This window comes from Bombina bombina, chromosome 11, assembly GCF_027579735.1.
Source record: "Bombina bombina isolate aBomBom1 chromosome 11, aBomBom1.pri, whole genome shotgun sequence".
In the NCBI taxonomy this organism is placed as follows: Eukaryota; Metazoa; Chordata; class Amphibia; order Anura; family Bombinatoridae; genus Bombina; species Bombina bombina.
Genome location: NC_069509.1, coordinates 22,482,015 through 22,626,193, shown reverse-complemented (window position 1 = coordinate 22,626,193; position 144,179 = coordinate 22,482,015). Strand labels below are relative to the sequence as shown.

Here is a 144,179-nt window from a genome sequence, read left to right as displayed (position 1 = left end):
AGAGGGCACTGCTGGTATCCTGGACTGGGGACTGTGAAGGTTTAGAGACAATATGGGTTATCAGTGAGATTGAGTAGTGCCAGCTGGAGAGATTGTGCAGTGGGCATGGCTGGTATTCTGGATTGGAGGCTGGGAAGATTTAGAGACAAGAAGGGCTGTCATTGAGATTAAGTAGTGCTAGCTTTTGATATGATGCAGAGGGGATGGCTGGTATCCTGGACCGGGGACTGGGAAGGTTTAGGGACAAGATGATCTGTCAGTAAGATTGTTTAGTGCCAGCTGGTGAGATGGTGCAGAGGGTACAGCTGGTATCCTGGACTGGAGGCTGGGAAAGTTTAGAGACAAGATGAGTTGTCAGTGAGATTGAGTAATGCCAGGTGGTGAGATGGTGCAGAGGGCATGGCTGGTATCCTGGACTGGAGGCTCAGAAGGTTTTTAGACAATATGGGTTGTCAGTGAGATTAAGTAGTGTCAGCTGGTGAGATGATGCAGAGGGCACGGCTGGAATCCTGGACTGGAAGCTGTGAAGGTTTAGAGACAAGATGAGCTGTCAGTGACAATGAGTAGTGCCAGCTGGTGAGATGACATAGAGGGCAGGGCTGGTTTCCTGGAATGGAGACTGAAAAGGTTTAGAGACAAGATGAGCTGTCAGTGAGATAGAGTAGTGCCAGCTGGTGAGATGACATAGAGGGCAGGGCTGGTTTCCTGGAATGGAGACTGAAAAGGTTTAGAGACAAGATGAACTGTCAGTGACAATGAGTAGTGCCAGCTGGTGAGATGATACAGAGGGCACAGCTGGTATCCTGGACTGGAGGCTGAGAAGGTTTAGAGACAAGATGAGCTGTCAGTAACAATGAGTAGTGCCAGCTGGTGAGATGGTGCAAAGGGCATGGCTGGGCAGTCACTTATACACTATGTATGAGAGGGAGATTGCGGTAGCGACACCCAAGCACAGGTCTTAAACCGGCAATATAGACTTTCTAGCTGAATAGATCAGACGGGCTAATGACATATGTGCAGCCACCAATCAGCAGCTAGCTCTCAGTAATGCATTCCTGCTCCTGAACCTACCTAAATATGATTTTCAACAAAGAATAACAAGAAATCAATTAGAAAGTCAATTATATAACAGAAGTGAATTGGGAAATTGCTTAAAATCTCATGCTCTGTCTGAATCAAACAATAAAAATACAAGGAGCACCAAATGACCCAAACTACTCGAGCATAGGGTGCTACATTTAGCCACCAATCAGCAAGCACTACCCAGGTGCTGAACCAAAAATGAGTCGACTCCTAAGCTTTACAGTCCTGCTTTTAAAATGAAGATACCAAGAGAACCAAGAAAAATTGATAATAGGAGTAAATGAGAAAGTTGCTTAAAATTACTGCTTTATCTGAATCATGAGAGAAAAAAATGTGGGTTTCATATCCCTTTAACTTCATTAGATTACACATAAATCTGAGCAGTCTGTTATTGCATGCGTTAGTATAAAGGTGTCTGGGGACGGCCATTTTTGTTACTTTTCAATCTTTATCGCATTTTTCTGCCCTGTTCTATAAACGGTTTTGAGAAACGTAATCTGCCTTAAAGGGTAACAAATAGCAACGGAACTGTGCCATTGTGCGATTGGGAGTCGCCTCAGTAAGGTCATATATTTTAGCATTGCCAATAGCTATAGGACGTTGTGCACAGGATCACTGTGTTTTATTCATGACTTATATAAATGTATTAGAGTGGAACACACCTATACGTTTACCTTGACATAGCCAGATGAGCTACATAATTTGGTTTCTAAACCCCATGCATCACACATAGGGCCAGATTAGGAGTCACGCACTAATAGTAACTATTATCGGGTTTATCGTGCCTGTTTGCGTGCATCGGAAGAAACATGCAAATTAAAGGTTGAAAGTAAATGCGACAGCTTAAGTACAATTGAATTTGACGTTTGTCGGAATATATATATATATATATATATATATATATGTTTATATGTGTTTACAGACAAATAAACACATACAAAAACATATGTACACATATATAGACATATATAGAAGGGCATTGGAGCCCTTTGCAGTCAAGTAAATGAAAATGTAAAATCGTAATTATGCAATATTTATATTTAATAAAGTGTTTAACTGTATTTAATGTAAACATTTCACAATCCAATGTTCTTCGCATAGGGGAATATGTTCTATGTATTTATAAATAGATATTCCTATATATATCTGTATATATCTATGCTTATATATAGGTATCGATTTTTATTTTACCAAAAAAACATTGTACACACACCCATATACAGTATCTCACAAAAGTGAGTACACCCTTCACATTCTTGTAAATATTTTATTATATCTTTTCATGTGACAACACTGAAGAAATAACTCTTTGCTACAATGTAAAGTAGTGAGTGTACAGCCTGTATAACAGTGTAAATTTGCTGTCCTCTCAAAATAGCTCAACACACAGCCATTAATGTCTAAACCGTTGGCAACAAAAGTGAGTACACCCCTAAGTGGAAATGTCCAAATTGGGCCCCATTAGTCATTTTCCCTCCCCGGTGTCATGTGGCTCATTAGTGTTACAAGGTCTCAGGTGTGAACACTCTCTCATACTGGTCACTGGAAGTTCAACATGTCACCTCATGGCAAAGAACTCTCTGAGGATATGAAAAAAAAGAATTGTTGCCCCATATAAAGATGGCCTAGGCGGCTATAAGAAGATTGCCAAGACCCTGAAACTTCGCTGCAGCACGGTGGGCAAGACCATACAGTGGTTTCACAGGACAGGTTACACTCAGAACAGGCTTCGCCATGGTCGACCAAAGAAGTTGAGTGCATGTGCTCAGTGTCATATCCAGAGGTTGTCTTTGGGAAATAGACATATGAGTGCTGCCAGCATTGCTGCAGAGGTTGAAGTGGTGGGGGGTCAGCCTGTCAGTGCTCAGATCATATGCCGCACACAGCATCAAATTGGTCTGCATGGCTGTCATCCCAGAAGGAAGCCTCTTCTAAAGATGATGCACAAGAAAGCCTGCAAATAGTTTGCTGAAGACAAGCAGACTAAGGACATGAATTACTGGAACCATGTCCTGTGGTCCGATTAAACCAAGATAAACTTATTTGGTTCAGATGGTATCAGGCATGTGAGGCTGCAACCAGGTGAGAAGTACAAAAGACAAGTGTCTCTTGCCTACAGTCAAGCATGGTAGTTGGAGTGTCATGGTCTGGGTCTGCATGAGTGCTGCCAGCACTGGAGAGCTACAGTTCATTGAGGGAACCATGAATGCCTACTTGTACTGTGACATACTGAAGCAGAGCATGATCCCCTCCCTTCGGAGACTGCGCTGCAGGGCAGTATTCCAACATGATAACGACCCCAAACACACCTCCAAGATGACCACTGCCTTGCTAAAGAAGCTGAGGGTAAAGGTGATAGACTGGCCAAGCATGTCTCCAGACCTAAACCCTATTGAGCATCTGTGGGGCATCCTCAAACGGGAGGTGGCGGGAGCGCTCTGTGATGTCTTCATGGAGGAGTGGAGGACTCCAGTGGTAACCTGTGAAGCTCTGGTGAACTCCATGCCCAATAGGGTTAAGGCATTGCTGAAAAATAATGGTGGCCACACAAAATATTGACACTCTGGGCCCACTTTGGACATTTCCACTTAGGGGTGTACTCACTTTTGTTGCCAACGGTTTAGACATTAATGGCTGTGTGTTGAGTTAATTTGAGAGGACAGGAAATTTGCACTGTTATACAGGCTGTACACTCACTAGTTTACATTGTAGCAAAGTGTCATTTCTTCAGTGTTGTCATATAAAAATATATAATAAAATTTTAACAAAAATGTGAGGGGTGCACTCACTTTTGTGAGATATTGTGTATATATATATATATATATATATATATATATTATTTATTTTTTTATTTATGAATAAATAAAACATATTCTTCTATATACAAGTACAGAAAAGTGCATCCTTGATTCAAGGTAAAAGTAATTCACATTTATTTATAGCACATAATCAAATGCACTTACTAGAGGTAAAAGATAAAAACGTCTTAATATAGATTCAGTTGGTATGCGGCTCCGGGCGGCTTTCCAGGAACTCAGCACTACTTTTGCCTTATCACTGTCCTCCACTCAAAGCAAAGGGGCCCATTTAACAAGCTCCATAAGGAGCTTGTGGGCCCTTATTTCTGGCGAGCCTTCAGACTCGCCAGAAACACCAGTTATGAAGCAGCAGTCTAAAGACCGCTGCTCCATAACCATGCCCGCCTGCTCTGAGCAGGTGGACAGGAATCGCCAGAAATCAACCCGATCGAGTACGATCGGGTTGATTGACACCCCTCTGCTGGCGGCCGATTGGCCGTGAGTCTGCAGGGGGTGGCGTTGCACCAGCAGCTCTTGTGAGCTGCTGGTGCAATGCTGAATACGGACAGCGTATTGCTCTCCGCATTCAGCAAGGTCTTGCCGACCTGATCCGCACTGTCAGATCAGGTTCGCAAGACCTTTCTTAAATAGGGGCCAGCTACTGTATATCACAAAACGTTCCTTTTCATAAGTGGCAAACCAGCTGTAGACCGCCCTTGTCTACGCGTTTCGCCTGTCTTATGCAGACTTTTTCAAGACACTTGGTATGGCTATAAAAGTATAATGTATGTGTTATTTTACTGCATTTTAATTTGTTTAATGTTTATAATTAATATACCAAGCATGAATATAATCACATAAATGTATTTGCAGTAGTAGTATGTATGTAGTGCCACATACCAAGTGAATTTATGTTAAGGCGTTTTTATCTTTTACCTCTAGTAAGTGAATTTGATTATGTGCTCTAAATAAATGTGAATTACTTTTACCTTGAATCGATGATGCACTTTTCTGTTCTTGTATTCCAGTGTATCTTTGCCTGAGCACTCCTTAGTGCTCAGAGTGTGTGGAAGCTGCACCGGTGATTCGCAAAAAGGGAGAGCAATCCTTTTTCCAGGAAGCCAAGATGTCACACCTATGTGATTTACCCATACTCCCGGAGCCACGAATGTGGGTTGTTGAAAGTGGGCCTTTATTACAAGATTACTACAACAAGATTTTTAGAAAGATCCATCTCTAAAGTGGAACTACCTATCTGATCTGTATACTAATACACTCAAGAAATTGTTATATATACCATACCTATTGAGGTAGTATTGCACTACCCTATATGGACGGACTGTAATCCTTATTATTACTCTGTGTCTATTATTGCACGTTATCCTTGTGCAGCTCAAATTTTGGTTGTGATATTCTTTTATGTGAAGAACATAGAATGTGAAATATTAATATATTCATATCGGGTTAGTGCACTTGTGAAAATGTGATTGGGTTTGCACGCGAGATGGGGAATGGGGGAATATGCTATTGCGGTAGAGATATTCTAACTTCGGCTTTTTGCACGTGTCATGTTAGCGCACAAGCAAAAACTTTTTACTTTCAACTTGTAATACATGCTCTACAGGGCCTGACTGGGAAATCAGACAGGCCCTAGAAATTTGTATAGACTGGCCCAGCCCGCCCCCTCCAGTCCCACCCCCTCCAGTCCCACCCCTCTAGCCCCGCCAACTATGCACCATGATTTTATCCCACATATAAAACAGTCATAAATCAAATGCAGGAAACGCAGCAGTCAATCTCCCCACCAATCCCTAACAGCGGTGCTACACCCTTCACTACCCACATAACATGGTATATTAAATATCACACTATACTGTTTCACTAAAACTACATTACAATGTATCTCTGTAAAGAATGACTATACATTTCCACTGAAGCACACTCCAATGAGTGTCTATCAGATTAGACTACACTCATGCTATAAAAAAATATATATTACATTCTCTTTAATTTCTCAAACTATTTTCCCCCTTCTCCCATGATTCGGAATTAGGCACTTTCACTCTAGATACAAATAAGGATAAAAACTACCACAGGTCCTGGGTTACTCGAAAGATACTGGTCAACTAATTCAAACAAAAAATAAAAAACATGGGAAAATGCAATATTTACTAAATTATTACAGGTTTACCAATTTCCTACATATCATACATCATGGATGGTAAATATTTACATCAATTTTCTGAGCTCTGGAATCTTTCTAGGTGTAGATGCACAAACAACATTCCCAAACAGTTGCCAAAAAAAAAATTATTAAAAAAATGTTACCCCTTGCAAGTCCACCATGAAGTGCTATCCTCCAATAATTTAATGTTTTCCGCCTATTCAGAACCACACAAGCCTGAACATTTCTAAAACTGCTCTATGAGAATGTACTGTTTACTATTTACACAGTCTATACTATAAAACTATTGTACTAAAACCTCAGCACTCCCCAATAGATCTTGCACCACCACTGCTCACGTTCTTCTGCTCTGGGTATAATTTGTCCCCTTGGCTCACTGGGCACTTCCACAGTGCCACTTGTACAACAACCGTTCCTACCTAGCAGCCACTTGAGATTATAGAGACTGTTGGGAGGATGATGATGGATCTGCTCTAGAAAATCCGCCCGCCTTCAGCACCACAAGTGAGGGACTAAGTTGAAGGGAGGGGCAACGTCAGAAACATTGCAGCGGATTGGTTGAGCGTGACGAGCATGCAAAAAAAATATAGATCTTCGGCTATAACACTAATAGCCGATATAACAGTGATGCTCATACTCAGAGTCCTCTGCAGGCCGGAAGGGTTATATTGTAAGGTATAGTAGGTATGCAGTTTTCTATACTGGGCTGGCACAGTATGACCAGCTTGGCATCGATTTTTACCTAAAACAACGCCTCTTCTGCAGTATCTCACAAATAAGTCAGCAGTAGTAGCCAAGATGGCAGTGTCCATACAGCTTAGTATGGTTGGTTGCCAGGGATTTCTGGGCGATAGTGCTGTGCTGCATGACTGGGGTCTAGGCTCTGCTTGCAAGTTGTTGGCGGCTCTGCTGCTGCGCTCGTTAACCACAACTTTGCTGCTCTCCACACACTTCTGCAGCTGCCCCAGCCCAGCCAGCAGGATTGATAAATAGTGCCCCACTAGTAATCTAGCCTGTAGTATGCACATATTAACATTATCTTGTAAAATATGGCTGAATGAGGTCCAGTTGAGACAGTCAAGTCCTACAAAACAAAATGTGGGAACTCACCAAGACTTACACCCCCCCTTCCACCCCAGGGTGCAATTTTTATTTGTAATTTAGGATTCAACTGATACTGAATACTGAGAAGCCAGACGCAAAGTTTTTAGAACATGAAGAGGCATTTATATATAGATAATGTTTAATAATCTAAAAAGCTAAGAGTCTTATTAAAATGTTAGGAGGTGTTACTCCCTAGCTCTCAGGATGTGTAAGGCTCTGTAATGTAAACATCAGATATGATGATCTTGATAAGGTTTGTGAGTGCACTCACTCTGGAGTAAAAAATAATGATAATGTGATTAAAAGTAATATTATGGTCACAAGGCGTCTTTACCATTAACACGTATGTGACAAAGTCCGGTTCCCCCCACTGGGTAGCTCCACCAAAGGAGCCTTTCTATACCTGGAACATGACGCTATGTAGTGGAGAAAGTAATTATAGCAGAGCCCACCCAAATAACTAAACAGACTAGCATTTAGGTGAAACACAAATGGAAACTTTATTGTGAAAACACACTCCTTTTATACATAAACTCATCAAGATAACAAGCTTTATCAGATCCCCAAATCTCCCGCCATTCCCACCCCTCCAAAAAGGCTGGTACCCTCCATAGAAGCCACAGTCCCATAGAGTCCCAGTGATAAAGGGGTGAGAGTTTCGGGGTGTCCTTGGAAAGCGATCGTCCCCAGATGCCACAGTCCAAAAAGCAGCATGACCGGAGTTACAGCCTGGGAAAGATATGGAGGTGGGGGTGTCCAAATCCCCAGGTTCCTAAAGGATCTCCCTTCCGGAAAACCCTCCCAACCTCTGGTCCTCCCTAGGGGCTATCAATTCCCAAAAAAGCGGAGCTCTGGGGCAAGGGGCCGCTGGAGCGACCTGGGGTAAAGGGAAGCGGGTATTGTTGCGGAGTGGTCGGTCGGCCGGCAGTTCCAGGAGCCTGGCCAGCCGAGAAGGGTTTTCCTAGTAAGAGATCATCCGTCTCATGAAGATTGTAACAAACACAAAACAAGTCAAATCAAATGTCTGGGAGATCGTGGTTGCTCTCAAAAGCCAAAATCTGCTGAAACACAGAAGGGGCTTAGGTAGTAGGGGGTGGAGGTTTAACCCTTGCAGCCTGGTATCCGTGACAACGTATACCAAGTAAATGTGGAGCAGATAGCACATAATATTGGTGTATAAAATAAAATAATTGGGCTAATCCTACTACAAGATGTTTCACAAACACCTTTAATTGCAAGGACTATTTACCTTTGTGTATACACATGTATTGTAAACCTCATCCCAGAATTCCAATCAGAGAGTAAGCAGAAAGCTGGAAGGACATGACTCTTCCCTGCTTGATGAGCACATCTTTTCTTTGGTAAAACACTGGACTTCTTTTTAAACAACTTAAAAATAACTATACTAGACACACATATATGGCTGTTGTTTAATGTCAAGATCAAGGTTGCCCATACTTTGTTTTTAACTCACATGGTGAGCCTCAGTTTCTAACACCCTCCTTCCTCCCCCCTCCTTCCTTTCCAGGGTGGGCTGAGACTTCCGTGTTTGACAGCAACTTGAGGGGATCTAAATAACCCCAGAGAAAGCCACACAGAGATGTATACAACATGTGTTCCACACAGTACGGGGTGATCACACAGCAGGATTGCTGACAGGCTTGCATTTAGTGTATTGTAGGAAGCGTATAACTAGAGGATCTCACTATCCCTCTAACCAGACTGTGTGCTAGCTTAGTGCTGGATCTCCATTTCCATGCGTTACATTTGGACTTGACCCCTGAGTTGAGACTTGAATTGTGTGCAGGCTTAATTTATGTTACAGGCTGGACTTAAACTATGCCAAAACTGTACAGATCACGCATCATAACATATTCAAATATAATCAGTAATTTATCTGTGGTCTATTTAGATACATTTATGCTTCTTGTGTAAGTTCTAGTGATTTGTGCAGTTTCATCAACATGAGTTAAAATTGCAATATCATATAGTCCACTACCTCAATGCCCCCACGTTGACGACTATAAAAGAGACTTGATATTTGGTACTTTAGGATCTGCAGCACTTCCTATGCCCTGTTTTAAATTTAATTATTCAGATGTCACACTTACATCTATCAGCAAAGTGTTTGCTAAATGAGAGGCAAATGGCTAAAAAATCTAATGCAAGATTTCGAGAACTTATCTGAGTTTAAAAAAAAAAATATTGAAAGAGATAGAGAGTTGTAAAGAGCACACACAGTACTAGGGAGTGGGGCAGTTGTATAGAGCACATACAGGACTAGTGAGTGGGGCAGTTGTATAGAACACATACAGGACTAGGGAGTGGGGCAGTTGTATAGAGCACACACAGTACTAGGGAGTGGGGCAGTTGTATAGAGCACACACAGTACTAGGGAGTGGGGCAGTTGTATAGAGCACATACAGGACTAGGGAGTGGGACAGTTGTATAGAGCACATACAGGACTAGGGAGTGGGGCAGTTGTATAGAGCACACACAGTACTAGTGAGTGGGGCAGTTGTATAGAGCACATACAGGACTAGGGAGTGGGGCAGTTGTATAGAGCACATACAGGACTAGGGAGTGGGACAGTTGTATAGAGCACATACAGTACTAAGGAGTGGGGCAGTTGTATAGAGCACATACAGTACTAGGGAGTGGGGCAGTTGTATAGAGCACATACAGGACTAGGGAGTGGGGCAGTTGTATAGAGCACACACAGTACTAGTGAGTGGGGCAGTTGTATAGAGCACATACAGGACTAGGGAGTGGGACAGTTGTATAGAGCACACACAGTACTAGTGAGTGGGGCAGTTGTATAGAGCACATACAGGACTAGGGAGTGGGACAGTTGTATAGAGCACATACAGTACTAGGGAGTGGGGCAGTTGTATAGAGCACACACAGTACTAGGGAGTGGGGCAGTTGTATAGAGCACACACAGTACTAGTGAGTGGGGCAGTTGTATAGAGCACATACAGGACTAGGGAGTGGGACAGTTGTATAGAGCACATACAGTACTAAGGAGTGGGGCAGTTGTATAGAGCACATACAGTACTAAGGAGTGGGGCAGTTGTATAGAGCACATACAGTACTAGGGAGTGGGGCAGTTGTATAGAGCACATACAGGACTAGGGAGTGGGGCAGTTGTATAGAGCACATACAGTACTAAGGAGTGGGGCAGTTGTATAGAGCACATACAGTACTAAGGAGTGGGGCAGTTGTATAGAGCACATACAGTACTAGGGAGTGGGGCAGTTGTATAGAGCACATACAGGACTAGAGAGTGGGGCAGTTGTATAGAGCACATACAGTACTAAGGAGTGGGGCAGTTGTATAGAGCACATACAGTACTAGGGAGTGGGGCAGTTGTATAGAGCACATACAGGACTAGGGAGTGGGGCAGTTGTATAGAGCACACACAGTACTAGGGAGTGGGGCAGTTGTATAGAGCACATACAGGACTAGGGAGTGGGGCAGTTGTATAGAGCACATACAGTACTAGGGAGTGGGGCAGTTGTATAGAGCACACACAGTACTAGGGAGTGGGGCAGTTGTACAGAGCACATACAGGACTAGGGAGTGGGGCAGTTGTATAGAGCACACACAGTACTAGTGAGTGGGGCAGTTGTATAGAGCACATACAGGACTAGGGAGTGGGACAGTTGTATAGAGCACATACAGGACTAGGGAGTGGGGCAGTTTTATAGAGCACATACAGGACTAGGGAGTGGGGCAGTTGTATAGAGCACATACAGGACTAGGGAGTGGGGCAGTTGTATAGAGCACATACAGGACTAGGGAGTGGGACAGTTGTATAGAGCACATACAGGACTAGGGAGTGGGGCAGTTGTATAGAGCACATACAGTACTAGGGAGTGGGGCAGTTGTATAGAGCACACACAGTACTAGGGAGTGGGGCAGTTGTATAGAGCACATACAGGACTAGTGAGTGGGGCAGTTGGATAGAGCACATACAGGACTAGGGAGTGGGGCAGTTGTATAGAGCACATACAGGACTAGTGAGTGGGGCAGTTGTATAGAGCACACACAGGACTAGTGAGTGGGGCAGTTGTATAGAGCCCACACAGTACTAGGGAGTAGGGCAGTTGTATAGAGCACAGACAGGACTAGGGAGTAGGGCAGTTGTATAGAGCACATACAGTACTAGGGAGTGGGGCAGTTGTATAGAGCACATACAGTACTAGGGAGTAGGGCAGTTGTATAGAGCACATACAGGACTAGGGAGTGGGGCAGTTGTATAGAGCACAGCACATACAGTACTAGGGAGTGGGGCAGTTGTATAGAGCACATACAGGACTAGGGAGTGGGGCAGTTGTATAGAGCACACACAGTACTAGGGAGTGGGGCAGTTGTATAGAGCACATACAGGACTAGGGAATGGGGCAGTTGTATAGAGCACATACAGTACTAGGGAGTGGGGCAGTTGTATAGAGCACATACAGGGGCAGTTGTATAGAGCACATACAGGGGCAGTTGTATAGAGCACATACAGGGGCAGTTGTATAGAGCACATACAGGACTAGGGAGTGGGGCAGTTGTATAGAGCACATACAGGACTAGGGACTGGGGCAGTTGTATAGAGCACATACAGTACTAGGGAGTGGGGCAGTTGTATAGAGCACATACAGGACTAGTGAGTGGGGCAGTTGTATAGAGCACATACAGTACTAGGGAGTGGGGCAGTTGTATAGAGCACATACAGGACTAGTGAGTGGGGCAGTTGTATAGAGCACATACAGTACTAGGGAGTGGGGCAGTTGTATAGAGCACACACAGTACTAGAGAGTGGGGCAGTTGTATAGAGCACATAAAGTACTAGGGAGTGGGGCAGTTGTATAGAGCACATACAGGACTAGGGAGTGGGGCAGTTGTATAGAGCACATACAGTACTAGGGAGTGGGGCAGTTGTATAGAGCACATACAGGACTAGGGAGTGGGGCAGTTGTATAGAGCACATACAGGACTAGGGAGTGGGACATATATAAAACAGAAGGGGTACCCAATAGGTAGATATAGCAACTCTTTAAGTGTGATAATTCCCAAAAATCACACTAAAATTAAAATTGTACAAGGATTAAGAGTGCGCTCAGAACGAGCTCTACCGGAATACTAATTCTATCTACAAATATAATAAATAGAAAATTATTTTGAAATGAAGTCCAAAATTTCCAATAATAAATAAAACTGTATTATTTATTTATTTACGGCTAGATTTGGAGTTTGGCGGTAAAAGGGCTGTTAACGCTCCGCGGGTTTTTTTCTGGCCGCACCATAAATTTAACTCTGGTATCGAGAGTTCAAACAAATGCTGCGTTAGGCTCCAAAAAAGGAGCGTAGAGCATTTTTACCGCAAATACAACTCTCGATACCAGAGTTTCTTACGGACGCGGCCGGCCTCAAAAACGTGCTCGTGCACGATTCTCCCATAGGAAACAATGGGGCTGTTTGAGCTGAAAAAAAACCTAACACCTGCAAAAAAGCAGCGTTCAGCTCCTAACGCAGCCCCATTGTTTCCTATGGGGAAACACTTCCTACGTCTGCACCTAACACTCTAACATGTACCCCGAGTCTAAACACCCCTAGCCTTACACTTATTAACCCCTAATCTGCCGCCCCCGCTATCGCTGACCCCTGCATTACACTTTTAACCCCTAATCTGCCGCTCCGTAAACCGCCGCCACCTACGTTATCCCTATGTACCCCTAATCTGCTGCCCTAACATCGCCGACCCCTATGTTATATTTATTAACCCCTAATCTGCCCCCCACAACGTCGCCGACACCTACCTACACTTATTAACCCCTAATCTGCCGAGCGGACCTGAGCGCTACTATAATAAAGTTATTAACCCCTAATACGCCTCACTAACCCTATCATAAATAGTATTAACCCCTAATCTGCCCTCCCTAACATCGCCGACACCTACCTTCAATTATTAACCCCTAATCTGCCGACCGGAGCTCACCGCTATTCTAATAAATGTATTAACCCCTAAAGCTAAGTCTAACCCTAACACTAACACCCCCATAAGTTAAATATAATTTTTATCTAACGAAATAAATTAACTCTTATTAAATAAATGATTCCTATTTAAAGCTAAATACTTACCTGTAAAATAAATCCTAATATAGCTACAATATAAATTACATTTATATTATAGCTATTTTAGGATTAATATTTATTTTACAGGTAACTTTGTATTTATTTTAACCAGGTACAATAGCTATTAAATAGTTAAGAACTATTTAATAGTTACCTAGTTAAAATAATTACAAATTTACCTGTAAAATAAATCCTAACCTAAGTTATAATTAAACCTAACACTACCCTATCAATAAAATAATTAAATAAACTACCTACAATTATCTACAATTAACCTAACACTACACTATCAATAAATTAATTAAACACAATTGCTACAAATAAATACAATTAAATAAACTATCTAAAGTACAAAAAATAAAAAAGAACTAAGTTACAGAAAATAAAAAAATATTTACAAACATAAGAAAAATATTACAACAATTTTAAACTAATTACACCTACTCTAAGCCCCCTAATAAAATAACAAAGACCCCCAAAATAAAAAATTCCCTACCCTATTCTAAAATACAAAAATTACAAGCTCTTTTACCTTACCAGCCCTGAACAGGGCCCTTTGCGGGGCATGCCCCAAGAATTTCAGCTCTTTTGCCTGTAAAAAAAAACATACAATACCCCCCCCCAACATTACAACCCACCACCCACATACCCCTAATCTAACCCAAACCCCCCTTAAATAAACCTAACACTAAGCCCCTGATGATCTTCCTACCTTGTCTTCACCATGCCAGGTTCACCGATCCGTCCTGGCTCCAAGATCTTCATCCAACCCAAGCGGGGGTTGGCGATCCATAATCCGGTGCTCCAAAGTCTTCCTCCTATCCGGCAAGAAGAGGACATCCGGACCGGCAAACATCTTCTCCAAGCGGCATCTTCTATGTTCTTCCATCCGATGACGACCGGCTCCATCTTGAAGACCTCCAGCGCGGATCCATCCTCTTCTTCCGACGACTAGACGACGAATGACGGTTCCTTTAAGGGACGTCATCCAAGATGGCGTCCCTCGAATTCCGATTGGCTGATAGGATTCTATCAGCCAATCGGAATTAAGGTAGGAATTTTCTGATTGGCTGATGGAATCAGCCAATCAGAATCAAGTTCAATCCGATTGGCTGATCCAATCAGCCAATCAGATTGAGCTCGCATTCTATTGGCTGTTCCGATCGGGTATTGAGGCGGATTAGGGGTTAATAACTTTATTATAGTAGCGCTCAGGTCCGCTCGGCAGATTAGGGGTTAATAAGTGTAGGTAGGTGTCGGCGACGTTGTGGGGGGCAGATTAGGGGTTAATAAATATAACATAGGGGTCGGCGATGTTAGGGGCAGAAGATTAGGGGTACATAGGGATAACGTAGGTGGCGGCGATTTGCGGTCGGAAGATTAGGGGTTAATTATTTTAAGTAGCTTGCGGCGACGTTGTGTGGGGCAAGTTAGGGGTTAATAAATATAATATAGGGGTCGGCGGGGTTAGGGGCAGCAGATTAGGGGTACATAAGTATAACGTAGGTGGCGGTCGGCAGATTAGGGGTTAAAAATTTTAATCGAGTGGCGGCGATGTGGGGGGACCTCGGTTTAGGGGTACATAGGTAGTTTATGGGTGTTAGTGTACTTTAGGGTACAGTAGTTAAGAGCTTTATGAACCGGCGTTAGCCAGAAAGCTCTTAACTCCTGCTTTTTTCAGGCGGCTGGAATCTTGTCGTTAGAGCTCTAACGCTCACTGCAGAAACGACTCTAAATACCAGCGTTAGAAAGATCCCATTGAAAAGATAGGCTACGCAAATGGCGTAGGGGGATCTGCGGTATGGAAAAGTCGCGGCTGTAAAGTGAGCGTTAGACCCTTTAATCACTGACTCCAAATACCAGCGGGCGGCCAAAACCAGCGTTAGGAGCCTCTAACGCTGGTTTTGACGGCTACCGCCGAACTCTAAATCTAGGCCTTTTAAGTATTTTACTTAAAACTTTATAGGCAGTAAATCATATACATAAACATAAACATAAATAAAATAGATTAAGGTGCACCTTATATCTGCTACACAATAGATACAATGTAATTTAAAACTTTGTTATGTAAACAGCAAGAATGTAGTGATTGAGGTATATTATAGCGTGTTTCTTAGTGTCTGTCGCTTCTTTTTTTATCCACACTTTGCAACATTAATAGTTTTAGGTTATTCAGAAATAGTGTGACACCCCAAGGTGTTAATTCGGTGCTTAGTTAAGTACGATATTATTGGGTTCCGGGGATTTTATATTTTTAAATGTCTCTTATGTGGATCAATATTGCCCATACAGATGGTAAACTCACCAGAATCCGAAAGTTTCAGAAGTCTTTCTCTGACCCGGTTCCTATCTCTGTATTTGCCTCTTTAGTGTAGAGTGTTCGGCGTCCTGTCAGCCGTTAGGTTGGATTCTGACGTGTCTCAAACACGTGCTAGGCTCATCCACCAATCACTGGGTCAGATTACCGGTGAGTAGTTTTTTGAAAACGGCAATATGTTCCGTATGTGGCGGTCGGTCAGTGAATGTTCCAAAGGCAATAATCTCACTGAATGTAGGTTCCTTTGACACCTTTCTACACTTAAGGAGATTTGCCAAAAGTTTTAATAGTATCCAGAAACGAGACTTTACAAGCTGTCAATGTCACTCCTTTTTAGATACAATCCAATGCTTTACTTAGAAAATACCCACATTAAGCTGGCCAGCTTTCATCGGTCTGAGTCATCTACGCGTTTCAGCAGAAATGCTTTTTTCAAGAACCCAATAATCCCCGGAACCCAATAATATCGTGCTTAACTAAGCACCGAATTAACACCTTGGGGTGTCACACTATTTCTGAATAACCTAAAACTATTAATGTTGCAAAGTGTGGATAAAAAAAGAAGCGACAGACACTAAGAAACACGCTATAATATACCTCAATCACTACATTCTTGCTGTTTACATAACAAAGTTTTAAATTACATTGTATCTATTGTGTAGCAGATATAAGGTGCACCTTAATCTATTTTATTTATGTTTATGTATATGATTTACTGCCTATAAAGTTTTAAGTAAAATACTAAATAAATAAATAATACAGTTTTATTTATTATTGGAAATTTTGGACTTCATTTCAAAATAATTTTCTATTTATTATATTTGTAGATAGAATTAGTATTCCGGTAGAGCTCGTTCTGAGCGCACTCTTAATCCTTGTACAATTTTAATTTTAGGGAGTGGGACAGTTGTATAGAGCACATACAGTACTAGGGAGTGGGGCAGTTGTATAGAGCACATACAGTACTAGGGAGTGGGGCAGTTGTATAGAGCACATACAGGACTAGGGAGTGGGGCAGTTGTATAGAGCACATACAGTACTGTTGATAAATCTCATGTTAAGTTAGATTACAGCTAACAGTGAATGGCAGGCAGGTTACTTTAGCCTTTATGGTTCATATAGAACTATTTTGATTGTTGTTTTCTGCCATTTTAAACTTAATGTTCTAGAGCTGTGCAATTTGTTGGCTATTGATAATTACGTGGTATTAACAATATATTATACTGGATCTCCCACAGACATCATGAAAGGCTGTGCCACCTTCAGCAGATGTTCCAAGCGAAGTGTCTTCAGATCCCACAGTGAATCAATTTACTGCTGTAACATCAATCTGTGTAACTAGACATCTCTGCAGAGTATCACTCCACTACAATGCCAATCAGTCTGCAGCTTAACTCATCTCAATAACATGAGAAAGTCCCATAGTCTGCAGTGCATCCTGTCTCACTGGAATATTGAATACAGAGCATCTCACTTTATTACATCTAAAGCAAAATAAATGTGTTAACCAGTGTGTCTGGATCATATATTAATATTTTGTAGTAGAATTTAAAAACCGACATATTCAGTGCTGTAACACAATGTGTACATGAAAACTATTGTCATGAATCAAGTAACTGGCAGCTATTTGTGTATGCCACTTCTGACTGGTTGACGGCTTTGTTCTGTTTGGTAACTGCAATGCTTATTGACCACCCAACCAATATATCTATCATCTATCTATCTCCATCTATCCATTTATCCATCTATCTATCTCTATCTATAATATATCTCTCTCTCTCGCTTTCTCTCTCGCGCTTTCTCTCTCTTTATTTACATTATATGCAAATCCCTCTTCTTATAGGATCCAGGGAACCCCCCCTTTCCCAAATCCTCATGCAACCAGTAACATAGAAATCCACCATGGTCTCTTGAGTAAATGATGAACAAATATAGAACAACAGCACCACTCAATTAACATTATACACACAGTATCATAGTGCACAATACAGCACAGTGACATTTCTGGCAATCAGTATGCCCTTAATCATGCTACAAATACACTGACAAAACTTTTAAAGCTTAAAGTGCCATAAAACATCTTGAGATCTGTGCATATCCGAAAACAGATAACTAAGTAAAAATAGTTTGCATGTTTAATAATTGTTGGCAAATATTTTAAAATAATTTGATGTAGTCTGATCCAACCCCCATTTTCAGTGTTTAGCATCAGAAACACAGGCATTGTATTTCATAGCAGCTTATTTGCTTCTAGGCATGCTCCAGCAGATAATCACTGTGTACTTCTACATTCTCCCAAAGCAATGGTAGATATAAATACAGCCATAGAAGGAATTGTGTTGGGGGCATTAGAGCTGTACAAATTGGAAACAAAAAAGAAATGGTTACTAGCGAGGTACTGCAGTATAAATTTGCAGGTAAAGTAATTACATATTATTATATTTTGGCTCTATCCCAACTTGTTTTATGTCCCTTTAAACTGATGATGTCAATCAAAACCTAGCTGTTCACAAACTTCAGCTGGTCATAGAAGTTCTAAAGAATGCTGCCATCTTGTGAACAAATTGTACACTTTAATATAATTACACCATTATTTCTACAATCATATCATAGGAATTATGCCAGGGCTTATTATAATTTGTAAAAATATTTTCATCAATCTCCAAAGTTTTATTAATATACAGAAAACTAAAATCCTATACAAAAGTTAATCTAAAATTTCTAAACACTAAAAGGAAATCTAAATCTCAATTCAGTCTCTTAGGATAAAGGGGATCTAACTTCCTAATCGACCAAACCTCACATCTTTTAAGTATAAGCTCCCTATTACCTTCTCTACTGAGTTCAAGGACATGGTTAATCACTTGAAATCGCGATTGACTTACATGGTGGTGAGCTTTACATCTTATTGCAGACATATCCATTCAATACTTCTCTGGCAGTACACGTGGATTCTCCAATTTAACAAAATCCACAAGGACAAAGTAAGTAAATAATAAAGTTTGTTTGACATGTAAATATTTCCCCTTAATCATAAAATTGCAATTACTGCAATTAAAGCAGGGATACAATATAGCACTGCACGGCATGACAGTTCTGCTGCATTTACACTTTGTGCTTTATATTTTATATCACTTTACACTTGAGATTACATTTTATTCCATTTAAACTTTCTATTTTGTATTTTATTTTGTATACAGCAGTGTATTTAGGATTGTGATTTTACAAATTCTGATTAAAGAGCAGATTTGAGAAAATAAGTTTTGATGGCACTATATGAATATTTAGGCCTTCTAAATATAATTATACCAGTGGTAAGATTGTGCTATGTATCTAAAAGTAATATTTACAAATTAAAACATATTTTTTTAGAGAAATTATTAAAACAACATTATCACTGTTGGTTATTCTATTTTTTCTATAAATGAATCATAGAGGCTGATTACTGCCAGCATTTCAGTTTTAAGTCTCACCATTGTTTTAATCATTTCTCTAATAAAGTTTTATATTTTAATTCATTGTAGATGTACAAGCACATATGATATAATATCCCTCTAGGGGTCTCATACGAGTGCTTAAATAGTATCACTGTCTTTGTTTCCAGGCATACAATCAAAATAATAGAAACAAGAACAAACATAGGATATTTAAATGACAGTGATCAGGAAAATTATTAAACATAGTGGCCAAGATTACGAGTTTTGCGGTAGCTGAAAAAGCAGCGTTAACAGGTGCTAACGCTGCTTTTTTTTTAAAATATTATTTTTATTCAAGATTTTGCAAATCCATAACATAACAATTGGGGACTCGCAGGACCCCTTTTTCAACATTATAAATAAGTAGAATAATGGGTCATCTGACCCTACACAGAAAAGTCTGCACATTTGAAAAGGAAAACAACTGAAACAAACAGGAGAAATCAATTCGGATTCTAATACATCAAGTTGGCCTCACCCTGTACAGAGACAATGTACAAGTTATTTCTCGCACGGGTGAGCGGTCTGTGATAATACAGTAGAGCACTTCAGCTTAGACATTTCGAGTGTAGAGAAAAGAATGGGGAGGGAGGGCACATATGTGTGGGGTGGGGGGGGGGTATGTTACAGTCAGTACTTCTAGGTAACTGCGCACACTATCCGTCAGGGAGAATAGTCAGATCATTAACTGTCAGTTTGGGCGTCATTCGCCAGGACTTGTGGCTGCCACAAAGTATCGTGGATGTTCTTCCAATCAGCCCAAGCCATTTCAAACAGGTCAGATTTGTTCAGATCAAAGTATATCGCCTTTTCCATAGTGTACAGATAGGCCATTGTGTGGATGATATCCTGCCAGCTAGGAGGAGCATCTCTTTTCCAAGGCCGGGCTATATTAGTTTTAATCGAGGCCAAGAGATAGACGCCAAAAAGACTCTGGTGCCTGGGAAGGGCGTGAAGACCTAGATGGAAAAGGGCAAGCGCTGGACAAGCAGAAACTCTAAAGCTGTAATCAGGAAGGGTACGTATTCCTCTTTCCCACAGGGGTCTGATGATGGGACACTCCCACCATATATGTAGCAAACTACCATGGAGGCCACAGCCTCTCCAATATAATGGAGACGTTCCTGGGAACATTTTAGACAAGCGGGTAGGAATATAGTACCAATGTGAGAGAACTTTGTAGTATGTCTCAAACATCGTTACACAATGCAGAGTCTTCTTAGTCAGCTGGATGGCTCTTTGCCAAGAGTCGATAGAGATTTCAATACATAGAAGGGAGTCCCATCTTAGAAGATGCGGAGCCAAAGTGGGTGGGGAGGTGCCGTCCAGGAGGGTATAATGTCTTGACAGTGGCCTGACAAGTCTACGCCCTCCTTGCCAGGTAGATTCCTACGGAGTAGGAGGGCGGGAAGCGGACGGAAGGAAGCTCCAGCTTCTTAAAAAGCTTTGGATCCTAGTGATTTCAAAAGTGAGGAACCTAGGGGTGGCAACTTGCTGATTTAGCTGTGTTAACGTTATAAACTCATCCGGCTGTATGGCGGACCAAAAGTCGGAGACTTTAGTAACCCCTAACCGGGTCCACGTGTTCGGGTGAGTGTCAGGCAAGTCCATAAGTAGCCCAGCTACCGAGGTTATAGGAGAAGGATGGGGAGCGATGAGCTGGCAATGTCTAAGCCTATCCCAGATTGATAGACACTCCAGAATGACCAGATTACTAATGGCCATCGTTCTGCGGCTATGTGGTGGAATCCATATAACATCTCGAAGGAGAACATTGGATGGCAGTGACGCCTGCTCAAGTTCTCTCCACCTGTCGCGAGACTGGAGTACTCCCCATTGGGAGATGTGCGTTAGCATAGCTCCTTCGTAGTATTTCACTACCGACGGTGATGCAAGTCCGCCTGAGGGAACGGGGAATTGCAAAGTCCTATGAGCAATTTGGGGGTATTGCCTTGCCAAATTAACTTTGTGATTTCACTCTGGAATTGGAGGAGGAGATGCATAGGGACTCTAAGAGGTAGACAATGAAATAGATATGTTAACTTGGGGAGGAAAGACATTTTAAGCGATGTTATTCTTCCCATTCATGAAATGGACTTATGGTCCCATGTGTTTTTTAAATTGCGTAGTTCCGTCAGTAAGGGGGAGTAATTATCCTTTATCATTTGTTGGGCGCTGGGAGACAGCTTTACTCCTAAATGGGTAATCCGCTCGGTCAACCACGTAGGGTTGCGTGTATCCCCACCAAAAGCTTTCGGTTTTATGCGAATTGAGTTTATAGAAGGAGAAATCTCCGAACATCTTCAAAGTCTCTAACAGTCTAGGGATAGCTTTGGCGGGGTCTGTGGTAAATATGGTAACATCGTCTGCAAACAATGCGATTTTATGCAGTGTGCCCGAAAGTCTAATCCCTGGAAGGGACGTGTCCGAACGGATTGTTGTGGCTAGAGGTTCAATCGCTAAGGCGAACAGCAGGGGTGAAAGTGGACACCCCTGTCTAGTGCCGTTCGATATGCTAAACGATGAGGTCTGAAATCCCAGGCCTCTAACAAATGCCGTTGGGGCCGAGTATAGAGCTTTGATAGCCACACAGGTTTCGGGTGGGAAATGAAACGCTTGTAGTGTTTCCCACAGGTATTCCCACCGAACTCGATCAAAATCCTTATCAGCATCTAGAGAGATGACTGAGAAGGGTTTATTCATCCTAGTTGACTCGCTCATGATGTTGATGAGACGTCTGGTGTTGTCCGGACCCTCTCTGTTGTAGATAAACCCTACCTGATCAGGGCTAATTAAATCCGGTAACAATTTACCGATACGGGTAGCTAAGATCTTGGAATAAATCTTAATATCTATGTTGATCAGGGAAATCGGTCTATAGTTTAAACAGAGAGACGGGTCCTTGGTCGGTTTGGGTATCGTGACAATAGCAGCCTGTAGGAACTCTTCTTTGAGAGACCCATCTCTGCTTGCTAAGTCAAAAAACCTAAGTAGGTATGGAGCCAGTTCATGGATATACTGTTTATAAAACTGGGCAGGGAACCCATCAGGACTGGGAGCCTTAAGAGGCTTTAGGCGCTTAATGATTTGCTTAATCTCGAGCAGCGAGATTGGTAAGGTGAGCGCAGTTTGCTGCTCTGTCGTGAGCGTGGGCAGATTCAGGGTGGATAAGTACTTTTTGATTTTGGGTATGGAGGACGGTTTTAAGTTTTCCGCAGTGCTGATGTTATACAGTTTGGAATAGAAATCTGCAAACCTTTCACCTATGAGGGACGGTTTATTGTGCAGCCTATTATTATGGAGAATTTGTGAGATGCGGGTTGCGCTATGTTTGTTTTGTAATTTATTGGCTAAAAGCGTATCAGCCTTGTTTCCCTTATGATAAAAGAGTTGTTTTAGCTTGGAAAGGGCACATTGAGTGCGCTTTAACTCCAGTTGATTGATGTGGTCCCTAACTGCTCTAATTTGTTCTGTCAGGTCTGCTGAAATAGAGGCCCGATTACATGTTTCCAGATGCCTGAGCTTGGTATGCGCCTGTGCGAGCGTTAAGCCAGCCCGCTTCCTCAGAAGACTCTGTTTGCGGATTATGAGTCCACGAGCCATTGCTTTAATGGCACCCTATAAGATATCATCAGGGGTCTGCCTATTGTCATTTTGGCTCATGCCTCAGTTCTTCTCTAAAGGCGATATCTGTCAGAATATGGCGTGGGAGTCTCCAATCTGCCCGAGGAAATGGCTTGTCCGTGGGGTGCAAGTCAGTGAAAAGTAAGTCGTGATCTGACCAGGAGCTTAAAGCAATCTCCGACCGTATGACGGAGTCCAAGGTCTCTTCTTGACAAAACATGTGGTCTAGTCGAGAGTAAATTTTATGGGGATGTGAGTAATGGGTATAGTCTCTTTCCCTTGTGTGTAAGGATCTCCACATGTCAAAATATCCATAGTGAGACATTACACTCGCAGAAATACTGTTTGCCTGGGGGTTGGTATTGTCGGGAGTCGTGGTTTTACGGTCTAAGGAGGGGTCCCAAGTCATGTTGAAGTCACCAGCCAAAATAACTCGTCCTTGTCTGTACTGGTTCACTAATTGAAGGGTTTTACGGAGGAATGCGGGTTGGTGGGAATTAAGGAGATAGATGGATACTAGTGTATGCAGTACGTGATTTAGTTTACAGATTAAGATAGTGTATCTGGCCTGCGGGTCTCTAAGAGCCTGAAAGGGTTCATAGGCTACTCTGTGGTGTAAAAGTATGGCCGTGCCTCTAGCTTTTTTAGTAAAGGGAGAGTGGTCAGGTATCCAGTAGGAACGGGATTGAAAGCATTGTGGGGAATCTAGTTTCCAATGCTCTCTTGTACAAAAGAAACATCAGGGTTATGATGCATGAGCTCCCTGGCTAGAAGACTTCGTTTGTGGGGAGAATTATGGCCTCTCACATTGTGGGTAAGAAATCTAATTCGGTTTGCCATTGTCGTGGTGGGGGAAGGGAACACTGGAAGTGCAGTTGTTTAAGAGATTCTGATTAAATTATATATCCTGCAGAGATGTACTGGGTTTTGGGGTGGAAATAGTCCACCTAGTTGGAACCCTGGCGTGGGCTACCTGTATGGGGGGGAGCTATTTGAGGAGGGGCCGGGTTATCTGGCCCCACTCCATCAATAATTAAGATAAGTTTTGTGTGTATCTTTAATATGGGGACATCTAATTAACGGTGCCCTAATGATAGAGTGTATAGTTCGTGTGTATCTATGATATGGAGGCATCCAATCAGTAGTGTCCTGGTAAAGTAATGTGTAAACATAAACCATAACAATAAAACATTAGCCAACAAAAACTATAACATCAACAACGTTATCATCATCATTGTCAGTTTTTCCCCAGCGGGGTATAAACGCTCAACCTGCGCTAAGGTGACCCCTTGTGACATTTTGGTGCAACATTGCCTGCTATAAAGAGGTTAACAACAGGAAATAAGATATCTAGAGTCATCAACAATCGGTTATTTTAGTTAGGATATAACAAGAGGTTGAAATCTGGTTTTATTTAGGTCCAATTAGACACTTCATATGTCGGGGGTTTCTTTTCTTGGCTATGCTGGGGAGAAAGAGCAAAAAAGGAACATAAATTCAAGTAGAGAGCAACGTTACCATCTGGCCCTGCCCAGTGGTCAAGGTAGAGCCTCCGGGGGTTCCTGAGAGTCCTGTACTGTTTGCGTTTTCAGTCTTTTAGCTCGCTGGTCTTTAGGAGGCCAGACGGGTGCCGTGGCCCTCAATCTTGCTTTGACAGGAGCAGATTCCACTGTACTGCCTTTTGTGAGGCCCCATTGTGCTAGTAAAGTGGAGCCTTGAGTCAGTGATGATACGGTATGAGTTTGGTTTTCTTTAGTGATAATCAGCTTGGCTGGATAGCCCCATCGGTATTTAAGACCCGCCTTTCTCAGCTCAGAGGTGACTGGTTGGTATAGTCTGCGACTTTGTAGAGTGTGAGCCGATAGATCTGGTAATAATTGAAGATTTTTAAATTTTTCTGCCATTGGTGGTTTACGGAAGGCGGCCTGCATGAGCTTATCTTTGAAGAGGAAGCTGTGAAAGCAGACAATGACGTCTCTAGGTTTATCTTGCGAGACAAATCTTGCTCGTAAGGCTCTGTGAGCTCTTTCCATCATGGTGGTCATACCTTCAGTAGTATCCAACAAATTATTAAAATGCCCCGGAATCTAATGTTATTCCACCGGGCACGATCTTCGACATCCGCCAGTTTGAATTCAAGTTGGCTCAACTGATCAGCCAGCGACTCAGAGTATGCAAGCAAATTTGTCTGGTCCGTGGTGATATCATCTTGGCGTCTTTCTAGAGAGTCCACTCTATCTCCGATTTCTCCAATGTCCTTTTTGAGCTCAGCATGGCTTCTTTGGATTTCCTTTGTGATGGAGCGTGTTTGCTGTGCAAACATTTTTTTAAGAGTTTCCTCTGTGATATAATGTTGAGATCTGGAAAGTGGAGTAGCATCAGGTTGGGACCTCTCTTCAACTGATTCTGGTTCACTAAGGTCATCATGTAAATCTTCTTCAGGTCTCCTGACTGACTGAGTAAAATGGTCCAAGACTGTTTTCTTAGTTGGACCAGGTGCTCTAGACTGTCGCCTAGCAGTGTGGGGCATTTTCGCTATGGTTGAGCGACCGTCTGGCCACCCAAGGAGCAATCCTAGAAGCAAGATATTAAACAGACCAGGCAATGTATGGCTAAGTTAGATTGACAGATTTAGTTATGTTACATTAACGCACATTGGTTACACTTACAAACGAGAACAATCATGTACCTAGGGAGTGAGGCCTAGAAGTTCCATCCGGATCCTACCCCCTCATTTTGACGGTCAAAACCAGACCAAAACACTACCTGCAAAGGAGGAGGTAGAGAAAATCACCACGCAGGGGCAGGGGCCCGCTGGAACCCCCCAGCACAGGTTGAGCGAAGTGATTGCTAGAACCCACACCCCCCCCAACTGGCCCAGGAACAGTGGATACGACCCGAAGGAAGGGAAAAAGGGAAGGGGGAGTGACCGACTCAGACAAGCTGAGCCGGAAAGGGAGAGCCAGTTGGTGGTCCTCCCACAGCTGAAACCAAGGAAGTGTGCCCACGGATACCAAGGTTTACTTATGCAAATTTACGGTGGCCCGTAGCACACAAAACTCCACTTCCAACACCTTTATACTAAGGAGGTTAAAATTAAGTAACAAGTTAACACTACGGCTTGGGTAAATAAACTAATTGTTAAAGATTGGCGTAGTAACTATAGGGTTAGAAGGTCTATGTGATATAATAGAAAAAGTGGCAGGACATGGGAGCCCCCCCCTTTTTTTTTTTTTGTTAAGTAGTGTGCCAGAGGGGCATCTATACTGGGCAAGGGACAAGGCAAGTCTTAGCCAGCTAGGGACACTGAAGGGGAAGTTTAGGTTGGGGCTTAAACTTTGGATACACTCTCTCCGGGGAAGTTGCCCTCACTGGGCCAAGTCGGAAATGGAAATGGGGGTATGACCCACTGCACTTGTGTACAGCAGGAAAGGGATGGAGAGAGTGTCCAGAAGTACAGAGTAAAAAGGTTTACAGTTGTTAGTACCGAATATGTAAGGTAATTTCAAAGTCAGCCCTCTGCGGAAAAAAGGAGAAGGTTAGGTAGCATATACAACACTCTACTTTGAAGGGTTACAGAGGTATCTAAGCTGCTGCCACAGCTGAGGAAATAGATTAGCTGGTAGGCCAACTGTGAGCCCTGAACCTCAAGGGGCTAGTCCCTCTACATTACTGACTACTGGCGCCAGCGAGCGAATTAGGGGGACTGATTAGAGATGGAGGGATATCCCTGAGCCCCAATACTAACCCGATGTGAATCTAATCAATACAAGTCACAGCGAGCTTAGGTTTATATTATAATGCTAGTAGTGGGCTGCTCAAAACGAAATACAATACAGTTAAACAGGTATAATTACCAGGCTGTATTATAGGCCCATGGTTTGCTTGAAATATAGGGCTCAATATGTACTATGTGTGTTCAGAGATTGTGTATGTATGGCTGGTGGTATATATGTAATGTTTATAGCAGAGCAAAAACACAGACAGATTAAGCAATAAACATACACAAGTAAAAATAACACTCCACTCTGGGTATTAACCACAGAGATACATACGCTGATTCAGCAGCTAAAGTAAACTGATTTGGTCAAATGTTATAATTGTCCCAACACCAATCCTGATAAAAAGTTCCCAAGGAGAAAAAGGCGTGTTGGTTTGGGCCTTGGTTAGGGGATACTAAGGAGTTAACCTGCACGGGTGATGGTTCTTATGTCCACTTGAGGTACAGAGTTAAGTGGAGCTTAGGTCCCAAATAGGCCAACATTAGGGGCTTATAAAAGTTAACAGTCTGACTGTGCGGCCCTAGAGAGCCAGGTTGTATCATGTGAGGTAGGCCAATCAGTTATGGGAGTAGCCTATGGGCAAGTGATTACCCAGCATAGAAACACTTCCCAGAAAAACAGTGGGACAGATAACCTCCAAAGTGGAATGGGAGGCAGATTGGCGCATGTATAAACAAGTTCCCCAGTTTATCTGCCCCTTAGGGAAAAAACATTACCCTCTGTGGCCCCAGTGAAAAGAAACTAGTTTAAAGAGTACCTGTATTGCCCCACGTGAGTGGAGGCCTGATGAGCTGCTTCTTCTGTTGTTTGCTTGTTTTGTTTTGTTTATTTATTTTATTTTTTTCTCAAGCCCCGGTGTTGAAAAAAAGGCCAGCTGGGGTTGTACCAACCTAGTGAAAACGAAGTTGCTCCCCACAGCTTTATTCCGGCTGTATTTCTTCAGAGGGCCTTAGGTGTACATCAAAAGGAGCCTTGGGTATTATCTCCAAGCAACTTACTCACGGGGTCAATATGAGCAGAATAGGGGTAGGATGTGCTGATAGGTTCTTACCCGGTTTCAGGAATAAGGCTCTCTGATCTGAAGGGTGGGATTCTCTGTTGGCCGGCTGTCTGATCCGGTCTAGTGTAGAAGTGAGAAGGCCCCAAGATGGTGCGCGTCCGCGCCTTTTTTTTTTTCTTTTCTGCGCCACACAGAGGTATGGCCCAATTATCGCTGTAACACTGGGCCCCAGAGACTCCAGAATGATCCTCCATTCTGTTAACTATCCGGGAAGGCATGGGGGGCAAGCAGGCATCCCCCACCAAACACCACCTCGACCAATGTCCTCACGGGCAGACAAACAGAGGCCCTGACCAGACGACAGCCTCTCCGCGCAGCAGCAGTGGTGAGTGATCGCTCCGGAGCGGATCCCCGACCCTCCGGAGCGGTGCTGGTTAGTTGAGTCAAATGGCAGGTGGCGTCTGTTAGGAAGGCTCACAGTTACTCCGGAGCGGAGCCCCGACCCTCCGGAGTAAGGAAACAGCTGCAGCCACAGATGGTATGTCAATCAGAGGTCCACTAGCTTCACTCCTGTCTGGGCAATGGTAATGGTATATAAGCTAGGATCTGGAAAGACTTGTGTGTTAATCACGGAGCTCAGTATGGGACTCCAGCCCTCCGGTCTGTTGCTGGTAGTGGCCTTAACCCTCAGCAACCGCAGTAGCATCCACCTGTGACGCTGGGATAGATCTTCCCGTGGTGGCTGTTAAAGCAGGTCCAGTGGATAAAATAAGTCACTTTATATCAAACAAATGTCCACCTACTAAAGAGAACAGATTAATAGGTGTTTGCTAAATATAATCAACACTCTATTTAACTTTTTTAATTTATTAGCGTGTGGAGCTCCATGCACACACGTCTAGTCAGTTCAGTGGCTAGCTCCGCCCCCTAACGCTGCTTTTTTATTACCGCTGGTATTATGAGTCTTGCAGGTTTAGGGGCACCGCACACTTTTTTGGCCTTACCGCAAAACGACTTATGTAAACTTCGTCTTTTTTCTATGGGACTTTTATAGCACTGTTATCATGAGTCTGTCCAGGGAGGCCAAAAAGTGAGCGGTACACCCTAAACCGCCAAGATTTATACTGCATTTGAAAGTCAGTAGTTATTAGTTTTATGGTACAACGCCGTAACATAAAACTCATAACTAAAGTGCTAAAAAGTACACTAACACCCATAAACTACCTATTAACCCCTAAACCGAAGCCCTCCCGCATTGCAAACACTAAAATAAATGTATTAACCCCTAATCTGCCACTACAGACATCGTCGCCACTATAATAAACATATTAACCCCTAAACCTCCGCACTCCCGCATCGCAAACACTAACATAAATGTATTAACCCCTAATCTGCCGCTCTGGACATCACCGCCACCTACTTTATTCTTATGAACCCCTAATCTGCTGCCCCCAACATCACCACCACCTACTTTATACTTATTAACCCCTAATCTGCCGCCTAATAGTTACATTGTAGCTAGCTTAGGGTCTATTTTTATTTTACAGGCAAGTTTGTATTTATTTTAACTAGGTAGAATAGTTATTAAATAGTTATTAACTATTTAATAAAAACCTAGCTAAAATAAATACAAACTTGCCTGTAAAATAAAACCTAACCTAAGTTACACTAACACCTAACACTACACTATAATTAAATAAATTAACTAAATTAAATACAAGTACCTAAATTAAATTAAATTAGCTAAAGTACAAAAAAACCCCCACTAAATTACAGAAAATAATAAACAAATTACAGATATTTAAACTAATTACACCTAATCTAATAGCCCTATTAAAATAACCCACCCAAAATAAAAATAAAAACCCTAGCCTAAACTAAACTACCAATAGCCCTTAAAAGGGCCTTTTGCGGGGGCATTGCCCTAAAGTAATCAGCTCTTTTACCTGTAAAAAAAAATACAAACAACCCCCCCAACAGTAAAACCCACCACCCACACAACCAACCCCCCAAATAAAATACTATCTAAAAAAACCTAAGCTCCCCATTGCCCTAAAAAGGGCATTTTCATGGGCATTGCCCTTAAAATGGCAATTAGCTCTTTTGCAAGCCCAAACCCTAACCTAAAAAAAAACCCCACCCAATACACCCTTAAAAAACCTAACACTAACCCCCTGAAGATCGACTTACCGGGAGACGTCTTCATCCAAGCCGGGCCAAAGTCCTCAACGAAGCCGGGAGAAGTCTTCATACAAGCCGGGTGAAGTGATCCTCCAGACGGCAGAAGTCATCATCCAGACGACATTGTCTATCTTCATCCATCCGGCGCGGAGCGGGTCCATCTTCAAGACATCTGACATGCAGCATCCTCTTCATCCAACGACTAAAGCTGAATGAAGGTACCTTTAAGTGACGTCATCCAAGATGGCGTCCCTTAGATTCCGATTGCCTGATAGAATTCTATCAGCTAATCGGAATTAAGGTAGAAAAAATCCTATTGGCTGTTGCAATCAGCCATTAGGATTGAAGTTCAATCCTATTGGCTGATCCAATTAGCCAATAGGATTGAGCTCGCATTCTATTGGCTGTTCCAACCCACCATCACTTATAGGAAGGGTAAGAGTTTAAAAAATATACTTGCCCCTAGTAAACTTAAAACTGCTACAAATAAAAAGGAAAATCCAAATACCAAGGTGGGGATAAATTGGTTAAGTGAATGGAAGGGCACCATGAAATGTGGTAAAACCAGATGTAATATGTGTAAACATATAAACAAATCACCAACTTTTTCAAACACTGGGTCCACGGAAACATTTAGCATCACGTTTAGAAGAAATTGTGACTCTATGTATGTAGTCTACTTACTACAATGTGGGTGTGGCCTATTATATGTAGGTCGCACAAAACGTAAGATCAGACGGCGAGTAAATGAACACATGTATAACATCAAAGAGAAAATTATTAAACATAGTGTTCCCAAGAACTTTTTAGAGTGTCATGGACACAACCCTAGCTCTTTACAAGTTCAAATCATAGATTGTGTTCCATCATTTAAACCCAATAGACTTTTAGAACTAAGGAAACTTGAAACCAAGTGGATAAATAGGCCCCTATTTATCAATGGTGTTGCTGACCTGACCCGACAGTGCGGATCAGGTCCGCAACACCTCGCTAAATGCGGAGAGCAATACGCTCTCCGCATTTAACATTGCACCAGCAGCTCACAAGAGCTACTGGTGCAATGCCGCCCCCTGCTGACTCACGGCCAATCGGCCGCCAGCAGGGGGGTGTCAATTTCCGGCGATTCTTGTCCGCCTGCTCAGAGTAGGCGGACAGCATTATGGAGCAGCGGTCTTTAGACCGCTGCTTCATAATTTGTGTTTCTGGCGAGTCTGAAGACTCGCCAGAAACAGGGGCCCACAAGCTCTGTTCGGAGCTTGATATATGGGCCCCATAAACTTCAAACATTACAGCCTCTGTGTTTGAACATTGACATCGATGTAGTAGCTTTTATATAAAATCTATTTTTGTATAATACAATCATTAATAGAATAAATTATACACATCTGATTTCAACAATTTTATGTTGATCGATTATAGCCGATTCATTATGAATTTGACAGACACTGCAATATATGATATTGTTGTTTTTAAATGTGTATATCCCAATAGAAAGTCATTTTATCCAGATACATTCTGTACATTCATGTTAGATTAAAACAATATCTTATTCCCATTGTAATATGTTTTTCCACACTATATTGGGAATTGTTTTACTTGCATTTTTAAACATCTAGTGCGATGCGGATAGAATGCAAGCTCAATCCTATTGGCTGATTGGATCAGCCAATAGGATTGAACTTCAATCCTATTGGCTGATTGCATCAACCAATAGGATTTTTCCTACCTTAATTCCGATTGGCTGATAGAATTCTATCAGCCAATCGGAATTGAATGGACGCCATCTTGGATGACGTCATTTAAAGGAACCTTCATTCTACAGTCGACGTTGATGGAAGAGGATGCTCCAAGTCGGAAGTCTTGAAGTTGGAACCGCTCCACGCCGGATGGATGAAGATAGAAGATGCCGCCTGGATGAAGACTTCTGCCCGTCTGGAGGACCTCTTCTGCCGGCTTGGCTGAAGACTTCTGCCCATCTGGAGGACCACTTAGCCCGGCTTTGTTGAGGACTTCAGCCCGGTTGGGTGAAGATGTCTCAAGGTAGGGTGATCTTCAAGGGGTCAGTGTTAGGTTTTTTTAAGGGGGGATTGAGTGGGTTTTAGAGTAGGCTTGGGTGTGTGGGTGGTGGGTTTTAATGTTGAGGGGGTATTGTACTTTTTTTTTACAGGTAAAAGAGCTGATTACTTTGGGGCAATGCCCCGCAAAAGGCCCTTTTAAGGGCTATTCGTAATTTAGTATAGGGTAGGGCTTTTTATTATTTTGGGGGGCTTTTTTATTTTATTAGGGGGATTAGATTAGGTGTAATTAGTTTAAAAAACTTGTAATTATTTTATTATTTTCTGTAATTTAGTGGGGGGGTTTTGTACTTTAGATAATTTTATTTAATTTTATTTAATTGTAGTTAATGTAGGTAATTAATTTAATGATAGTGTAGTGTTAGGTGTAATTGTAACTTAGGTTAGGTTTTATTTTACAGGTACTTTGTCTTTATTTTAGCTAGGTAGTTATTAAATAGTTAATAACTATTTAATACCTATTGTACCTAGTTAAAATAAATACAAAGTTGCCTATAAAATAAAAATAAATCCTAAGATACAATGTAACTATTATTTATATTTTAGCTATCTTAGGGTTTATTTTATAGGTAAGTATTAAGTTTTAAATAGGAATAATTTATTTAGATTTAGTTAAATTATATTTAAGTTAGTGGGTGTTAGGGTTAGGGTTAGACTTAGGTTTTAGGATTAATACATTTAATATAGTGGCGGCGGTGTAGGGGGGCAGATTAGGGGTTAAGAAATATAATGTAGGTGGCGCGGTGTAGGGGGGGGACAGATTAGAGGTTAATAAGTATAATGTAGGTGGCGGTGAGCTCGGGAGTGGCAGTTTAGGGGTTAAATACTTTATTTAGTTGCGGCGGGGTCCGGGAGCGGCGGTTTAGGGGATAATAAGTATAATGTAGGTGGCGGCTGTGTAGGGGGGCAGATTAGGGGTGTTTAGACTCAGTGAACATGTTAGGGTGTTAGGTGTAGACATTACCATAGGAATCAATGGGATATCGGTCAGCAGCGAACATGAGCTTTCGCTGCTTTCAGACTCCCATTGATTCCTATGGCATCCGCGGCCTCCAGGGCAGCAGATTGAAAACCAGGTACACTGGGCCGTAAAAGTGCTGAGTGTACCTGCTAGTTATTTGATAACTAGCAAAAGTAGTCAGATTGTGCCGAACTTGCGTTCGGAACATCTGTAGTGACGTAAGCATCGATCTGTGTCGGACTGAGTCCGGCGGATCGTATGTTACGTCACTAAATTCTACTTTTGCCGGTCTGTAGGGTTTGATAACTAAGGCGAATCAGGCTTGCCACAAATACGCTGTGGAATTCCAGCGTATTTGCGGTTGACAGCTTGATAAATAGAGGCTCTTGTCTGGATGAAAGCTGTTAAAATACAAGAGTGTATTTCTGCCTGTCTCTTTTACAAACAGATCTGTCACCAGTCTACCAGATGGAACATACACACTAGTATCCAAGACTTGTACTATATCTGCTGAATATTATTAACATGAATCTAAGCCCCTTAAGGCAGTTGGATTTAAACAATTCTCTTGCATAAACAAATTTATGTTCAAATAAATCCCTTAATAAATTGGCGTATTTTAAAGCCACACTTGAGCCCATCACTGTTCCCTTCTTTTGAAGGTAAAAAGTGTCCTAAAAATAAAAAGCCGTTGCAATAAAGTACTAATCTCATTAATTCATCAAAAAAAATTTGGCTAGATTACAAGTTTTGCGTTAGGCTGAAAAATCAGCGTTAACAGGTGCTAACGCTGCTTTTTCACTACCGCTGGTATTACGAGTCTTGCAGGTTTAGGGGCACCGCACACTTTTTTTGCCTTATCGCAAATCGACTTATGTAAACTTCGTAAAGTCTTTTTTCTATGGGACTTTCATATCGCTGGTATTACGAGTCTGTCCTGGGAGGCCAAAAAGTGAGCGGTACACCCTACCCCGTCAAGATTCCTAACGCATTTAAAAGTCAGTAGTTAAGAGTCTTATGGTACAACGCCGTAGCATATAACTCATAACTAAAGTGATAAGAAGTACACTAACACCCATAAACTACCTATTAACCCCTAAACCAAGGCCCTCCCGCATCGCAAAAACTAAAATTAAAAATGTAACCCCTAATCTGCCACTCCGGACATCGCCGCCACTAGAAAAAACATATTAACCCCTAAGCCGCCGCACTAACTCCTCGCAAACACTAGTTAAATATGATTAACCGCTAATCTGCCGCCCCTAACATTGCCGCAACCTACCTACATTTATTAACCCTTAATCTGCCACTCCGGACATCGCCGCCACCTACATTATACTTATTAACCCCTAATCTGATGCCCCCAACATCGCTGACACCTACATTATTTTTATTAACCCCTAATCTGCCGCCCCCAATGTCGCCGCAACCTACCTACACTTATTAACCCCTAATCTGCCGCCCCAATGTCGCCGCCACTATTCTAAATGTATTAACCCCTAAACCTAAGTCTAACCCTAACCCTAACACCCCTTAACTTAAATATAAATATAATTTAAATAAATCTAAATAAACTTCCTATCATTAACTAAAAAATTCCTATTTAAAACTAAATACTTAGCTATAAAATAAACCCTAAGCTAGCTACAATATAACTAATAGTTACATTGTATCTAGCTTAGGGTTTATTTTTATTATTATTAACTATTTAATAACTACCTAGTTAAAATAAAGATACATTTACCTGTAAAATAAAACCTAACCTAAGTTACACTAACACCTAACACTACCCTACAATTAAATAAATTAACTAGATTAAAAACAATTAAATAAATTAACGCCTAGATTTAGAGTTCTGCGTTAGCGGTAATGCTGGTTTTGGCCGCCCGCTGGTATTTAGAGTCAGTCAGGAAAGGGTCTAACGCTCACTTTCCAGCCGCGACTTTTCCATACCGCAGATCCCCTTACGCCAATTGCGTATCCTATCTTTTCAATGGGATCTTCCTAACGCTGGTATTTAGAGTCCTGGCTGAAGTGAGCGTTAGAACTCTAACGACAAAACTCCAGCCGCAGAAAAAAGTCAGGAGTTAAGAGCTTTATGGGCTAACGCCGGTTCATAAAGCTCTTATCTACTGTGCTCTAAAGTACACTAACACCCATAAACTACCTATGTACCCCTAAACCGAGGTCCCCCCACATCGCCGCCTCTCTAATAATTTTTTTTAACCCCTAACCTGCCGACTGCACACCTCCGCCACCTACATTATCCCTATGTACCCCAATTCTGCTGCCCCTAATATCGCCAACACCTACATAATATTTATTAACCCCTAATCTGCCCCCCCAACGTTGCCGACACCTAACTACCCTTATTAACCCCTAATCTGCCGACCGGACCTCGCCGCTACTCTAATAAATGTATTAACCCCTAAAGCTAAGTCTAACCCTAACACCCCCCTAAGTTAAATATAATTTTTATCTAACAAAATAAATTAACTCTTATTAAATAAATTATTCCTATTTAAAGCTAAATACTTACCTGTAAAATAAACCCTAATATAGCTACAATATAACGAATAATTATATTGTAGCTATTTTAGGATTTATATTTATTTTACAGGCAACTTTGTATTTATTTTAACTAGGTACAATAGCTATTAAATAGTTAATAACTATTTAATAGCTACCTAGTTAAAATAATTACAAAATTACCTGTAAAATAAAACCTAACCTAAGTTACAATTAAACCTAACACTACACTATCAATAAATAAATTAAATAAACTACCTACAATTACCTACAATTAAATCAACTAAACTAAATTACAAAAAAAACAAAAAAACACTAAATAAAAAAAAAAAAGATTACAAGAATTTTAAACTAATTACACCTACTCTAAGCCCCCTAAAAAAATAACAAAGCCCCCCAAAATAAAAAAATGCCCTACCCTATTCTAAAATAAAAAGTTAACAGCTCTATTACCTTACCAGCCCTTAAAAGGGCCTTTTGCCTGTAAAAAAATACATACAATACCCCCACAACATTACAACCCACCACCCAAATACCCCTAATCTAAACCAACCAAACCCCCCTTAAAAAACCTAACACTAAGCCCCTGAAGATCTCCCTACCTTGTATTCACCCAGCCGGGTATCACCGATCCGTCCAGAAGAGGGTCCGAAGTCTTTATCCTATCCGGGCAGAAGAGGACATCCGGACCGGCAGACATCTTCATCCAGGCGGCATCTTCTATCTTCTTCCATCCGGCGCGGAGCGGGACCATCTTGAAGCAGCCGACGCGGAGCCATCCTTCTTCACCGACGGACTAACGCCGAATGAAGGTTCCTTTAAATGACGTCATCCAAGATGGCGTCAATCGAATTCCGATTGGCTGATAGGATTCTATCAGCCAATCGGAATTAAGGTAGGAAAAATCTGATTGGCTGATTCAATCAGCCAATCAGATTTTTCCTACCTTAATTCCGATTGGCTGACAGAATCAGCCAATCAGATTCAAGTTCAATCCGATTGGCTGATTGGATCAGCCAATCAGATTGAGCTTGCATTCTATTGGCTGTTCTGATCAGCCAATAGAATGCGAGCTCAATCTGATTGGCTGATTGGATCAGCCAATCGGATTGAACTTGAATCTAATTGGCTGATTCAATCAGCCAATCAGATTTTTCCTACCTTAATTCCGATTGGCTGATAGAATCCTATACCCGGCTGGGTAAAGATAAGGTAGGAAGATCTTCTGGGGCTTAGTGTTAGGTTTTTTTAAGGGGTATGTGGGTGGTGGGTTGTAATGTTGGGGGGGTATTGTATGTTTTTTTTACAGGCAAAAGAGCTGTTTTCTTTGGGGCATGCCACGCAAAAGGCCCTTTTAAGGGCTGGTAAGGTAATAGAGCTGTTAACTTTTGTAATTTAGTATAGGGTAGGGCATTTTTTTATTTTGGGGGGCTTTGTTATTTTTTTAGGGGGCTTAGAGTAGGTGTAATTAGTTTAAAATTCTTGTAATCTTTTTTTTTTTTTATTTAGTGTTTTTTTTGTTTTTTTTTTGTAATTTAGTTTAGTTGATTTAATTGTTGTAGGTAGTTTATTTAATTAATTTATTGATAGTGTAGTGTTAGGTTTAATTGTAACTTAGGTTAGGATTTATTTTACAGGTAATTTTGTAATTATTTTAACTTGGTAGCTATTAAATAGTTATTAACTATTATAATAGCTATTGTACCTAGTTAAAATAAATACAAAGTTGCCTGTAAAATAAATATAAATCCTAAAATAGCTACAATATAATTATTTGTTATATTGTAGCTATATTAGGGTTTATTTTACAGGTAAGTATTTAGCTTTAAATAGGAATAATTTATTTAATAAGATTTAATTTATTTCGTTAGATAAAAATTATATTTAACTTAGGGGGTGTTAGGGTTAGACTTAGCCGTAGGGGTTAATACGTTTATTAGAGTAGCAGCGAGGTCCGGTCGGCAGATTAGGGGTTAATACTTGAAGTTAGGTGTCTGTGATGTTAGGGAGGGCAGATTAGGGGTTAATACAATTTATTATAGGGTTTGCGAGGCGGGAGTGCGGCGGTTTAGGGGTTAATACATTTATTATAGTGGCGGCGAGGTCCGGTCGGCAGATTAGGGGTTAATAAGTGTAGGTAAGGTAGCGGCGACGTTGGGGGGGGCAGATTAGGGGTTAGTAATTATAATGTAGGTGTTGGCGACGTTGGGGGCAGCAGATTAGGGGTTCATAGGGATAACGTAGGTTGCGGCGGTGTCCAGAGCGTCAGATTAGGGGTTAATAATATAATGCAGGGGTCAGCGATAGCGGGGACAACAGATTAGAGGTTAATAAGTGTAAGGTTAGGGGTGTTTAGACTCGGGGTACATGTTAGGGTGTTAGGTGCAGACTTAGAAAGTATTTCCCCATAGGAAACAATGGCGCTGCGTTAGGAGCTGAACGCTGCTTTTTTGCAGGTGTTAGGTTTTTTTTCAGCTCAAACTGCCTCATTGTTTCCTATGGGGATATTACAGAAAATAAAAAACAAATTACAGATCTTTAAACTAATTACACCTAATCTAAGAGCCCTATCAAAATAAAAAAGCCCCCAAATTAAAAAAACTCATACCCTAAACTAAACTATCAATAGCCCTTAAAAGGGCCTTTTGCGGGGCATTGCCCCAAACTAATCAGCTCTTTTACCTGTAAAAAAAAATACAAACACCCCCCCCAACAGTAAAACCCACCACCCACACAACCAACCCCCCAAACAAAATACTATCTAAAAAAAAACTAAGCTCCCCATTGCCCTGAAAAGGACATTTGGATGGGCATTGCCTACTTTCTGGCATCAGCCAATAGGATTTTTTATACCTTAATTCCGATTTAAGGAATCTAAGGGACGCCATCTTAGATGTTGTCACTTAAAGGACTTCTCCCGGCTTCGTTGAGGACTTCAGCCCGGTCGCTTTACAGATGTGTTGTTGATGGAGGACATGCAGAGCTTTTTCAGTCCTATGCATCGCCACAGCCCTTCGGGGTCCACCCTCAGAGAACGACTCGACCGCCAGGTAGCAGACTACCTCGCCTTAACTGCAGATCTCGACACTCTGAGGAGCGATGAACCCCTTGACTACTGGGTGTGCAGGCTTGACCTGTGGCCTGAGCTTTCCCAATTTGCGATAGAACTTCTGGCCTGCCCCGCTTTAAGTGTCCTGTCAGAAAGGATCTTCAGTGCAGCAGGAGGTATTGTCACTGAGAAGAGAAGTCGCCTTCGTCAAAAAAGTCTAGATTACCTCACCTTTATTAAGATGAATGAGGGATGGATCCCAAAGGGACTGACATTGGGCGATACATTCGAGTAAAAAAGGCCTGATGAGATGAGCTGCCTTGGGCTAAAAATGGTCCACGCGCTGCTGTATTTTATCTTCGAATGCCGGATGACTTGCGTGACTTATCCGCCACCAACTAGGGTTGTTTTAGGGCACTTTCTGCCTGGGAAACAAACATCAATTTTTCTGGCCGCTGCTACAGCAGCGGCTGCAACAATAACTAATTTTTCAGGCATGTGTACATGCCAATTTTTTCTGGCCTCTGGTGCTGCACTGTGGCTTCAAAAACCAAACCAAAAAAAAGGCACGCAACAGGGATTAAACTGATCAGAATAGTACTACTTAACACACCACTCATATCTGGTGGCACAGTAGATTGCACGCGCAGTGCCCCAAATTTGAAGTAGGAGGACCGACCAAGCATCTTTTTCCATCTCCCGGTTCCTAAAATCCATGCCATATACACGTCCCCTGGCACCCCAACTGCCTCTGGGAACCTTACCATGGGTCCCAGACCGCACGTCTTGTAATTCTCTGTCTGGGAAATTATCTATCTATCAAATCTATCTATTTATCTATCAAATCTATCTATCTATCGTATCTATCAAATGTATATTGCATCTATTGATCTATCTATCTAATCTATGTATCTATCTATCAAATCTATCTATCTCGTGGTTGTGCAAATGGACTGTTTGCGGTTGTTTGCGGTGCGTTAAACGGGGAGTTTGGTCTGTCACTGTGAAGCGGGCGTAACCCTTACACTACCTGATCGATACAACATCATACCTGATGTTTTAAAGCATGTTATTCCAAACAATTTAGGAATGTTAGGTGATTTATGCCCTTTATGGATTAAAACCAGACTCTGCATCAACTATGTAATTTTACATGGGAGTTTTGCCATGGATCCCCCTCCGGCATGCCACAGTCCAGGTGTTAGTACCCTTGAAACAACTTTTCCATCACTATTGTGGCCAGAAAGAGTCCCTGTGGGTTTTAAAATTCGCCTGCCTATTGAAGTTAATGGCGGTCCGCCCGTTCGCGAACGGAAAATTTTCAGTTTGCGACATCACTAATTAGAAGTTGTTAACATGCTTTTCTGTTGGTTGGGTCTATGCCCTGTTGCTTTAAAGCAGCGGTTGCCAACCAGTGGTCCATGGACCAGTGGTGGTCCACGAGAAGATATTGGTGGTCCTTGACACCAACAAGAAGGAATTAATCTCCTCTGATGGTGTCACCCCTGTTGTGCCACAACTCCCTACAGTGCTTGGCTGGACATCAGTGAAAACCAATGGAGGAGGAGTTAGATTACAATATCCCTATGCACGTTGCGTAGTACTGCACAACTTGCGTAGCTAGATTGTATTTTTAACTACTCCTGCCCGGCGCGCTGCTCAGAGGAAGAAGATTCCATTCTAAAGCTAGCAGAGGTTGGTATAGTCTTAGCTTGAAATAGTGGAATTAAAGTATATATAAAAAATAAAATCATATATACATTTTTTTTCTCATATTTCATTTTATTTTCTTCCCTATACCTGTCTCTTTATAGTAGTTCTCCTAATTCCTTCAGATGGACGACTTACATCACTGCTCGTCTTCATCCCCTACATCTTTTTTTATTTGTTAAATATTATTATTATTTTTCATTCTAATAATTTTCCCTGCGCACAAAAACATTCCACCTGAATTCCAGTAATTGCCATCTAGCAGATCAGCCATATCTCACCTGTATTATAGTAATTGCCAGTAACATCAGTCGTCCTTATCTCATATCCATATTGAGAGCTTTCTGATATAAACTTAATTTATGACTCCGATGTCTGACCATGATCATAAGTAGTTTTGAATAATTCCTAACTAGAGAGGTAACTTGGAAGTATTGAGGTCCTTTTAAACATAATACTTTTTTCCCACTTTCTGCCTCTCTGTTTCCAGCTAAAAAGTTGGCACTCACCCTTCATCTGTCATTTTGAAGTATTCTCTCAGTTCTGTCATTCAGTTAGTTAATTCCAAAAAACTATTCTTAAAAATGTGTAAATATATACATAATATAAAGCTATGGTTATACTGTTATGTACAGTATGTGTGTGTGTGTATATATATATATATATATATATACACATATATATACATATATATATATATATATATATATATATATATACATAATATAAACTTAGCTACGGTTATACTAGTTATGTACAGGATGTATATATATATATATATATATATATATATATATATATATATATATATATATATATATATATATATATATATGTAGGATATCCAGATGCACACTTAGCCTCAGTGTTTAGAAGTATCCGGAAAGAAGCAGGCAACACAGGAATTCCATTCAAACGAAAAAGGCTTTATTCCAATCCTTGGAACAAACAGCAGGGCCTTAACCGATAACGTTTCGGTCTACACCTAGACCTTTATCAAATGGAGCCCATGTCACGTTATGGGTTAAGGCCCTGCTGTTTGTTCCAAGGATTGGAATAAAGCCTTTTTCGTTTGAATGGAATTCCTGTGTTGCCTGCTTCTTTCCGGATACTTCTAAACACTGAGGCTAAGTGTGCATCTGGATATCCTACTTACATACTACATTCTATTTGCAGTGCACCGGGTAGTTGCTATAGTAGTGTGTGCCACTTTTTTGCATTTGTGTATATATAGATATATATATACTATATTAAATAAAGATATGTGGTGGTGCACAATTTATTTCTCAAATTCCAACACTCTCTAAACCATGCTGGCTGTCCCAAATAATTTGCAATACCATAAATAAAAGAAGGATTGAGAGATGTGAATGGTCAATCAAAGCGGGACACAGGCCGCACTTAGTTAGTCAGAGTTTTTATTACTATATAGCTCTAAACAACCCTCCACCCTATTCCTTTAAAGCGGAATATACACACAGTAAAATACACAGGTATTTGAACAGGCTGGCCAGCTCACTATATTATTAATAATCCTGTATCAATCTCACGTTCACCATATACAAGGTATCAACTTGAATCTGCATAAAAACTGAGGGAAAAAAAATTATTCTATTGTGTCATCATAGTCCGTATGTTGTTACGGGGCCCCAAAGTTGCAGCTGTTACAAACAAAGTGGATATTCAATTTCCAGGCTCTTAAGTGTATAGACACGCTCTGGTTCTGAACTCAATTCCTTTACACCAATACGATGTGACAGCTTAGTTGCAAAGTTCATACTTGTTACTTCATACTGTGATAAAAACTTGTGAGTGATTTAAATCCGGTCTCTCAAAAGAAAAACGCACAATGTACCCTGGCGGGACAGACCCGGCTGTCAGCCGCAAGACTTTCAAGCCAAGAAAAAAGACAATTTCCAAAGTACCTGTTTTGCAGTTTAGACGATTTGAGAGTCTTTATTACTGCAGTTGGCTACTTCACTTGCTTACCGCCATGTACCCTTCAGCGTTTCTCTTAGAATCCGAATGCCGCTGGCTCTGTTCTCAGCTGTTCACCTGTCGTGCTTGCTCAATCATGATGCGTTTCTCCCCTCCCACATAGGGCTGAGTATCGGGGCCTCATCAGATGTATTCCTTAGGGGGTGTGTATCAGACTTTATATTGCCATTGGTTACAAAAACCACCCCCTCTTTATTGCAGCATAAGCTTGTTTTTACAGCTTTAAAACAAAACTGTGTTTTCTAACCGATGTCAGACCGCCAGTGCTGAGGTCTACGCGATTCGGCCCGTGCTAGGCCTTTATCAAGACTCACTACTGGGTAGTTATGGAATGGTTGTGCACTAGCTGCAGAGTGAGCTGTCATGTAGTCATGTCATGATTGAGCAAGCACGACAGGTGAACAGCTGAGAACAGAGCCAGCGGCATTCGGATTCTAAGAGAAACGCTGAAGGGTACATGGCGGTAAGCAAGTGAAGTAGCCAACTGCAGTAATAAAGACTCTCAAATCGTCTAAACTGCAAAACAGGTACTGTGACAATTGTCTTTTGTCTTGGCTTGAAAGTCTTGCGGCTGACAGCCCGGTCTGTCCCGCCAGGGTACATTGTGCGTTTTTCTTTTGAGAGACCGGATGTAAATCCCTCACAAGTTTTTATCACAGTATGAAGTAACAAGTATGAACTTTGCAACTAAGCTGTCACATCGTATTGGTGTAAAGGAATTGAGTTCAGAACCAGAGCGTGTCTATACACTTAAGAGCCTGGAAATTGAATATCCACTTTGTTTGTAACAGCTGCAACTTTGGGGCCCCGTAACAACATACGGACTATGATGACACAATAGAATCATTTTTTTTTTCCCTCAGTTTTTATGCAGATTCAAGTTGATACATTGTATATGGTGAATGTGAGATTGATACAGGATTATTAATAATATAGTGAGCTGGCCAGCCTGTTCAAATACCTGTGTATTTTACTGTGTGTATATTCCGCTTTAAAGGAATAGGGTGGAGGGTAGACGTTTTGATTTTTGGTTGTTTAGAGCTATATAGTAATAAAAACTCTGACTAACTAAGTGCGGCCCGTGTCCCTCTTTGATTGACCGTTCACATCGCTCAATCCTTCTTTTATTTATGGTATTGTATATATATATATATATATATATATATATATATACACATACATATACAATATAAAGGTTTGTACCTTTAAAAAAAAAAAATCATATTAGTGGTCCACGGGATTAAAAATTGTGAGTTTAGTGGTCCCTGAGGTTTGAAAGGTTGGCGACCCCTGCTTTAAAGTACTCACTACCTTATGAGTGATTAAGTGGCAATACATTTCTTGTCCAATAGGAGGCAGCTTGTTTTAAAATGTTATGGCCAGCAGCTTCGGTTACGGCTCTATGCGAAACGCGTCAGCTGTTTATTGTTGACCTCCTTTCACATTTGTTTTACCTGGGTTCCTGGGCTTTTAACAAGCATTTGAATAAATGTGTCGTTTTCATACTCCCGGATGGTGCTCCGTCTACTTTTGTGCCTTTTTAAATCATAAAGGATAACACATAAAGAATAAGTGATGTAGATCTGCATTCATAATTTAATGTAATATTTTGAGTTATTATAAATAAATTGTACATAGCAAACAATAAATGAATCCTAGTTAAAAGCACATAATCCTAGTCTACATTATTTCTAGCATTTTCTCTTTTTTTTACATTTTAGTGAGGGCCCAGTAAAACTATTATATGTGTTTTACAAAACTATAACCAGTTATGTATGAATGTCTCAGGATCTGTAAATGTATTTGTAAAATATATTTTTTGACGGGTTGCAGATATGACATTTGAGATAATACAAAACAAATCTGCATGAGTATAGATTTACAGATAAATACAATTAAAATAGGTAAAAGGGGACGAGGACTGAGATCATACACATCTGGTCACCTGATCTACAGCAGATTTAGACATGCATTAAGCAAGAATTCCCATAGACTTGAACACATAATTTAAAGGTCGGTGTATTTTTCTGCAGCAAAAAAAAATAAAAAATGAAACCTCCTAATAGTTTCTGTTTACATATCTCACAGTATTGACTTTTTTAATCTAACTGAGTTTAGTGGTTGATGCTCATATACATTAAGGGATTTGGTTTTACTGATCCACTAAACTAGATTTAATGCATGTGCTTATGTTAAAAAAAATATCTACCTACACCCCAACAGCACTTCTGTATAGGAGATGGCAGTGGTTACCTACTTTGGATAAACATAACATTAAAATAGATATTATTTACAGAGTATGTGGCTGTCATGGGACAGTTGAGAACACCAATATATTCAGCACTGTAACACAATACAGAAATGCAGGGTCTTGATAAGTTTTACATGAAAACTGCAGACATAAATCATAAGGACCCTTTACATCTCTCTGCTCATCTTGTGCTTGTCAGTGAACAGTTTTTAGAGTTTATGACATCCTAGGTTAATATAATCACTATACAGGGTAGACAATACTGCACCGAGTTTTATAAATACATATACAATGTTTCAGCATTTCAAAATGGTACAAATAAAATGTGTCATATCTAGATATAAGGCGTAGAGATGTAGAACTATAGAATTGCATTATTAAATGAAAATCAATTCTGCAAAAAACAAACAAAAAAACAACCATTTACAAATCTAATGTTTACCTTCCATAAGTTAAGTTGCTTGCGAGTGACACTGTTGCTGTGGTCTTTGTGCTGTGTAACTGAACCAACAGACATTCATCATTTTAAAGCCATTCATCCAACAGCTAATGATACCTATAACTGGCTTTATTCCTTTCATCTAGCGTTCTATAGACACATATATCTCTCTGGGCGCTAGAAGTGCATGGGAACAGAACGTATTTGCTGTCATGGCTTTCCTAAACATATTTTATCAATACATGTAAAGCTATTTCTTTACATTATAAATGAATCCATCTTATAGTGTATACATTGTCGCTAAGCCACAGTGAAGGTTTCAATGCCTATTGATAAAACAGCTTACATTAGTAATAATGACTTAAATAACTAGAATGTCTTTTAAAAAGTGACGGAATCTGTTATAAAAGACACAGTGCTGTAGCAATAAACATGTTACTATCCATTGCTGCACAGATAATACACAAAGTCCCACAGTTGCAAGCATTGCAGCAACCAAAATGGCAAATATTGGTGACTGACAGCTACTTGTGTATGACACTTCTTATTGGCTCACAGCCGTGTTGTGATTGGGAACAGCAGAGCTTAAAACTCAGGAACAGGACTTTACCATAATGTTTGGCCTCTTTGTGGTTTCTATGTTGTAAGTTAGAGTCAGTGCTATAAAAATGTGCAATAGAATATCCCTTTAAAGGGACACTGAACCCACATTTTTTCTTTCATGATTCAGATAGAGCAGTGATTTGCAACCTTTTTTTTGCCGTGGCACACTTTTATACATTAAAAAATCCTGCGGCACACCACCATCCCAAAATTTTACAAAATGATACATTGTAGCCTAATACAGGATGGATAGAGATATATATATATACATACACACACATATACACACACATACTGTATATACACACACACACTGTACTGTGCTGTCATGCCATGCCTCCTACAAACTATACGTGACATATTGACATTCATTCACAAACAATCGTAATGATCGTCTGTGAATGAATGTCAGTCATGGTTGTAAATGATGCCTGATGAGCCTGTCACATACCTCCCAATATTTCAAAATTTGAAAGAGGGACACCCCTGCACTGTTGTCAATCTGCCATGGCACACCTGAGGATCTCTCACGGCACACTAGTGTGCCACGACACACTGGTTGAAAAACACTGAGATAGAGCATGCAATTTTAAGTAACTTTTTAATTTACTACTATTAGCAATTTTTCTTCATTCTCTTGCTATCTTTATTTGAAAAATAATACATCTAAGCTAAGGAGCCAGTAAATTTTTGGTTCAGGCCATGGACAGCACATTTTTATTGGTGCTGTCCAATCAGCAAGGACAACCCAGGTTGTTCACCAAAAATGGGCCGACATCTAAACTTACATTCTTGCTTTTCAAATAAAGATACCAAGAGAATGAAGAAAAATTGATAATAGGAGTAAATTAGAAAGTTGCTTAAAATTGCATGCTCTATCTGAATCATGAAATAAAAAAATTGGGTTCAGTGTCCCTTTAAGTAGCTGAGAGCTACATTGTGACAGCAAACAAATCACAGTGACATCTATCAGCTGAGCAATACCAGAGACAGTATATAATGCCTGAGAGCTGTCACAGTGCGCTCGCATACAGCAAAAGACTGGTAACCATTTAATGCTATAAGTTTAACCCTTGCAAAGTGGTTAAACACATAGTAGAAGCACTGCTGTTCGCGAGCAGAAATTGATGCAGATCCAATCAGTAGTGCTAGTCGCATGAGCAGGCTGTATGACTAGCGCTACATTTAACCACCAATCAGCAAGCGCTACCCAAGTGCTGAACCAAAAATGGGCCAGCTCCTAAGCCTACATTCATGCTTTTCAAATAAAGATACCAAAATAATGAAGAAAAATTGCGGATAGGAGTAAATTAGAAATTTGCTAAAAATTGCTGCTCTGTCTTAATAATGAAATAAAAAATGTGGGTTTAGTGTCCCTTTAAGAGGGCTGGTGTTTATGTAAATACACATCTCATACATATCATTTACTTACTGTCCTACACTTGTATCTGGGATAAGTTTAGGCAGCACGGTCACTCTATAAGATGCATAAAAGCACAACTGAATCATGTTTATAATAGTTTTAAAATTAAAAAACATGGGAGTTTAAAGCTGTTCTAATGTTGAAGTGAACATTAAGTGCATTATTGTCAACAACTGATTGCTGATTGGCTGATAATTACACCTCCCTCTATCTTATTGGTAAATAATGACACGCCTCGCAAGCTATAACAGAAAAAAAGAATTTCCTCCGTGCAGGAGAACCTGTTACACAGAAATGATGGATTTTAGATGCAACAAAGAATCAATTAATTTTGTTTCAATTTAATAAGCAAAGTAAAATGTCCCTGTCCTGTGACCAAGGGGTTAATATAGATCTCAGCAGCTGTCCTTACACTGAGACTAATCCCCCTATAGCAGATCTCCCTGGTACAGACTACACCTTATATGTGCACGCTGCTCTTGTTAATAAAGTTACACTTAGCAAACAAAAAAAAGCACCTCTCACTATGGCTGCGTCTGCAGAACACGAGAGGGGAGACCAGGTGAGAGACAGACAGACAGACAGTCAGACAGACAATAAGACAGACTGACTGAGACTGTATGACACTGATCTGTGTTACACATTCAGTCTATATACAATGTTTGTAATTTGTTTTGGTGACTTTGTCACTGCACATGTGTGTTTGTTCACACCAGCTGTTTTCAATAAAGTTTGTTGTGTCTGTAAACTGTGCCTATGTAGTTTGCTAAGTCACAGAGGTCCTTGGTCAGATTCATTACAGAGTCATGAAAGCTAAATTTATGTGTGTGTATATATATATGTGTGTGTGTATATATATATATATAGTGTGTGTGTGCACAGTATATATCAGCATCAATGCTAACTTATATATATATACACACACAGTATATATCAGCATTAAATGCACAGTAAACATCTTGAGACTTTAAAGGGACAGTCAACACCAGACTTTTTGTTGTTTCAAAAGAAAGATAATCCCTTTTATTACACATTCCCCAGTTTTGCATAACCAACAAGTTTATAATAATACATGTTTTACCTATGTAATTACCTTGTATCTAAGCTTCTGCTGACTGCCCCCTTATTTTAGTTCTTTTTACTTACTTGCATTTTAGCCAATCAGTGCTCACTCCTATGTTACTTCATGTGCATGAGCTCAATGTTATCTATTTGAAACACATGAACTAATGCCCTCTAGTGGTCAAAATGCATTCAGATTAGAGGCAGTCTTCAAGGTCTAAGAAATTAGCATATGAACCTCCTAGGTTTAGCTTTCAACTAAGAATACCAAGAGAACAAAGCAAAATTGGTGATAAAAGTAAATTGGCAAGTTGTTTAAAATGACATGCCCTATTTAAATAATGGAACTTTTTTTTGGAATTGACTGTCCCTTTAATATAAAATGTTTAATTATATGAAATAAAACAACTTTGCAATGTACGTTCATTATTTATTTTGTCCTCTTTTTATGTAATTTAACTCTGAAAATTATGGCTTTTCTAATCCTCAGGCTGGTAATGTACCTGCTGCGTTCTCAAGGCTAACCCTGCCACAAATCTGCCCATAATTGGATTTAGCAGAAACAACTAAAAAAGAGTGTACTATATACTAACATAATGTCTGTGGCTAGCCTTGTCAGCTGCAAAAAAGAGTCCCGATTGGCTTCTCAAAATGAGGCAGTTAGTGGTCTGAGTTTGGGTATTAAAATAATTGCAGCAAACACGTCAGTTTGTGTTAAAAATGTTTAGACTTGGCTGATATGCTATTCTAAAGCAGAGCAACAAAACAGTCTAGTAATGATAAGGTGTTTACTGTTTCTCCAAGCAACGCATTGCAAAAGGTCTGCGCACGGTATTAATGTTTATATTTGTAATTAATTAGAAAAAGGACATGATTTAGTTTGTTAGCGCATATAATTGTGAGACTGTCTCTTCTGCACTACTGTGTGTTTAAGGCCCACAAAGGGAACTGCTGGTCCCGAGCAGAAATCGTCACTGATCCAAGCAGCAGTGTTAGTCGCACGACTCAGATGTGTAACTAGCGTTACTCTGCTGGGGTCCAGCAGTGCTCCTGAGCAACTTTTCTACTGTGTGTTTAACCCCTATGAGGTTAAATAAGCAGTATTGTATGGTCAGTAGTCTTTAAATAACAAATTAAAGCATGTCATTTGTTTTTACTATTACGGCCATTTAAATGCTGCAATACAAAAGATCTGCAAACACAAACCATATTTATATATAAACAGTATATATCAGCAATTAACAGGACATTGTATACTAGAATTTTCTTTGTGTAAATGTTTTGTAGATAATTCATTTAAATAGCCCATAAAATGTATAGTTTTGCTTGTTTTTAAATAACATTGTCCTGATTTTCAGACTCCTAACTAAGCCCCAAAGTTTTAGATATATACTGATGTCTACCTACTCCAGCTGGTTCCTGTTTGTGTAATGGGCATTTTCATATGTAGGGGAAGGGGGGATCTGCTCTTTTTGCTTTCCAGCCCATTTTAGTGGGTGTCCCAGCCTAACCTTTTTAACAGTGCTAAACGTGGAGCTTCTAAGTTTTTAAAAGGTTTTATACTGGATTTTTAGATCAGCATCTGTGCATATTCTTCTTTATAGTAGTGTCTATTACATGCAGTTATATAAAAACTGGTGTATACTGTCCCTTTAAGTGCCGCATTGCATAAGGTCTGCAAACACAAATGTTTATATATGCTCAGTATTAAGTGCAACATTGTGTAAGATCTGCATACAAATGTTTATATATGCTCAGTATATATCAGTAATTAAGTGCAACATTGCGTAAAGTTCTGTGCACACACAAATGTTTATATATGCTCAGAATAAATCGGTAATTAAGTGCAACATTGTGTAAGATCTGCATACAAATGTTTATATATGCTCAGTATTAAGTGCAACATTGTGTAAGATCTGCATACAAATGTTTATATATGCTCAGTATTAAGTGCAACATTGTGTAAGATCTGCATACAAATGTTTATATATGCTCAGTATATATCAGTAATTAAGTGCAACATTGCGTAAAGTTCTGTGCACACACAAATGTTTATATATGCTCAGAATAAATCGGTAATTAAGTACAACATTGCGTAAGATCTGCACACACAAATGTTTATATATGCTCAGTATAAATCAGTAATTAAGTGCAACATTGCGTAAGATCTGTGCACACACAAATGTTTATATATGCTCAGTATAAATCAGTAATTAAGTGCAACATTGCGTAAGATCTGTGCACACACAAATGTTTATATATGCTCAGAATAAATCAGTAATTAAGTGCAACATTGAGTAAGATCTGCACACACAAATGTTTATATATGCTCAGTATTAAGTGCAACATTGAGTAAGATCTGCACACACAAATGTTTATATATGCTCAGTATTAAGTGCAACATTGAGTAAGATCTGCACACACAAATGTTTATATATGCTCAGTATAAATCAGTAATTAAGTGCAACATTGCGTAAGATCTGTGCACACACAAATGTTTATATATGCTCAGAATAAATCAGTAATTAAGTGCAACATTGAGTAAGATCTGCACACACAAATGTTTATATATGCTCAGTATTAAGTGCAACATTGAGTAAGATCTGCACACACAAATGTTTATATATGCTCAGTATTAAGTGCAACATTGAGTAAGATCTGCACACACAAATGTTTATATATGCTCAGTATAAATCAGTAATTAAGTGCAACATTGCGTAAGATCTGTGCACACACAAATGTTTATATATGCTCAGAATAAATCAGTAATTAAGTGCAACATTGAGTAAGATCTGCACACACAAATGTTTATATATGCTCAGTATAAATCGGTAATTAAGTGCAACATTGAGTAAGATCTGCACACACAAATGTTTATATATGCTCAGTATAAATCGGTAATTAAGTGCAACATTGCGTAAGATCTGTGCACAAAAATGTTTATATATGCTCAGTATATATCAGTAATTACGTGTAAGATTTGTAAGATCTGTGCACACAACAAATGTTTATATATGCAAAGTATATATCAGTAAGTGCCAAATTGCGTAAGATCTGTGCACACAATAAGGGCTAGATTACAAGTGGAGCGCTAACTTATTGCGCGCTCGCAAAGCGCAAATTCATTACAAATGGCTGGTTATTTTTACAGAAAGCTCTGAAAATTAACCAGAGATCCCGCCAAACGGGTCCTGCTTCCTCCCTGCCGACTGCAGCTATGTAGCTGGCCAGTGACCACAGCCTGTAGCCATCCCTGATGCCCGACAGCACCAGTACCCAGGGTCCCACCCTGTGGCAGACTACAGCTACCCAGACTAGGTAGCTCTGCCGGAATGTCCTTCCTCTCCCTGGAACAGGCTGCTATGTAGCCCAGGAAAGTGATGTTAGCTGGAGCCCACCCATATAACTAGACATACTAGCATTCAGGTGAAACAGGAACTGAACTTTATTGGGACAAACGCATATCTTTTATACACACACTCATCTTGATAAAAACAGGAAACAATGCCACAGATTTCCTGCCATTCCCGCCCCTCCGGCCAGCCTGAGAGGAGTTAGGCGGGTGTCCATTGTGAGGCGGCCGACTGGGAGTTCCAGGAGCCCGGCCAGCCTAGGAGGGTTTTCCTGGTCAAACACCAGCTCTTCACAAAACAAGCCAACACAAAGCAAACAAACAGCTTCCAGAGATGGTCGTTGCTCTGCGAAACAGGGGTGAGGTTGTAGGGGGTAGGTATTTAACCCTTGCAGCCTGGTATCCATGACATCTCCCCCCGTCCAGTTCGGCAGACCCGACTAGACCCTTAACGGGTCGGCCTGGGGCTGTCCGATGGTGGCCCTCCACTTCTCGGTTGCTGGGAGAGGTTATCCCATCTCACCAGAGCTTGGGGCATCCTGGGGGGTTCCTGCTGGCATTTATACCCTGCGCCCTGGGCGCAGGGATAGTCACATAAGGCAAAGTCCCAAACAAGTATGCTAAGGCCGGCTCCCAAACAATTGCTGTCCCACAAGTTCCAGTGTCCCCAAGTTCCATGGTCACACTGCCTCTCTCTGTGACACCCTGTTTAGTACCGGCTGACCCACCCCAGACTGGAGGGGGAGGTTGCTCCTTGGTGGGGCAGGCAAAGCTCGGGTGCCCAAACATGTGGCACCAACTGTATAAGCTTTTATCCTCCTGGCCTAATGAAACACCTGCCCCCGGTGAGAAATACTCCGGGACAAGAAAAGGGGAGAGACCATCTGTCTCTTCTCCCGAGAAGGAGATCTACCACTGGGGAGGGAGGTCTTCTACCTCCGCTCCATGGGAGACTGTGCTGCTGTTGGGGAGGGAGACTGGCTGTCTCTGCTCCCTGTATGGGGTTCTGCCACTGGGGAGAGAGACCAACTGTCTCCTCTCCCAGAAAGGAATTCGGCTGCTGGGGAGAGATTTTGATACCCATCTCTCCCTGCAAGGGCTTCTCTGTAAGGGGAGGGAGGATGACTACCTCCACTCCCAGGTGATGGCTCTGCCGCCGGGGAGAGAGACCGACTGTCTCCTCTCCCTGCACCTGGCTCTGCTGTTGGGGAGAGAGGCCGTCTGTCTCCTCTCCCAGGAAGAGGTTCTGTTTATGGGGAGGGAGGACGACTACCTCCACTCCCAGGGGATGGCTCTGCCGCTGGGGAGAGAGACCGACTGTCTCCTCCGCCCTGGGGTGGCGGTTTTTCAGGTGATCCCGGGGGAGCAGTGGCACTTCCAGGGTGTTATTTTATAGCTCTCGGCCGCCAGAATCTACAATCCAAAAAGCGACATGATCCATGTCTTGGGACCAGAGTTATGCTGGTTTAAACACCCACCTGGAAGTCCAGGGAGAATAGGGGTTATAGGGGGAATCGGAACCCCCGGTTCCCAAGGGAGCTCCCTTCCTGCAATCACCCCACCTCTGGGCCACCCTGAGAGGCAGCAAACCCCAGAATAGTGTAGCTCTGGGATAAAGGGACACTGCAGCGACCTGGGGTAAAGTTAGCGGGTGTCCTGCTTTCCTGTGGCCGACCGGGAGTTCCAGGAGCCCGGCCAGCCTAGGAGGGTTTTCCTGGTCATACACCAGCTCTTCACAAAACAAGCAAAAACAAGCCAACACAAAGCAAACAAACAGCTTCCAGAGATGGTGGTTGCTCTGAGGAGCCCAAAACCTCTGAGAAACAACAGGGGTGAGGTTGTAGGGGGTAGGGATTTAACCCTTGCAGCCCGGTATCCATGACAAGCGTGAAAAAAACAAACAAACAATATATCTAATATTGGTTTGCTGTGCAGTAGTTTTAGTTTAAAAAAACTACAAACAAAAGAGAATGACAATAATGTTTAGTCCGTCAAAATTTGATTTATTTTCTATAAGATTGTTTGTAAATGTGTGCACTGTGCAGTACTTTGTCACTACCACTAGGTAAGTGACTTCTAGCGATCACATGTGATGTTTCTTTTCACCCTAATTAATACTATTGGTGCATTCCAATTAAATTTTAGTGCTGGATATTGGTTCTGGTTCAATTTTTTTTTTAAATGATGGTGGGTTAATATTGTTTCTTTTCTTTCTTTTCTTTTTCTTTTCTTTCTTTTTTCTCACCAACAGATTCCGCAGTGTTGTCCATGGGTATGAAGATACCCACAGACACAATAAACAATACAATATAAGACATTTTTTCAGACAATACAGGGGGAATTGAGGGCCCTATTCCCGTGGGAACTTACAATCTAGATGGGTAGGAGGATGGGAAACAGGAGGTGGGGACTGCAAAGGTGAGAATGATGTTAGCGAGGAGTAAGATGAGGGCAACTGTTGGTTAAGTGAAATGAGTTGGGTAATAAACTTCCCTGAACAAAAATGTCTTAAGGGAGCGTTTAAAGGAGGACAGGTTAGAGGAACGTCTGACAGATCTATGAAGTGCGTTCCAGAAAGTTGGTGCTGCACGGGAGAAGCCCTATTGTCTAGCATGGGAGGAGGTGATGTTAGAGGAGGCAAGGAGCAGGTCATTGTTAGATCTTAGGGGGCGGGCTGAAGTATACCTGTTGATTAGGGAGGACAGGTAGGGTGGGGCAGCATTGGTGAGGGCTTTGTAGGTCAGGGTGAGAATTTTGAATTTAACTCTGCTGTGAATAGGGAGCCAGACTCACAGAGAGGTGTAGCAGATACAGAGCATCAGGAGAGGTGGATTAGCCTGGCAGAAGCATTTAGGATGGATTGAAAGGGGGAGAGGCGGGAGAGAGGGAGGCCAGTTTCTAGGTTATTATAGTAGTCAAGTCAAGAAATTACCAGGGAGTGGATTAGCTGTTTAGTAGGTTCAGTACTCAGAAACTGATGAATTTTAGAGATATTGCGTAGGTGGTTGTGGCAGGATAAAGAGAGCAATTGGATGTGGGGAATGAAGGACAGATTTGAGTCAAGTGTGACTTCAAGGCAGTGGACTTGGGAAGATTGGGAGATAGTGGTGCCGCCAACAGTGATAAAAAAAATTAGAAACTGGAGTCGAATTAGAGAGGGGGATTAGAAGAAGTTTGGTCTTGGACTTGTTGATTTTTAGGTGGTGAGAGGCCACCTAACAGGAAATACCAGATAAGCAGTCGCTGATGTGAGAATTGATAGGAGAGAGTGCAGGGGTGAATAGGTAGATATGGGTATCATTAGCATAGAGGTGATAGTTGAAGCCATAGCTGTTGATAAGTTTACCCAGTGAAGAAGTGTAAATAGAGAAAACAGAGCCTTGAGGTACTCCAACAGACATAGGCATTGGAGAGAAGGAGTCACCAGCAAAAGAGACAGAGAAGGATCTGTTAGAGAGATAAGAGTGAATACAGGAGAGGGTAGTGTCACAGAGCCCAATAGAGCTGAGAGTCCTTAGGAGGAGGGGATGGTCAACAGTGTCAAAGGCAGCAGAGAGGTCAAGTAAGAGGAGTATAGAGTAGTAGCCTTTGTTTTTAGCAGAAAGGATATCATTAGTAACCTTGGTGAGGGCAGTCTCAGTTGAGTGTTGGGGACAGAAGCCAGATTGCAGGGGGTCAAGCAATGAGTTGGAGGAAAGGAAGTGGGTTAGGTGATCAAAAAATAGTTTTTCAAGGACTTTTAAAGCTAGTGGAAGAGTGATATGGGGTGGTAGTTTGCAGGAGAGTTATGGTAGAGGGAGGGTTTTATGAGGATGGGGGTGACCTTTGCATGTTTGAAGAAAGATTGGAATGAACCGGTAGAAAGCGATAGGTTGGGGATAGGTTGAATATATGAGTAAGAGCTGGAGTGAGGGTGGAAGATAGAGAAGATATTAGATGTGAAGGAATAGGGACAAGTGGGCAGGTAGTGAGGTGTGAGGAAGACAATAAGGAACTCACTTCATTCTCAGTGGTTGGGGGAGGGTGCAGAGAGTGGCTGAGGGGGGGACTGGGAGCGAAGTTGGAAGATTGCAGGCTTGTGTTGGGATATTGCTTTGGATGGTAATTGTTTTATTGAAAAAGTAGTCAGCCAGGTCTTGAGCACTAAATGCAGACGAAGGGGGTAGTGCAGGTGAATAGAGGAGAGAGTTGAAAATGGAGAAGAGTCATTTAGGGTTTGACGAGTAAATATATATAAAAGAAGAGAAGTAGGTTTGCTTAACTATGTGAAGGACAGAGGAGTAAGAATAAAGAATAAACTTATAGTTCAGAGCGGGATTTCCTCAAGGCACATTCAGCAGCGCAGGAGCATTTTTGTAGGTGGCGTGTTTGCAGAGGGTGCCAAGGTTGGAGCGGACGACATGGGGCTTTGGGTATTTGGGGAGGAGCAAGAGTGTCAAGTGCAGAGGAGAGAGTATTGTTATAGTGGATTGTAGCAAGGTTGGGGCAGGGTATCGTGGAAGTGTGGGGAAGGCGTTTTTGAATAAGGTTGGAGAGCATCCACAGTGTGCAGATTTATACAGGTGCGTGGGTGAGGGGAAGAAGTCGGTTTAGCTTGTATGTTAGGATTAAAGATGAGATGGGAAATGGGTGACAGGCGACATCAGAGAGAAAACAGAGATAGGAGAATACCAGATCAATAGAGTGTCCATCGTGGTGAGTAGGGAATAGGGCAGATTGTGAGAGAAGTTTAGAGGTAGCAGGGGCAGATGGGTTATCTATGGGGATGTTGAAGTCTTCCAGAATTAGAGTAGGTGTATTTGTAGAGAGAAAGTAAGGAAGCCAGGCAGCAAAGTTGTCAAGGAATTGGGAGGTGGTTCCAGGGGGTGATAGATAACTGCCACTCTGAGAGAGAAAGGGGGGAGAACAGGAAGTGTTCTTTCTTTCTGTCTTTTTTTTCATTCTTTCTTTCTGTCTTTTTTTCATTATTTCTGTCTTTTCTTTCTTTTTCTTTCTTTCTTTTTCTTTCTTTCTTTTTCTTTCTTTCTTTCTCTTTCTTTCTTTTTCTTTCTTTCTTTCTCTCTTTCTTTCTTTCGTTCTTTTGTTCTCTCTCTTTCGTTCTCTCTCTTTCGTTCTCTCTCTTTCGTTCTCTCTCTTTCGTTCTCTCTCTTTCGTTCTCTCTCTTTCGTTCTCTCTCTTTCGTTCTCTCTCTTTCGTTCTCTCTCTTTCGTTCTCTCTCTTTCGTTCTCTCTTTTTATATAGTATCTGTTACACAATCTATTCCATATCAGTTTATTTGTGCTCTCCTCTTTCCCATTAATCTGTCACACTCAGGTGGTGTCACTTTGGGATAAGGTGTGTTTGGTGACAGGGGCCAGTTCTGGGATCGGCGCAGGCACTGCTTTGCTGTTTGCCAGACTGGGAGCACAGCTGGCACTTAATGGGAGAAATGAAGAAAATCTGCAGGAGACTGCTCGTGGGTGTGAGGAGCTCAGTGACCATAAGGTAAAGGCACAACCGCACAGCACCAACATATGACTCTTATTGTCTTATGCTTATAAGTGTATCTAGGTTCATGATGCATTATTATACCTATGAACACTCCTTGTATAACTATATTATTGTAAAAGACAAAGCTTGTTTTTTTTTCTTTCCCCTTTGCTTGAGATAACTTTACAACATTAAGGGTCAGATTACAAATGGAGCGCTAAATATCCTTTGCATGCAAGCGATATTAGCGCTCCAATTTGTAATACCAGTGCACATTAGGAGCCTTGTTCTGATGCCGTCAGTAAAGGAGTTATGTAGCACAGTGATGGGCAGCATTTTTAAATATATATGAATAAATACATATATATGTATGTGTTATTATGCGTATCTACACATGTTAACAAATAAATATATATGTTTATAATCATATACATAAATATTTACATTGCAGTCTATGGTAACACACATGTCCACATGTCCCATAGACCACAATGTAAATGCGCTATTTTGAGGGCATTTGGGGCACTTTTACAAAATTTAACCAGATATATAATCTCTGGTTAATTTTTGGAGTGCCCTCTATTTTGAGGTAATTGGGGCACTTTTAGATAATTAACATGAGATCGGATCCCTGGTTAATTTTTGGAGCTCGCGGTACCAATAACCAGCCACTTGTAATGGCTGGTTAATTATTGCGCTCCCACAAACGGCCAAATTTGCCGTTTGAAGGAGCACAATAATTTAGCACTCCACTTGTAATCTAACACTAAGTGTACAGCAGAACAGGGTGATTTAACAGGACATTACACATTTTCAAACTGAGAGGGTAACAATGGCTGTTACAAAATTTTTGAAACAAACATAAATGTTACATGTCATCTATCCGTCTGTGGTTTCTCCTCTTTTTTCTCCGGTTCCACTAACCCATCTTGTTTACCCCTTTGTGTACATTAAGGTGCCTCTTCTTTTAATCCAGGTGCTGCTGGTGCCAGGAGACCTAACCGATGAATCTTTGGTCCAGCAATTAGTTGAGCAGACTGTGTCCCATTTTGGAAAGCTTGATGTATTGGTGAATAGTGGGGGCATACTGAGTAATGGCAGCGTGGAGACCACCACTCTACAGGACTTTGACAAAGTCATGAATGTCAATGTCAGGTAACATTAAAAGTGGTTGATAGTTGTTATTGGTCAAATAATAGATGTACAAACTACTGGGAACACTCAAAGATTTAGAAAATAAAGTCCTATTCATCAGATAGATGTACTTTAGAGGATGCTAAACACTAAATACTTGTCATGCTCCTCCTACTAATAATGGAGGCTGCCATGTTGGAACTTAGGTTACACTGGAGGTATCTGAAGGAGAGTTGCTGCACTTGTGCAAACACCTCAGCGCTGGAATGCAATAAAAGGTATATTCAACATGGTGGCACTCATGATTAGCAGGAGGGAGATAATAACCTCAATATTATGTTTATAAAATGTATTTAGGGCTAGATAACAAGTGGAGAGGTATTAGGTATTTTGTGCGCGTCTGGCAGCGCTTGTATTATAATTTAAAAGCAAAAAGTTTTCGAACTTCGGATATTGCGCACACGTTAACGTATTCCCCCATAGAAGTCACCGGGGGTAAAAAAAGTGGAAGTGTCCCTATATTATTTGGATGATATTTTAAGAAATGAAAGTGAAATGATGTTATTTAAATATTTGTTTGTTCTGTGTTGATTTTTCAAGCCAAAGTGTGTGAGAGCAGCCTGATCTCAACTAAATGGCGACTCCGTTCATACAATACCTGATAATTATTCTAATAAGAGCCGACTGAAGATCTTTATTTGTGCCCATTTCTGCTTTATTGGTGAAATGGACCTATTTAGTAATCTTAGTATTCTTATTTTTTTACTTCCATCTATTAGTTGAATTACAAATGGTATTTATGTTTCCCATATCTGCTTCCACCCCAGTGGTATCCATCCTCGTTGTCATTGTGACAATATCCTGCTTCAGAATGACACAATAAAGAAAATATAAGTAAGCGGAGCCTCAAAAAATTCCCAACATGATCTTACCTTATTGAGGAGACCCTTCGGCTGCCTAAAGAGAGCCCATGAATCTAGCCCTATATATAAAATGGAATGGTCATGGAATCTCTGTAAGGTGCTTTTATACAAAGGCTTAACTTTAGTTCTCTGAAGGTTTAAACATCCACAGCATTAGTTATAACTCATTGTAAAACATCCACAGCATTAGTTATAACTCATTGTAAAGCATCCACAGCATTAGTTATAACTCATTGTAAAGCATCCACAGCATTAGTTATAACTCATTGTAAAACATCCACAGCATTAGTTATAACTCATTGTAAAACATCCACAGCATTAGTTATAACTCATTGTAAAACATCCACAGCATTAGTTATAACTCATTGTAAAACATCCACAGCATTAGTTATAACTCATTGTAAAACATACACAGCATTAGTTATAACTCATTGTAAAGCATCCACAGCATTAGTTATAACTCATTGTAAAACATACACAGCATTAGTTATAACTCATTGTAAAACATACACAGCATTAGTTATAACTCATTGTAAAACATACACAGCATTAGTTATAACTCATTGTAAAGCATCCACAGCATTAGTTATAACTCATTGTAAAACATACACAGCATTAGTTATAACTCATTGTAAAACATACACAGCATTAGTTATAACTCATTGTAAAACATACACAGCATTAGTTATAACTCATTGTAAAAGAAATGGGTGATCACAAATTTTACTTTGTATTCCTGTTTCTTATAGTCTGTATTCATTGAAACTACATGTGGTTATGCTGGCTTTAATATTTCCTCTGTTATGAGACATTAAGGGGAGTCGTCACTATGATAGTCAGGCTTTAAGAAATGTCTTTTAAATGGATAATAAACACCAAAATTGTTATATTTTAAAAAGGTAGATAATCCCTTTATTTACCATTCCCCAGTTTTGCACAACCAACACTGTTATATTAATATACTTTTTACCTCTGTAATTACCTTGTATCTAAGCTTCTGCCGACTGCCCCCTTATCTCAGATCTTTTGACAGACTTGCATTTTAGGCAATTATTGCTGATTTTTAAATAACTTCAGGTGTCTGAGCACAATGTTATCTATATGAAATACTGTACATGCACTAACACTGTGAAAAAATGTCAAATGCATTCAGATAAGAGGCGGCCTTCAAGTGCTTAGAAATTAGCATATGAGCCTAACTAGGTTTAGCTTTGAACTAAGAATAACAAGAGAACATAGCAAATTGGATGATAAATTAGTAAATTAGAAAGTTGTTTAAAATGACATGCCCTATCTGAATCATGAAAGTTTAATTTGGACTTTACTATCCCTTTAACTAAAAAAAAAAAATATTTTAAGCTAAAAAAAATAACATCTCATCAGCGGGAGTTCAGTATCTGATGTTTCATTAAAATAAAATACCACTGAAGTCAGCCCTGTAATCCCCACCTCCCATAATGAGATCTCTCTTCCTTATTTTTGCCAAATAAGCTACAAAACTTCCATTCTTTGGATATTTTACTGAAGATTTATTTTGCACTATAAAATATAAAACTGGCTATAGAAAAAGCTTAGTTCTAGTAAAACACATTGTACGAATCAACAAGCTCTGAACCTGTCAAGCACAGGAACAAAAAAAATCAGATGAAAATATTAACTCCTTTAGTAATTTATTTTTAGAATACCCTTCTTTAGTATGGAGATATGTAATGTTCTGCTGGTTATAAGCAGTGCATGAAGTGTTAATTTTATGTTTACTTTCCTTGTGTCACTGTAACTTGTGGAGCTTTTTTAGATTCACAAGTTTTACAATTCTCAGCTGAGTTATTCATATAATTGTGCTGTAGTGTTACAATTAAATTTAAACTTTTAGCTGCTTATTCATTTTTTACAAATTATAGATTGTTTTTAGTTTCAGCAGACACAGCAGAGTCATAATATATCATACTATATCATTATATTATGTAAATATCAATCAGTAAACAAGTGTTTTTTTTTCTAAACTCTATTGTAAAAAGAAGGGATTATCCCCAGATAAATAAAGAGTCTTGGGGGTATGAGATTGAGGGGTTTGACTACTTACCACATCCATCCAGCTCCCTTAAGTTTTCTGCAGCAGCCTGGCACTTCCTGATTTCCAGGGCTTGTGACGTCACGGCATCCATCTGTGGTGGTGAGATCACCAGCATCTACAGACTCCCCCATTTACTGCTACAAGGTCCAAAAGTGCCCGCCTCCCCAAGGATGATGACAATTGTTTTTTAGCTGCACTAAAAGCATTGTGCAGATGAAGATCATGTGACATAATCTGCAGTTTAGTGGTTACATTGTGCTCTTTAAAGTGTATTCCACCTCTCCAATAAATACTCAGGAAGTAATTTTATTTTATATTGCTATTTGATATAACCAGTTCTCTGTGTGTTCTCCTCTATACCGTGTACCACAGGGCCATGTTTTATCTCACTCACTTAGCAGTACCGCATCTCATAAAGACCAAAGGAAATATCGTCAATGTATCCAGTATAAATGGCCAGAGATCGGTGAGTGATTCACCCCCCCATCCCCCTTAGCTGTATAGTACATGTAAAACAAGTGAAAGAAGACATAACTTTATCATAAACCATATATAAAAAGAAAATATGTATGTACACTGAAAAATCATAAACAAATAAGAATATAAGTGATATTAAATGTTGACAATATTTGCCCTTCATGCTTATAAACTTATATATATAAAAAAAAAAGTTGGTGACATATGGTTGATAGGCATTTATCATATATTATGTTCATTTTGAGCTTTTATAAATTATAGCGATATGTAAATAAGAAATCTCTATGTCTGGCTAAAATTACATACGTTTTTAGTCTTCTCTAGCTTCAAGTGTTATCTCATTTTTCATATTTGAAGGTATTTTCAATGACTCTAGTATGCATTAGTCTTTATAGATTTTAGATACTTTAATGAGCACATGCAATCCAAAAAACTCTCTATATGATTTGCAAGACTACATCCCATGACTGAATAATCTTGTGTTTGCACAAAATATCTTATTTAATCTTGTATTTATTTTTCATATTTGAAGGTATATTCAATTACTCTAGTATGCATTAGTCTTTATAGATTTTAGATGCTGCTTTAATGAGCACATGCAATCCAAAAAAACTCTCTATATGATTTGCAAGACTACATCCCATGACTGAATAATCCTGTGTTTGCCAAAATATTTTATTTAATCTTGTATTTGTTTATGTATATATGTGTGTGTGTGTGTGTGTATATATATATATATATATATATATATATATATATATATATATATATATATATATATATATATATATATATATATATATATATAGGTGTGTATATGTATGTATATATGTGTGTATATATGTGTGTATATATATATATATATATATATATATATATATATGTGTATATGTGTGTGTATATATATATATATGTATGTGTGTGTATATATATATATATATATATATATATATATATATATATATATATATATATAATATCCAGAGAGAGCACTCGCCGTGAATAAAGTATTTATTAGTGAGTGGACTCACGGCGAGTGCTCTCTCTGGATATTCTGTTTATATATTTCTGAGAGCACCCCGACTTTGCTCAAAGTAACAGTGAGTGCTGGTACTTCAATTCAGGATATATATATTTAAACATAAGCACATGTACAAAACCTGATTTAGTGGATCAGTGAGAGCAGAGCACTTAATGTATAGGAGCAGCATTTATTAGACTCAAATGTTAATGTAAATTATAGAAAATGTTAATGTAAATTATAGAAAAGATCAAAATTGTGAGATACATAAAGTGACAATATTATAAAATCTCATTAAATGATGTGTTTCAGTTTCCTGGAGTTCTGGCTTATTGCATGTCTAAATCTGCTGTAGACCAGATGACCAGATGCGCAGCCCTCGGTATGTAGGTTCCCAGCCCTTGCTTATATAACACGCACACCCTGTCTGTCATACACATTGTGAGACACAGTGTCATCTGCTGGTATAGCTGTGATGTTATTGAGGTCACTGAAATATTTGTGACTTACTGAACATTTATAGGAATTGAATTAAATAAGTTATAAACTGTTAATATGAACTGGGCATACCACCCACTATATTAATGTTAATTTAGATATAATGTTAATTCATTTATCTTACAAAAATGATTGAATCTATAAGAACTAATCAGAGATTTGATTAAAAGAGAGATTTAATCAGCATCTTAGTGAATGAAACTGACCCTAAGGCCAACTGACTACTAGACATAATGTTGTAGTCAAAGGAAAGGTCAACCTGAGAATAATATGCAGATGTGTTTTTATATTAATTGTTTAAATAGTTAAGAAATGAGTGAAAGTTTTTGTGAAATTTTAATAATGGTGCTGCCACGTTGTTACTGTTTTGGGTTCTTGTTATCTGATGTCTCTTCTGAGGCCATTTAGTGGTAGTTGGTACTTTTCCGCACATTTAGAATCTCATAGGGTTTAGAGTCTGTGTCTATACCTGTTGAGCCCTGTGTTATGTCACCTCAGTGGTCTAATCATTACTATATCTCCTCATGTAGAGCTGGCGCCTAAACAAGTTCGGGTCAATGCCGTCTGGTGAGTATCTTCATTGTTAGAGGACAGCAGCACACAGTTATGTTGTAGGTGAGGCTGAAAAATACTTAAAATGTACAAGGATTCTCTATAATCAATATTTTATAATAAAAAATGTGCCCAGTAAACTGACAGATGTTATACATGTAAAATACCTACTGATTTAACACAAGCAATTATCAGGTTGGATTATCTGTTGGATTGTATTGGCAATTGCTACATTTTTCCAGTAACAGCAAGCAGTATTGGTCATTAAAGGGATATAAAAACCCCTTTTCTTTCTAATGACACAGTGAGTCCACAGATCATCTAAATACTATTGGGAATATCACTTCTGGCCGGCAGGAGGAGGCAAAGAGCACCACAGCAAAGCTGATAAATATCACCTCCCTTCCCTCCAACCCCAGTCATTCTCTTTGCCTACGTTAAGAGCAAGGAGGTGGTAAAGTTTAGGTGTCTGGAAGAAGATTCTTCAATGAAGATTTTATTATTTTTCAGCATTACAAGCTAGTCCTGCTTTTCTCCTGGGGTGTAGCCGTAGTCCATGTCAGTCTCTTCAGTAGAGCAGTGGTGGCTTTTAAGCAATGGGAACTTGTTGGGTACAATCCTCACTGCGCCTCCCATGTAGTTATTACTAGTTAATGCTGCCCTAATATTGTAAGCCTGAGTAAGATTACTCAGTCTTTATCTGTTTTTCCACAGGTCCATGTGAGGGAACATGCCTCTCAAACCTAGTGAGCTGCCTTGCTGCCTGGCAGAATTCCTTGAGGTAAGTGCTGTTTTTATTTTTCTGGGCTGCTTGCAGGAAAAAGATGGCAATTAACTGCTTATTTTAATGGGACACTAATTTGGCCTCTAACAAGTTCCCTAACCCCCCGGGGTCTAAATCTAGAATAAGAATTAAATTGTCATTTAAAATACTAACCTTTGGATACTTTTATACTATATTTATATTATATTTTATATATTTTTTTCTCTTAGATTTACTGTTGGGATTTATCTATATTTATATACTCCCTGTGTATATATATTCCAGGGATACATCCTAATTATTTATTCAGTGACTAATATTATATATAGCCCCAAACTATGAAGTATGATTTATTATTTTATGAAATTGTAGCATTAAATGATTTTTAATTATAATCTTTTGATAAGAATTGAATCTTACGTATACCCCATAGTTTGAAATATGAAATAATCTCATATCCAAATATGGTCCATAAATTTAGTTTGTTATTAAATTTACCTCCATTTCACAAAGTTAATTTTATTTTACGCTATTTCACATATGTCCTAAGTATTGAATCCTAATTAATGATTTGCCTAGCAACGTATAGCCCTGAAAAACTAAAAAATAAGAGATAATAAAAAACAATAAATGGAACAATGAAAGATATTTCTATGAAATTAAGTTATTAAATTATTTAAAATCATGTAGAATTTCTACAGAATGTCCATTATTTATATATCACAGTTCTGTTTTTTTATATTGCATTTCATTTCATTTTTAATTAACACAATTTTGGATGTCAAATGTCTTATTCCTCTATATATCATTTTGAACCACTCATTTAATTGTTATTATAAACTTCCATTGATTGTATAAGAAATATTTTAGCACATAGATGAATTGCTTCTGTATTGTATGTTCATTATGTACTATATGCACCCCGAATTGTAATATTCCTTTAAGTAGAGCATATTTATGCAGCAGTATTGAGTTTGAGAAAGGCTGTGCGCAGCCGAAACGCGTGACCTTTCCACTCGGTACCTGCTTAAATAAAGACACAACACCAATCATGGGGTACAAAGGACCGCAGCTTTTATTTATAAACATATCTTAAATTTAAACCACACAAGGCTTGCTCATAGCAGTCCCATATTCCCATTTTCAAACACCTTACCCACCAACCTCTCTCCTGCCTCTCCAGGAGGTACCCCTAACTGCTATTCCTAGGCAAGCACTCCGCCCACTGCTGCGACTTACTTCACCTCAACTACAGGGAGGGAGGGAGGGAGCTTCTTCCCCCACGGACCTTGCTAAATGACTTGGCGCTCTTTCTCAGTCCCCGCCTCTTCCTTAAGTAGGGATCCCACTGCCCCTCCTCTCTTGCTCCTGGCCCAATCCACTGTGCTAGACCTACGTTAGGGTCACCTGCCCCTACGTAGTAGGCACTCCTCCAGGGCTCCATTACTCTTTGCTGTGAACTTTTTGGGCTTCCGTAGTCCTGTGATTCTGATGGCGTAGGAGTTCACCGAACTCGATCCGATTCACTGCAATCCCTTCATGAGAGCTTAGGAGGTGCCGTACAGACTAATGTCATCCGGAGAGATCAACTATTGGCAACTGTTGTAAGTATTAGTAAACACCTTGCCATTTGGACCATATCTCTGATTTAAAGGATTTCTTTCATCTTTCTTCTCGTCCACACTCTGCAGCTTCACAAGCCAAGTATTAACAACGACTAATCAAGACAATTTTATGCTTGAAAAATACGCTTTCTTTGCTTACTAAAAAGACTCTTTGCTCATACTTATATGACTTTGCTTGTCAAAAAAAGACTTTTTAATTAACCAATATTTTCTACTATCTTGAGCTGAATTATGCTTGCCACCATCTATTTTTATGTTATGAATTGTTAGACTATATGTGTTTATGCTGTATATTTTCTCCCTTGGTGCATTTTTATTATATTTTTCTTGATGTAATTGTTTTTATTATTATTGTGCTTTTTATTCTTTTTATTTATTTATTAACATCTGATTTATTTATATAGTGAACCATCACCCATTGGGGATTACATATTAGCCTGTATACTACACACATTTAGTTGTCTTTGTGACAGGCAGCTGTACACAATTACTTGCCTGCAGTTTACTGCAGTCAGTGTAATTATTTCCCCCAGGTAGGCACCTCAGCAAGAGCTAAGCTGAGATGTAGAGGCTATCCGGGGTGATTGATAAACTTTTTCTCAAAATTAAATAGTTTTGCTGTGAAAATAAAGCAGTTTTCTTTTTTATATTTAAAGGGACAGTAACGTTTTTTTTTAATTAAGTGCTTTTACCAGGAGGCATTGCAAAATGTTACATGTACTTTATGTTTTGATGCTAATGTTGAACCACCAATCCCTTTCTGTTCCTCATGTATTGAGAGAACATTAAATTACAGGGATAGACTTTTTGTCTAGGACAGATGCTGTTCAGGAGTCTTCTGACAATGTTAAAGATATGCCGCAGCTTTCTCCTCAAGTGTCCCAGAATTTATCGTCCACACATGCAGTGCCCTACGTTTCCTCTCTAGCTCCGTCGGGAGTTACGTTGCAAGACATTGCTACCCTCATGTTGTCTGTGGTATCTGATGCACTCTTTTTTTTTTTTTTTTTTTTTTTTTTAAATTATTTTTTATTGAGGGTAAAAAAAAAATTATACAACATACAGGTTGCTCAATGAACTAAATGCAGATATAATGACTAACATATTCATCTCTAGGCATAATAGGCAGGTTGGGGAGCAACCTCTCAGCTACCCTCTATTTTTGCCCCTCCCCAAAATTACTCAGGCCACTTTTGGACCTTCACTTGCACAGCATATTAGCTGAGGGGTTTTACAAGTTATAGACCGCATTTGGGCCTATACATATCAATCGCATAAAATACTCACATACATTTGTACAAGTCATGCATAACTAACCCATAAAACAATACCCTGCAAGGAACTTAGACCAGTACATGGAATTATTCTAAACCCTTATAGAAATCTGGTTTATAAAAGGGCTTATTAGCACAAATCTTAGAATAATATAAAGTTAGGTGACTCCGCAGAGCATTGCTGGTGATCAACTATAATGTGGCTTATTGATACTCACACATGTTTTAATTCAGTTATACTATGGCAGGAAGTTATATACCAAAAGCCAGGGTTCACCCCAATGCTGATGTGGGATTTAGGCAATGCTGCCCGCAGGCATCTTTATAATTAGAACCCTCCCTAATTACTTTGATACTGCATACAGGGATAGTGCTAGGGCTATAATTTATACTCATACAGGTAAACCAGAGCTATCTAACAATTTATACATACAGCTGTATTATACTCTATTACACATTTAAGTACTTAGGACAAAGGAGATGATTATAACACTATCATGGAAGAGAAAAGAAAAAAAAAGAAACAGAGCTATAAAACATGTTCATACAAGTAATCCGGAGCTATCTAGCTATTAACACATACATCTGCATTATATTACATTGCACATTAAATTATTTAGGACAAAGAAGATGGTTATAAGACTGTCGTGGGAAAAACATCACATATTAATAATATTCAGTAACTAAATCACTAAGCACTATATTTCTCTCTTAGAACTGCTTGAATGTCCCACAGGTCCCCTGTTTTTAGAATCCACTCTGGGTGAATATTCAGGCCTGAAGGCCGTTCTTTAGTACCCCAGCTAGCTATCAGCAGAGTAGGACCCTCAACACATCAAGACCCTTCAGCTGGCTATCCTAACATACATGACACACACGCAGAAGGGCTTGTACAAATTAGAAAGCATACACATTATTAAGAACATTGTCACTTAGCATAAAAGCAATACATGAGCATGTCCCTTAGGGGCTAAGTATTGGGTCCTATTAGGGTGGGACAGAGCATCAATATCATAATAAGCAGACCAAGCAGTAAACATGGGAAGTTACTAAACACAAGTCAGATTCTGGGTCCACGGTACAGGGCAGTCTCATAATGTGAGATCTGAATGCAGCATTCCTCATGAGCTTATAGTAATGTTGAGCTTAGCTAAATCATATCAGATACCTCTTTCATAAAAGTCAGTCCAGGTAGATAGGTGATGTAGCCATTTCGGGAACCACGAGTCAGAACAATGTCCCTAGCCCACTCCAGTTCTCACAGCAGCATGATCTCTGACCGATTCCTCAATGGCAAACCATGGGGTAGGATCCCCCCTGAGAGCATCGGGACCCATCCAAAGCAAGCAACCCTCCGCTCCTCTAGTAAGCGGCGGGTTAAGATCCGGTGCAGTCTTTGAAACCTTGAGGCTCCCATCGCCATCCGGAGGGTCGGCCGCAGCCCCCCCGATAGCAGCCGGGAGCAAGATCTGAATCGTTTGCGCAAGCGGCATTCGTCCTCTGCCACTCCTAGTCGTCTCGCCTCTTTCCATGTCGGCTACTCTCTCATGACAACTAGATGCCGCCTCCGCCATCTGCACCGCTGCACCATGTGTGACCCAGGAGACATCCAGCTCAGTCAAATTGCCCGTGCAAACGTGCAAGGTTAGGTCTTCACTGCTACTCCTCTTATTCTTGTAATCCACAGGTGGCTGCCGGTGTCTCACTGACTGGGTTCCTCGTTCAGCTGACGCCTCAGGCAGTAATGTGTCAGGCCGCACTTTAGGTCTCACTTTGTCTGACCCCAGGCGCTCTTTCTCCTCCTCCACCATTAGAATGAGGTTATCAAGCCGCTGACAAATTTTGCGCCCAAAGTCTGTAACCAAGTCTCGGAACATGCAATAGGTTACCTCCATTGTAAGGTTGAAAATATGATAGATCCCAATTAGTAACAAAAGAGAATATACTTAATTCTTCTAATACCCGGTTCCCCGGGGGGGTGCTAAGATTTCTTCTCCACGCGGGCCGGCAAAAAACCTCAGCGGTCCGGTCTGGGAGGCTCCAGAATAATCAATAGTAGTATTGCCCAGATCAGCTAACTTTGCTCTCTTAAATACTGTAAAGCTCTATGCTGGATGGCATTCATAAGCTCAGATATCCCAATGATAAATATAACCCTCAGAAGGAGCTCTGAAAATAGCAGCCATCTTCGGCAAAAGCCCGGACACGCCCTGATGTGCTCTCTGCTTTTCCCATGCTGCAGGGAAAGCGCAAGAGGAAATCTAAAGAGTCAGTGAGTAAGTTGTCTGACGCAGTAGTGGCTATTCCGAATGTTCCCTCCCAGATGCCGGAGAAAGAGGATACTTCGGTAGCATCTGAGGGTGAAATCTCAGATTCAGACAGTGTAATTCCTTCTTCTGATGCTGAAGTTGTATATTTCAGGTTTAAGCTACAACACTTCTGTTTGTTGCTTAAGGAGGTTTTAGCTACCTTGGACGACTCCGACACCACAGTCGTTGTCAATCCTAAAAAGTCTAGCAAGTAAAACAAGTATTTTGATGTACCTTCTATGGTAGAAGTTTTCCTGGTACCAGATCGGGCTACAGAGATTATTGCTAAGGAATGGGAGAGACCGGGTATTCCTATTGCTGACTCTATCAAGGAGTCTTGGCAGATGATCCCCAAGGTAGAAGGGGCAATTTCCACCCTAGCTAAGAGAACCACTATTCCCATAGAGGTAAGTTGTTCCTTTAAGGATCCAATGAGTAAGAAGTTGGAGGGATTACTCAAAAAGATGTATGTTCACCAGGGTTTACAATGGCAACCTGCGGTGTACATCGCTACCGTCACTAGTGCGGCAGCATACTGGTTTGATGCGTTGTCTGATTCTATTCAGACAGATACTCCCCTTGATGAGATCCAGGATAGGATCAAGGCTCTTATGTTGGCTAATTCCTTTATTACGGATGCTTCTCTACAGGTTTATTAAGCTGGGAGCAAAGATTTCTAGGTTTGCCGTACTGGCCCGCAGTGCCTTATGGTTGAAGTCCTGGTCTGTGGATGTGTCGTCAAAGTCTAAGCTTTTGGCGATTCCCTACAAGGGTAAGACCTTATTTGGGCCGAGCTTGGCTGAAATTATTTCCAACATTATGGGAGGAAAGGGTAATTTCCTCCCTCAGGATAAGAGGAATAAGCAGAAGGGACGTCAGAGTAATTTTCGTTCCTTTTGAAATTTCAAGGGTAAGCCTTTCTCTCCCTCTTCAAAGCAGGAACAGTCCAAGCCTTCCTGGAGGTCCAACCAGTCCTAGAACAAGGGAAATCAGTACAAGAAGCCTGCATGAAGGGTCTACCCCGATCCGGGACTGGATCTTGTGGGGGGCAGACTTTCCTTCTTTGCTCAGGCTTGAGTTCAGGATGTTCAGGATCCCTGGGCGATGGACTTCGTGTCCCAGGGATACAAACTGGAGTTCAAGACCTTTCCTCCCAGGGGCAGGTTTCTGCTCTCAAGGCTATCTGCAGACCAGATAAAAAGAGATGCGTTCTTAAACTGTGTTAGGGACCTTTCTGACCTGAGAGTGATAGTTCCTGTTCCAAGGCAGGAACAGGATCAGGGATTTTACTCCAATCTGTTTGTGGTTCCTAAAAAAGAGGGAACTTTCAGACCAAGTCTAGATCTCAAAAGTCTAAATAAGTTCCTCAGAATACCGTCTTTCAAGATGGAAACTATTCGTTCCATTCTTCCCTTGGTTCAAGAGGGTACATTCATGACAACAGTAGACTTAAAGGATGCATACCTGCATGTTCCCATTCACAGGGATCATCACAAGTTTCTGAGGTTTGCTTTTCTAGACAAACGCTTCCAGATTGTGGCTCTTCCATTCGGCCTTGCCACAGCTCCCAGAATTTTCTCAAAAGTCCTTGGATCCCTGTTGGCGGTGCTCCTGTTGCGGGGCATTGCAGTGGCACCTTATCTGGACAACATTCTAGTACAGGTGCCATCCTTTCAACAAGCGAACTCCAACTCAGAGATGTTATCCTTCCTGCGTTGTCATGGATGGAAAGTGAATTTGGGAAAGAGTTCCTTAATTCCAGCTACAAGGGTAGTGTTCTGGGGAACCATAATAGATTCCCTATCGATGAAAATATTTCTGACAGAGGTCAGAAAATCAAAGATCTTTGATTCTTGTCTGATGCCTCAGTCCTCTCCTCGGCCGTCAGTGGCTCAATATATGGAGGTGATCGGTCTGATGGTAGCTGCCATGGACATCATTCTGTTTGCCCGTTTCCACCTCAGACCTCTGCAATTATGCATGCTCAGACAGTGGAACGGGGATTATGCGGATCTGTCTTCGCAATTACATCTGGATCAGGGGACAAGAGATTCTCTTCTTTGGTGGTTGTCTCAGGAACATCTCTCCCAGGGAACCTGCTTCCGCAGACCCACCTAGGTGATTGCGACAATGGACGCCAGCTTGCTGGGATGGGGAGCAGTCTGGGGCTCACTTAAGGCTCAGGGGACATGGACTCAGGAGGAGTCTGTTCTCTCCATAAACAGTCTGGAACTGAGCGCAATCTTCAATGCTCCTCTGGCCTGGCTTCAGTTAGCTTTAGCCCGTTTTATCAGGTTCCAGTCGGACAACATAACTTCAGTGGCTTACATCAACCATCAGGGAGGAACTCGAAGTTCCTTGGCCATGACAGAGGTAACCAAAATTATTCAGTGGGCGGAGACCCACAACTGCTTTCTATCTGCGATCCACATTCTAGGAGTGGACAAATCTGAGCAGACAGACCTTTCACCCGGGAGAGTGGGAACTCCATCTGGAAGGTGTTTTCCAGTTTGATTCTCAAATGGGGACAGCCGGATCTGGATCTCATGGCATCTTGTCAGAATGTCAAGCTCTCTAGGTACGGGTCGAGGTCGAGGGATCCTCAGGCTATACTGATAGATGCTCTATGGAATTTCAGTCTAGCATACCTATTTCATCCGTTCGCTCTCCTTCCTCGGGTCATTGCTCGAATCAAACAGGGGAGGGCATTGGTGATCCTCATTGCACCAGTGTGGCCTTACAGGATCTGGTATGCAGATCTAGTGGAGATGTCATCTCTCCCACCTTGGAGAATTCCGCTGAGGAAGGACCTTCTACTTCTAGGACCCTTTCTTCATCCAAATCTCGTTTCTCTGAAACTGACTGCTTGGAGTTTGAACGCTTAATCTTATCTAAGCGGGGATTTTTTCCATTGAGACCATGATTCAGGCTTGTAAGCCTGTTACCATGAAGATTTACTACAAGATATGGCGTAAATATCAGTATTGGTGTGAATCCAGAGGCTACTCTTGGAGTAGAGTTTGGATTCCTAGAATTGTCTTTTCTCCAAGAGGGTTTGAAGGAGGTTTTTTCGGCAAGTTCTTTGAAAGTTCAAATATCTGCCTTGTCTAGTTTGTTACATAAACGTCTGGCGGATGTACCAGACGTGCAATCGTTCTGTCAGGTCTTGGTCAGAATCAGGCCTGTGTTCAAACCTGTTACTCCTCCCTGGAGTCTTAAGCTTGTTCTTAAAGTTCTTCAACAGGCTACATTTGAGTCTATGCATTCCTTAAATATTAAATTGTTATCTTGGAAGGTTTTGTTTCTTGTGGCTATTTCATCTGCTCATAGAGTCTCAGAGCTCTTGGCGTTGCAGTATGAGTCTTACCTTATTTTTCATTTGGATAAGGTAGTTTTGCGTTCCAAGTTAGGTTTTCTCCCTAAAGTGGTTTCGGATAGGAACATTAATCAGGAGATTGTTGTTCCTTCTTTATGTCCTAACCCATCTTCTCATAAGGAATGTCTGCTGCACAACTTAGATGTGGTGCGTGCGTTAAAATTCTATTTACAGGCGACTAAGTATTTTCGTCAGTCTTCTGCTCTGTTTGTGGTTTTCTTTGGGAAACGTAAGGGATAGAAAGTTATGGCTACTTCTCTTTCTTTGTGGCTGAAGAGTATCATTTGCTTGGCTTATGAAACTGCTGGACAGCAACCTCCTGAGAGGGTCACGGCTCATTCTACGAGGGCTATTTCCTCTTCCTGGGCATTCAAAAATGAAGCTTCTGTGGAACAGATTTGCAAGGCTGCAACTTTGTCCTCTCTTCACACTTTTTCAAAATTCTATAAATTTGATACTTTTACCTTGGCTGAGGCTTCTTTTGGGAGAAAGGTTCTTCAAGCAGTGGTGCCTTCTGTTTAGGTTCCCTGTGTTCTCTAGCTTGGGTATTGATTCCCAATAGTAATTAGATGATCCGTGGACTCACCGTGTCATTAGAAAGAAAATTAAATTTATGCTTACCTGATAAATTTATTTATTTCTTGACACGGTGAGTCCATGGCCCGCCCTGTTTTTTAAGACAGGTTTTTGTTTTATTATAAACCTCAGGCACCTCTGCATCTTGTTGCTTCCTTTCTCTCCTTTTACTTCGGTCGAATGACTGGAGTTGGAGGGAAGGGAGGTGATATTTATCAACTTTGCTGTGGTGTTCTTTGCCTCCTCCTCCTGGCCAGGAGTGATATTCCCAATAGTAATTTAGATGATCCATGGACTCACCGTGTCAAGAAAGAAATACATTTATCAGGTGAGCATAAATTTTGTTTTTGTCTTCATGATTTGGATAGAGAATACAATTTTTAACAACATTCAAATTTACTTCTATTATCTAATTTGCTTCATTCTCTTGGTATTATTTGTTGAAGAAGCAGCAATGCATTACAGGGAGCTAGTTAACTCCTTGGGAAAGCCAATAACATGAGTTTCCTGAAAATACCTAGGTATCCTTTTCACCAAAGAATACGAAGATAACAAAAGAAATTGGATAATAAAAGTAATAAAATGACTTGCTCTATGTGATTCATGAAAGAAAAACTTTGGGTTTCATGTCTTTAATTTGCCCATCCTTGCTTAGTTTTACAAACTTGCTCTTGCTGTATATGTTGCACCTTTTTCTTCACAATCAAGCTACAGATTGTGACAAGAAATATGCTGCACGTTACTAAACATGGTGCTACAATCACAAACATTTGTCAGCAGCCCAGGTCCCATGTGATGGTGGCAGCTGTAACGTTCTATGGGAATCTTCACCATGTAGTAATGATCATCCCTATGCTACTGATCACTGATTACGGCCCATATCAACCCAATAAACTCTAAATGTTGCAGACCTGTTACACCAAACTGATTGGTTAATCCTAACCAGAACCAGACATGCTTCACAATTCCCCTGATAACCCCTCAAAACCTAGTAACTTCCACTACACATCTGTCCCAGAGATAAAACCCCCTTAATGTTAATGTAAACCCCACTACACAGTCCCATATCAGTAGCCCCCCCCCACCCCAAACATCTAACTCCGCCCCCTCTTAAATTGACCTGACTTATGAATCAAATTGCTCAATTTTAATAGTGACCTTCTTACAACAATTAAAAAAAATAAAATAATTATAATAGATAATTAGTCTTTAGCCTGGTGAGAATTTTTAGTCTACAGAACTCTGGTATTTCTGTGATATAAATATCAGTGCCATGGGGTCTAGGCTTAGTGGCTCCTTATTCGACTGGTCCTAATGACACAGAGCACTTAGGGGCCTGTCCACCTGCTCTGAGGCGTCAGACAGAAATGTGATTGACACCCCCTGCTAGCGGCCGCAAATCTGCAGGGGGCGGTATTGTACAAGCAGTTCTGGTGAACTGCTGGTGCAATGATAAATTCCAACAGCATATGCTGTCAGCATTTATTGATGTGCAGCAGCCATGATACGCTATATCGAATCATGTCCGCTCGCACTATGATAAATATGCCCCATAGTGTTTGTTTGTTGTGAAAATTAATAGAAATGCAGCTGATACACAGAACTAAATTACAAGTGGAGCAATACTTTTTTTGTGCTGTTGAATAATCTGTAACGCTCGAGCAAAAGACTCAGGCGCGCTAACATCTTAAGGTCGAATAATGCAACCACTCTGACTTCCTTTCCCCATAGACTTCTATGGGGCACACTAAAAAGCCTTTTCTTTTTTCACTTGAGCGTTACCCTGAAGCTACATTAGACCAACTGTGCTAAAGCCGAAGGTGCGTTAAGAATATTTAAAATACCTATGTTCTTCATTTAGAAGAAAATTATATATTTTTTATAAATATATATCTATATCTATATTTACTGTATGTGTGAGTGTATGTATATACTTTGTGTGTATGTATATATGTATATATGTATGTATGTATGTGTGTGTGTGTATGTGTATATATATATATATATATATATATATATATATATATATATGTTTATGTGTGTGTATATATGTGTGTATATATATATATATATGTATGTATGTATGTATGTATATATATATATATATATATATATATATATATATATATATATATATATATATGTGTATGTGTGTCTATATCATTGTGTTTATATAGAAATATATATTTAAAAATAAAAGTAAGATTTTCTTCTTTGTGTAGAAAATAGAAATGTCAACTATTTATATTAGAAAAACAAACAAACAAAAAACCAAAATTGTTTGATAATGATATTGCATATATGACTGGGAAGGGCCCAGAAGTGTCTATATGCGTGTATATATGTCTATAAATGTGTGTGTATATGTGTATTTACATATGTATGGCTGCACATACATATTTACACATATAAACAAATAAATACACATATATTGACATGTATACACATGCACACATACAGATATATAGACATATTTATATACCTTTGAGCCCTTCCTAGTCAAGCACCTTGTCATGTATCATATACCTTTTTAACCCTTTAAAACATGTTTTCAATATTAAACTTCTAACCTGGACCAATGTACGATGGCTAAATATGTGCATAGTGGCCCCATTGTGTTTGCTTGATTGGTATTAATCCATAAGTTTTAGGAAATGGTATCTAAACATGTTTGTTTTTAAGAAAATCTTAATGAGATAAGCTATTAATCATTTAATTCTAGTAGCTAAACAAATGAGAGCCCCCTATTGTCACATGCCATTAATCATCCTATTGCGTAAACCATGTGCTTTGTCCAAAGGTTTTTAGAATGCTGCAAATTGCCTAAACCGGTTATTTGATTTGAGAATCATATGAGTCCTTTTTCCTTTCAGTCCTGGGGTGATTAAAACTGATATCCATCGGCGAGCTGGACTAAATGAGGAACAGTACGCTCAGGTAATGCCTCCTGTCATTTTTATTGAGTTCCATACAAGCAGATTTGTACAATCCTCCTTTCACACTACTAATATCCGTTCATGACACCAATCTAATGACTTCTACTTATCTGTCTGTGTATCTAAACTATATGGCCCAAAGTATGTATACACATGAATATAACCCCTATATGATATATATGTTTGTTGGACAAAACCATGGTCATTAATATTGAGATGGCATGCCCTTCTCAGCTGTAAAAGACAATGCTTCTGGGAAGGCTTATCGTAAGATTCTAGAGTGTGTCTGAGGGAATTTGTGCCCATTTAATCAAAAGAGCATTTGTGAGGTCAGGCACTGTTGTTGCACAAGAAGGTTTGTTTCTAAATTGGCGTTAAAATCCATCCAAAAGATATTCAGTGTGGTTGAGGTCAGGACTCTGTGGAGGCCATTCAAGTTCCTCCACACCAAAGCCGTCAAACCATGTCTTCACAGACCTCACTTTGTGCATAGGGGCACAAATGTAGAAATGAAGTGCAGCACCTCTCCCCTATGCAGGTTGATAGGGGCTATTGCCAAACCGCTCCACAATATCTTACACACAGCAAAGTCCAGCAGCACCCTATCATGATTAAGGGCTTGTGGCCCGAAACATTGTTATTGGCATGACACTAAGATGAACAATAAAGGTCTTTTATGATTGGAACATTCAGTGCTGCTGGACTTTGCTGTGTGCATAGGGGCACATTCATGCTTGAAAAGGAAAGGGCCTTCCCCAAACAGTTTCCTGGAAGAACCCAACTGTCTATAAAATGTCTTTTTGTGTCCTGTAGCATTCGGATAACCTTTCACTGGAACAAAGTGGTCTAGCCCAAACCCTTACAACTGCCCCAGACCATTATCCCTCCTCCAACAAACTTTACAATAAGCACTATTCATTCTCCTGACATTCACCACAACCAGATTCTGCCATCAGACTGCTAGATAGTGAAGGATTATTTATAATTCATGAAAACATGTTTCCACTGTTCCAGAGTTGAGTGGCAGCATGGGTTACACCACCCCAGTCCATGCTTGGCATTGCACATGTTGATGTGAGGCTTGTGTACAGCTGCTAGACCATGAAAACCCAGTTAATGAAGCTCTCAACACAAAGTTCTTGTGCTGATGTTGCTTCCAGAGGCAATTTGGAACTTCTGTAATAAGTGATGCATTAAATAATAGGGGCTTGTTACACAAAACACACTTCATTACTTGTTAACGCTGCTCTGTGAGTTTGTCTGATCTATCACTTCATAGCTGGGCTGTTGTTGCTCCTAGACAATTTCAGGTCATAATAATAGCACTTTTAACCGGGGAAGACCTAGTTCACAAAATGACTCTTTAGTAGGACACATTGTACTGCCAGTGTTGGTTTATGCAGATCTCATGACTTTGTGCTGGATTTTATGCACTTGTTAGGGATGGGTGTGGCTGAAAAACCTGAGCTCAATAATAAGTAGGGATATCCATATACGTTTGGCCATATAGTGTGTGTGTCCTATCTGTTTTGTCTGTCTATCATGATGTGTTTTTCCTATTGTCAAGAATTCCATGAAATAAACTAGTAAGAAGGCTAAGTGGTTAGTTAGCTGACTTAAGTACCTGCTAATACCAGCAAGACAAATTGTACCTTTCAAAAAGGTAAAATGCTTTGGAATAGATCACATTCGACTTTTAAACTTAGCAAATGAGAATAACAATACAAATCATCATTACCTTTAAAGGGACATTATACTCAAAATATATATCCTACATATAAACAAGCACTATATCAGCAGGTTACAATATGTTTTGCTTAGAAAATATGTAATCAAACTGGATTATTTTAACAGGACATTTGCACATATTACTGGCTCATAACAAAAGCTTCAACTACTTTTTTGGTGAGCAGTCACACTTTCCAGAAAGGAAAAAAAAAACAATGTGTGTGATGTTTTTAAACACAGGAGCATCTTTTATATATGTGTAAAATAGATTTTATAGGACACAACAAAGAAATTAATGTCTGTAAGTTCAGTTTGATAGAGGTCTTGTGCATTTTTATCTGGGATGTAACCTAGTCCCTTGAGTCCTGTTGGGAAGAAAAACATAAATTATGCTTACCTGATAATTTCATTTCCATCTGTGGGTGGAGAGTCCACTGCTTCATTCATTACTTGTGGGAATTAAGAACCTGTCCCCCAGGAGGAGGCAAAGACACCCCAGCCAAAGGCTTAAATACCTCCACCACTCCCCTCATCCCCCAGTCATTCTGCCAAGGGAACAAGGAACATTAGGAGAAATATCAAGGTATCTACACAACAAAAGGGTGAGCGCTAATAAATAGCTAATAATAACCTCAATGTTATATGAGCATAATATAAATACAATTAGAATTGCCAGCCATTTGGCTTATTAAAGGAAAGTTCAATTTCAGATTAAGAAGTGTATCTTTCTTCCCAACGATGGCAGCCTCCTCCTCACCAACAATGGTCCAGAGATGCTATATAAAAGACAAAACAAAGGGGTACCTCATGTGTATTATCATCAAATAAGCACAAAGCCACAGAAAAAAAGCCAAATGGGTACTCATAAGGCTCTGGAGCACACCTATGTGCTTGTAGGGACAGTCTGCAGATTTTATCAGGTGTGACAGCTCACCCACAGAGGATATCAGTCATTAACTGTAGTAGAAAGATAAAACACAGGAAAAGCACCAAATTGTGCAGATCACAAAGGATATGGTGTTTGACTTAGCACAAAGAAAGATTGGGTACTCACATGTTAGATGAGCACACTTATGTGCTAGTAGGAGCAAGCTGGCATATTATGGTAAGGTGTGTCAGCTCACCACCAAGAGACTTTTCCTTAGGATGCAATATCCAAAAGTGGCAGACTTCAGTGTGTTAGGTTCCACTCCAAGCAGGTGCAGGCAGGTAAAATCACTCACAGGAGTATTTTTACAAATTAAAAATGACTATTTATTAAAAACAAATTAAAATGCATGTACAAAGGAGTGAACTAGGGGCATACAGTCAAGCCCCCTGTAAATGCAACGCGTTTCTTGGCTCATACGCCATTTCCTCAGGCATATTCTTTAATTTGTAAAAATACTCTTGTGAGTGATTTTACCTGCCTGCACCTGCTTGGAGTGGACCTAACACACAGAAGTCTGCCACTTTTGGATATTGCATCCTAAGGAAAAGTCTCTTGGTGGTGAGCTGACACACCTTACCATAATATGCCAGCTTGCGAGTACCCAATCTTCCTTTGTGCTAAGTCAAACATCAGATCCTTTGTGATCTGCACAATTTGGTGCTTTTCCTGTGTTTCATCTTTCCACTACAGTTCATGACTGATATCCTCTGTGGGTGAGCTGTCACACCTGATAAAATCTGCAGCCTGTCCCTACAAGCACATAGGTGTGCTCCAGAGCCTTGTGAGTACACATTTGGCTTTTTTTCTGTGGCTTTGTGCTTATTTGATGATACTACACATGAGGCGCCCCTTTGTTTTGTCTTTTATATAAAATATCAAGGTATAAATGGTGCTAAAAGAATAATGTTAAATTTAGGTCCGCCCCCTGGAGAAACGGGCTGGAGCAGTGGACTCTCCTCCCACAGATGGAAATGAAATTATCAGGTAGGCATAATTTATGTTTTCCATCTTAATGGGAAGAGAGTCCACTGCTTCATTCATTACTTGTGGGAACAAATACCCAAACTCTAGAGTACACTGAATGAAGAAAACGGGAGGGTAAAATGAGGCGGACCCTATACTAAGGGCACCACAGCCTGCAGAACCTTTCACAAAAACTGCTTCCACCGAAGCAAAAACATCAAATTTGTAAAATGTTGTAAAGAATGTAAATAGGACCAAATAGCCACCTTACAAATCTGCTCCATAGAAGCCTCATTCTTAAAGGTCCAAGAAGAGGCCACAGCTCTAGTTGAATGAGCTATAATCCTCAGAGGAGCCTTATTTCCCTCTGTCTCATGCGAAACTAAGGACACTACTCAGCCAAAAAGATAAGGAAGTCGAAGAGGCCCTCTGACCCCCACACTTCCCAGAAAGAGAACAAACAGAGAAAGAAGTTTGTCTAAATTCCTACATGGCCTGAAGATAGGACTTCAAGGCACAAACTACATCCAGAATTTTGTTGCAAGGATCCACAATCACTTGCTTAATGTTGCAAATTGATACAACCTTAGGAAGAAAACCTAACTTGGTTTGAAGAACAACCTTATCAGCATGGAAAGCCAGATAAGGAGGGACGCATTGCAAGGCAGTAATCACAGATACTCTGTGCGCAGAAGCAATAGCCCGTAGAAAAGGAACCTTCCAAGACAATAGTTTAATGTCTACTTCATGCATAGGCTCCAACGGAGCCCATGCAAAACTTAAAGAACAAGATTCAAACTCCAAGGAGGAGCAATAGATCTAAACACAGGTCTGATTTTAACAGAGCCTTAACAAGTGACTGCACATCAGGAAGCTCAGCGAACCCCTTGTGCAGTAACACAGACAGGGCCAAAATCTGCCCCTCAGGGGGCTTGCAGAAAAGTCCTTCTCCAGTTCATCCTGGAGAACAGAATAAGTAGGTCCTCCAAACCTTATGATAGATGTGACGAGCAACCAGCTACAAGCTTGAATGAGAGTAAAAATAACACTCTCAGAAACCCCTCTCTTGGCTAGGACTAAGCGTTTAATCTCCACGCAGTCAGCCTTAGAGATCTAGACATAGATGAACAAAGAGACCTTGGTCAGCAGATCCCTGCAACAAGGTAACTTATACGGAGGAGATAACGACATACCCACTAGTCCGCAAACCATATCCTTCGCGGCCAAGACGAAACAATCAGTATCACTGATGCCTGCTTGATTCGAGCCTCTATACTAGGAAGTAGTGGTAACGGCCATAAAAGATAAATTAGATTGAACCTCCAAGGCCCCGCTAATGCATCTGTTAGCTCCGCCTGTACCTCGAACCATATCTGGGTAACTTGGTAATGAGACATCATAAGATCTTCCTCTTGCAAATTTCCACAAACACTCGGGATGGAGAGACCAATTCCCTGGATTAAAGTATTGTCTGCTGAGGAAATCCGCTTCCCAGTTGTCCACACCTGGAATGTGGATCGCTAACAGCGAACAAATGTGGGTCTCCGCCCACTCCAGAATCCGAGATACTTCCCTCCTAGCTAGGGAGCTACTCATTCCCCCATGATGGTTGATGTAAGCCACCGAGGATATATTGTCTGATTAGAAACTGATAAACTGGGATGAACCCAGCAGAGGCCAAACCTTCAGAACATCATATATTGCCCGAAGATCCCAAATGCGATCAGTAAGGAGCTTTTCCTCCTGAGTCTATAGGTCCTGTGCCCTCCTGGCACCCGAAACAGCTCCCCATCCTGACAGACTCGCAACCGTAGTCACAATCACCCAGGATGGTCTTGAGACGGACCTCCTTTGTACAAGGGATCCGAACAAAAACACCAAGAGAGCGATTCTCTTGATCGGTTGTCCAGAGAAACCTGGCAAGGGAAATGCTGTCCATATTGGACACCATGAGACCAATCACCTGCATACACCGAGCCACAGATGGCCTTAAGTAGGTCTGGAGGGCAAGACATGTCGAGTAACGTCTCTGGTGTGTTAGAAATGTTCTCATGTCCATGGAGACTATTATAGTAGCCGAGAATTCTACCCTGGTACTTGCTATAAGAGAACTCTCTCTCTCTAGATTTATCTTCCATCCATGGGATCAAAGAAGAAAGAGGAAAGATTCCGATTGGTCCACTCTCCGAAAAACTTCTTGGAGAATGCTGCGTTAGCTGGGAATCAAACCCGGGCCAACTACTTAGAAGGCAGTTATGCTCACCACTATACCAGCTAGACCAAACAGAAGATTAATAAACTGGAAGTGCTGGTCCAGGAACGCAAACCTTAGGAACTGGAAGTGGTCCTTGAGGATTGGTACATGAAGGGAGCATCCTTCAGATCTATCGTGGTCATGAACTGCCCTTCTCGAACGAGGGGAAGAATGGACCAATTGTCTCCCTCTTGAACGAGGGGACATTTAAAAACTTGTTTAAGCACTACAGGTCCAAATCAGATGGAAAGTTCCCTCCTTCTTTGGAACCACAAAAAGGTTTGAATAGTATCCCAAACCTCTCACAGCGTTAGGCACCGGGACAATAACTCCTAAGAGGACAGATCCCGTACACACCCCAAAAAGGGTTCCCTCCTTTCTGGTCAGCTGAGACTTGAAACCTATCTTGTAACCCTGAGCTATGACCTCCAGGACCCATGAATCCTGCACCTCCCTGAACCAAGCGACTGAAAAGAGCGACAGTCTGCCCCCTACACGATCCAGAAGAGGACTGGGGACTACCCGTTCATGTCGACTTAGACTCAGCGGGCTTCTTGCTCTGCTTGGATTTATTCCAGGACTGAGCCGGCTTCCAAGAGCTCTTGGTTTGCTCAGGCTTAGCGGAGGACTGCTGACATGGGCTTTATCAAAATTAAATGAGAACGAAAATTGTCCCTTTAGACTCGTTCATATTCTCTTGCGATAGAAGGGCCCCTTGCCCCCTGTGACCATGGAGATAATTGAGTCCAGGCCTGGACCAAACAAAATCATTCCCTTAAAGGGAAGGAAAGAAGTCTAGACTTAGAAGTCATATCCACAGACCGTGATTTTAGCCAGAGCCCGACGGGCCTACACAGAAAAAATTAAAGTTTTAACATTTCAGCGAATAATCTGCCTAATAGCATCACAGATAAAAAGAATTAGCAACCCTCAAGGCCGTAAATCTTTCCTGAGTAACATCGAGGGAACCTCTCCACCCCGATCAATTCTATAAGGAGTCATACCAGAATGTAGTTTTTCCAGCAACTGCAGCAACGGACGCCTCCGGTTGAAACAAATATCCCGAATGTTGAAACAACTTTCTTAACAGAGTTTCCATCCTTTATTCATAGGCTCTTAAAAACAAAGAGCTATCCTCAAACGGGATAGTAATACGTTAGCAAGGGAGAAGATAGCGCCATCCCTTTTAGGGACGAAACCTCACAACTCCATTGAGAGTCCAGGACCGGGAACGATTTGTTAAAAGGAGAAGAGAGGAGCAATCCAGTCCCATTCATACTTAATAATGTTCACCATCTAACAGGAGCAGGGGAGGATAAGGTACCACCCTGTCCTCAACTCTATCCAATTTAGGAATCAAAGGTTCCTCAGGCAATTTGGCCTCTGGAACCACTGAATTTGCCAAAGAACTTCCTTTAGAAGAAAGCGCAAATTCCTAAATCTAAAGTCTGGTTCCTCCGCAGCCAGAGGTTTAGAGGCAGCAGACTCTGACCCAGAATGTTCATACTCTGAAGTCTCAGAAAGAACTTCATCATCTGATAACCCTATCGGTTAAATCCAATAAATTATCTGATGCAATATGTAACCTTTCGTTTGCGCTTAGCAGGGCGAATGGTAAAGCATTAAAGACCGCAGACACCGCCATATGAGCAGCGCAGTAACGTCTGGTGAAAAAATGGCCTCCCTCCAGATGGAGGATTAGCAATGCAACGGGAAACTGCATATATAGGGAGATAAGCATGTAGGGTACGCACCTCACTGGACAACAGCACCGCAGAGGTGGACGGCTCAGTGGTATCAAATATGTTTGATGTTATCACATTATCAAGGCATATGGAACATATTTGAGGGGACGTACTGAGGCCTCCTCACAATATAACAGGAATTACTCTTTAGGAATAGAGGGAGTGCCCTCTAAGAAACAGAATCCTCCATCGCTAGTGCAATAAACAGAGAACTATAGAAATAAAACAATATATTCTTCAAAAAAGCTGCACATTTATATCCCAATGCCTGGGGCACTCCCCACCTCCCATGACCCAGACAGTACAGAGAGTTAGAACTCCTCTCTGATAGACACCCGGTCAAGAAAGAGGGAAAGAATCATATGGTGCACAATGCAGGACCGTCCCTGCTATGAGAAAAAGTGCGCCAAGCTTGTAAGCTGCATGGCTGTGAAAGTGAAACCTGTATATTCCATAACAGCCTATGAGCCCATAACATCTCACACATAAAAGCAGCATAAAATCAAATAAACATATAAGATTAATCCCCCTCAGGAGACCCTTGATTCTATACAGATAAAAGGAGTCACACTGTGACCCTGTCTTCTTGCGTTATCATACATGTATAAAAAATGAAACAATCTTACCAGAAACTATGACGTGGAACAGGAACACAGCCTTTCAAGTGTGACAGGTTAGTAGCATCGCTCCTGACATGGACTTGAGAGCAGAAAGCAGGCAGCGAAACTCGTCAACGCTGATTGCTGTTAATATGAGTCGGGATGGTTTCACAAAAAAGCTCCCCCTGCATCTCCGGACTCTAACTTTCACCCATGCTCTCACTGAGAGGCTGACAGGACTACTTAAAACTCCAGTCCCATTGTGAAGAGTACTACCCTCCATAAGAAACTACTCCGAATCTTCTGACACTTCTCTGCCAACCTCCTGTGACGAAAGGCAAAGAATGACTGGGGGATGAGGGAAGTGGGGGAGGTATTTAAGCCTTTGGCTGGGGTGTCTTTGACTCCTCCTGATGGCCAGGTTCTTAATTCCCACAAGTAATGAATGAAGCAGTGGACTCTCCTCCCATTAAGATGGAAAATGTCATTGAAAATGTCAATGTCAACAATTCAGTAAATTAAAACATTTTTTTTTTGTTTTTAGTAGTTAAACTGCACCAAACCGTCTTCTAACTTTAGCAGCAACATTTGAGGAACATCTGGGTTTTATTTTATTAGATTCATATTTCTTATTAACTTTCTTACGGCTAGATTTAGAGTTCTGCGGCCAAAGGGGTGCGTTAGCTACGCATGCTTTTTTTCTCCCGCACCTTTTAAATACCGCTGGTATTTAGAGTTCACAGAATGGCTGCGTTAGGCTCCAAAAAGGTAGCGTATAGCATATTTACCGCCACTGCAACTCTCAATACCAGCGGTGCTTATGGACGCGGCTAGCTTCAAAAACGTGCTCGTGCATGATTCCCCCATAGAAAACAATGGGGCATTTTGAGCTGAAAAAAAACCTGCAAAAAAGCAGCGTTCAGCTCCTAACGCAGCCCCATTGTTTTCTATGGGGAAACACTTCCTAAGTCTGCACCTAACACCCTAACATGAACCCCGAGTCTAAACACCTCTAACCTTACACTTATTAACCCCTAATCTGCCGCCCCCGCTATCGCTGACACCTGCATATTTTTTTAACCCCTAATCTGCCGCTCCGTACACCGCCGCAACCTACATTATCCCTATGTACCCCTAATCTGCTGCCCCTAACACAGTCGACCCCTATATTATATTTATTAACCCCTAATCTGCTGCCCCCAATGTCGCGATCCGCCAATAGAATGCGAGCTCAATCTGATTGGCTGATTGGATCAGCCAATCAGATTGAACTTGAATCTGATTGGCTGATTCAATCAGCCAATCAGAATTTTCCTACCTTAATTCCGATTGGCTGATAGAATCCTATCAGCCAATCGGAATTCGAGGGACGCCATCTTGGATGACGTCCCTTAAAGGAGCCTTCATTCGTCGGTAGTCCGTCGGGCCAGCAGGATGTTCCGCGTCGTAAGTCTGCAAGATGGATCCTGAAGAAAGAAGATTGAAGACCCCGCTTGGAAGACCACTTCATCGGATGGAAGACTTCTTCAGCGCCGCTTGGAGGATCACTTCATCGGATGGAAGACTTCTTCAGCGCCCCTTGGAGGATCACTTCTGCCGCTCCGGTGGCTCGGCTGAGTGAAGACGACTCAAGGTAGGATGATCTTCAGGGGGGTAGTGTTAGGTTTTTTTAAGGGGGGTTTGGGTTAGATTAAGGGTATGTGGGTGGTGGGTTTTAATGTTGGGGGGGGGTTGTATTTTTCTTTTACAGGCAAAAGAGCAGTTTTCTTTGGGGCATGCCCCACAAAACGCCCTTTTAAGGGCTGGTAAGGTAAAAGAGCTTTGAACTTTTTTAATTTAGAATAGGGTAGGGCATTTTTTTATTTTGGGGGGCTTTATTTTATTAGGGGGCTTAGAGTGGGTGTAATTAGTTTAAAATTGTTGTAATATTTTTCTAATGTTTGTAAATATTGTTTTATTTTTTGTAACAGTTATTTTTTATTTTTTGTACTTTAGTTAGTTTATTTAATTGTATTTATTTGTAGGTATTGTATTTAATTAATTTATTGATAGTGTAGTGTTAGGTTTAATTGTAGATAATTGTAGGTATTTTATTTAATTAATTTATTGATAGTGTAGTGTTAGGTTTAATTGTAACTTAGGTTAGGATTTATTTTACAGGTAATTTTGTAATTATTTTAACTAGGTAGCTATTAAATAGTAAATAACTATTTAATAGCTATTGTACCTGGTTAAAATAAATACAAAGTTGCCTGTAAAATAAATATTAATCCTAAAATAGCTACAATATAGTTATAGCTACAATATAATTATTATTTATATTGTAGCTATATTAGGGTTTATTTTACAGGTAAGTATTTAGCTTTAAATAGGATTAATTTATTTAATAAGAGTTAATTTATTTAGTTAGATTTAAATTATATTTAACTTAGGGGGGTGTTAGGGTTAGACTTAGCTTTAGGGGTTAATACATTTATTAGAGTAGCGGTGAGGTCCGGTCGGCAGATTAGGGGTTAATACTTGAAGTTAGCTGTCGGCGATGTTAGGGAGGGCAGATTAGGGGTTAATACTATTTATTATAGGGTTATTGAGGCGGGAGTGAGGCGGATTAGGGGTTAATAACTTTATTATAGTAGCGGTGAGGTCCGGTCGGCAGATTAGGGGTTAATAATTGTAGGTAGCTGGCGGCGACGTTGTGGGGGGCAGATTAGGGGTTAATAAATATAATATAGGGGTCGGCGGTGTTAGGGGCAGCAGATTAGGGGTACATAGGGATAACGTAAGTGGCGGCGGTGTGCGGTCGGCAGATTAGGGGTTAAACATTTTAATAGAGTGGCAGCGATGTGTGGGGGACCTCGGTTTAGGGTTGCATAGGTAGTTTATGGGTGTTAGTGTACTGTAGAGCACAATAGTTAAGAGCTTTATGAACCGGCGTTAGCCCAGAAAGCTCTTAACTCCTGGCTTTTTTCTGCGGCTGGAGTTTTGTCGTTAGATTTCTAACGCTCACTTCAGCCAAGACTCTAAATACCGGCGTTAGGAAGATCCCATTGAAAAGATAGGCTACGCAATTGGCGTAGGGGGATCTGCGGTATGGAAAAGTTGCGGCTGGAAAGTGAGCGTTAGACCCTTTCCTGACTGACTCTAAATACCAGCGGTAGCCCAAAACCAGCGTTGGGAGCCTCTAACGCTGGTTTTGACGGCTAACGCCAAACTCTAAATCTAGGCGATAATTTGTAAACTAAAATGTGTCCCCTGGTTAGTTTTCTGGGGGGAGATACAAGGGGCATGGGGATTACTTGCCCCACAAGACAGGAAAATCTATGGTTTTGTTGGTGATCTTTGGGGTGTTCTGAGCTCTATCAGACCTCACCCTTATTTCAGCACCAACATATATATATATATAAAAAATATTTTAAAGTGAGATACGGAGAAAGGGGTAATCCTCCCTTATAACTCCAAAGTAAGGGAATTCAGCACTCTTTAAATCTTAAATATGTTTTTTTAATTGTTCACATTCATTTCAAAGTCAACCTCTTGATTCAAAGAAACACCTGAGAAAATGTTACAACAACTCATCAAACCATTAGGTTACTACATCAACAGAAAATAACCTACATATATAATGCCCCTGTAAGTGTCAAGATCTAAACATTGTTGCAAACATACAAATGCATACACATTTAAAGAAGCCACAAACTGAGTTCTCAGTAAACATTGAATAGCCATTTCTTAAGCTTTCAAATACTTGTTGTACTTGTAAGCATAATCTTTCCTTTAAGGTAATTTCCACCTAGCAAAGAAAGAGGGGCACCTTGTCATGCTTAAGTCCTGACAAAGCCCCATTTCAGTTTGTATGCAGGGGTGAAACGAACATGTCGGCGAAAACGGTCTTTGTGTAAAGGCTATTTCCAAGCAAGATGCAAACGCTTTGCTACAAGGAGAATTGATAAAGCTGGAGACACAAACTGAGCAAGCATTAAAGGGAACTTATATGGAGCGGTGAACAGACGAGAAGAAATTTGTTTGCTTCAAATAATAACAGCAGGATGCCTGTGATTTACAAGCAGGCACTACTAACAGAGATGATGGCGTCACACACCGGGCGTTCTATGGCGGATTACAAGATCTAAAGTACAGATGAAACCATCCATAACAGCAGTAAAATAGCACCAGTGACCGGCTCAGGTGAGCGACTGTAACGAAGCTGTGGGAATCCTGCAAGGTCGTGGTGACCAGCGGGACACTAAACGTTTTTGAAACAAACCTTACACAGGACGAAAAAAGGCTTCCCGGTAGAGGTGGTATGTGCTATAGTTACCTGCTTGTTTTAAGAAAGTATGATCTGTTGACTGTGAGAAATAACATATCTGGAATTAAGTCATAAGGTGATCAAAAGAATGAGGCCAATAGACCTTGTGTACGGCGAAAGCCGCAGTTAGCAGGCAATAGAATCACAGTGACTTCTCATATAGTTCCCTTAATGACTTTAGCATTACGAGCTGCAACTCTTCTTTGCTAGGTTGAAATACCTTAAAGGAAAGATTATGCTTACAAGTACAACAAGTATTTGAAAGCTTAAGAACTGGCTATTCAATGTTTACTGAGAACTCAGTTTGTGCATTCTTTAAATGCGTATGCATTTGTATTTTTTTAACATGGTTTATATCTTGACACTTACGGGGGCATTATATATGTAGGTTATTTTCTGTTGATGTAGTAACCAACTGGTTTGATGAGTTGTTGTAACATTTACGCAGGTGTTTCTTTGTATGAAGTGGATGACTGAAATTAATGCAAACAATAAAAAATAAACATATTTAACATTTAAAGAGTGCTGAATTCCCTTACTTTGGAGTTATAAGGGAGGATGTCCCCTTTCTCCATATCTCACTTTAAAATATGTTTAAAATAAATTATTTTAAGGGTCTGCACCGTTTCTCCTAAGATGATAAATTGGAGATTCAGCACAGTGGGTTAAATATAACGGATTAAGTGCAAGATTAAAAGGTCTCTCTCCATTACTTTTGAAAAAACATATATGTATATATAATATCTTAAAGGGACAGGGGAGTGAAAATGAAATGATGATTCAGACAAATAGTACAATAAAACATGTTCTAGGTTACTTCTGTTATCACATCTTCCCCTATCTTGGCTTTCCCTGTTAAAATTTACCAGGGAAGAGCCCCTCCCCAGAGGGGGCATGGACAGAACTATCACTCCCCTTATTTACCTATAAATGTAATTCTCAGGGACCTCCCTTTCCTCTTTCTAATTCTGTCTAGCCACAAGGTGGACGTAACTAAAAAAATAACCAGCAAGGCTTCTGATGATAATCCTTTTGGCAGTTATTTATGGCACCAGGGCATTGTGACGTTTTTAATACATGTATCTGCATTTATGCACCCAAGGTTGGTTCAGGTCACTGATTTGATTTCAGGCGGTAAGTTTCTCCATCCAGAATAACTGTGTGGGGGCCACCGTGTTCTGAAATATTACATTGTGTGGGTTTCATCTGAGGGCTGCTCAACTATGCATGTGTGAGATTTGAATTTAGCTTCGCTGTGGGCCTTTCCCTGTTGTGCTATTAGTTTTACTTGCACAACTATAAGTCACAGTGCTATATTATCATGCAGCATTTACTTGCACAACTATAAGTCACAGTGCTATATTATCATGTAGTATTTACTTGCACAACTATAAGTCACAGTGCTATATTATCATGCAGCATTTACTTGCACAACTATAAGTCACAGTGCTATATTATCATGTAGTATTTACTTGCACAACTATAAGTCACAGTGCTATATTATCATGTAGCATTTACTTGCACAACCATAAGTCACAGTGCTATATTATCATGCAGCATTTACTTGCACAACCATAAGTCACAGTGCTATATTATCATGTAGTATTTACTTGCACAACCATAAGTCACAGTGCTATATTATCATGCAGCATTTACTTGCACAACCATAAGCCACAGTGCTATATTACCATGCAGCATTTACTTGCACAACCATAAGTCACAGTGCAATATTATCATGCAGCATTTACTTGCACAGCTATAAGTCATAGTGCTATATTATCATGCAGCATTTACTTGCACAGCTATAAGTCATAGTGCTATATTATCATGCAGCATTTACTTGCACAACTATAAGTCACAGTGCTATATTATCATGTAGTATTTACAGTACTTGCACAACCATAAGTCACAGTGCTATATTATCATGCAGCATTTACTTGCACAGCTATAAGTCATAGTGCTATATTATCATGCAGCATTTACTTGCACAACCATAAGTCACAGTGCTATATTATCATGTAGTATTTACTTGTACAACTATAAGTCACAGTGCTATATTGTCATGCAGCATTTACTTGCACAACCATAGGTCACAGTGCTATATTATCATGCAGCATTTACTTGCACAACCATAAGTCACAGTGCTATATTATCATGTAGTATTTACTCGCACAACCATAAGTCACAGTGCTATATTATCATGCAGCATTTACTTGCACAACCATAAGTCACAGTGCTATATTATCATGTAGTATTTACTTGCACAACTATAAGTCACAGTGCTATATTATCATGCAGCATTTACTTGCACAGCTATAAGTCACAGTGCTATATTATCATGTAGTATTTACTTGCACAACTATAAGTCACAGTGCTATATTATCATGCAGCATTTACTTGCACAACTATAAGTCACAGTGCTATATTATCATGTAGTATTTACTTGCACAACCATAAGTCACAGTGCAATATTATCATGCAGCATTTACTTGCACAGCTATAAGTCATAGTGCTATATTATCATGCAGCATTTACTTGCACAACCATAAGTCACAGTGCTATATTATCATGTAGTATTTACTTGCACAACTATAAGTCACAGTGCTATATTATCATGCAGCATTTACTTGCACAACCATAAGTCACAGTGCTATATTATCATGTAGCATATACTTGCACAACCATAAGTCACAGTGCTATATTATCATGTAGTATTTACTTGCACAACCATAAGTCACAGTGCAATATTATCATGTAGTATTTACTTGTACAACTATAAGTCACAGTGCTATATTGTCATGCAGCATTTACTTGCACAACTATAAGTCACAGTGCTATATTATCATGCAGCATTTACTTGCACAACCATAAGTCACAGTGCTATATTATCATGTAGTATTTACTTGCACAACTATAAGTCACAGTGCTATATTATCATGCAGCATTTACTTGCACAACTATAAGTCACAGTGCTATATTATCATGTAGTATTTACTTGCACAACTATAAGTCACAGTGCTATATTATCATGTAGTATTTACTTGCACAACTATAAGTCATAGTGCTATATTATCATGCAGCATTTACTTGCACAACCATAAGCGACAGTACTATATTACCAAACCTGAGGTTGTGCTATGGTGCTCTGAAATGTCACTTTAATAAATACCTCTTTGTATTGGAAGTCCAGTGAGTGCGTATTATATTACTTTTAGAATATATCTACTTCTTTCCTGACACCCTGGCAGATGTCTTTTGAGGTATCAGTGAAATTCTCTGCAGCAATTTTGTGTATGTATGTGTATGTATATATTTATATATATATATATATATATATATATATATATATATATATATATATATATATATATATATATATATATATAAATATGTATTTACAATACAAATTACATTATCTTGTAAGTGAAGAATACTGGAATGTGAAATATGAACATTAAATATGCAGCAAAACACATAAATACTTAAATAAATATATATATATATATATATATATATATATATATATATATGTGTGTTTATACATAACATAACGCATACTTTCTTTCATGTAATTGGCAAGAGTCCATGAGCTAGTGACGTATGGGATATATATACAATGCTACCAGGAGGGGCAAAGTTTCCCAAACCTCAAAATGTCTATAAATACACCCCTCACCACACCCACAATTCAGTTTTACAAACTTTGCACAACCATAAGTCACAGTGCAATATTATCATGCAGCATTTACTTGCACAACTATAAGTCACAGTGCTATATTGTCATGTAGTATTTACTTGTACAACTATAAGTCACAGTGCTATATTGTCATGCAGCATTTACTTGCACAACCATAGGTCACAGTGCTATATTATCATGCAGCATTTACTTGCACAACCATAAGTCACAGTGCTATATTATCATGTAGTATTTACTCGCACAACCATAAGTCACAGTGCTATATTATCATGCAGCATTTACTTGCACAACCATAAGTCACAGTGCTATATTATCATGTAGTATTTACTTGCACAACTATAAGTCACAGTGCTATATTATCATGCAGCATTTACTTGCAAAACTATAAGTCACAGTGCTATATTATCATGTAGTATTTACTTGCACAACTATAAGTCACAGTGCTATATTATCATGCAGCATTTACTTGCACAACTATAAGTCACAGTGCTATATTATCATGTAGTATTTACTTGCACAACCATAAGTCACAGTGCAATATTATCATGCAGCATTTACTTGCACAGCTATAAGTCATAGTGCTATATTATCATGCAGCATTTACTTGCACAACCATAAGTCACAGTGCTATATTTGCACAACTATAAGTCACAGTGCTATATTATCATGTAGTATTTACTTGCACAACTATAAGTCACAGTGCTATATTATCATGTAGTATTTACTTGCACAACTATAAGTCATAGTGCTATATTATCATGCAGCATTTACTTGCACAACCATAAGCGACAGTACTATATTACCAAACCTGAGGTTGTGCTATGGTGCTCTGAAATGTCACTTTAATAAATACCTCTTTGTATTGGAAGTCCAGTGAGTGCGTATTATATTACTTTTAGAATATATCTACTTCTTTCCTGACACCCTGGCAGATGTCTTTTGAGGTATCAGTGAAATTCTCTGCAGCAATTTTGTGTATGTATGTGTATGTATATATATATATATTTATATATATATATATATATATATATATATATATATATATATATATATATATATATATATATATATATAAATATGTATTTACAATACAAATTACATTATCTTGTAAGTGAAGAATACTGGAATGTGAAATATGAACATTAAATATGCAGCAAAACACATAAATACTTATATATATATATATATATATATATATATATATATATATATTTATTTAAGTATTTATGTGTTTTGCTGCATATTTAATGTTCATATTTCACATTCCAGTATTCTTCACTTACAAGATAATGTAATTTGTATTGTAAATACATATTTATATATATATATATATATATATATATATATATATATATATATATATATATATATATATGTGTGTTTATACATAACATAACGCATACTTTCTTTCATGTAATTGGCAAGAGTCCATGAGCTAGTGACGTATGGGATATACAATGCTACCAGGAGGGGCAAAGTTTCCCAAACCTCAAAATGTCTATAAATACACCCCTCACCACACCCACAATTCAGTTTTACAAACTTTGCCTCCTATGGAAGTGGTGAAGTAAGTTTGTGCTAAGATTTCTACGTTGATATGCGCTTTTCAGCATTTTGAAGCCTGATTCCTCTCAGAGTACAGCGAATGTCAGAGGGTTATGAAAGGAGTATCACTTATTGAATGCAATGGTTTTCCTCGCGGGAGATCTATTTCATAGATTCTCTGTTATCGGTCGTAGAGATTCATCTCCTACCTCCCTTATTCAGATCGACGATATACTCTCATATTCCATTACCTCTACTGATAACTGTTTCAGTTCTGGTTTGGCTATCTGCTATATGTGGATGAGTATCTTTCGGTAAGTATGTTTTCATTACTTAAGACACTCTCATCTATGGTTTGGCACTTTATGCATTAATATAAAGTTCTAAATATATCTATTGTACTTATATTTGCCATGAGTCAGGTTCATGTATTTCCTTTTGCAGACTATCAGTTTCATATTTGGGAAAAAACATATTTAGGAAAATATTTTTCTTACCTGGGGTATAGTCTTTTTTCAATTGACTGCTTTTTCTTTTTAAAATTTGCGGGCAAAATTAAGCTTGCGAGGGCGCAAAATGCCAAAGTTTATTGCGTCATTGTTGGCGCAAGAATTTTTTTGGCGCAAAGGTACGTCCGGTGACGTAAATTCGTCATTTCCGGCATCTTAGTTGACGCTGAGTTCCTTGCACAAGGTTACGTCTACAATGACGCGAGTGTGTCTTTTCCAGATGTTGTTAGCGCCAAAAAATGTTGTTACGTTGTGTGTCATACTTGGCGCCATTCCTATATGCCTCTTGCCCTTTTCTATTTCAGAGGGCTATGCTGTTTTGCTTTTTTTTCCCATTCCTGAAACTGCCGTATAAGGAAATTGATAATTTTGCTGTATATGTTGTTTTTTCTCTTACATTTGCAAGATGTCTTAATCTGATCCTGTCTCAGAAATCTCTGTTTGAACCCTGCTGCCTGATAACCGTTCTAGCAAAGCCAAGTGCATCTGTTGTAGAATTGTGGAGATTAAGGGGCCCATTTATCAAGCTCTGTCAGGAGCTTGTTGGCCTGTGTTTCTGGCGAGTCTTCAGACTCGCCAGAAACACAAGTTATGAAACAACGGTCTAAAGACTGCTGCTCCATAACCCTGTCCACCTGCTCTGCGCAAGCGGACAGGAATCGCTAGAAATCAACCCGATCGAGTACGATCAGGTTGATTGACAGCTCCCTGCTGGCGGCCTATTGGCAGCGATTCTGCAGGAGGCGGCGTTGCACCAGCAGCTCTTGTGAGCTGCTGGTGCAATGTTAAATGTGGAGATCGTATTGCTCTCCACATTTAGCGAGGTCTTGCGGACCTGATCCGCACTGTCGGATCAGGTCCGCAAGACCTTTGGTAAATAGGGGCCTATATCTACAGCTGTGGTATGTAATAGTTGTCATGATAAGCTTTTACATGCAGAGAATGTGTCCATCAGTAATAGTACAATGCCTGTTGTTCCTTCAACATCTAATGTACATGATATACTGGTGAATATAAAAGATTTTATTGCTGATGTGATTCAGAAGGCTTTGTCTGCTATCCCGCCTTCTAATAAAGTTAAAGGTCTTTTAAAACTTCTCATAAATTTGATGAAATTTTTAATGACCGACAACATACTGAATTATTCTCTTCTGATGAGGATCTATCTGATTCAGAAGATTCTTCCTCAGATATTGATACTGACAAATCTACTTATTTATTTAAAATGGAGTATAATTCCTTATTAAAGAGGTGTTGGATATTGAGGAAACTAGTCCTCTTGATATTAAAACTAGTAAACGTTTAAATTCTGTTTATTAACCTCCTGTGGTTATTCCAGAGGTTTTTACAGTTCCTGATGCTATTTCTGATATGATTTCTAAGGAATGGAATAGGCCTGGTACTTCTTTTATTCCTTCTTCAAGGTTTAAAAAAATCATATCCTTTGCCAGCAGTTAGATTGGAGTTTTGGGAAAAGATCCCCAAAGTTGATGGGGCTATTTCTACTCTTACTAAACGTACTACTATTCCTATGGAATATAGTACTTCTTTTAAAGACCCTTTAGATAGTAAACTTGAATCTTACGCCTAGATTTAGAGTTTTGCGGCCAAAGGGGTGCGTTAGCTACGCGTGTTTTTTTCCCCCCGCACCTTTTAAATAACGCTGGTTTTGAGAGTTCTCTGAAGTGCTGCGTTATGCCTGTACGCTCCCTTTTTGGAGCCTATTTACCGCCACTTCAACTCTCAATACCAGCGTTGCTTACGGTAGCGGCTAGCTGGAAAAACATGTCCATGCACGATTCCCCCATACGAAACAATGGGGCAGTTTGGGCTGAAAAAAACCTAACACCTGCAAAAAAGCAGCGTTAAGCTCCCAACGCAGCCCCATTGTTTCCTATGGGGAAACACTTTCTAAGTCTGCACCTAACACCCTAACATGAACCCTGAGTCTAAATACCCCTAACCTTACACTTATTAACCCCTAATCTGCCGCCCCCGCTATCGCTGACCCCTGCATTTTATTATTAACCCCTAATCTGCCGCTCCGGACACTGCCGCAACCTACATTATACCTATGTACCCCTAATCTGCTGCCCCTAACATCGCCGACCCCTATATTATATTTATTAACCCCTAATCTGCCCCCCCCCCCAACGTCACCGCTACTTTACCTACACTTATTAACCCCTAATCTGCCAACCGGACCTCGCCGCCACTATAATAAATGTATTAACCCCTAAACCGCTGCACTCCCACCTCGCAAACCCTATAATAAATTGTATTAACCCCTAATCAGCCCTCCCTAACATCGCTGACACCTAACTTCAAGTATTAACCCCTAATCTGCCGACCGGACCTCGCCGCTACTCTAATAAATGTATTAACCCCTAAAGCTAACCCTAACACCCCCCTAAGTTAAATATAATTTTTATCTAACAAAATAAATTAAATATTATTAACTAAAGTCTTCCTATTTAAAACTAAATACTTACCTGTAAAATAAACCCTAATATAGCTACAATATAACAAATAATTATATTGTAGCTATTTTAGCATTTATATTTATTTTACAGGCAACTTTGTATTTATTTTAACTAGGTACAATAGCTATTAAATAGTTATTTACTATTTAATAGCTACCTAGTTAAAATAATTACAAAATTACCTGTAAAATAAATCCTAACCTAAGTTACAATTAAACCTAACACTACACTATCAATAAATAAATTAAATCAATAAACTACAAGTACCTACAATTAAATAAACTAAACTAAATTACAAAAAAAACAAACACTAAATTACAAAAAATAAAAAAGATTACAAGAATTTTAAGCTAATTTCACCTACTCTAAGCCCCCTAATAAAATAACAAAGCCCCCCAAAATAAAAAAAAATCCCTACCCTAATCTAAATTAAAATAGTTAAAGGGACAGTTTACTCAAAAATTTCTCCCCTTTAATTTGTTCCCAATGATCCACTTTACCTGCTGGAGTGTATTAAATTGTTTACAAGTAGCTCCTTTACCCTTATATTGGCATTTGAAATAGTTGATTTAGCATGTGGTATCCCCACCTATTCTGAAAGTTTGTGGCCGCGCGTACCAGCTATAGATAAGCTTTGTAAACTCAGCCAGCAGAAGAAATTACACTCCCAGTGCGATATAGCAGAGATAAGGTAATAAAATGTTGATTTTCCATTGTTCTCTCAAAGTACTGGTGATTGTTTTAAGGACAGATATAAGATAAAGAAGCAGGTATATTTGCACAATGTGATACAGTAATGAGATCGGATTATACCTACAAGCTCAACCCATTTTATTAGGTTGTGTCTTCAAAACACAAAATCAGAGCTTTAATATACACAAATAAGCCTTAAAAAGCTAATTTTCATAAATTTTTTACTCTGCAGTTGGTAAAAAAAGCAATTGTAAACACATTAAGGGAAAAACTATTTTACAGTATACTGTCCCTTTAACAGTTGATATCTAGATTTACAATGTAATAATTTTGTTGGGTCATATGTATTTTTGCAGACACAGGGATATTAATCATGTGTGGGGTTTATTTTTATTGTTAAATCTTTAACACTGTTGCTTATTTAAATTTATCTTCACCTTTGTATCCATTCATGAAAACTAATTATACACCACCTGCAGTAGAGGGAGGTTTTCTGTTATTCATTGGTCTGAAGTTGTTTTAAAGGAGACTCTGGATTTTTATCAGTATTACTAGCCTGAGGAAACGGCGTGGTGAACGCCGAGAAACGCGTAGCGTGTTTTACTGATTTGTTTTTTAAAACATTTTTACTATTGTAATCTGCAATTTCTTTATAGTATTATATAAAGTTTTTTTTACTTTTTAAATATCTAGAGTCTTCTGTTTTTTCACGGCTGTTTGCATCCAATACCAGAGGATACATTTTGGTCTGTACACATACATCTTCGATATCTATATGTGCACTGGGACACTGAAATATACCCAGTAGGCGAAACTTGCACTATTGTGTGCGCTTCAAATTGTGAGTACCCCTCTACTTGGGATCTGCTTACAGGGTACATATACCGGATTGTTCTGCACTAGGAATCGCCCTCTTTTCTTTCCACTCTTTAGACTGCTGAATCTTTCATCGATTCCAGGAGGAGCTGCCCTTACTTGTGCACAGTATACTGGGACACTGCTGAGTTCCCAGATTGTTCTCCTTGGCATTACCTTTGCCGCTACATTTTGTGAATATTATTTCATTAATTGTACTCCCATACAACATACCTATTGGCTACACTAGGAGGCGCCCTTTCTTTTTCTTTGTATCTTTACCAATTTGTCGCTCTTCCATTTGGCCTAGCCACAGCTCCAAGAATCTTTTCAAAGGTTCTCTGTGCCTCACTCTCTGTAATCAGAGAACGGGGTATTGCGGTGTTTCCTTATTTGGACGATATCTTGGTACTAGCTCAGTCTTTACATTCTGCAGAATCTCACATGAATCAACTAGTGTTGTTTCTTCAAAGACATGTTTGGAGGATCAATTTACCAAAATTTAATTTGATTCCTTTGACAAGGGTCACCTTTTTAGGTTTCCAGATAGATTCAACTTTTCGGAACCTTCAGTCTCAATCATTCCCTTCAGTAGCTATGTGCATGGAGGTTTTAGGTCTCATGACTGCGGCATTGGCACGATCCCCTTTGCTCGTTTTCATATGAGACCTCTCCAGCTTTGTATGCTGAACCAATGGTGCAGGGATTATACAAATATATCACAATTAATATCCTTAAATCCCAATGTTCAACTCTCTCTGACTTGGTGGTTAGATCACCATCGTATAATTCAGGGGGCCTCTTTTGTTTGTCCAACCTGGACTGTGATCACAACAGATGCAAATCTTTCAGGTTTGGAAGCTGTCTGGGGATCTCTGACAGCACAAGGGGTTTGGAAATCTTAAGAGGCGAGGTTACCAATCAATATTTTAGAACTCCATGCTATTTTCAGGGCTCTTCAGGTTTGGCCTCTGTTGAAGAGAGAACAGTTCATTTGTTTTCAGACAGACAATATCACAACTGTGGCATATGTCAACCATCAGGGTGGGACTCACAGTCCCCAAGCTATGAAAGAAGTATCTTGAATACTTGCTTGGGTGGAATCCAACTCCTGTCTAATTTCTGCAGTTCATATCCCAGGTATAGACAATTGGGAAGCGGATTATTATTACACAAATAGATCTGATGGCTTCCCATCTAAACAAGAAACTACCCAGGTACCTGTCCAGGTCCAGAGATCCTCAGGCAGAAGCGGTGGATGCGTTAACAGTTCCTTGGTGTTACCAACCTGCTTATATCTTCCTACCTCTGGTTCTTCTTCCAAGAGTGATTTCCAAGATCATCATGGAACAATCGTTTGTGTTGCTGGTAACTCCAGCATGGCCTCACAGGTTTTGGTATGTGGATCTTGTTTGGATGTCCAGTTGCCAACCTTTGCCTCTTCCATTAAGGTCAGACCTATGTCTCAAGGTCCGTTTTTCCATTAGGATCTCAAATCATTAAATTTGAAGGTATGGAAATTGAACGCCTAGTGCTTAGTCATAGAGGTTTCTCTGACTCAGTGATTAATACTATGTTACAGGCTCATAAATCTGTTTCTAGGAAGATTTACTATCGAGTTTGAAAGACTTATATTTCATGGTGTTCTTCTCATAAGTTCTCCTGGCATTCTTTCAGAATTCCTAGAATTTTACAGTTTCTTCAGGATGATTTGGATAAGGGTTTGTCTGCAAGTTCCTTGAAGGGACAAATATCTGCTCTTTATGTTTTATTTCACAGAAAGATTGCTAAGCTTCCTGATATGCACTGCTTTGTACAGGCTTTGGTCCGTATCAAGCCTGTCATTAAATCAATCTCTTCTCCTTAGAGTCTTAATTTGGTTTCGAAGGCTTCACAGGCTCCTCCGTTTGAGCCTATGCATTCTTTGGAGATTAAACTACTTTCTTGGAAAGTGTTGTTTCTTTTGGCCATCTCTTCTGCTAGAAGAGTTTTCGAATTATCTGCTCTTTCTTGTGAATCTCCTTTTCTGATTTTTCATCAGGATAAGGCGGTTTTGCGGACTTCATTTAAATTTCTACCTAAGGTTGTGAATTCTAACAACATTAATAGAGAAATTGTTGTCCCTTCTTTGTGTCCTAATCTTAAGAATTCTTTGGAGAGATCCTTACATTCTTTCGATGTGGTAAGAGCTTTAAAATATAAGATTGAAGCTACTAAAGATTTCAGGAAGACTTCTAGTCTATTTGTTATCTTTTCTGGTTCTAGGAAAGGTCAGAAAGCTACTGCCATTTCCTTGGCTGATTGGAACAGCCTATAGAATGCGAGCTCAATCCTATTGGCTGATTGGATCAGCCAATAGGATTTTTTCAACCTTAATTCCGATTGACTGATAGAATTCTATCAGCCAATCGGAATCTAAGGGACGCCATCTTGGATGACGTCATTTAAAGGAACCTTCATTCATCATTAGTCGTCGGAAAGAAGAGAATGCTCTGCATCGGATGCCTTAAAGATGGACCCGCTCCGCTCTGGATGGATGAAGATAGAAGATGCCCGTCTGGATGAAGACTTCTGCCCGTCTGGAGGACCACTTCTCCCGGCTTGGATGAAGACTTCTCCCGGCTTCGTTGAGGACTTCTTGCCGCTTCAATGAAGGCTTCTCCCGGCTTTGTTGAGGATGGATGTCGGATCTTCAAAACTGTAAGTGGCTCTTCAGGGGGTTAGTGTTAGGTTTTTTTAAGGATTTATTGGGTGGGTTTTATTTTTAGGTTAGGTCTTTTGGCTGAAATAGAGCTAACTGCCATTTTAAGGGCAATGCCCATCCAAATGCCCTTTTCAGGGCAATGGGAAGCCTAGGTTTTTTTTAGTTAGGGTTTTATTTGGGGGGTTGGTTGTGTGGGTGGTGGGTTAAACTGTTGGGGGGGTTGTTTGTATTTTTTGTTCAGGTAAAAGAGCTGATTGCTTTGGGGCAATGCCCCGCGAAAGGCCCTTTTAAGGGCTATTGGTAGTTTAGTTTAGGCTAGGAGTTCTTTTATTTTGAGTGGGCTTTTTTTATTTTGATAGGGCTATTAGATTAGGTGTAATTAGTTTAAATATCTTGTCATTTGTTTTTTATTTTGTGTAATTTAGGTAATTGTATTTAATTTAGGTAATGTATTTAATTGTATTGTAGTGTTAGGGTAACTTAGATTAGGTTTTTTTTTACAGGTAAATTTGTATTTATTTTAGCTGGGTAATTAGTAAATAGTTAATAACTATTTAGTAACTGTTCTACCTAGTTAAAATAAATACAAACTTGCCTGTAAAATAAAAATAAACCCTAAGCTAGATACAATGTAACTATTAGTTATATTGTAGCTAGCTTAGGGTTTATTTTACAGGTAAGTATTTAGTTTTAAATAGGAATAATTTAGGTAATGATAGTAATTTTATTTAGATTTATTTTAATTATATTTAAGTTAGGGGATGTTAGGGTTAGACTTAGGTTTAGGGGTTAATACATTTAAAATGTTGAGGGCGGCAGATTAGGGGTTAATAAATGTAGGTAGGTTGCGGCGACATTGGGGAGGGAGATTAGGGGTTAATAAATATAATATAGGTGTCGGCGATGTTGAGGGCAGCTGATTAGGGGTTAATAAGTATAATGTAGGTGGCGGCGATGTCCAGAGCGGCAGATTAGGGGTTAATAAGTATAATGTAGGTGTAGGCGATGTTAGGGGCATCAGATTAGGGGTTAATAATATTTAACTAGTGTTTGCGAGGCGGGAGTGTGGCGGTTTAGGGGTTATTATGTTTATTCTAGTGGCGGCGATGTCCGGAGCAGCAGATTAGGGGTTAATAATTTTAGTTTAGTGTTTGCAATGCGGGAGGGCCTCGGTTTAGGGGTTAATAGGTAGTTTATGGGTGTTAGTGTACTTTTTAGCACTTTAGTTATGAGTTTTATGCTACAGCTTTATAGCGTAAAACTCATAACTACTGACTTTAGATTGCGGTACGAATCTTGATGGGATAGGGTGTACTGCTCACTTTTTGGCATAAAAAAAAAAAGCTTGTAATACTTGACTGTCCCTTTTAATGCTTCTTTCTTTAACAAAGAATGAGACACCCTCGGCTACATTACAAGTTTTTTGTTATGGTGAAAAATCTCCATAACGCTGCTTTTTCACTACCGCTGGTATTACGAGTCTTGCAGGTACAGGTGTACCGCATGCTTTTTTGGCCGTCATGCAACGCAACTACCGCAGTTTTCCAAAAGTCCTTTTTCAATGGGACTCACATAGCGCCGGTATTAGGAGTTTGCCTGGGAGGCCAAAAAGTGAATCCATAACGTAAACTGAAAGTCAGTAGTTATGGCTTTTATGTTACAAAGCCGTAACATAAAACTCATAACTAAACTGCTAAAAAGTACACTAACACCCATAAACTACCTATTAACCCCTAAACTGAGGCCCTCCCGCATCGCAAATACTATAATAAAATTACAGTATTAACTCCTATTCCTCCGCTCTGTACATCGCCGCCACTATAATAAACATATTAACCCCTAAGCCGCAGTACTCCCGCATCAAAAACACTAATGAAATATTATTAACCCCTAATCTGCTGCCCCCAATGTCACCGCCGCCACTATACTAAAGTTATTAACCCCTAAACCTAACCCTAAGTCTAATCCTAAATCTAACCCTAACACCCACTAACTTTAATATAATTAAAATAAATCTAAATAAAAATTACAATTAATACCTAATAATAGGTTTATTGCGATGTAGGGGTTTTGCAGTTTAGGGGTAAATAGGTTTATTGCGATGTAGGGGTTTTGCGGTTTAGGGGTTAATAGGGTAAATAGATTTATTGCGATGTGGGGGTTAATAGGGTAATTAGGTGTATTGAGATGTGGGTGGTTGATTAAGTGGTTATTAATTTTAGTTTTAATTGCGATTTCTTTGGGGGAAGGTGGAAATATATGAATATAAATAAATGTTAGGTTTATTTTTGGGAGGCGGCTCAGTCTAAACATTATTTATACAGTCACAATGCAGATAGTGACTGTATAAATAATGTAGACACTGACATTTTTATTAATGCTTATTTTTTTTGTGTCAGTGTCTACATTATTGATACAGTAACTATGCATTGATACAGTATAAATTGTGTGGGCGGAGTTACGGAAATTGCTGATCGCAACTTCCGACAATATTTTAAGGTTATAGGAATTAACATATACGTCAGTGTCAATCAAACACTGCACGTTTGTGGAAAGCCACGCTTCTCGCTCGCCGCAAATCGTGTGTGTCGCTCGCGACTAACCACGTCCCTTCCTGTGTGCTCAGCGGATCCCGGCGTAGGGTTAAGGGAGATGTTGTACCGGTCGGCAGTCCAAGTAAGTTAAGAAGCTGCCACAGCTTACCTAGCCTTCTACGTTGCCTGTGATGTGAAGAGGCAAAATGGATCCCTACGCCGGGATCCGCTGAGCACACAGGGAGGCACCTCTGCATAAGACACTTCTCCTCGCTGTCACGGAGCAGTAGCCGATAGCTCTGTGACATACAGGAGACAGTTCCCGGTCTGCTCATACTCAGGAGACATTAGTGAAGGGATCCATAACCGTACGCTATATACAGTGAAGGCATTCTACATTACCGAGCTCTATATATATATATATCTTCATTCTGGTAAAGAATTTGAACAAGAAGAACCCATTCGAACAACAGGTCTCCAAGAACAGCACCAGGACTTAGGAGAACTATCCTAGTGAATCATCTTTAAACCTGGGCACATCGCTTACCTCATATGATTGAGGACACATCTGGTAAGCAGAAATTTCACTATTGAACCCACAAATTGTGATGAAATCCAACGTATAAGACTATTTCCACATTTCTTTTTATATTTATATTTATATATATTGGGACATACTTTTTATATATATATATATTTTTGGACATATTTTTGGACCTATTCATTGTTTACAGTATAGCTGAGCGCCTCTACCACAAGTTGAAATTGTTCTCTTTGTATACTATATATATATATATATATATATATATATATATATATATATGAAAGCAGTATAGTTAATAAAAGTGTTGCTATAACAATATCATATAAAAAAAATATTATTTCTACATCAGTAGCCTTATTATCTATACTAGATTTGGAATATATTTAGGACAACAGTCCATCCAGATAAGGTTGTCACTATACCTGTTGGTTATATAAATATACATTTTCAATAAGTTTGGCAAATAGGGTTTGGCTAAACTGGTATATGTATATATATATATATATATATATATATATATATATATATATATATATATATATATATATATATATATATATATATATATATATATATATATATATATATATATATATAGGACAGTTGAACATAAAAAAGGCTGTCACTACACCTGTAAAAATATTTATATATAGATTAAAGCAGTTTTCACAATACATTTTTGCTATTTTGGAAGCTTTATTATATATTCTGTTGTTTTATTAGACATTTCATATTTTTATTATATTTAAGACAGTAGTCCATTCAATATATATTTTAGCATAAACTAAAGAAAAGAAATGGAACATCTTGTTAAAAGTACCATACAAAAAGATAGGGAATCAAGTACTCTTTTAAATAGTCAACATCAGAATGTATTTCTCTCTGACTTATATACTAAAGCTCAGATCAGTGTAAGAATACTCTGTGCTAGTAAAACATAGCAATTGTCACAGAAATGTTTACAGGACAAAATCACATTGCAATATACAAGAAGTCATGTGACTATAAGAAATATAACCCTGTGTGAGAACACAACCTATGTAACAAAAACAGAAACATAGTATAAATATCTTTTAAATATACACCTTCTATAGTACATCGCTCATACTACACCCCAGCTGCGCACAGAACCCAAGAAAAATACAAGGGCTACGTCTGGGCAGGTTATACGTAGGGATCTAAGTATAACAATATACCTTAAGAAGATACACAAAAACAAGGTTAGTGTGTACCACATCATAACTCTCTTCAGGTCACTAATAAACGTCAAAGGTTTTAAATTAAATTATCTGTACTCTATGCCGCTTAAAGGGCCACTAAACCCAAAATCTTTCTTTCATGATTCAGATAGAACATACAAATTTAAACAACATTACAATTTACTTCTATTATTTATTTTGCTTCATTTTTGAGATATCCTTATTTGAAGAAAAAGCAATGCACATGGGTGAGCCAATCACATGAGACTTCTATGTGCAGCAACCAATCAGCAGCTACTGAGCATATCTAGATATGCTTTTCAGCAAAGAATATCAAGATAATAAAACAAATTAGATAATAGAAGTAAATTAGAAAGATGTTTAAAAATGCATTCTCTTTCTAAATCATAAAAGAAAAAATGTGGGTATCATGGCCCTTTAAGGAACATTGGTTCTTTATTGATTGTAATCATTGTAAATATTTTTATCACATTGTATATGTATGTAGCATTGATTATTTTCCTAAGGTATTTTATGTTAATTATGGGTGGAGCTATTCAGAAATATAAGCTCCAATAGCAGGGCATAGATCCAGTAGCCCTGAGGAAGCCCCATCTTGCACATGACGTTGGGGGTGAAACGATCGTAGGCATTGGATTGTAAGAGCACGTGACATACCCGGATGAAGAAGTATGCTGTTTTCTCACGCCACACGATTTTGGCATTTCTGTCAGTTAAACTTAATTATAACCCTACTACAGTTATAAATATAAAAACTCAATCATTAGCAAAGCAAAGAGAAAGGGTCACACAAATGCAATTTTATATACTTTCCATCCGTCACGAGTTTAACCCATTTCTGAGTGCTGGCATATTGACTCAGCAGTACTTTGTAGGATGCATATGTTAAAACAGAAGCTAATCGTTTAAACTATGTAAGACAAAATCAGTCCAAATTAAGGGTTGAAAAGTATACAGGTCTCATGGACCATCTTCAAAATGTAGCTGCATAGCAGGGCTTACTTCCAGGCAAAGTAGTTATACTTTCATCTACATTCCAGGGTAGTCCCAGAAACATGGTACAGAATTACCAAGATGCCATGGCTATTGTAAGAAAGTATGGGAAGCCTGATTTTTTTATAACTATGACATGACAACCCAAAATGGTCAGAAATTGTTTTAAATCTGAAAGAAGGTCAAGCGGTTGAATTTCGACCCGATTTAGTGGCAGGAGTTTTTCATTTAAAACTTCAAGAACTTCTTGATGATATCACAAAGAAACATGTTTTGGGTAAACCAGCTGCAAAAGTTCATGTAATTGAATTTCAAAAACGTGGGTTACCTCATGCACATATTTTGCTTATATTATGTGCACAAGATAAGCCTAAAAATGCACAAGTTATTCATAGCTTTATTTGTGCAGAAATACCACACATTGAAGTCAATCCATGGTTACATGCAATTGTTACCAAACACATGATACATGGGCCCTGCAGGGAGCATAATCTAAGATCTCCATGTATGGTTGATGGGGTTTGCTCTAAGCAATTTCCAAAATCTTTCCAAGAAGAAACTGTAATCAATGTAGATGGTTATCCATGTTACAAGAGAAGCAAAAAAAGTCTATCAATAGAAATAAATGGTAAAAAAAAATAGATAACTCTTGGGTTGTACCATACAACCCATACTTGACGAAAATAAAACTGCCATATTAATATTGAAAGCTGTGCTTCCATAAAAAGTGTAAAGTACATATTCAAATATATTTATAAAGGGCATGACTGTGCAAATATTGCAATTAAAGAACATGAAACACTTCTTCAAGATAAGATAACTTCATTTATTGATTCCTTATATGTTAGTGCTCCAGAAGCAGCATGGTGGCTTTTTGGCTTTCCTATGCACAATCAAACGCATACAATTGTGCGATTACAAGTTCACCTTCCTGGAGAACAGTCAGTATATTTTATTGAAGACAATATTGAAACTGCAGTAGAAAGAACACATTATAGAGACACAACTTTGACTGCTTGGTTTAAATTAAACAAAGAAGATTTGTCAGCTCATGCATTTCTATACACTGATATTCCTCATCATTTTGTTTTCCATCAAAAGACAACAACATGGGAAAAAAAAAGAGTACAAGATCGAGCACATAACACTATTGGTCGTATGTACTCTGTAAGTTTAATTTCAGATGTTGAGAGATTTTGTTTACGCCTGCTTTTACTTTATGTTAAAGGAGCAACTTCTTTTGAAGATACTCGTACAGTTGATGGTGTTCAATTTCACACCTTTAAAGAAGCAGCTCAAAAACGTCTTTTTGAAGATGATCAATATTGGTATTTAACTCTTCATGAAGCTGCAAGTGAAATGATGCCTCGACTGCTTAGAGAGCTTTTTGCTCATATTTGTGCTTTAGCATCTCCACCAAATACTAAAGAGCTTTTTTTTGAAGACTTTTCAAGACATTCAGGTCACACATCAGAGTGTCAAAATTGTTTAAATTATGCTCTAAGAGATATTCAGTATATATGAATTGTTCATGGAAAAAATTGTCAAGATTTTGGTTTACCAAATCCTCCAAACAATTTACCTGAAAATCCCAGAGATCTCTATGATGCTTCTTTTGAAAGTTATACTGGAGTTCAAATGAAGGCATCTTTTAATGACCTACAAAGAGAAAGTTTTGAAGAAATAAATGCTGCATCAGAAAATGACAGTTTACCACAAAGGTGTTATTTCCTTGATGGTCCAGGTGGTAGTGGAAAAAACTTACCTGTACAAAATTCTGTTGAAGACAATTAGAGGGAATAGTGAGGTAGCATTACCAGTTGCTTCAAAAGGTATTGCGGCAAATTTGCTGGAAGCTGGACGAACTTACCATTCACAGTTTAAATTGTCAGTTCCTCTGGTGGATATTTCAACATATTCCATGAGGCAAACCTCTAATGATGCGCAATTGATTCGTAGTGCAAAGATAATTATTTGGGATGAGTCAACCATGTCTTCCAATGATGCACTTAGATGTGTTGACAAACTGCTTCAAGAGTTGATGAACAACAACAAACCTTTTGGAGGCAAAACTATTCTGCTCAGTGGGGATTTCAGACAAACTCTTCCTGTTGTTGCACACGGAAGTAGAGCAGCTATAGTTGAAGCCATTATAAAATATATTCCACTCTGGGATAAGTTCAAAGTTTTGAAGCTGACTAATAATGTCAGATCTCTATACTGTTAGCCTACTAGGAGGCTATATAGTTAGTAAGCTTAAGGCCCTTGGTGTAGCGCTCGGTCCGCTTCCCCTATTCTAATAATGTCAGATCTGTTGATCCAGAGTTTAGCTCTTGGCTTTTAAAGCTTGGAGATGGACTACTGACAAATGAGCATGGTTTGCATGAAGACATCTTTGACATTCCATCCCAAAGGATATGCAAAGACTCCATTGTAAAGGAGATTTTTGGTGAAGAGTTAAAAGATTCTGATGCTTATAAGTCCAAAAATAGTGATGTTGATAAAATCAATGAGGAAGTTCTGAGTTTGTTAGAAGGTGAAACCTCTACTCACTTAAGTACAGATTCCATTGATGATGAATCACAGGGAGATAAGGATAACTACGCAGTTGAGTTTTTAAATGAATTGGCACCTTCTGGAATGCCAGTTCATAAACTCAATCTAAAAAAGGTAGTATTATGCTTTTGTGTAATCTTAACACCAAGGCCTCTATTTATCAAGCCGTCAATTTACCCGCATTCGACGGCCCCAATACGCTCGCCTAAGTTCGCCTAACATCGCTGCCGCGGACCTGAATACGCTCTCCAAAATTATCAAGAAAGCTGTCAAAAAGCCGCGCACCAAGTACGGGGCGATGAGCAGCGGACTGTTGTTAACTTACAGTCATCAATCTCGCTGCTCTTCGGCTTTTTCCCAGCTTTATTGATAAACTGTCACTAAGCACCCACACTATACTGTTTTACCCCCTATACCGCCGCCCCCGGAGCCCCCCGCAACTAAATAAAGTTATTAACCCCTAAACCACCGCTCCCGGACCCCGCCGCACCTACATAAAGTTATTAACCCCTAAACCGCCACTCCCGGAGCCCACTGCCACCTACAATATATATATATATATATATATATATATATTAACCCATAATCTGCCACCCCCAATACCGCCGCCACCTACATAAACTTATTAACCCCTATCCTGCTGCTCTCGGAGCCCTCTGCAACTAAGTAAAATGTTTAACCCCTAAACCGCTGCTCCCGGAGCCCACCGCCACCTACATTACATTTATCAACCCCTATCCTGCCCCCCCTACACCGCCGCCACCTACATTACATTTATAAACCCCTAATCTGCCCCACTACACCGCTGCCACCTACATTACATTTATTAACCCCTAATTGCCCCCCTACACCGCCGCCACTATAGGAAATGAATTAACCCCTAAACCTAAGTCTAACCCTTACACCCCCTAACTTAAATATAATTTAAATACATCTAAATAAAATTACTATTATTAACTAAATTATTCCTATTTAAAACTAAATAGTTACCTATAAAATAAACCCTAACATAGCTACAATATAACTAATAGTTACATTGTAGCTATTTTAGGATTTATTGTTATTTTATAGGCAAGTTTGTATTTATTTTAACTAGGTAGAATAGTTATTAAATAGTTATTAACTATTTAATAACTCCCTAGCTAAAATAAATACAAAATTACCTGTAAAATAAATCCTAACCTAAGTTACAATTACACCTAACACTATACTATAATTAAATAAATTAAATTAATTCAATACAATTGCCCCAAAGTAATCAGCTCTTTTACCTGGAAAAAAAAAAGAAATACAACCCCCCCAACATTAAAACCCACCACCCACACACCCAACCCTACTCTAAAACCCACCCAAACCCCCCTTAAAAAAAACCTAACACTAACCCCCTGAAGATTACCCTACCTTGAGCTGTCTTCACCCAGCCAGGCCTAAATCCTCAACGAATCCGGGTGAAGTGGTCCTCCAGATGGGCAGAAGTCTTCATCAAATCTGGCCAGAAGAGGTCCTCCAGACGGGCAGAAGTCTTCATCCAGGCGGCATCTTCTATCTTCTTCCATCCGACGAGGAGTGGCACCATCTTGAAGACATCCGACGCGGAGCATCCATTGATCCCGACGACTAAACGACGAATGATGGTTCCTTTAATTGACGTCATCCAAGATGGCGTCCCTTGAATTCCGATTGGCTGATAGGATTCTATCAGCCAATCGGGATTAAGGTAGGAAAAATCAGATTGGCTGATGCTATCAGCCAATCGGATTGAAGTTCAATCCGATTGGCTGATCCAATCAGCCAATCGGATTGACCTCGCATTCTATTGGCTGATCCGATCAGCCATTAGAATGCGAGGTCAATCCTATTGGCTGATTGGATCAGCCAATCGGATTGAACTTCAATCCGATTGGCTGATAGCATCAGCCAATCTGATTTTTCCTACCTTAATTCCGATTGGCTGATAGAATCCTATCAGCCAATAAGAATTCAAGGGACGCCATCTTGGATGACGTCATTTAAAGGAACCATCATTCGTCGTTTAGTCGTCGGGATCGATGGATGCTCCGCGTCGGATGTCTTCAAGATGGTGCCGCTCCTCGTCGGATGGAAGAAGATAGAAGATTCCGCCTGGATGAAGACTTCTGCCCGTCTGGAGGACCTCTTCTGGCCGGATTGGATGAAGACTTCTGCCCATCTGGAGGACCACTTCGCCCAAATTCGTTGAGGACTTAGGCCCGGCTGGGTGAAGACGGCTCAAGGTAGGGTGATCTTCAGGGGGTTAGTGTTAGGTTGTTTTAAGGGGGGTTTGGGTGGGTTTTGGAGTAGGGTTGGGTGTGTGGGTGGTGGGTGGGTTTTAATGTTGGGGGGTTGTATTTCTTTTTTTTTTCAGGTAAAAGAGCTGATTACTTTGGGGCAATGCCCTGCAAAAGGCCCTTTTAAGGGCTATTTGTAATTTAGTAGAGGGTAGGGAATTTTATTATTTTGGGGGTATTTTTAATTTTATTAGGGGGCTTAGATTAGGTGCAATTAGTTTAAAATTCTTGTAATTTTTTTTTATTTTCTGTAATTTAGTGTTTGTTTTTTTGTACTTTAGTTAATTTTAGTTAATTTTATTTAATTGTAGGTAATTGTATTTAATTAATTTAATTTATTTAATTATAGTATAGTGTTAGGTGTAATTGTAATTTAGGTTAGGATTTATTTTACAGGTAATTTTTGTATTTATTTTAGCTAGGGAGTTATTAAATAGTTAATAACTATTTAATAACTATTCTACCTAGTTAAAATAAATACAAACTTGCCTATAAAATAAAAATAAATCCTAAAATAGCTACAATGTAACTATTAGTTATATTGTAGCTATCTTAGGGTTTATTTTACAGGTAAGTATTTAGTTTTAAATAGGAATAATTTAGTTAATAATAGTAATATTTATTTAGATTTATTTAAATTCTATTTAATTTAGGTGGTGTTAGGGTAAGGGTTAGACTTAGGTTTAGGGTTTAATAACTTTAATATAGTGGCGGAGGTGTAGGATGGGGCAGGATAGGGGTTAATAAGTTTAATGTGGGGGGCAGGATAGGGGATAATATGTATAATGTAGGTGGTGGCGGGGTCCATTAGCGGCGGTTTAGGGGTTAATACCTTTATTTAGTTGCGGCGGTGTCCGTGAGCGGTGGTTTAGGGGTTAATACCTTTATTTAGTTGCGGCGGGGTCCGGGAGCGGTGGTTTAGGGGTTAATACCTTTATTTAGTTGCAACAGGGTCCGGGAGCGGCGGTTTAGGGGTTAATAAGTATTATATAGGTGGCGGCGGTGTAGGGGGGGCAGATTAGGAGTGTTTAGACTTGGGGTACATGTTAGGGTGTTAGGTGTAGACATTTCCCATAGGAATCAATGGGATATCGGGAAGCAGCGAACATGAGCTTTCGCTGCTGTCAGACTCCCATTGATTCCTATGGGATCCACCGCCTCTAGGGCGGCGGATTGAAAACCAGGTATGCTGGGCCGGAATAGTGGCGAGCGTACCTGGTTGTTCTTTGATAACTACCAAAAGTAGTCAGATTGTGCCGAACTTGCGTTCGGAATATCTGTAGTGACGTTAAGCATCGATCTGTGTCAGACTGAGTCCGGCGGATCGTATGTTACGTCACTAGATTCTACTTTTGCCGGTCTGTAGGGCTTGATAACTATGGCGAATCAGCCTCGCCATAAATACGCTGCGGAATTCCAGCATATTTGCGGTTGACGGCTTGATAAATAGAGGCCCAAAAGTGGACTTTGTAATGGCACCAGATTAGTTGTAAAAGTATTGCGTGAAAATGTAATTATTGCACAACTATTAACAGGTACAGCTGAAGGGCAAAATCTTTTCATTCCCTGAATAGATTTAACCCCAAGTAATACAGAACTTCCTTTTGTGTAAAAAGAAGACAATTCCCAGTTAAATTAGCATTCGCTATGACAATTAACAAAGCTTAGGGACAAACTTTAGAAAGAGTTGGCATCTATTTGCCAGAGCCAGTTTTTAGCTATGGACAGTTATATGTAGCTTTTTCATGGGTAAAAATCTCTGCAGATGTAAAAGTTAAGGTCATAGACGGACAAGAACAAGGGAAATGATGCCTGTTTTACTAAAAAATGTTGTATATAAAGAAATATACTTAAAGTAAATATAATTTAAAGAGAAGAAACTTTTTATTTATTTAGGACAGTAGTTTGTCTAATTAGAGTGTGGCTATATCTGTAGTTTATTATATAGAAAATAGTTTTGATATATTTAAGATAGTAGTCCATTAAAATTATAGTATTGCTACACCTGTAGCTTAATTTTTTATATAAAAGAAGAGTTACAAAATACGTTGTTTCTACATCTGTAGTTTAAAAAATAATTAGACTGCCCTCTGAGCAGGCTTATCAACTACTCTCCTTTATAATCCATAATGAGTACCTGATCTTCCTTACGTATCGCTACTTATCTGCTGCACCTCTCGCCCATAAACTTCACTGGCTTCCTCTAACCTCCAGAATCAAGCAAAAAACATGACTCTGACATTGGCCCTCAATAACACTGCTCCCCCTGTATCTCTTACCTTATCTCAAGATACTCTCCCTTTTATCCCCCTCACTCTGCTCATGACCTCCTTCTCTCCTCTTTTGTCACCTTCTCACACGCCCATCAACAGGCCTTCTCTAGAACAGCTCCTATTTTGTTGAACTCTCTGCCTTGCTTTACAAGACTCTCCATTAGTTTTCAAAGTTTCAAGCATTTTTTAAAGAATCTACTGTTCAGGGATGCATACATTACACACTAACCTTCTGCTACCTCTCCTCCTTTTGTCATCCCCTTTATCCACCTTAGCATGTAAGCCTACGAGCCCAGCTGTTTTGTAGATCACTTTCATTAGAGTTGGCTTACAACAGTGCAACTCTTGGCAGGGTCCTATACCCATGTATCTCCTATAAAGTTACCTTTGCATATTATACCTTTATTTATAGCGTTGGAGAACCTGTTGGCACTCTACAAATAACTGATAATAATAACTCCTCCTAGTTACTATAATGAGCACCAGAGCTGGGGGGTTGCTTAAACTAATGGAAGATGGTCAGTTTTCCTATTTTAAATATGATGGACCCCATTTATCAAGCAGCTTGCAGAAAAGGTTTCAAGCTACCGAACCTGTTGACACATGTTCGTTCGGAGCTTTCGAAGTGGCATCCTAAGTTTTTTTTTACATGCACAAATGTATGCAGCCCCCTTAACTTGCTCTTTCCACAATTTTTTGAGCATTTTAGACAAATAAGCTCCAAATGATTTTTCCTGAAAGGTAAATTGTGATTGCAGTTTTGCATAAATGGCCCGCACTGCAAGGACTCCAAAGCCGCATACATGTATGTCATGAAGTTAAGTCTAAGGGAACTCAAGCTAACATAGCTGATAGGTGTCAACTAACAATCTCATACTTCATTAACATGAGATACATACAAATGGTCTCTGTTTGGAGGTGGTTGATATTTACGATTGAAGTTCCAGTTTGGCGTCTTTTTGATCCGCGCTCCATGTTTACAATTCCTGATACTATTATATTTCATGTTCCACACTTAAAACAATGTCGTCCACATTATAATTAAAACAACTGTCTGTGTGGAGTGCATTTATTGGCTCATAATCCTCATGGTGCTAAATTATAGATTCTCCTCTCCCACAAAGCACCTCCCAACAGTTTCTATTTTAGTAATGTAATGTGGCGGTATAAGAAAGACGTTTGGATTTTTTTTTTTACATTTTCATTTGTTTGTTTTAGCGTATATCTAGATTTGTTTTCCTTTGTATTATTTCCTCTGATGTTTTAATAATAAATCTAATTCTTCCTGACTGCAGTTTCTACAGCGTACCCAGCAGACACATGCCTTGGGACGGCCTGGCACAGTCAATGAAGTTGCTCAAATGATCGCCTTTCTGGCTTCCGACGCAGCCTCCTTTATTACTGGAGTAACCATTCCTGTGGATGGAGGGCGTCATGCCATGTGCCCACGCTAAGGTTGAACAAGGGGGAACAAATTCTTAACTGGAAGTTCTTTACAACAAAAACATGAATACCAAGCTTGCACCTGTAACAGTATCTGCATAACAAACCAGAAAATACCATTAACATTTTGTAAAAATTAAACATTACAACCTCACACTGATTCAGTCATCTAATTCCTTTCTATTATAAACATCAGTTATCTACAATACATTTTATATACAAAATATAAGCTTGTGAGGAGTATAATAAAATGATTATTTATAATATATTATGGTAAGTTATGAGAACATTGTGCTAAACATAGACAGTTTTGTAACTAGAAAAAAAGGCTGTGGCATCTGATCTTCATTAACATACTTTTACAAATATATTTTTTTAAACACAAGGCAGCCAGAGAGGGAGGTAACATTACCCGAGCCACTGCCTTAAGGGAAATAAAATATTCTTTTCCAACACATATGCTTTAATATTTTTTTATTTTTTTTTTACTAACCCTGGTTAACCGCAGATAGGCTAAACACAGCTCTCTCTGATGAAGCGCATGTGCAAAACGCATAAGAACGTTGGGAATGCACCTGTAATCTGCATCTCTACCACAGAATAAACTGTTGATTTGCAAGAGGACCTGGTCTTTTTTCTTCAAAAGTCTGTAAGCTCTTTCACTGAAAAAGTCACAAATGTTTGTTAAGATCTACGTTGCTGATCTCACTGCTGCCACCATATATTCTGCTATGGTAATTGCTGGATGTAGCTAGTCAAATAAGGCAAGAGCATTAGGTGTAGAATGATCTAGTAGCAAGCCTGGTGACATGGGTAGTTGTAAGAAATAGTGTGCAGTGGTCCTATGTAGAGACAAGAATCCAGCAGGAATCATAGTGCCAAATAACTAGATAGAAAAATGTTCTGAAAATACAAGACATCTTGTAGGGGAACTCAATGAATTTGTATCACTGCTCTAGTGGACAGGGTCTGTTGCGTATACATGAAGGGCATAGCCTGATTAGTGTAAATATAATCTTTTGGCGAAAGAAGCTCTGACACACATGTTAATTTAGTCTATTCAAACAAGTGGCACATTCAGTATTTGTATCCTGGGAAGCTGTATAGGTAAAAATGTTACTCGTTATCTTATTTGATGAACAATAATACATGGTGTTAATGTCTTAAATACAAGAGCTGCAGTCCTCTGAGGTTAATGGGTGAGATATATTTTAAATTTGCAGTGAGGTTGCAAAATTGTATAATATTCATAAATGATAATCCTATAATATAAAAGGCCAAGTGTGTTTGTCCGAAGCTGTCATTGCAGTAGAGACAGCACAAGGACAAACACACCTGGCCTTAGAGTGTACCTGATCTGCTGCAGCACAGTGACAGTGGGAGGAGGTGGGCATGGCTGGGTGCGCGCGTGCGAGAGAGAGGGGAAGGAGATAGAAAGAGAAGGGAGCAAAATAGGGGGGAGAGAGAGCAAAAGATAGGGATGTAGACAGAGCAAAAGAGAGGGAGGAGAGAGCGCACAAAATAGAGGGGGGAGAGAGAGTGCACAAAAGAGAGGGGGGGAGAGAGTGCACAAAATAGAGGGAGGAAAGAGAGCGCAAGAGAGGGGGGAGAGAGAGCGCAAGAGAGGTGGGAGAGAGAGCTAAAGAGGGGGAAGAGAGAGCAAAAGAGGGGTGGAGAGGGAGAGAGAGCAAAAGAGGGGTGGAGAGGGAGAGAGTGCAAAAGAGGGGGGAGGGGGAGAGAGAGGAAAAGAGAGGGATGGAGAGAGCTAAAGGGGAGGGGGAGAAAGAGCAAAAGAGGGGGAGCAAAAGAGGGATGGAGAGAGAGCAAAATAGGGGGGAAAGAGAGGGGAGAGAGACAGAGCAAAAGAGAGGGGGAGAGAGAGAGTGCAAAAGAGAGGAGAAGAGAGCGCGCAAAAGAGAGGGGGAGAGAGAGAGCGCAAGAGAGGGGGGGAGAGAGAGAGCGCATAAGAGCGGAGAGAACGCGAAATAGAGGGGAGAGAGAGAGCGCAAAAAAAGGGGGAGAGAGAGTGCACAGAATACAGGGGAGAGAGAGAGCGCAAAAGAGAGGGGGAGAGAGAGTGTGCAAAAGTGAGGGGAGAGAGAGCAAAAGAGGGGATAGAGAGCAAAAGAGAGGGGGAGAGAGAGAGCAAAAGAGAGGGGGAGGGAGAGAGAGCAAGGGGTGGGACCGATGTACTGCAAAAAATGGCCCGTGTGAAGGGGCTTTAGGACTAGTATTTATATATTTCAGGTATTTTGCAAATTCTATACAACATTCTACAAAAACACAGACAGAAAATTACTAAAGGGCTAAATTACGAGTGGCGCACTATATGTTCCGTGCAAGTGAAAAGGGGTTATATCGGAAGTAACTCGCTTATTACGAGTTGAAAATAAACGCCTTCTGTGTCCACCAGAAGTCCCCAATGCTCATATTCGCAGTTCTGTTTTTGTCTGGGGACCACAAAGCAAGTGTAGATGACTGCATGTTGTTATTGGGCTGCCAATTAACCATCTAGTCTCTAATGAATTAGAGCAAATAGAATTTGTATCAGAATGTGCTTTTAATATTAGTAATTCTGTGATTCTTTAAAGGTTTCATCTTCCTACATCCTTTAGTATAAACCTGCACAACGCAGCTGTAAACTCTCCCTGTTTGTCAAAAGAAAACAAATAGCAGAACGCTGGGTGAGTGTTTGCACAGGGAAAGTTCATGTTTTTAAACTAACAAGTGCACTCTAGTTTTTATTCAAGTTCAAATACCCATGAACAATGACATAAATACCATGACTTACCTGAGAAGGTTTACAGGAGCTGGTAGCTCAGCCAACAAAGCATCATCCGTTGTTTCTTATCAGCCAACAGCACTAGGGGTTTATTCTTTGATGCTTCACCTCTAACCTAACTATATATTATTAAACCATCTGTGACTGGGTTAGAAATTGTATTCGGCTAGTATAGAGTAAGATACCCTTAAAATAAACTGTGGAAAACTCAATAAGGTGGAGGACTCATTAAATGCAATGTTTTTACCCAAAAGTGTTGTAAGGTTAAATCTTTTAAGTTATAGGACATAGGTAGTCTGAGAAGGAATACTTGTCGCACAGTATGATGGCCTCCATATACTAGATGCTTCTAAATGAAAAGCTTAATTGTACCTGATCTTTAAATAAAACATAAAGAATGATGTTACAGGTGTGTCAGGTTTGTAGATTGTTTGAGTCTCAAATAAGTCAGCTAGAGCCTTCAGTGCCTGAAATCAACAAGCTACCAACCCCAGTGCCTGAAATAATCTAGCTACCAATCTCAGTGCCTGAAATAATCTAGCTACCAATCTTAGAACCTGAAATAAACTAGCTACCAACCTCAGTGCCTGAACTAAACTAGCTATCAACCTCAGCACCTGAGATAAACTAGCTACCAATCTCAGAACCTGAAATAAACTAGCTACCAACCTCAGCACCTGAAATAAACTAGCTACCAACCTCAGTGCCTGAAATAATCTAGCTACCAATCTCAGTGCCTGAAATAATCTAGCTACCCACCTCAGCACCTGAAATAATCTAGCTACCAACCTTAGTGCCTGAAATAATCTAGCTACCAATCTCAGAACCTGAAATAAACTAGCTACCAATCTCAGAACCTGAAATAAACTAGCTACCAATCCCAGTGCCTGAAATAATCTAGCTACCAATCTCAGAACCTGAAATAAACTAGCTAGCAACCTCAGCACCTGAGATAAACTAACTACCAACCTCAGTGCCTGAAATAAACTAGCTACCAACCTCAGGGCCTGAAATAATCTAGCTACCAACCTCATTGCCTAAAATAAACTAGCTACCAACCTCAGCACCTGAGATAAACTAGCTACCAACCTCAGGGCCTGAAATAAACTAGCTACCAACCTCAGTACCTGAGATAATCTAGCTACCAACTTCAGTGCCTGAGATAAACTAGCTACCAATCTCAGAACCTGAGATAAACTAGCTACCAATCTCAGAACCTGAAATAAACTAGCTACCAACCTCAGTGCCTGAAATAAACTAGCTACCAACCTCAGCACCTGAGATTAGCTTCCAACCTCAGCACCTGAGATAAACTAGCTACCAATCTCAGAACCTGAGATAAACTAGCTACCAACCTCAGCACCTGAAATAAACTAGCTACCAACCTCAGTGCCTGAAATAATCTAGCTACCAATCTCAGTGCCTGAAATAAACTAGCTTCTAACCTCAGCACCTGAGATAAATTAGCTACCAACTTCAGTGCCTGAGATAAACTAGATTCCAATCTCAGAACCTGAAATAAACTAGCTAGCACCCTCAGTGCCTGAAATAAACTAGCTACCAACCTCAGCCCCTGAAAAGTAAATTTATGCTTACCTGATAAATTAATTTCTTCTACGATACGACGAGTACACGGATTTCATCCTTACTTGTGGGATATTAACCTCCTGCTAACAGGAAGTGGCAAAGAGCACCACAGCAGAGCTGTATATATATAGCTCCACCCTTCTCTCCACCCCAAGTCATTCGACCAAAGGTTTAGGAAGAGAAAGGAAAAGCTAAAGGTGCAGAGGTGACTGAAGTTGTAAAAAAAAAAATTATAATCAGTCTGAAAAATGACAGGGAGGGCCGTGGACTCGTCGTATCATAGAAGAAATTAATTTATCAGGTAAGCATAAATTTACTTTTCTTCTACATGATACGACAAGTACACGGATTTCATCCTTACTTGTGGGATACAATACCAAAGCTACAGGACATGGATGAAACGGGAGGGACAAGACAGAGACCTAAACGGAAGGCACCACTGCTTGAAGAACTTTTCTCCCAAAAAAAGCCTCAGAAGAAGCAAAAGTATCAAATTTGTAAAATTTGGAAAAAGTGAGAAGAGACGACCAAGTCGCAGCCTTGCAAATCTGTTCAACAAAAGCATCGTTTTTAAAAGCCCATGTAGAAGCCACAGCCCTAGTAGAATGAGCCGTAATTCATTCAGGAGGCTGCTGTCCAGCAGTCTCATATGCCAGGCGGATGATACTCCTCAGCCAAAAAGAAAGAGAGGTAGCCGTAGCTTTCTGACCCCTATGCTTTCCAGAATAAACAATGAATAATGAAGATGATTGATGGAAATCCTTAGTCGCCTGTAAGTAAAACCTCAAGGCATGGACCACGTCCAGGTTATGTAACAGACGCTCCTTCTTAGAAGAAGGATTAGGACTGTAGGACACAATGAAGGAACAACAATTTCCTGATTAATATTCTTGTTTGAAACATCCTTAGGAAGAAATCCAGGTTTGGTACGCAACACCACCTTATCAGAATGAAATATAAGATAAGGCAAATCACATTGTAATGCTGAAAGCTCAGAAACTTTACGAGCAGAAGAAATAGCAACCAAAAATAAAACTTTCCAAGATAACAATTTAATATCTATGGAATGCATGGGTTCAAACGGAACCCCTTGAAGAACTCTAAGAACAAAATTGAAACTCCAGGGAGGAGTAATTGGTCTAAATACAGGCTTAATTCTGGTTAGAGCCTGACAAAAAGACTGAACATCTGGAACATTTGCCAAACATTTGTAAAGCAAAATTGACAAAGCAGAGATCTGTCCCTTTAAGGAGCTCGCTGATAACCCTTTCTCCAATCCTTGGATAAAAGACAGAATCCTGGGAATCCTAACTTTACTCCAATAAAGATATTTACGCCATATCTTATGATAGATCTTTCTAGTGACAGGTGTACATGCCTGTAACAAAGTATCAATGACGGGAATCTGAGAATCCCCGCTTAGATAAAATCAAGTGTTCAATCTTCAAGCAGTCAGCTGCAGAGAATTTAGATTTGGATGTTGAAAAGGTCCTTGAATGAGAAGGTCCTGTCTCAAAGGAAGTTTCCACGGTGGCAGAGAGGACATGTCCACTAGATCCACATACCAAGTCCTGCGTGGCCACGCAGGCACAATCAGGATAACCGAAGCTCTCTCATATTTGATCTGAGCAATCACGCGTGGAAGGAGAGGAAACGGTGAAAACACATAAGCTAGGCTGAACGACCAAGGCACTGCCAAGGCATCTATCAGTTCAGCCTGAGGATCCCTCAACCTGGATCCGTATTTTGGAAGCTTGGCATTCTGTTGAGATGCCATCAGATCTAATTCTGGTCTGCCCCATTGGAGAACCAGTGAGGCAAACACCTCCGGGTGGAGTTCCCACTCCCCCGGATGAAAAGTCTGTCGACTTAGAAAATCCACCTCCCAGTTCTCTACTCCTGGGATGTAGATTGCCGACAGATAACAAGAGTGGGCCTCCGCCCATTGAATGATCTTGGATACTTCTGTCATCGCTAAGGAACTCCTCGTTCCCCCCTGATGATTGATATAGGCCACAGTCGTGATGTTGTCCGACTAGAATCTGATGAATTTGGCCGAAGCCAACTGAGGCCATGCTTGAAGCACATTGAATATGCTCTCAATTCCAGAATATTGATTGGAAGTAGAGACTCCACCTGAGTCCATACAACCTGCACCTTCAGGGAATTCCAGACCGCACCCCAGCCCAGGAGGCTGGCGTCCATTGTCACTATCACCCACTAGGGTCTGCAGAAACACGTCCCCTGGGACAGATGATCCGGTGACAACCACCAAAGAAGAGAGTTTCTGGTCGCTTGATCCAGATTTATCTGAGGAGATAAATTTGCATAGTCCCCATTCCACTGTCCGAGCATGCACAGCTGCAGTGGTCTGAGATGAAAGCGAGCAAATGGAATGATGTCCATTGCCGCTACCATTAATCCAATTACCTCCATACACTGAGCCACTGATGGCCGAGGAATGGACTGAAGGGCTCGGCAAGTATTTAGAATCTTTGATTTTATGATCTCCGTCAGAAATATTTTCATGTCTACCGAGTCTATCAGAGTTCCCAAGAAGGGAACCCTTGTCCTTGGAAATAGTGAACTCTTTTCTAGGTTCACCTTCCAACCGTGAGTTCTCAGAAAGGACAACACTGTGTCTGTATGAGATTTCGTTAGATGATAAGTCAACGCCTGAATCAAAATATTGTCCAGATAAGGCGCCACTGCTATACCCCGTGGTCTGAAAACCGCTAGAAGGGACCCTAGAACCTTTGTGAAGATCCTGGGTGCTGTGGCCAACCCGAAGGGAAGAGCCACAAACTGAAAATGTTTGTACAGGAAGGCAAACCTTAGGTACTGATGATGATCCTTGTGGATAGGAATATGAAGGTATGCATCCTTCAAGTCCATGGTAGTCATATATTGACCCTCCTGGATCATTGGTAAAATTGTTCGGATAGTCTCCATCTTGAACGATGGGACTCTGAGAAACTTGTTTAGACACTTGAGATCTAAAATGGGTCTGAAAGTTCCCTCATTTTTGGCAACCACGAAAAGGTTTGAGTAAAACCCCTGTCCCTGTTCCAGTTTTGGAACAGGATGAATTACTCCCATGGTAGAGAGGTCTTTTACACAACGTAAGAATGCCTCTCTCTTTATCTGGTTTACAGATAATCGTGAAAGTAGAAATCTCCCTCTTGGGAGAAAATCCTTGAATTCCAGTTGATACCCATGGGTCAAGATTTCCTATGCCCATGGGTCCTGAACATCTCTTGCCCAAGCCTGGGCAAAGAAAGAAAGTCTGCCCCCTACTAGATCCGGTCCCGGATCGGGGGCCGCCCCTTCATGCTGTCTTTGTAGCAGCAGTGGGCTTCTTGGTTTGTTTACCTTTGTTCCAAGCCTGGTTCGGTCTCCATACGGACTTGGATGGAGCAAAATTCCCTTCCTGCTTTGTGGAGGAAGAGGAAGCAGAGGGTACTCCTTTAAAATTTTGAAAGTAACGAAAATTATTTTGTTTACCCCTCATCTTAACAGACTTATCCTGAGGTAGGGCGTGACCTTTACCTCCAGTAATGTAAGAAATAATCTCCTCCAACTCAGGCCAGAATAGGGTCTTACCCTTGAAAGGAATAGCTAATAGCTTAGATTTAGATGATACATCAGCAGACCACGATTTTAGCCATAACGCTCTACACGCTAAAATGGCAAATCCAGCATTTTTCGCCGCCAATTTAGCAATTTGAAAGGCGTCATCTGTAATAAAAGAATTAGCTAGCTTGAGAGCCTTAATTCTATCCAAAATGTCCTCTAAAGCGGTCTAAACTTTCAGAGACTTTTCTAGAGCATCAAACCAAAAAGCTGCTGCAGTAGTAACTGGAATAATGCAAGCTGTAGGTTGTAAAAGAAAACCCTGATGAATAAATAATTTCTTTAGAAGACCCTCTAACTTCTTATCCATAGGGTCTTTAAAAGCACAACTGTCCTCAATGGGTATAGTTGTACGCTTAGCCAGGGTAGATATAGCTCCCTCCACCTTAGGGACCGACTGCCAAGAGTCCCGAATGGTGTCTGCTATGGGGTACATTTTCTTGAAAGTAGGAGGGGGAGAAACGGTATACCCGGTCTGTCCCATTCCTTTTTTATAATTTCCAAAATCCTTTTAGGAACCAGAAAAAAATCAGTGTAAGTAGGCACCTCTAGATATTTGTCCATTTTACACAATTTCTCTGGTAGTATCACAATAGGGTCACAATCATCCAGAGTCACTAAAACCTCCCGAAGTAACAGGCGAAGGTGTTCAAGCTTAAATTTAAAGGACATGAGGTCCAAATCTGTCTGAGGTAACATATTTCCTGAGTCTGAAAGTTCTCCCTCACACAGCAATTCCCTGACCCCCATCTCAGAACCGTGTGAGGGTACAACGGAAATAGCCAATAAAGCATCAGAGGATTCAGTATTCACATTAATACCTGGCCTACTGCGTTTACCCTGTAACACTGGTAATTTAGATAATACCTCTGTAAGGGTAGTTGACATAACTGCAGCCATATCCTGCAGAGTGAAAGAATTAGACGCACTTGAGGTACTTGGCGTCGCTTGTGTGGGCGTTAAAGGTTGTGACACTTGGGGAGAATTGGATGGCATATCCTGATTCTCTTCAGACTGAGAATCATCCTTATGCACACTTTCTTTACCTAAAATATGCTTTTTACATTGTAAGGCCTTTTCAGTATAAGAGGTACACAAAGTAAGAGGGGGTTCCACAATGGCTTTTAAACACATAGAGCAATTAGTTTCCTCAATGTCAGACATGTTGAACAGACTAGTAATAACCACAATAGTCGTATAACAATTTATTTATTAATTTCACAAACTTTTGAAAAATGTGTACTGTGCCTTTAAGAAATAAAAAAAGCACACAAATTTTCCTAAACTGCCTAAAACGTTAAATAACACTACACAATTAAATATACTTATTCAATTGGGCCACAAATTATTGCACCCTATGAGCAAAGGGTGAGATTAACCTCTAAGAGACATTTTATGGCAAAAAATATATCTTAATTGAAAGAAAGACCCCTGCACCTCGCCACAGCTCAGCTGTGGCGCCTACCTGCCCCCAGGGTACTGCAAAATGACTCGACAACGATCCGGTGAACAGAACACAAGTTTAGGCCCCACCGGAACTAATGCCTGCTGCCTTCTCAGTCAGAATAAACTGCGTGTCTGAGCGCGCGAAATGGCCCCGCCCATTATGGACGTCGTTATATATTTGTTGCATTAGCAAATAAAAACCGTTAAGCTGCCTCTCCCAGTGTCCCATAGAATATTACCCCTTCCCTTGCAGGGAAAAAATGTCAGCCAGTTCTGATATATCAAGTCTCCTCAGAATTAAAAGACTGAACATACCTCAATGCTGCTTGTAGCATGAAACCATTCTCCACACTGAAGATTTCTCTTGCACTACCTTCAGAACTCTGTGGGAACCAATGTAGATCTCAGTTACATCTGCTAAGATCATCAACCTCAGGGCAGAATTCTTCTTCCATATCTCCCTGAGGAAAATAGTACTCACCGGTACCATTTAAAATAAAAAAACTTCTTGATTGAAGAAACTAAAACTAACACCTCACTTTACCTCTTCCTAGTACTAACATAGGCAAAGAGAATGACTGGGGGTGGAGGGAAGGGAGGAGCTATATATACAGCTCTGCTGTGGTGCTCTTTGCCACTTCCTGTTAGCAGGAGGTTAATATCCCACAAGTAAGGATGAAATCCGTGGACTCGTCATATCATGTAGAAGAAATAAACTAGCTGCCACCCTCAGTACTTAAAATAAACTAGCTATCAAACTCAGTGCCTGAAATAAACAAGCTACCAAACTCAGTGCCTGAGATAAACTATCTACCAATCTCAGAACCTGAAATAAACTAGCTACCACCCTCAGTGACTGAAATAAACTAGCTACCAACCTCAGCACCTGAAATAATCTAGCTACCAACCTCTGTGCCTGAAATAATCTTGCTACCAACTTCAGCGCCTGAAATAAACTAGCTACCAACCTCAGTGACTGAAATAAACTAGCTACCAACCTCAGCACCTGAAATAAACTAGCTGCCACCCTCAGTACTTAAAATAAACTAGCTATCAACCTCAGTGCCTGAAATAAACAAGCTACCAACCTCAGTGCCTGAGATAAACTAGCTACCAATCTCAGAACCTGAAATAAACTAGCTACCACCCTCAGTGACTGAAATAAACTAGCTACCAACCTCAGCACCTGAAATAATCTAGCTACCAACCTCTGTGCCTGAAATAATCTTGCTACCAACTTCAGCGCCTGAAATAAACTAGCTACCAACCTCAGTGACTGAAATAAACTAGCTACCAACCTCAGCACCTGAAATAATCTAGCTACCAACATCTGTGCCTGAAATCATCTTGCTACCAACTTCAGTGCCTGAAATAAACTAGCTACCAACCTCAGTCCCTAAAATAATATAGCTACCAACCTCAGCGCCTGAAATAAACTAGCTACCAGCCTCAGTGCCTGAAATAAACTAGCTACCAACCTCAGCAACTGAAATATACTAGCCACCAACCTCAGCAACTGAAATAAACTAGCTACCAACCTCAGCACCTGAAATAAACAAGCTAACAACCTCAGTGCCTAAAATAATCTCGCTACCAACCTCAGGGCCTGAAAAAACCTAGCTACCAACCTCAGTGCCTGAAATAAACTAGCTACCAACCTCAGTGCCTGAAATAATCAAGCTACCAACCTCAGTGCCTGAAATAACCTAGCTACCAACCTCAGTGCCTGAAATAACCTAGCTACCAACCTCAGTGCCTGAAATAAACCAGCTACCAACCTCAGTGCCTGAAATAATCAAGCTACCAACCTCAGTGCCTGAAATAATCTAGCTACCAACCTCAGCACCTGAGATAAACTAGCTACCAACCTCAGCACCTGAGATAAACTAGCTACCAACCTCAGCACCTGAGATAAGCTAGCTACCAACCTCAGTGTCTGAAATAAACCAGCTACCAACCTCAGTGCCTGAAATAATCAAGCTACCAACCTCAGTGCCTGAAATAATCTAGCTACCAACCTCAGCACCTGAGATAAACTAGCTACCAAACTCAGTACCTGAGATAATCTAGCTATCAACTTCAGTGCCTGAGATAAACTAGCTACCAATCTCAGAACCTGAAATAAGCTAGCTAGCACCCTCAGTGCCTGAAATAAACTAGCTACAAACCCCAGCGCCTGAAATAAACTAGCTGCCACCCTCAGTACTTAAAATAAACTAGCTATCAACGTCAGTGCCTGAAATAAACAAGCTACCAACCTCAGTGCCTGAGATAAACTAGCTACCAATCTCGGAACCTGAAATAATCTAGCTACCAACCTCTGTGCCTGAAATAATCTTGTTACCAACCTCAGCGCCTGAAATAAACTAACTACCAAACTCAGTGCCTGAATTAAACTAGCTACCAACCTCAGTGCCTGAATTAAACTAGCTACCAACCTTAGTACCTGAGATAATCTAGCTACCAACCTCAGTGCTTGAAATAATCTAGCTACCAACCTCAGTGCCTGAAATAAACCAGCTACCAACGTCAGTGCCTGAAATAATCAAGCTACCAACCTCAGTGCCTGAAATAATCTAGCTACCAACCTCAGCACCTGAGATAAACTAGCTACCAACCTCAGTGCCTGAAATAAACTAGCTACCAACCTCAGTACCTGAGATAATCTAGCTATCAATCTCAGAACCTGAAATAAACTAGCTACCACTCTCAGTGACTGAAATAATCTAGCTACCAGCCTCTGCACCTGAAATAATCTTGCTACCAAACTCAGTGCCTGAAATAAACTAGCTTCAAACCTCAATGCCTAAAATTATATAGGTACCAACCCCAGTGCCTGAAATAAACTAGCTACCAAACTCAGTGCCTGAAATAAACTAGCTACTAACCTCAATGCCTAAAATTATATAGGTACCAACCCCAGTGCCTGAAATAAACTAGCTACCACCCTCAGTGACTGAAATAATCTAGCTACCAACCTCAGCACCTGAAATAAACTGGCTACCAAACTCAGTGCCTGAAATAAACTAGCTTCAAACCTCAATGCCTAAAATTATATAGGTACCAACCCCAGTGCCTGAAATAAACTAGCTACCACCCTCAGTGACTGAAATAATCTAGCTACCAACCTCAGTGCCTGAAATAAACTAGCTACCAGCCTCAGCACCTGAGATAAACTAGTTACCAACCTCAGTGCCTGAAATAAACTAGCTACCAACCTCAGCACCTGAGATAAACTAGTTACAAACCTCAGTGCCTGAAATAAACAAGCTACCAACCTCAGTGCCTGAAATAATCTAGCTACCAACTTCAGTGCCTGAGATAAACTATCTACCAATCTCAGAACCTGAAATAAACTAGCTAGCACCCTCAGTGCCTGAAATAAACTAGCTAACAACCTCAACACCTGAGATAAACTAGTTACCAACCTCAGCACCTGAGATAAACTAGTTACCAACCTCAGTGCCTGAAATAAACAAGCTACCAACCTCAGTACCTGAGATAATCTAGCTACCAACTTCAGTGCCTGAGATAAACTATCTACCAATCTCAGAACCTGAAATAAACTAGCTAGCACCCTCAGTGCCTGAAATAAACTAGCTAACAACCTCAGCACCTGAGATAAACTAGTTACCAACCTCAGTGCCTGAAATAAACTAGCTAACAACCTCAGCACCTGAGATAAACTAGTTACCAACCTCAGTGCCTGAGATAAACTATCTACCAATCTCAGAACCTGAAATAAACTAGCTAGCACCCTCAGTGCCTGAAATAAACTAGCTAACAACCTCAGCACCTGAGATAAACTAGTTACCAACCTCAGTGCCTGAAATAAACTAGCTAACAACCTCAGCACCTGAGATAAACTAGTTACCAACCTCAGTGCCTGAAATAAACTAGCTAACAACCTCAGCACCTGAGATAAACTAGTTACCAACCACAGTGCCTGAAATAAACAAGCTACCAACCTCAGTACCTGAGATAATCTAGCTACCAACTTCAGTGCCTGAGATAAACTATCTACCAATCTCAGAACCTGAAATAAACTAGCTAGCACCCTCAGTGCCTGAAATAAACTAGCTAACAACCTCAACACCTGAGATAAACTAGTTACCAACCTCAGTGCCTGAAATAAACTAGCTAACAACCTCAGCACCTGGGATAAACTAGTTACCAACCTCAGTGCCTGAAATAAACAAGCTACCAACCTCAGTACCTGAGATAATCTAGCTACCAACTTCAGTGCCTGAGATAAACTATCTACCAATCTCAGAACCTGAAATAAACTAGCTAGCACCCTCAGTGCCTGAAATACCACTGAATACAGCCTATTTCTGACCTTTCCGGAGGTGAGTCTTATCTGGACTTTAGCTCTCATATATATATATCCACTTAGTTCTGATTGTGTCATAGCCTGTTATTAATTTATGTGTGCATACATATTATTTACAACTGCAGTTTATAGAGTTCCTTGACAGCTTCATTCAATTGCTTATTTATTTGGGAACCACAATCTCACTCAGCTTGATTGTTCAAGATAGCAGGAAATCTTATATTAAATCCCACTCACCCAGATTATATGTGAGTTTTCATAGATCAAATCTCACTATAATCTATTAGAGACACACTCTAACTTAAAGATCTGTTATTATGTATGACACTTATAGCCATTCTCTAACTTTAAATTTGTGTGTATTACACCTGGAGACACTTACTGCTGAGACCTGGAAACACTGACAGCTGACCCCTGGAGACATCTACAGCTCACTCCTGTAGACACCTACAGCTCACTCCTGTAGACACCTACAGCTCACTCCTGTAGACCACACAGCTGGTCCCTGGAGACACTTGCAGCCAGCCTCTAAAGACATCTACAGCTGACCCCTGGAGACACCTACAGCTGACCCCTGGAGACACCTACAGCTGACCCATGGAGACACCTACAGCCGGTCCCTGGAGACACTTGCAGCCAGCCTCTAAAGACATCTACAGCTGACCCCTGGAGACACCTACAGCTGACCCATGGAGACACCTACAGCTCCCTCCTGTAGATACCTACTGCCGGTCCCTGGAGACACTTGCAGCCAGCCCCTAAATACATCTACAGCTGACCCCTGGAGACACCTACAGCTGACCCATGGAGTCACCTACAGCCGGTCCCTGGAGACACCTACAGCTGACCCATGGAGACACCTACAGCTGACCCATGGAGTCACCTACAGCCGGTCCCTGGAGACACTTGCAGCCAGCCCCTAAATACATCTACAGCTGACCCCTGGAGACACCTACAGCTGACCCATGGAGTCACCTACAGCCGGTCCCTGGAGACACTTGCAACCAGCCCGTAAAGACAGCTACAGTCAACCCCTAGAGACACCTACAGCTGACCCATGGAGTCACCTACAGCTGACCCATGGAGTCACCTACAGCCAGTCCCTGGAGACACTTGCAACCAGCCCGTAAAGACAGCTACAGTCAACCCCTAGAGACACCTACAGCTGACCCATGGAGTCACCTACAGCCGGTCCCTGGAGACACTTGCAACCAGCCCGTAAAGACAGCTACAGTCAACCCCTAGAGACACCTACAGCTGACCCATGGAGTCACCTACAGCCGGTCCCTGGAGACACTTGCAACCAGCCCATAAAGACAGCTACAGTCAACCCCTAGAGACACCTACAGCTGACCCATGGAGTCACCTACAGCCGGTCCCTGGAGACACTTGCAACCAGCCCGTAAAGACAGCTACAGTCAACCCCTAGAGACACCTACAGCTGACCCATGGAGTCACCTACAGCCGGTCCCTGGAGACACTTGCAACCAGCCCGTAAAGACAGCTACAGTCAACCCCTAGAGACACCTACAGCTGACCCATGGAGTCACCTACAGCCGGTCCCTGGAGACACTTGCAACCAGCCCGTAAAGACAGCTACAGTCAACCCCTAGAGACACCTACAGCTGACCCGTGGAGACACCTACAGCTGACCCATGGAGTCACCTACAGCCCGTAAAGACAGCTACAGTCAACCCCTAGAGACACGTACAGCTGGATTTGCAACTTCTATTACCAAAATTACATAATAAAATGGTTTTAATATTTATTGTATATGCAGATCCTTTACAATGCAGCAGTATATATTATACCAGGGCCAGTTAACCTGGCACTCATAATAAATTAGCTGGCACTCTGCCTCTAGGCTACCAACATACTGTTTGCTATAGCTGACAGAAAACAGAAAATAGTCTGAACTAGAACACTTTAATATTGCACTTCTGCTTGCGTATCACTGTGTGTTTAAAGGGACACTAAACCCAATTTTTTTTCTTTCATGATTCAGATAGATCAGCAATTTAAAGCAATTTTCTAATTTACTCCTATTATCGATTTTTTTTGTTCTCTTGCTATCTTTATTTGAAAATCACGAATGTAAATCTTAGCAGCCAGCCCATTTTAGGTTCAGCACCATGGATAGCGCTTATTGGAGGCTGACATTTACCCACCAATAAGCAAGCATAACCCAGCTTCTCAACCAAAAATGGTCCAGCTCCTATGCATCACATTCCTGCTTTTTAAATAAAGATAGCAAGAGAACAAAGAAAAATTGATAATAGGAGTAAATTAGAAAGTTGCTTAAAATGGCATGCTCTATCTGAATCATGAAAAAAAATGGGTTCAGTGTCCCTTTAAGCCTGCAATGGGCTTAAACTCATAGTTAAATTCACCCCACAGTACAGCAAAAGATTACTGAGAGCTAACTAAACACATCTGGTAAGCAATCACAAGAGGCATTATGTGTGTACCAGCTAGCTCCCAGTAATATTTTACTGCTTCTGAGCCTACCTAGGTATGTTTTTGATTAGAGGATACTAAGAGAACAAGGTACATTAGATAAGATTAGTAAATTGAAAACGCTCTTAAACATCTGTGCTCTATCTCTCTGTTGATCAAGAAGTGGTACCCTGGGGGAACCTGGAGCATGGGCAAGAGGGGGTAGCACTTGCCCTGTCTTTATGCATTGCCCTGGTGCTGCTAATGTAAACATTCAGTGTATCACAGAAATCAGTTTCTCATCTGTCCCCTAACAGGTCAGATGCTAATCCCTGCCTGGGGTCATCTGTTTACTCACTGAGACTGACTCACCTGTCCTCAGGTAGAGAAATCCTTAGCATCTGCCCAGTTAGGTACATTTGATGACTGGAGTTGAGAAGAAATGATATGAAGTTTGTCACAAGGTAAAGTGCATAGCACTGTAAGAAATTGTCACATAGACACGTCTCGGATATAGAGCCACATTGAACTATTACAGTGAAAATGTGTCATGGTAAACTGTACTGTACCCAAGTATATCCCAATAAAATAAGCCTGAACTTATCTGTGTATGGGATAAAGTTAGTAATATGGTAACATGAATACCACTCCCCTTAAAGGGACAGTCTAGTCCAAAATAATCATTTTAAACAATTTTCCAATTTACTTTTATTACCAATTTTGCTTTTTTCTCTTGGTATTATTAGTTGAAAGCTAAACCTAGAAGGTTCATATGCTAATTTCTAATCCCTTGCATGTAGCCTCTTCTCCCAGGGCATTTTGACAGTTTTTCACCATTAGAGGGTGTTAGTTCATGTGTGTCATATAGATAACACTGTGCTCACGCACATGAAGTTCGGGGAGCCAGCACTGATTGGCTAAACTGCAAGTCTGTCAAAAGAACTGAAATAAGGGGGCAGTTTGCAGAAGCTTAGATACAAGGTAATCACAGAGGTAAAAAGTGTATTTATATAACTGTTTTGGTTGTGCAAAACTAGGGAATGGGTAATAAAGGGATTATCTATCTTTTTAAACAATAACAATTCTGGTGTAGACTTACTGTCCCTTTAAATATTGTTATGTGTGTCTGTGTTTTCTTCATAAATTGATTTTGTATTAATTGTTAATCTAATATTTCCATAAAAATGCTGAATTTGCTTTCAGTAAAGCTGGATTTTAGAATAAATACCGGAAAACAGAAACCCATGTCTGATACTAATTGATCACATTCTGGTATATACACAATTGTCTCATGTTTTTTTACCTAATAATATGTATGTGCTGCAGGTGGGGTACTTAGGGCAAACATTTATTTCTATAGAGGTACTTGCTACAAAAGGCTGAGATTTACTGAGTGTCGATTGAATGAATGAAAGTTTCATTTTTTTCACTTTAATTTTTCTTTACTAATTAATATATTTTATAGAATCAAAAAATAATATTGTTTAAAATTTAAATAAAAAAGTATCATAGCCACGTGACTGATTTTTTTAAAGAATATTGTAAATTTGGGCAGACAGAAAGTTTTTTTACCCCTGTATTGCACATAGATTTGACATAAATACTTTAAACATATTTTATGCTGTCTAATCTAATGCACAGCTGTCTCCAAATATCTGCTGTTCCTATAGATAAAGTAGCAATCATTAATATTAAACCTGAAGATAAAGGGAAAATAATCTAAGCATGAGATATACAAACATAGCAACCGCCTGCAAAATAAAGAGACTGCACAAAGGAAGCTTTCACAGTAAGTTACTGTAAGTATAGAACTGGTCAGCCATAATGCAGTAAAATACAGCTGTACTCACACACATACAAACACATACACATATACACACACACACAACAAACATATACACACACACACTCACACATACACACACATTCACTCACACACAAGCACATACACATATACACACATACACACACTCACATGCATACACACACACATATACTCTCACATACATACACACACACACATTCACTCACACACACACATACAAACACATACACAAACACATACACACACTCACACGCATACACACACATATATACACTCACACACATACACATACACACACTCACACGCATATATACACTCACACACATACATACACACACACAAACACATACACATATACACACACACAACAAACATATACACACACACGACACACATATACACACACACATACATACACACATACACACACATATACACACACATACAAACACTCACACGCATACATACATACACATACACACTCATACACACACTTAAACATATATACACACACATTCACTCAAACACACAAACACACAAACACATACACACACTCACACATACACACACATTCACTCACACACACATAAAAACACAAACACATACACATACTCACACATACACACACACATTAACTCACACACACTTACACGCATACACACACATACATACACACTCACACACACATACTCACACATACACACACACTCACACGCTTACACACACATATACACTCATACATACACCCACACAAACACAAACATATACATACACAACAAACATATACATACACAACAAACATATACACACACACGACACACATACACATACACACACATTTACTCACACAAACACACTCACGCATACACACACATACATACAAACACATACACTCATACACAAACACATACACATATACACACACACATATACACACACATTCACTCACACATACAAACACACACACAGTCACACAGTCACACACTCACATGCATACACACACACACACACTCACTCACTCACACACATGCAAACATAGCACCTGCCTGCAAAATAAAGAGAATGCTCAGAGAAGCACAAAGGAAGCTTTCACAGTAAGTTACTGTAAGTATAGAACTGGTCAGCCATATAATGCACTAATATACAGCTGTACTAATTCCATCCTGATCACATACATTTATGTTAAAGAGACAGTAATTACCCACACGCATTCACACACTCACAAACATAAAAACAGATACACACTCACAAACATAAAAACAGATACACACACACACACTCACAAACAAACATAAAAACACACACACACAAACATAAAAACAGATACACACACACACTCACAAACATAAAAACACATACACACACACACACTCACAAACATAAAAACACATGCACACACACAAACATAAAAACACATACACACACTCACAAACATAAAAACACATACACACACACTCACAAACATAAAAACACATACACACACACAAACATAAAAACACATACACACACACTCACAAACATAAAAACACATACACACACACTCACAAACATAAAAACACATACACACACACAAACATAAAAACACATACACACACACAAACATAAAAACACACACTCACAAACATAAAAATACATACACACACACAAACATAAAAACACATACACACACACTCACAAACATAAAAACACATACACACACACACAAACATAAAAACACATACACACACACTCACAAACATAAAAACACATACACACACACAAACATAAAAACACATACACATACAAACACACTCATATACAGATACATACACACACACACACACACACACATAAACACTCAGTAATTACCTTGATTACAAGACATTTCTATTGTCTTGCTAAATATCAACATATCAACCAAGTCTAAAAATGTTTTAAACAAATTAACATTTTGTTTGCTGAAGTTTTTTTAAAAGCCAAACTCAACTCCCCACTTGCCTTATTTGGAAGAGCCAAGAGTCTGCAGCTGACAAGGCTAGCCATGTTTCTTATATAGACATGAGGGGGTCGATCCGATAAAAATCGTCGCCCGCAAAAGTCGGCGACGCCAATATTTGTGCGGGTTTGGTATCCTATATACGGCGTAACCTAGAAGTTACGCGCGTATATTTCTGCCGTCGCCCGTAGTTTTTTGGGCCATAGGCAGGTATACCAAACCCGCACAGTTTGGTATCCAATATACAGCGTAAGGACTTACGTGGCGAAAATGGAGAAATCTTACTCCATTTTCACCTCGCCACAAAAAGCAGCCGTAAGAAGCCTTACGCTGACTATTGGAGCCCCGTAACTCCCTAAACTGGCTGCTAAAATAAACCTAACACCTAACGCATGCGCAATGTCTATCTCCCTGTCAACCGCGATCTGCTAAAATAAACCTAACACCTAACGCATGCGCAATGTCTATCTCCCTGTCAACCGCGATCCCCCGCCGCAATCCATAATAAAGTATTTAACCCCTAAACCGTCGCCATCTACATAAACTAACCCCCTACTGTGAGCCCCTAAAACCGCCACCATCTAACTGATCTATCCCCTAATGCGAACCCCTTACACCGCCGCCATCTATATTAAAATTATTAACCCCTAATTTAATCTACCTACCCCGCCGCCAGCTATATTATCTATATTAACCCTAAGTATATTATAGTTAATATAGTTATTACATTATATATATATTAACTATATTAACCCTAATTATATTAGGGTTAATATAGTTAATATAGTTACTATAGTATTTATATAAACTATATTAACTCTATCTAACCCTAACACCCCTAACTAAATTCTTATTAAATAAATCTAATTCATATTATAAACTAAAATATTCCTATTTAAATCTAAATACTTACCTATAAAATAAACCCTAAGATAGCTACAATGTAATTAATAATTACATTATAGCTATGTTAGGGTTTATATTTATTTTACAGGTAAATTGTTAATTATTTTAACTAGGTATAATAGCTATTAAATAGTTATTACCTATTTAATAGCTACCTAGTTAAAATAATTACCCAATTACCTGTAAAATAAATCCTAACCTAAGTTACAAATACACCTACACTATCAATAAATTAAAGAAACTACAAATATCTATCTAAAAATACAATTAATTAAACTAAACTAAATTACAAAAAAAACAAAACACTAAATTACAAAAAATAAAAAAAAGATTACAAGATTTCTAAGCTAATTACACCTATTCTAAGCCCCCTAATATATATATATATATTATTGTAATGTGTAACTGACTGTACTTACTCTTCCTGACTAGCTGATGCTGTATCCTGCTGCAGTGATCTGTAGCTGACAATACCCTATTATTAACTGTATAATTGTAATATAACTTATAGCTGCAATGTGTAACTGACAGTACTTACTCTTCCTGACTAGCTGATGCTGTATCCTGCTGCACTGATCTGTAGCTGACATTACACTTATTATTAACTGTATAACTGTAATATAACTTATAATGTGTAACTGACTGTTCTTACTCTTCCTGACTAGCTGATGCTGTATCCTGCTGCACTGATCTGTAGCTGACATTACACTTATTATTAGTTGTATAACTGTAATATAACTTATAACTGTAATGTGTAACTGACAGTACTTACTCTTCCTGACTAGCTGATGTTGTATCCTGCTGCACTGATCTGTAGCTGACATTACACTTATTATTAGCTGTATAAAAGTAATATAACTTATAACTGTAATGTGTAACTGACAGTACTTACTCTTCCTGACTAGCTGATGTTGTATCCTGCTGCACTGATCTGTAGCTGACATTACATTTATTATTAGCTGTATAACTGTAATATAACTTATAACTCTAATGTGTAACTGACAGTACTTACTCTTCCTGACTAGCTGATGCTGAATCCTACTGCAGTGATCTGTAGCTGACATTACACTTATTATTAGCTGTATAACTATAATAAAACATATAACTCTTATGTGTAACTGACAGTACTTACTCTTCCTGACTAGCTGATGCTGAATCCTACTGCAGTGATCTGTAGCTGACATTACACATATTATTATTAGCAGCACTTGTCAGATCCTGAGCTTCAGTCCGTGTTACTTGCATCACAAGCTGTCACAAGATGGCTTCTGAATATAAGCACAGCCCACTTGATGACATCATATTTGTATGGAAGCCTCAATGTGCCATCTAACCAAACCAGGAAGTAAGCACAACACTACACACACACATACATACACACACACAAACATACACTTCCCTGTATCAATGTCATTCACAAACGAGTAAACCAGTCTCTGGTGCTCAAAATAAACGATACTGCCAAACAAAATCAATGAGAATGTCACTGCAGTGCAAATGCCAAATACATGTAAGAGTCCACAGAGAGCAAACAACAATCAAAGTGGATGTAATCTGTAGCGTTCCATGAAATCAGCTTTCCTCTATGAGGTGCAGGTCACAAGGTCACACACTTAACCCCTCCAACTGTAACAGCCAACTCTCACTGGACCTCTAGGATTGCAACAGATGCTATATTAGGGATCCAGGCGTCATATGGGAACCACAGCTCCGGTGTGGGATTATTCACTTGGTAAGCCTTAGTCCTGTGCGGCTGATTCCAATGCTGGTGTCTATCCTTGAGAGTGGCGTGTGACGTCACTGGTCACGATGGGGTTGTCTATGCTCCAATCTGCTCCCACGGCTTGATCTCTCAATCATGCGGTTCTCGCATGCAGTAAAGCACTGCAGGCAGAAAGCTTGTCACACCAGTTGAGGTAAGTAGGACCCTGGCGAAAAGGGACTCCTTGTAGTCTGGTATCAAATAGTAGGGTATGGTCTCTTGTCAGGTTAAAAAATCATGAAAACTTTATTGTGTACAACTGGGTAAAATTCCAGTACCACCAGTGACAGCTGGCCTTACTAGTTTCGGCAATATGCCGTAATCATAGACCTCTATGATTACAGTATATTGCCGAAACTAGTAAGGCCAGCTGTCTCCTGTGTTTTTTGTGCTGGTGATACTGGAATTTTACCCAGTTGTACACAATAAAGTTTTCATGATTTTTTAACCTGACTAGAGACCCTACCTTCATCTTTGTCTACTATACATATACACTCACACACATATACATATACACACACTCACACACATACACCCATACATACACACACATCCATACATACACACACATACATACACACACACATACATACAAACACACACACACACACACACACACATAGATACTTGTTTAGGTATCATATTAGTGTATGCTTCTTCGTTTCATCAGTATACATACATCTATACATGATGATGTGTATGTAACACTCTCTATATGATCACGTGTATGTATAACTCTCTATGGCCTAGATTTGGAGTTCGGCGGTAGCCGTCAAAACCAGCGTTAGAGGCTCCTAACGCTGGTTTTGGCCGCCCGCTGGTATTTGAAGTCAGTGATTAAAGGGTCTAACGCTCACTTTACAGCCGCGACTTTTCCATACCGCAGATCCCCCTACGCCATTTGCGTAGCCTATCTTTTCAATGGGATCTTTCTAACGCTGGTATTTAGAGTCGTTTCTGAAGTGAGCGTTAGAGCTCTAACGACAAGATTCCAGCCGCCTGAAAATAGCAGGAGTTAAGAGCTTTCTGGCTAACGCCGGTTCATAAAGCTCTTAACTACTGTACCCTAAAGTACACTAACACCCATAAACTACCTATGTACCTCTAAACCGAGCTCCCCCCACATCGCCGCCACTCGATTAAAATTTTTAACCCCTAATCTGCCGACCGCCACCTACGTTATACTTATGTACCCCTAATCTGCTGCCCCTAACCCCGCCGACCCCTATATTACATTTATTAACCCCTAATCTGCCCCCCTCAACGTCGCCGACACCTGCCTACACTTATTAACCCCTAATCTGCCGAGCGGACCTGAGCGCTACTATAATAAAGTTATTAGCCCCTAATCCGCCTCACTAACCCTATAATAAATAGTATTAACCCCTAATCTGCCATCCCTAACATCGCCGACACCTACCTTCAATTATTAACCCCTAAACTTCCGATCGGAGCTCACCGCTATTCTAATAAATGTATTAACCCCTAAAGCTAAGTCTAACCCTAACACTAACACCCTCCTAAGTTAAATATAATTTACATCTAACAAAATAAATTAACTCTTATTAAATAAATTAATCCTATTTAAAGCTAAATACTTACCTGTAAAATAAACCCTAATATAGCTACAATATAAATTATAATTATATTATAGCTATTTTAGGATTAATATTTATTTTACAGGCAACTTTGTATTTATTTTAACCAGGTACAATAGCTATTAAATAGTTAAGAACTATTTAATAGTTACCTAGTTAAAATAATAACAAATTTACCTGTAAAATAAATCCTAACCTAAGATATAATTAAACCTAACACTACCCTATCAATAAAATAATTAAATAAACTACCTACAATTACCTACAATTAACCTAACACTACACTATCAATAAATTAATTAAACACAATTGCTACAAATAAATACAATTAAATAAACTAGCTAAAGTACAAAAAATAAAAAATAACTAAGTTACAGAAAATAAAAAAATATTTACAAACATAAGAAAAATATTACAACAATTTTAAACTAATTACACCTACTCTAAGCCCCCTAATAAAATAACAAAGCCCCCCAAAATAAAAAATTCCCTACCCTATTCTAAATTAAAAAAGTTACAAGCTCTTTTACCTTACCAGCCCTGAACAGGGCCCTTTGCGGGGCATGCCCCAAGAAGTTCAGCTCTTTTGCCTGTAAAAAAAAACATACAATACCCCCCCCCCCCAACATTACAACCCACCACCCACATACCCCTAATCTAACCCAAACCCCCCTTAAATAAACCTAACACTAATCCCCTGAAGATCTTCCTACCTTGTCTTCACCATCCAGGTATCACCGATCCGTCCTGGCTCCAAGATCTTCATCCAACCCAAGCGGGGGTTGGCGATCCATAATCCGGTGCTGAAGAGGTCCAGAAGAGGCTCCAAAGTCTTCCTCCTATCCGGCAAGAAGAGGACATCCGGACCGGCAAACATCTTCTCCAAGCGGCATCTTCGATCTTCTTCAATCCGGTGCGGAGCGGGTCCATCTTGAAGCAGGCGACGCGGATCCATCCTCTTCTTCCGATGTCTCCCGACTAATGACGGTTCCTTTAAGGGACGTCATCCAAGATGGCGTCCCTCGAATTCCGATTGGCTGATAGGATTCTATCAGAAAATCGGAATTAAGGTAGGAATTTTCTGATTGGCTGATGGAATCAGCCAATCAGAATCTAGTTCAATCCGATTGGCCGATCCAATCAGCCAATCAGATTGAGCTCGCATTCTATTGGCTGATCGGAACAGCCAATAGAATGCGAGCTCAATCTGATTGGCTGATTGGATCAGCCAATCGGATTGAACTTGATTCTGATTGGCTGATTCCATCAGCCAATCAGAAAATTCCTACCTTAATTCCGATTGGCTGATAGAATCCTATCAGCCAATCGGAATTCGAGGGACGCCATCTTGGATGACGTCCCTTAAAGGAACCGTCATTAGTCGGGAGACATCGGAAGAAGAGGATGGATCCGCGTCGCCTGCTTCAAGATGGACCCGCTCCGCACCGGATGGAAGAAGATCGAAGATGCCGCTTGGAGAAGATGTTTGCCGGTCCGGATGTCCTCTTCTTGCCGGATAGGAGGAAGACTTTGGAGCCTCTTCTGGACCTCTTCAGCACCGGATTATGGATCGCCAACCCCCGCTTGGGTTGGATGAAGATCTTGGAGCCAGGACGGATCGGTGATACCTGGATGGTGAAGACAAGGTAGGAAGATCTTCAGGGGATTAGTGTTAGGTTTATTTAAGGGGGGTTTGGGTTAGATTAGGGGTATGTGGGTGGTGGGTTGTAATGTTGGGGAGGGGGGGTATTGTATGTTTTTTTTTACAGGCAAAAGAGCTGAACTTCTTGGGGCATGCCCCGCAAAGGGCCCTGTTCAGGGCTGGTAAGGTAAAAGAGCTTGTAACCTTTTTAATTTAGAATAGGGTAGGGAATTTTTTATTTTGGGGGGCTTTGTTATTTTATTAGGGGGCTTAGAGTAGGTGTAATTAGTTTAAAATTGTTGTAATATTTTTCTTATGTTTGTAAATATTTTTTTATTTTCTGTAACTTAGTTATTTTTTATTTTTTGTACTTTAGCTAGTTTATTTAATTGTATTTATTTGTAGCAATTGTGTTTAATTAATTTATTGATAGTGTAGTGTTAGGTTAATTGTAGGTAATTGTAGGTAGTTTATTTAATTATTTTATTGATAGGGTAGTGTTAGGTTTAATTATATCTTAGGTTAGGATTTATTTTACAGGTAAATTTGTTATTATTTTAACTAGGTAACTATTAAATAGTTCTTAACTATTTAATAGCTATTGTACCTGGTTAAAATAAATACAAAGTTGCCTGTAAAATAAATATTAATCCTAAAATAGCTATAATATAATTATATATTATATTGTAGCTATATTAGGGTTTATTTTACAGGTAAGTATTTAGCTTTAAATAGGATTAATTTATTTAATAAGAGTTAATTTATTTCGTTAGATGTAAATTATATTTAAGTTAGGGGGGTGTTAGTGTTAGGGTTAGACTTAGCGTTAGGGGTTAATACATTTATTATAGTAGCGGTGAGCTCCGATCGGAAGATTAGGGGTTAATAATTGAAGGTAGGTGTCGGCGATGTTAGGGAGGGCAGATTAGGGGTTAATACTATTTATGATAGGGTTAGTGAGGCGGATTAGGGGTTAATAACTTTATTATAGTAGCGCTCAGGTCCGCTCGGCAGATTAGGGGTTAATAAGTGTAGGTAGGTGTCGGCGACGTTGTGGGGGGCAGATTAGGGGTTAATAAATATAACATAGGGGTCGGCGATGTTAGGGCAGCAGATTAGGGGTACATAGGGATAACGTAGGTTGCGGCGGTTTACGGAGCGGCAGATTAGGGGTTAAAAGTGTAATGCAGGGGTCAGCGATAGCGGGGGCGGCAGATTAGGGGTTAATAAGTGTAAGGTTAGGGGTGTTTAGACTCGGGGTACATGTTAGAGTGTTAGGTGCAGACGTAGGAAGTGTTTCCCCATAGGAAACAATGGGGCTGCGTTAGGAGCTGAACGCTGCTTTTTTGCAGGTGTTAGGTTTTTTTTCAGCTCAAACAGCCCCATTGTTTCCTATGGGGGAATCGTGCACGAGCACGTTTTTGAGGCCGGCCGCGTCCGTAAGCAACTCTGGTATCGAGAGTTGCATTTGCGGTAAAAATGCTCTACGCTCCTTTTTTGGAGCCTAACGCAGCATTTGTTTTAACTCTCGATACCAGAGTTAAATTTATGGTGCGGCCAGAAAAAAGCCTGCGGAGCGTTAACAGCCCTTTTACCACCAAACTCCAAATCTAGGCCTATGTATGATCATGAGTATGTACAAATCTATATATGATCATGTGTATGTATAACTCTCTATATGATCATGTGTATGTAATACACTATATATAATCATTTATATGTTCAACTCTATATATATGATCACATGTATGTACAACTGTACAACTCTCTATATATGATCATGTGTATGTACAACTCTATATATATAATCATGTGTATGTACAACTCTGTATATATAATCATGTGTATGTACAACTTTATATGTATAATCGTGTGTATGTACAACTCTATATATATATGTAATCATGTGTATGTACAACTCTTTATATATAATCATGTGTATGTACAACTCTCTATATGATCATGTGTATGTACAACTCTATATATGATCATGAGTATGTACAACTCTCTATATATGATCATGAGTATGTACAACTCTATATATGATCATGTGTATGTACAACTCTATATATGATCATGTGTATGTACAACTCTTTATATGTCCATGTGTATGTACAACTCTCTATATATGACCATGTGTATGTACAACTCTCTATATATGATCATGAGTATGTTCAACTCTATATATGATCATGAGTATGTTCAACTCTATATATGATCATGAGTATGTACAACTCTATATATGATCATGTGTATGTACAACTTTCTATATATAATCATGTTTTTGTAGAACTATATGTACATGACCATGTGTTTGTACAACTCTCTATATATGATCATGTATATGTACAACTCTCTATATGATCATGTGTATGTACAACTCTCTATATATGATCATGTGTATGTACAATTCTATATATGATAATGTGTATGTACAACTCTCTATATATGATCATTTGTATGTACAACTCTCTATATATGATCATATATAGAGAGTTGTACAAACACATGGTCATGTATATAGAGTTCTACATAAACATGATTATATATAAAGAGTTGTACATACACATGATCATATATAGAGTTGTACATACTCATGATCATATATAGAGAGTTGAAGATACACATGATCATATAGAGAGTTGTACATATACATGATCATATATAGAGAGTTGTACAAACACATGGTCATGTATATAGAGTTCTACATAAACATGATTATATATAGAGAGTTGTATATACACATGATCATATATAGAGTTGTACATACTCATGATCATATATAGAGAGTTGTACATACACATGGTCATATATATAGAGTTGTACATACACATGATCATATATAGAGTTGTACATACTCATTATTATATATAGAGAGTTGTACATACACATGGTCATATATATAGAGTTGTACATACACATGATCATATATAGAGTTGTACATACTCATGATCATATATAGAGCTGTACGCATGATCATATAGAGAGTTGTACAACTCTCTATATATGATCATGAGTATGTACAACTCTATATATGATCATGTGTATGTACAACTCTGTATATGATCATGTGTCTGTACAACTCTATATATATGACCATGTGTATGTACAACTCTCTATATATAATCATGAGTATGTACAACTCTATATATGATCATGTGTATGTACAACTCTATGTATGATCATGTGTATGTACAACTCTATATACATGACCATGTGTTTGTACAACTCTCTA

The 144,179-nt window shown here is 39.9% G+C and overlaps 1 protein-coding gene across 1 annotated transcript; it reads left to right on the top strand.

Annotated features, from left to right (window-relative positions):
- The first annotated feature begins 47,173 nt into the window (after positions 1-47,173).
- Positions 47,174-115,173, top strand: LOC128642207 (3-oxoacyl-[acyl-carrier-protein] reductase FabG). The gene is made up of 8 exons (XM_053694902.1): positions 47,174-47,276; positions 56,442-56,612; positions 57,574-57,752; positions 61,101-61,194; positions 62,539-62,608; positions 63,255-63,291; positions 76,073-76,136; positions 114,872-115,173. The coding sequence occupies exons 1-8, from the start codon at positions 47,241-47,243 to the stop codon at positions 115,028-115,030; spliced, it is 810 nt and encodes a 269-aa protein (XP_053550877.1). The 5' UTR covers positions 47,174-47,240; the 3' UTR covers positions 115,031-115,173.
- The last annotated feature ends 29,006 nt before the right edge of the window (positions 115,174-144,179 follow it).

What these genes read in the sequence shown, in the direction of transcription:
- LOC128642207 (XM_053694902.1), top strand. Translation starts at nt 47,241, where the DNA reads ATGGCTGCGTCTGCAGAACACGAGAGGGGAGACCAG. An exon ending in AGGAGCTCAGTGACCATAAG is followed by an intron (nt 56,613 to 57,573) that starts GTAAAGGCACAA and finishes CTTTTAATCCAG; the next exon opens with GTGCTGCTGGTGCCAGGAGA. An exon ending in GTCATGAATGTCAATGTCAG is followed by an intron (nt 57,753 to 61,100) that starts GTAACATTAAAA and finishes CGTGTACCACAG; the next exon opens with GGCCATGTTTTATCTCACTC.